The 117,090-nt window shown below is 40.4% G+C and overlaps 2 protein-coding genes, 4 long non-coding RNA genes, 3 other non-coding genes and 1 pseudogene across 12 annotated transcripts; 5 read left to right on the top strand and 5 right to left on the bottom strand.

Moving 5' to 3' along the window:
- Positions 1-15,994: 15,994 nt before the first annotated feature.
- Positions 15,995-17,714, bottom strand: LOC117395382 (uncharacterized). Its single transcript, XR_009310200.1, has 4 exons — positions 17,486-17,714; positions 17,155-17,259; positions 16,630-16,700; positions 15,995-16,065 (listed from the first exon to the last, which is right to left on the bottom strand). It is a non-coding gene; the product is annotated as an uncharacterized LOC117395382 (long non-coding RNA).
- A 9,548-nt stretch (positions 17,715-27,262) lies between these two features.
- Positions 27,263-27,336, top strand: trnan-guu (transfer RNA asparagine (anticodon GUU)). Its single transcript has one exon. It is a non-coding gene; the product is annotated as a tRNA-Asn (tRNA).
- Positions 27,337-27,786: 450 nt separating this feature from the next.
- trnam-cau (transfer RNA methionine (anticodon CAU)) lies at positions 27,787-27,858 on the bottom strand. Its single transcript has one exon. It is a non-coding gene; the product is annotated as a tRNA-Met (tRNA).
- A 13,424-nt stretch (positions 27,859-41,282) lies between these two features.
- Positions 41,283-48,475, top strand: LOC117395366 (DELTA-stichotoxin-Hcr4a-like). Of its 4 annotated transcripts, none has more exons than XM_059007809.1 (3): positions 41,283-41,437; positions 45,633-45,769; positions 47,631-48,475. In XM_059007809.1, exons 2-3 carry the CDS (start codon positions 45,654-45,656, stop codon positions 48,052-48,054), a joined length of 540 nt encoding a protein of 179 aa, XP_058863792.1. In that variant the 5' UTR covers positions 41,283-41,437; positions 45,633-45,653; the 3' UTR covers positions 48,055-48,475. The 4 variants fall into 4 exon arrangements, with proteins under 4 accessions (XP_058863792.1, XP_058863790.1, XP_058863793.1 ...); XM_059007807.1 differs by having other exon boundaries at positions 41,285-41,446; XM_059007810.1 differs by lacking the exon at positions 41,283-41,437 and adding an exon at positions 44,170-44,217.
- Positions 48,476-55,845: 7,370 nt separating this feature from the next.
- Positions 55,846-60,905, top strand: LOC117395171 (E3 ubiquitin-protein ligase TRIM62-like). Its single transcript, XM_059007386.1, has 7 exons — positions 55,846-56,330; positions 56,727-56,863; positions 57,515-57,864; positions 58,339-58,541; positions 58,621-58,854; positions 59,126-59,276; positions 59,827-60,905. Exons 1-7 carry the CDS (start codon positions 56,118-56,120, stop codon positions 60,372-60,374), a joined length of 1,836 nt encoding a protein of 611 aa, XP_058863369.1. The 5' UTR covers positions 55,846-56,117; the 3' UTR covers positions 60,375-60,905.
- A 3,923-nt stretch (positions 60,906-64,828) lies between these two features.
- Positions 64,829-75,463, bottom strand: LOC117395344 (P2X purinoceptor 4-like; annotated as a pseudogene).
- Positions 75,464-81,481: 6,018 nt separating this feature from the next.
- LOC131705112 (uncharacterized) lies at positions 81,482-85,378 on the bottom strand. The gene is made up of 3 exons (XR_009310197.1): positions 85,223-85,378; positions 81,736-81,850; positions 81,482-81,593 (listed from the first exon to the last, which is right to left on the bottom strand). It is a non-coding gene; the product is annotated as an uncharacterized LOC131705112 (long non-coding RNA).
- Positions 84,584-84,657, top strand: trnan-guu (transfer RNA asparagine (anticodon GUU)). Its single transcript has one exon. It is a non-coding gene; the product is annotated as a tRNA-Asn (tRNA).
- Positions 85,379-102,640: 17,262 nt separating the features above from the next.
- Positions 102,641-104,223, top strand: LOC131705110 (uncharacterized). Its single transcript, XR_009310196.1, has 3 exons — positions 102,641-102,673; positions 103,134-103,323; positions 103,591-104,223. It is a non-coding gene; the product is annotated as an uncharacterized LOC131705110 (long non-coding RNA).
- A 2,687-nt stretch (positions 104,224-106,910) lies between these two features.
- Positions 106,911-115,031, bottom strand: LOC131705363 (uncharacterized). Its single transcript, XR_009310327.1, has 3 exons — positions 114,880-115,031; positions 109,892-110,028; positions 106,911-108,026 (listed from the first exon to the last, which is right to left on the bottom strand). It is a non-coding gene; the product is annotated as an uncharacterized LOC131705363 (long non-coding RNA).
- Between the last annotated feature and the right edge of the window lie 2,059 nt (positions 115,032-117,090).

Raw genomic sequence — 117,090 nt, 5'->3', positions numbered from 1 at the left:
AAGACCAAAAGACGCTCACCAAAATAAAAATAAAAACCCTCAGCACTACATTAACACAACTTTATGAATTATGCTTTCATATGCTGTTTACAGATCAAGTGCTTCATTTAAATGATCAAATAAAAAATACCACCCGAGAAATGTCTCTTAAAACTTTAAATATTTTCAAATGGCCAAATCATTTGACCAATCAAACAATTAAGACCTGAGATGAAAACCAGAAACACTTCGGCCCTCGAGGACTGGAATTGCCTACACCTGCTGTAAAGGATCCATCAAATACTACATGCACTGTGCAGATGATTGAGCTGAGGAAGCTGAATATCTGTATCTTTCTAAGACACATGCCAGGAGCAAATTCTCTGGATTTTGGATCAATAACTCTCCTGATTACTTTAAGTAAATGTGACACATTTAAAAAAAAAAAAAAAAAAAGAATTAAGAAAGTTAGATGCCAGTAAGTGCTGACGACATGAAAAAAAAAACTTACCAATCATCTCCTGGCCCTTGTGAGACCAGGACATGTTTTACAGCAGTGGTTATCAGCCCTGCTCCTGCAGTACCCTGCTGATCCAGCCAAGCTCTTAATTAACCCTTAATTAAACTAATAACTTGCCTAATCTGAGCTTTTTTCATTATTTTAAACAGTCTGGGTTTACATGTTTATACAAGTGTAAAATTGTATAAGGAATGTGAATTCTCCAACATTTGTTATAAGTTACACAATTTAAAGTCAAATTGAGCAAATTATTACTTCAGTTAAGGGTTCAATGAAGTCATTGGGATCTGGGTTGGACCAGCAGGGCAGGAAGAGGTCCTCCAGGACCAGGCTTGAGAGCCACCAAATACAACACAGACTCGCACCACTGATACATAGTAGCAAACAGAGCAGAATAAATCCCACATCATTCTCCAATATTATTAAAACAATTCTGTAAAGATTTTTTGTGTATATATTTATATAAAATGATTTAGGAATACTACTATTTTGGTACTTTCAAAAAAATCTGTAGCACCATAATTTCAATTGAATCCCACAGTGTCAGATACCTGGCATGTATGCATTTCGGATGTCTCCTGTTATAAATCAGCCAGTCTTGTATTATTATTATTATTATTATTTATTTCTTAGCAGACGCCCTTATCCAGGGCGACTTACAATCGCAAGCAAATACAAATACATTCAAGTGTTACAATATAAGTCATACAATAAGAACAAGAAATACAATAATTCTCAAGTGTGACAAACCACAATTCAATAATACAGCAGATAATAGTGAAAGTTACATCAGGATATGATTAAATAGTGATAGTTACATCAGGATATGATTAAGTACAAAATACTACAGATTAAACACTTGGCAGATTACAATATTCTGAGGTACAGGATTAAATGCAGTAAAATAGGGGGCAGATAAGAGCAAAATAAAGCATATTTAAATGAAGGGTGATAGTGTCCCAGGATACAACAGAGGAGTTCTACAGGTGCTGTTTGAAGAGGTGAGTCTTAAGGAGGCGCCGGAATGTGGTCAGGGACTGGGCAGTCCTGACATCTGTAGGAAGGTCGTTCCACCACTGCGGAGCAAGGGTGGAGAAGGAGCGGGCTCGGGAGGCAGGGGAGCGTAGCGGAGGTAGAGCCAGTCTTCTAGTGCAGGCGGAGCGGAGAGGTCGAGTGGGGGTGTAGGGAGAGATGAGGGTCTGGAGGTAGCTGGGTGCAGTCTGATCAAGGCATCTGTAGGCTAGTACAAGAGTCTTGAACTGGATGCGAGCGGTGATCGGGAGCCAGTGGAGCGAGCGGAGTAGTGGAGTAGCGTGGGCGAAGCGAGGTAGAGAGAACACCAGGCGAGCAGCAGAGTTCTGGATGAGCTGGAGCGGACGGGTGGCGGACGCAGGGAGGCCAGCCAGGAGGGAGTTGCAGTAGTCTAGGCGGGAGAGTACCAGGGCCTGGACCAGGAGCTGGGTAGCATAGTTGGTGAGGAAGGGTCGGATTCTTCGGATGTTGCTCAGGAAGAATCTGCAAGTGCGTGCCAGAGTGGAGATGTGCTGGGAATAAGAGAGGCAGGGGTCCAGGGTGACTCCAAGGTTCTTAGCTGAGGAAGAGGGAGAGAGTGTGGTAGATTCCAGAGGAACAGAGATAGAGAGATCAGAGGAGGGGGAGGAGGAGGGAAAGAAAAGGAGGTCAGATTTAGAGAGGTTGAGTTTGAGGTGATGCAAGTGCATCCAGGAGGAAATAGCAGACAGACAGGTAGAGATACGGGAGGAGATGGTGGAGTCAGAGGTGGGGAAGGAGAGGAAAATCTGAGCATCATCAGCATAGAAATGGTATGAGAAACCATAGGATGCGATGAGGGGGCCCAGGGAGCGGGTGTAGAGAGAGAACAGGAGAGGACCCAAGACTGACCCTTGGGGGACTCCAGTTAAGAGAGGGTGAGGTGTGGAGGTTGCTCCACGCCAGGTTACCTGGTAAGTGCGGTTGGAGAGGTAGGAGGAGAACCAGGCCAGAGCAGTGCCAGAGATCCCCAGGTCAGCAAGAGATGATAGTAGAATAGAGTGATCAACAGTGTCAAAGGCAGCAGAGAGGTCGAGGAGAATTAGGACAGAGGAAAGAGAGGCAGCTCGGGCACACTTAAGTGAGTTGGTGACAGACAGAAGGGCGGTTTCAGTGGAGTGAGCAGAGCGGAAGCCAGATTGGAGAGGGTCAAGCAGAGAGTGGTTGGACAGGAAAGCAGAGAGCTGGCGGTGTACAGTCCGCTCGAGGGTTTTGGAGAGGAAGGGTAGGCGGGAGACAGGACGGTAGCTCTGGAGGGAGGTGGGGTCGAGGGTAGGTTTTTTGAGGAGGGGAGTGATAGAGGCTTTTTTGAAGGCAGAGGGGAAGATGCCAGAAAGTAGAGAAGTGTTGAGGAGGGAGGAGATGAAGGGGAGTAGAGCAGGAGCAGCAGCTTGAAAGAGGTGAGTGGGGAGGGGGTCCAAGGCACACGTGGTGGGTTTGTGACCCTGGAGCAGGGAGGAGAGGTCAGAGTCTGAGAGGGGCAAGAAGGTGGAGAGGGAGGGCGAGTTAGTAGGGGATGTAGTGGGTGTAGGGGTTGGAGCAGGAGGGGGTGCGGGGGAGGGAGAGGTGTTAAAGAGTTTGCGGATATCTGAGATTTTAGAAGAGAAGAAGGAGGCAAAGTCGTCAGGGGAGATAGAGGAGGGAGGAGGAGGGGGGGAGGGTTTAGGAGGGAGGAGAAAGTAGAGAATAGTTTACGTGGGTTGTTAGTGGAGGCTTGGATTACAGATTGGAAATAAGCACATTTAGCAGAGGAGAGAGTAGAGGAGAAGGAGGAGAGGAGAGTGCGGTAAAGGTCTAGGGCAGCAGGGAGTTTGGTTCTCTTCCATTTCTTTTCAGCAGATCGCAGTGTGATTCTTGCCGAGCGGAGCACAGAGGAGAGCCAGGGATGGGGAGGGGAGGGGCGAGCAGGTCGGGAGGTGAGGGGACAGAGGGAGTCGAGGGAGGAGGTGAGTGAGGAGAAGAGGGTGGAGGTAGCAGAGTCTACGGAGAGTTGTGAAAAGGAGTCGATAGGAGGGAGGTGAGAGAGAGCAGTGGAGGCAAGGACAGAGGGGGAGAGAGAGCGGAGGTTACGGCGAGAGGTGACAGTGGGGGTAGGAGGAGCAGGGAGAGGGGGGAGAGACAGAGAAAAAGAGATGAAATAGTGATCAGAGAGGTCCAGGGGGGTGACAGAGAGGGTGGAGGGGCAGCAGGCCCTGGAGAAGGTGAGGTCCAGTTGACGGCCAGCTTTGTGGGTAGGAGGGGACGGAGAGAGACAGAAGTCGAAGGAGTGAAGGAGAGGGAGGTGGCTGGGGTTGGAGAGATGGATGTTGAAGTCACCCAACAGGACAGTCGGGGTAGACATAGAGGGGAGGGAGGAGAGTAGATAGTCGAGTTCATCCAGAAAGTGAGTGAGAGGCCCAGGGGGGCGGTACAGAACAATGAGCAGGAGTTGACAGGGAGAGGTTAGTTGGACTGCATGAAATTCAAAGGTAGTGACAGAGAGGGAGGTGAGATCAGAGGGGACAGAAAAGAATAAGGAGGGAGAGAGGAGAAGACCCGTCCCACCTCCCCGTCCGGTGAGACGCGGGGTATGGGACAGGACGTAGAGAGAGGACAGGGCAGCAGGAGTAACAGTGTTATCAGGGGACAGCCAGGTTTCAGTGAGAGCAAGGAAATCGAGCGAGAGGTGGGAGGCAAAGGCAGAGATGAAATCAGCTTTGTTAGCAGAAGAGTGACAGTTCCAGAGTGCTTATATCCCAATAGTGCAGAACACTGTTACACCCCCTCCCCATAACCCTCCCCCCCCAGAAATGGTCTTATATCATTCCCTGTAGATAGATAGTATTTGATTGAAGAAGATAGTGTCGGGCACAGACTAGGCTGCTCTCACAGGAAACACCTGTGCCTGGTGCTCCCCTGGTGGTTGTGCTGAGTCCCTGCACCCTGCCACTGCTGACACAGACCCATGGCTGATTAGACTCCCCTGCAGACAGACAGAGAGACAGAGCTCGAATTAAACGACAAACAAAGACACTGAGAAACACTTCTGGTCTAATTAAATCAGTCATTGGATTCATTAGAGTACCAGGAATGGCAATAAGACTCCTATTGCACAGCAGTTTCACCCAGTCCATGTTTTACTACTACAAGCTTGACTAGGTGTGTTTAGGTAACAGAAAGCTGTCTTCAATCCATTGCAGCTTTTTCTGCTGTTGTGCTCCTCATTTGTAGAACTATGTTCTGCTTGACATCATCAGGCAGGTTGAAGCATTGGATCCTTTTAAATCTCAATTGAAAACTTTTTTAATGTGCTTTTATATAATTGGTTGTAACTGGAGTTAATTAGATGTCTATATTTTATGTTGTTAATTTTTTTTAAAAAGTTAATTCTTAAAACATTTTTTAATTAAGAAAACAGAAGATTTGGAAAAATATATTGTGACAATGCAGGGATGGAAATAAGACTTGCACAGCAGTTTCACCCATTCCAGGTCTTACTACCAGCTTGATTATCCCCAGTGTGTAGAGGTAACAAGCTCAGGTGTGTCTTATTATTAAGCTCATAGTGAAACCAAGAATGGATCACACTGATAGGCAATGGGAGTCTTATTTTCATCCCTACGTCTGGAACAAAAGAGAGTTCACTGACGAGGGCCGGCCACTAGGGGAGATAGTGAACCAGGTAAGAGTACCTCTCTCAGCCTCTAGATGTCTCTCTCTGCAGAACCTCTCTCAGCCTCTAGATGTCTCTCTCTGCAGAACCTCTCTCAGCCTCTAGGTGTCTCTCTCTCTGCAGAACCTCTCTCAGCCTCTAGGTGTCTCTCTCTCTCTGCAGAACCTCTCTCAGCCTCTAGATGTCTCTCTCTGCAGAACCTCTCTCAGCCTCTAGGTGTCTCTCTCTCTGCAGAACCTCTCTCAGACTCTAGGTGTCTCTCTCTCTGCAGAACCTCTCTCAGCCTCTAGGTGTCTCTCTCAAATTCAAATTCAAATGCAAACTGGCTTTATCAGCATGACAGGAGTGATCCAGTGTTGCCAAAGCTTTTCATCACAAATGTTACATAAAATAAAATATAATGTTAATAACACACAATATCAATCCCTCCCCCCTCCCTCCTTCTTATCAGGATGTAAACAATATAACTCATCATAATAATATATCTGTGTTGCAGTGTTTCTGGCAGGCAGTGACAAGGCAAGGCAGCCTAATACACAGGAGGACATTGGGTGCAGACCCAGCACATCACACTCTTCAGAGCCAGGTCTCTTTACCAAAGGGACAGGCTCTCCCTTGCAAGAGCTATTACACACTTGGGATAGTTTCAGTGCATTACCTCATTTCCACCACAAGGGGGCAGTCTTGTACCGCTTTTTAAAAAAATATTGCACTTCTTTAGTGCAAATAAAAATCGAATGCAAAAACAGAAATAAAATTTATAAAAAAACCCCTGTGGACAGCAGACTCTGACCTGCAGTTTATCAAACCGCAACAGACTTGCGTTCTTTGTTTTAGTTCTGTAGTTCTGTTCTATTTATTATACAGCTGCCATAAAACAACAGAACCACTGTGATATAAAAAGCTTAACCTATAAATTGCATTGATAAGACTGAATTGATGTGCGTGCATGGGTGTGTGCGTGTGCGTGTGTGTGCGTGTGATCTGCCTGATCATATGACTTGAACTGCGATCAAGTCACGTGCCACTTTTTCTTTTTTTGTGATCCTTTTGGCACACAGCAGTTTTCCTTTTTCATGTATTATTAAGTGTATGTATATTTGTATGCAAGCTCCTTACTCTTTATAAAGTAATCTTGGTCAGTCAGTCAGTGGGATTGACTTCTGTCTGCATGTCTGTCTGTCTCAGATTGACCCCAGTGAGCTCACCCTCCTTCACACCCTGAGGAAGATGAGTCTATACCCTGTTTATTTAGCAGGTCCTCATACCGTGAAACAGCCATCCTGAAATGTCTTTGTATCAGAAACAGCTTCTATCGGATTGGCATTCAAATCAGTAACAGGCTTGGTGGTCCAGTGATTAGAGAAAGGGGTCTTGATACCAGGGGGTTCCCAGTTCAATCCCAGCTCAGCCCTTGACTCACTGTGTGTGATCCTGAGCAAGTCACTTAACCTCCTTGTGCTCCGTCCTTCGGATGAGATGTAAAAGCGAGGTCCTATTGGAAGTGACTCTGCAGCAGCAGTTATTGATGATGCACTGCTCACCCCCTGTGTTAGAGACCCCTGATTTAAGCCAATTTTAATTGACTAAAAAAAAAGCGACTTCAATTGAAGTGATTTGTTGCCACTGTTGTGAGAAGCTAATTTTAACGCAATTCTGATCAGCGATGTGTTTTGAAATTGTGTTAAAAGGGAATCGAGAATGGAATTGGGAATGGAATTTAAAAATAAATGATGCCATGATTTTTTAAATTATTATTATTATTATTTGAAATTATCAAAAGGGAAGGTAATAAACAATACGCCACAGAATCAATGCATGCGAGAACAAGTTTATTGATGTATTTAGTTTTTTTTTTTAATTATGAAGAACATGCTGGCGTAATTTCACGCAACAGAGTTTTGATGTAGAGACAGTTTCTATACAATTTCAGAGGGTCTTAAAAGGATAAATAAACACCACGTGTTAAATTTGTGCCCGCATGGCTTATTCCAGCCCATTGATATTTCTATTACAATTCCAATAACTGTCTATCAAATCTGATAAACCAATGAGAAATCTCAGAGAAACGCAAAGTTGGCTAAAACCGTAGCTATATTTTGCTCATGGGCCCACCCAGTTATGGAGCGATTCACAATTAAAAACATTTCATGCCAAACCGTATCAGACTGTAATCCGCTGCGGCGAGTCTAGCTCATCCTTGTGGTTCAAAACATTTATATCCGTCCCACACACCTCAGCACCGTTGTCATGGTTATGAAAAAAAAGATTGGTGATTGGATGGCTGAGATATGAGATCTTACATCTTCGATACTATAGTATCGAAATGACAGCGCGTCGGCAGCATACGTACAGGAACGTTTATTTCATTGCAAGGCATGCAACCAACCAGTTTGCGCAGCTGCTGTTTAGTTATTTTTACATTTGCAATTAGCTATCTAAGTACCTACACAGGGCAGCAGTGTGGAGTAGTGGTTAGGGCTCTGGACTCCTGACTGGAAGGTCGTGAATTCAATCGGTGGCTGTGTGGTCCAGTGGTTAAAGAAAAGGGCTTGTAACCAGGAGGTCCCCGGTTCAAATCCCACAGTCATTGTGTGACCCTCAGCAAGTCACTTAACCTCCTTGTGCTCCGTCTTTCGGGTGAGATGTAATTGTAAGTGACTGCAGCAGATGCATAGTTCACACACCCTAGTCTCTGTAAGTCGCCTTGGATAAGGGCGTCTACTAAATAAACTAATAATAATAATAATAATAATAATAATAATAATAATAATAATCCCAGGTGGGGGCATTGCTGTTGTGCATTTGAGCAAGTAAAAACCCAACTGTGTAAATCGGTAGTTGTATGTAAAAAACGTGATATCGTGTAACAATTGTAAGTCTAAGCTATGCTAAGAAATATAATATAGAATGTTTAGCCAACTTTGCAGTAAACCATAGCTATATTTGTGTCTTACGCATTAGCAATGTCCTGACAAATTTTGTAAAAAAAGAAACGAACCGACGAATCAACAAATGCCCCAGTGATTTAAGTACCTTCATTTCATTTTATCTCGATTTTACAATTGTGTATGTAGGCCTACTTATAACCAGTTTTCAGCTGGTTACACAATATTTTGTTTTGAAATGTTTATTTTATTATAGTTTTTCATTTTTGAAGTCGTGCTATGCAGTAATGTGAGCCTTTTATGTTATTTTTGTAAATAATGACTTCGTTTTCACAAATTTGTTAGTTTCTGTTTGCACTTTGTCAAATGAAACGGTTTTTGCAATTATTGTGCAGAGTGTATTTCTGTAGGTTGTATGCTTATGTGTTTTGTATTTGTAGTGTATACGTGCAACTACTGTTATAAACTACAAAACATGTTCGCCTTGCTTCACTCGGCACCATACATGTTCAGTCTTGGCTACGTTGCGCTTCTCAAACCCCGCGGAGATATTTGATGTATTCAGAGTTTAAATTGATTTAAATCATGTTTGTAATGTAAACTATTTCCTGTGACGTCAGACCTTTGGTACTTGCCCGTCCACCCAGGGTTGGGGCTCACCCAAATGTCCATTCCTAGCTACGCCCCTGCAATGATAATAATCACACGTACAAATACACAAACATAAAACTTGTATCTGTTTCTCAAGCCTATTCCAGTCTATTTTTTTTTTTAATAATATAATTTTTACAAAATAATAGTTTTGGTGGTCCAGTGGTTAGAGAAAGGGGCTTGGTACCAGGAGGTTCAAATCCCAGCTCAGCCACTAACTCACTGTGACCCTGAGCAAGTCACTTCACCTCCTTGTGCTCCGTCCTTCTGATGAGACGTCAAACAAACGAGGTCCTATTGGAAGTGACTCTGCGGCAGCAGTTGCTTTGGATAAAAGCGTCTGCTAAATGACTCATTAATGATAAAGAGTCAAAATGGAGAGATTACTGACCCGCCCCGTGAATACCAGTGTATAAAACATTCCCGCTGCGGATAGAAGTGTTTCTGTCCAACTGCGCTTCGCACTCAACCCCGCTTCTCCACGTCTCCACCGGGATTGTCAGGCTTTTCATAGCGGCGTAGCTCTCTCCGTCTCCCTGTCCCTCTCCGTCCTCCTTCACTTTGATCCCGGAGCTCGGCGTTCCCTCCGCCGTGAGGTTACCGGAGATGAACCACCGGACCCGGACCGAGGGTGAGGAGAGGCCCCGGATTAGATTCACTAATGTCAGAGTCGCCTTGGACTCGACCGCGCTGCCGGAGACAGCCAGGGGAACCAGGATAGACACTGAGGAATCATCTGAAATTTAATGAAATAATAATAATAATAATAATAATAATAATAATAATAATAATAATTTTGAAAGTGTTTCTATCAGTAATGAAATCGTATCTATAGAGATATACAATGCGGTGCACTGACTTGAATTTATAGGGTATTTACATTCAATAATAACTTGCGCTCTCTAATATATTTTAATAAAAACGTTTGGCAACACTACATGAAGCTTCTCTAATTACTGTGTATTTACATAGAAGTTACTTAGTAAATACAGGTATGAAGCATCATGTTATTATGCATAGTTACAATGTACTTCATGAGTAAATCTCTGTGCTCGATATAACCCTACCCCGATCACTAACCCTAACACTAACCCTATCCCTAACCCTAACACTAACCCTATCCCTAACACTAACACTAACCCTAACACTAACACTAACACTAACCCTAACACTAACCCTATCCCTAACACTAACACTAACCCTAACACTAACCCTATCCCTAACACTAACACTAACCCTATCCCTAACACTAGCTCTATTACCTTAACACTTTTCTGATACAATTCTGTACTTACATATATCGTGCAAAAAGCTTTGCTTGTTAATTCATATTAACGTTGTAATTATGTGTAAGTGCGCGTGTATTTACAAAGTATCTGCTATGCAAACACAGAGTAATCAAAGACACTGAATATAAAGTGTTACCAAACGTTTCTCCAAAAGCATTACTTGATTATCGTACATATTTAATTATTATTATTATTATTATTATTATTATTATTATTATTATTATTATTATTATTATTATTATTATTATTATTATTATTAAGTCACTACTGCAGTATAAACTCACCTTCAGACACGCGTCTGAGAATCTCAGAGAGCTGCCACTGTGTTCTCCGCAGTAATATCGCCCGCTATCGTTTCTCTGCGTGTCCCGGATTGTTAGCGTGACTCTATTGCTCTCTACGGTGCTGGTAATCCTGCATTGGGAGCCCGGATCTCCGCATTCACCCGGGAACGGCTCGCTCAGTCCCCCGCTCGCGTTGTCTCGGAACCAGCGGACCCAATAGGTAGATTCGAAGACACAGGGGACGGTAACGGCTGTCCAACCCGAGCGAAATAATAAGCGGGATTTGCACTGAGAAAAAGAAAAACTGCAATAATAATAATAATAATAATAATAATAATAATAATAATAATAATAATAATAATAATAATAATAATAATAATAATAATACACAGAGAAACACAGATAGCATGAGTTTATAATAAAACAGGGCTAATGTTGAGGATGCATCTCGTTTAAAAATGTGGATGCGCCATGCGATTTAAAGAATAATTCTACCAGCAATTGTAAAGTTTTTAACTTTGAAAAACAGATAACGCACTTTACATGAAGTGTCTCTGATTGCTGTGTATTTATATACTTAGAAGCTACATGCGTAGCCTTACTTACACATAGTTACAGTGTTATTATGCACACTTACAATGTCCTTCATGTGGTAGATTTTTTGCATAATATACGCAAGCACACAATTGTATCAGGAAAGTGTTAGGGTTAGAGTAAGGGATAGGGTTAGTGTTAGGGATAGGGATAGTGATAGGGATAGGGTTAGTGTTAGGGTTAGTGTTAGGGATAGGGTTAGGGATAGGGTTAGTGTTAGGGATAGGGTTAGTGTTAGGGTTAGTGTTAGGGATAGGGATAGTGATAGGGATAGGGTTAGTGTTAGGGATAGGGTTAGTGATAGGGATAGTGATAGGGATAGGGTTAGTGTTAGGGATAGGGATAGTGATAGGGATAGGGTTAGGGTTAGGGTTAGTGTTAGGGATAGGGATAGTGATAGGGATAGGGTTAGTGTTAGGGTTAGTGTTAGGATAGGGATAGTGATAGGGATAGGGTTAGTGATAGGGTTAGTGTTAGTGATAGGGTTATATCGAGCACAGACATTTCCACATTAAGTACATGGTAACTCTGCACAACGCCATTGTAATGATGTGTAAGCGCGCATGTTTGTGAATACAGTCATAGAGACATTTCATGGAACGAGTTACCGAAAAGCAATATTTAGAACCACATCGTTATAGAATGAACAAGTACCTTTTAATAAGGGTTTGGCAATGAATCAAAATCTATTATTATTATTATTATTATTATTATTATTATTATTATTATTATTATTATTATTATTTTAATGGTCACATTTTTCAGTGACAGTGAAAACAAACGGTGGAGATAATAATAATAATAATAATAATAATAATAATAATAATAATAATAATAATAATAATAATAATAATACATAAATACATAAATACATAAATACATAAATAAATAAATAAATAAAGACTTGCCTTCAGAATAGAATGTTGCCACAGTTAGAATGCGGATCATTCTATTACGCACTAAGCGCTCCATTGAGACAAGGCTCTAGTTTGCAATCCGCCTCACAGGGCTCTGCAGACACGGAAAGAAGCGAGGTGCTGTGTGGATCAGACAGGCGTGGCGGTCGAGTCTGGTTCTGAGGGGGAAGGGGACCTTACTGCGCAAGAGTAGAGAGGCTGTCTGTTATTTCCCGTCTCAAAACACTCAGAACAATACTTATATATATTTATATATAACAAAAGATTTAAAAAAAAATGCATGGGTGGTTTTTGCACCTTATTGATCGATTCGTCCATCTGAAACGACCACGCGTTGGTGCTGATCTTCAGTGGAAAATAATAAACCACAAGCACTGAAACCCAAATTAACGGCTATTGTGCGCGTCGATACCGTTACACACACCCCTCCCCCACATCGCTCATGTCACTGAGTCCTGGGACAAGGTGTCTTTATATTAAAATTTCAATATAATTTAAATAATAAAACAAATATCTGACAAACAACAGAAAAGTAAAGAATGAATATATCTGAAACGGTAAAGCGACTTTACGCACACATTTGGAAAGAGCACCGTAGACAAAATACTATAATAATAATAATAATAATAATAATAATAATAATAATAATAATAATAATAATAATAATAATAATAATAATAATAATAATGTTCACTTTATCATTAATAATCTCAAGACGATCTTGCATTTCATTGTGCAGTCTGGAAGCTTGTCTTGATATAGAGCCGCGATTGTTTTTGTATTTACAATGCTTCAGCGTGCATTGCCGTGCGTCGTGGAACAGGCTTATTAAAATCCACATGAAAATATGTTGCTATTGCAGTCAATAGGGGATTGCAGCACACTGCGCCGAGTTGACACGCAGAGTTTGCATTTCATTTTCAGTCTGAAACAGCTCCTTTAAACAAAGCGTTCAGCAGTGAAAGGGGCGCGTTCATCACAGACTGCTCAGGTTCTGTTTTATTTCCAAATGCAATTAACTAATAGTCTGGGTCGTGTTTAATGGTCGCTTCAGCGCGTCGGTGTTGTCGAATTTGCTTCTCGTTTTATAACAATGACATCCCCTCATGTTTTGAAGCACACAAATCGAGCACGAGATTCTAAAGGGTCGCTAAGTCGCTGCTGCAACCGGACACCTCGAGTCTTGTGTGGATCTTTACGCGTAAAGCTGCACAAATTATATTGAAGTGTATGATTTTAAAGATACCATAAGCGTTTTCAAAACAGCTTGAATATAATAAAATATGAACTACATTATATATTAACTATATTAGTATTAACTATTAACTGAATAACTCCCTTAGTAAAATAACAAATGCTTTTATTAGCAAGTTCTGCAATGCGCAATTTCTTTTGCCAAAAAATGCCTGTTGTTCCTGTTATTAAAAGACTGATCAATTCATTGATCATATTTTTTGTCCCTCAAAATAAGCTCGTGTTTTGTTTTTCTATTCATATGCTCTAAAAATAAACACGTTGTGGTCATTTCATGAATTCATAAAGACGCGCAAACAAACCAACATAAGACAAATAAAATACATGCACGCACCCTAGTGTTTCCATGTGGGCGCGCGTGTGTTTTTAACTCGTGGTTCTGTTGCGGTCAGCAGGTGTATTCAGTTATTCTGTCCGCTCATGTGTATCTAGATAGAGGCTGTGGAGCGGTTTAATGCATTCTGCTTTCACAGGGGTATTCAGACTGACTCGTGGTCTCAGTAAAAACCCGCAACGAGCTCTCTCAGCGCGAGGTGATTTTCCACTAGACTGCAATCGACAGAAGGGTATTTCTGCACGAAGGCGGCTCCTTTCTTTCATCAGATATGAATATGTCACGTCAGCATATGCATACTTCATATCTCGAGCGTGCGTGCATGCAGGGTTAGAATCGGTGCGTTTTTGCATGGGGGGGGGGGGGGGGAGTTTGCGCGCTGCTTTAAGTTAATAGTTTAAACATCTGTCATTGTTTCAGGACGAATTCTGCTAGATATGCAACTTGAGTTTCCCATTTCATTGCACGAACGGTTTGTCTTTTTTAGAAAAAAGGTAGGCTTTCAAAATCAGGGCAGTTGATTTAACTCTTATAGGTCTCTGTATTCACGATTTTTCTAATTGCTCTTATTTGAAATTTTTCTTATCTATTACTACGTGCTCTTAATGGACTTTACTCGTATGAGTAAATATTGTTACTATGAGTTAACTGCTCTTAGTCGAACTCGCTCCTAATTGTACTGTATTCATTATTTTGCTCTTATTTGAATTTGATCTTATTTGCTACTGATTTTATTGTACTTTATAGCTGCTGTTATCTGTAATGTGATATTATTTATTTATTTATTTATTAGCAGATGCCCTTATCCAGGGCGACTTACAATTGTTACACTATATCACATTATACATTATTTCACATACAATTACCCATTTATACAGTTGGGTTTTTACTGGAGCAATCTAGGTAAAGTACCTTGCTCAAGGATACAGCAGCAGTGCCCCTCACCTGGGATTGAACCCACTACCCTCCAGTCAAGAGTCCAGAGCCCTAACCACTACTCTACACTAGTCTGTAATGTGATATTCTGCAATGTGATATTTTATAATGCGGTATTTTATAATGTGATATTCTGTAATGTGATATTCTGTAATGTGATAATTTATAATGTGATATTCTGTAAAGTGATAATTTATAATGTGATATTCTGTAATGTGATATTTTATAATGTGATATTCTGTAATGTGATATTCTGTAATGTGATAATTTATAATGTGATATTCTGTAAAGTGATAATTTATAATGTGATATTCTGTTATGTGATAATTTACAATGTGATATTCTGTAATGTGATAATTTATAATGTGATATTCTGTAAAGTGATAATTTATAATGTGATATTCTGTTATGTGATAATTTACAATGTGATATTCTGTAATGTGATATTCTGTAATGTGATAATTTATAATGTGATATTCTGTAATGTGATAATTTATAATGTGATATTCTGTAATGTGATATTCTGTAAAGTGATCATTTATAATGTGATATTCTGTAATGTGATCATTTATAATGTGATATTCTGTAATGTGATAATTTATAATGTGATATTCTGTAATGTGATATTTTGTAATGTGATATTCTGCAATATGGTACTTTATAATGTGATATTCTGTAATGTGATACTTTGTGCTGTGATATTTGGTAACAATTGTAAGTCACCCTGGATAAGGGCATCTGCTAAAAAATAAATAATAAGAAATAAATAATGATAATGTTATCTGTTAAACCTGGAGTGGAATGACAGTCCTCCAGGACCGGGATTGGACTCCCCTGCATTGGGGTCTATACAATTTCCCTTCCAATGACGACACACAATGTAATAATTACATGGGAGTTGCTGCACCTTTAATGAACTGCCGCGGGGTTGCAGAAATATACTTGAACTCAATGGGAATCGAATCCCAGGTAACCCCACGTGTGCAATCGCACTCATGTTAAGATTCTTAGTGTTCCTGTACTTGTATTAATGGGAGCGCTGTCTTCAAACAACAACATCACCTTTTAATATGGATCACAGCTCATGATTCTCAATAACACACTGAAGAAGACTGCACCTGTTCAAATCATTTTTCACAAACACGTTTATTATTATTATTATATAAATGTACAATTATTCAAATACAGTGACTATTATTAGTATTACAGCAAAATATATGTTTTATATGATATCATAATAATATACAAGATGTTTACAAAGAAAGAAAAAAAGATTTGTGGGCGTGCAGCATGAGAGGCTTGCTTGAATTTGACTCTGGCTGTTTAAAGTTCATTTCAATACAAATGGGTAATATTTGACATGAAGTGTCTCTCATTACTGTGTATTTGTTAAATGCATGCGGACTGTCACATCATTACAATGGTATTATGCATAGTTACAAAGTGCTTAGTGTGGATGTCTTTTTGCACGATATATGCAAGTACACAGCTGTATCAGTAAAGGGTTAGGGTTAGTCTTAGGGATAGGGTTATATCGAGCACAGAGATTTCCACAGTAAGTACAGTGTAACAATGCATAATAACATTGCAATTGTGTTACGCATGTATTTACTAACTACTAGGCTATGTAAATGCAATCTCTATCTCCACGGCTGTATTTAAAGATGAGCGCAGTGCTTTGTGGAGCCCGTCACAGATTGAGCGATGCGTACTCCGTCTGAGAAGAAAGAGAAAGGGTTCAGATGTTACAGGACAGTACAGGGTTACAATGCAAGCTTCATATTTAAATACAGTGCAGTTTACATTAAGTACAGTAATACTACAAGGATGCAGCAAGTTAGGATCACAGGTTATATCTACAATGGCATATTAGTATTGCAATAATGCATTGGTTACATATTACTGTGCACAAGCCACGTCGTAATTAGACACACAAGTGTGTGCTACATATAGCAGGTATTTTGTTTTTATTTCTTATCTTCTGTAAATGTATTGGCTATGATTAGTGAACTGGTTGAGAATCCCTATCCACATTAATAATCTAACTACCCACAGAACTCAATGGAACCAGCTGCTTGAAGCTCCTGTGGGGTTTCCAGCGAATGCAATTTGAAATAAATACATGTTGATACATGGAAACATCAATCTCTCTTTTCTACTTTCACCCGAAGAAGAGACCTTTGAGGTCTTGAAAGCCTGGGATTAATTATTGTTTAGTAAGGTACCTGTCCTTCTCTTTGTCTATCAATAAATAAATAAAACCCTGAATCAGATTGATTACCGAGTAATCCTGGACTGTTCTGTGTCGGGCGGGGCGCTGGGGACGGCAGGGCGCGTCGCTGGACTTGTGATCTATAGATTATAAAAAAACAAACATGTTATTATAATAAGACTTTATAGTTCAGTTAAAATTCAATCAAATAAATATAGCTGACATTTTATATAGTATTGTTATTATTTAGCAGACGCTTTTATCCAAAGCGATTTAAGTGGATGAACTGCATCATCAACAACTGCTGCTGCTGCTGCTGCAGAGTCACTCCCAATAGGACCTCGTTTGTTTTACGTCTCATCTGAAGGATGGAGCACAAGGATGTTTAGTGACAGTGGCTGAGCTGGGATTTGAACCTGGAACTTCTGGGGTAACAAGCCCCTTTCTTTAAACACTGTACCACCAAGCCTCCTTATTATAATAATACTTCATAGTTCAGTAAAATGCATTGTCTAGTGTATATGATATGAATGGTATGCGGATATTTCAAATGCAGAAACACCAGCGATCACAAAGAGAATATCCAGCAGTTACCGGTTTTAGTTTTATGAAGTCTTCTATAAACACACGCCACAGACACCACGACCAGAATTAGCAGGAGAACGGCGGGCAGTCCGTAAAACAACCCAGGAACGCAATCTGTAACAAAACATGCGCCACAGATATTAACAATATACATTATAATGTGTTATTATTATTATTATTATTATTATTATTATTATTATTATTATTATTATTATCACCACACTATGTTTTGTGTTTTTAAGTGTGTGTTCTTTAACAGAATATGCAAAAGCAGCTTTTTTACATTGTAGCTTTTTTATGCTCAAATTTCAAATAATGACCCTTCAGCTGCGTAATTCACCTTGCCTTCGGAGTGACGCGGAGACTTTTTCTGTGACGTTGGTGATGTTGTTGTAAGCCTCGCACTTTACAGCGCCGCTGTTCCATTGATCAGCGCTGATTGTGACGTAGCTGCGCACGCTATAGGACCCGTCGGGTTCGATCTCTGCCTCCTCCGCGCTGCCCGGCGCGGCTGCCTCGGCGCCGATAGTCCAGAGGACTCGGTGCCGCCCCGGAGACGTGACTCTCACCAAACACAGCACCGGAACCGGCTCGGTCCAGTCCGAATCGCATTCAAACAGACCCGGAGGGTATAACTCCACACTCGGGACAGTCAGCGGGTCTTTGAGTAAACACATACATTGTAAGTTTAGTAACCATGAAAAACAAAGTGAAGTAGCTGACGTCAGGGATCAAATGTTATCGTTGCTCTTCACGCCGCTCACTTTCTGCTGTTCACTCTCATTGTAAACCCAAAGCGTGTTCTTATTATCCTCCGAGTATAATTTAAAAAGATGCATCATCATCATCATCATCATCATCATCATCATCATCATCCTCCTCATCATCATCATCATCATCATCATCACATATTGTTTGATTTCATTTGTCAGCTTCTGTCTCGGAATGTAAAGCAGGGTAGTATAGGGTCCGAGTGAAAGGCCGTCAAAGACCATCACATCATTTTGGTGTTTTTTTGTCCATTTTTAAACATGAGTTTTGGATTGCAAAGGGTTAAACGTTTTATACCGAGGGATTCCAAATATGAAAATTCAAATTATGGAACTCCTGATTATTCTATTTCCAACACTTTGAACGCATTCTATATAACCCTTCCCTTCCTTTGTCCAATATTTAAGAATGTTTCTTTATAGAACCTACAGAAACCAGGGTTCCAATTGCAAAAAGATTACCGCACGGCGCCCTTATACAAATAGGTAACCAGGTACATTTGCGCGATAATTTTGCAGCTGTCCCCCTTCACTGTGCTTCACAATGCTTGCCTGTGCTTTATCATGCTTTCTCTGTGCTTTATTACAATTTGCTGGGCGTTTACTATGAGAATCTTTTAGTTTACCATGTTTTTAAACACACCTTACCATACCTCTCTGTGTTTTGCATTGCTTCCCTATGCTTTACCATACCATACCTTTCTGTGCTTTACAATGCTTCCCTATGCTTTACCAGACCTCTCTGTGCTTTACAATGCTTCCCTATGCTTTACCACACCTCTCTGTGCTTTACAATGCTTCCCTATGCTTTACCAGACCTCTCTATGCTTTACAATTCTTCCCTATGCTTTACCAGACCTCTCTGTGCTTTACAATGCTTCCCTATGCTTTACCAGACCTCTCTGTGCTTTACAATGCTTCCCTATGCTTTACCAGACCTCTCTGTGCTTTACAATGCTTCCCTATGCTTTACCATCCCTCTCTGTGCTTTACAATGCTTCCCTATGCTTTACCATGCCTCTCTGTGCTTTACAATGCTTCCTTATGTTACGCGTTGCTATTCTTGTACTTTTATAAGGGAATAATGACATGCATTTTCAGACACGCTATTGCTTAATCAGCATAGAGACATCTATTCCAATGGTTTTCAGACACAATGCCTATCTAAAGCTGAGGGAACACGGAGCCGCTCTGCGGCTTGGAACTTGGTTTCAGGAGACTCTAGGTTTCAGGTCACTGCGCGGCACAGCAGGGGAGACTTGGGGTTTGATACAGCAAACCTCAAACCAGGTCTCCCGGTCTCCTGGAACCAGGTTTCAAGCCACATGGTCCTGAAAAAATGGCTTCGTGTTCTCCCCGCTTCACATCAACAAGTTACGCCCTTGCCCAGCCAGCGAAACCCCATTCGCCTTACTTCAAAAAACAGAACTAAAATACATTTTAAAACAGCTCGAAACGGATTCCTCCCTCCAGAACCGAGTTACTGTACTTACCTGATACATCGAGTTTGGTCCTGTACCCGGGTGCAAACACAAGAGCAGATCTCGCTATACAGAAATACACGGCAGAGTCGTTTCTGTGGAGGTCCGCAATGGTTAAATTATACTGTCCGTTCTTATTGTCTAGTGTTCCGGAATACCGGCCATTTTTTAAGTAGCCCGTGCTCAGGTATGTGACGATCTGGATTCGTCCGTCCGGCTCCTGCCGGTACCAGGTAACAGCATATAAATAAGCGTTTATTTTACTTGTATCAACTCCGCATTTCAGCGTGATATTCCCGCCCGGTTCCGCGGTGTCAACAACGGGTTCCGTCAGCCCATCTGAAAAATAATAATAAAAAAAATAAAAAAACACAAATAAAACCAAATCAGTGAATATGGAAGCATCGCAAAGGCGTGATTTAGAAGCGCAGACGGTCTTTTTTTTATCGGATCTGCTCGGAGCAGCAGCCGGGACTGTCGTGTCGAACCAGCCGAACCCGTTCCAGTAAAGGCACTGTGTATACATATATATACACAGTGCCTTGCAAAAGTATTCAGACCCCTGACCAATTCTCTCATATTTACTGAATTACAAATGGTACATTGAAATTTCGTTCTGTTTGATATTTTATTTTAAAACACTGAAACTCAAAATCAATTATTGTAAGGTGACATTGGTTTTATGTTGGGAAATATTTTTAAGAAAATAAAAAACTGAAATATCTTGCTTGCATAAGTATTCAACCCCACACATTAATATTTGGTAGAGCCACCTTTCACTTCAATGACAGCTTTAAGTCTTTTTGGGGTAAGTATGTACCAGCTTTGCACACAGTGTCGGAGTGATTTTGGCCCATTCTTCTTGGCAGATGTGCTCCAGGTTGTTCAGGTTGGTTGGACGACGCTTGTGGACCACAATTTTCAAATAGTGCCACAGATTCTCAATGGGATTGAGATCAGGACTTTGACTGGGCCACTGTATGACATTCACCTTTTTGTTCTTGAGCCACTCCAATGTTGCTTTGGCCTTGTGCTTGGGATCATTGTCCTGCTGTAAGGTGAATTTCCTCCCAAGCTTCAGTTTTTTAGCAGACTGAAGCAGGTTCTCTAGCAGTATTTCCCTGTATTTTGCTCCATCCATTCTTCCTTCAGTTTTAACAAGATGCCCAGTCCCTGCTGATGAGAAGCATCCCCACAGCATGATGCTGCCACCACCATACTTCACTGTAGGGATGGTGTGTCTTGAGGCATGGGCAGTGTAAGGTTTGCGCCACACATAGCGCTTTGAGTTTTGGCCAAAAAGCTCTATCTTGGTCTCATCTGACCACAAAACCTTTTCCCACATCGCAGCTGGGTCACTCTCATGCTTTCTGGCAAACTCCAGACGTGCTTTCAGATGGTACTTTTTGAGTAACGGCTTCTTTCTTGCCACCCTCCCATACAGGCCAGTGTTATGCAGAGCTCTTGATATGGTTGACTGGTGCACCATTACTCCACTCCCAGCCACTGAACTCTGTAGCTCCTTCAAAGTGATTTTTGGCCTCTCTATGGCTTCTCTCACAAGTCTCCTTCTTGTTTGAGCGCTGAGTTTTGAGGGATGGCCTTTTCTTGGCAGTGCCTGGGTGGTGTGATGCAGCTTCCACTTCCTGATTATTGATCCAAATGTGCTCACTGGGATATCCAAACACTTGAATATTATTTTGTACCCTTTCCCTAATCTATGCATTTGTATTACTTTATCTCTAACTTCTGTAGAATGCTGTCTGGTCTTCATTTTCCTTCAGATTCACAGCCTGACCAATGATCCTTCAACAGTGGGGTTTTTATCCAGAAAATGTGACAGCAACTTTAATGGTTCACAGGTGGAGGCCAATGGTAAGGTAATTGTTTCCTCGTTAGGGCAATTTCTTTCATCGGTGTAAACTGGGAGCTTCCACAGCACAGGGGTTGAATACTTATGCAAGCAAGATATTTCAGTTTTTTATTTTTTTTAAAAATATTTCCCAACATAAAACCAATGTCACCTTACAATAATTGATTTTGAGTTTCAGTGTTTTACAATAAAATATCAAACAGAACCAAATTTCAATGTACCATTTGTAATTCAGTAATATGCGAGAATTGGTCAGGAGTCTGAATACTTTTGCAAGGCACTGTATATATATATATATATATATATATATATATATATATATATATATATATATATATATATATATATGTATATATATATATATGTGTATATATATATATATATATATATATGTATATATATATATGTATATATATATATATATATATATATATATATATATATATATATATATATATATATATTAGAATTGGCCTACAGCAGTCAGCATGCTGAGTAATCAAACTCAGAAGCCAGAAGATAGAAAAGGATGCCATTGCAGTTTTACATTATATCAAATTTTCAGCTAAAATCTCTCAACTTTCACTTCTTATTTACTTAAACGTAGTCATAGTTTGCTGCAAAAGACGAGCTGTTTGAAATCCCTATTATAAAATGAAATGATATCTATACATATCTATCTAAATATATCAAATCAATGTTAGAATAATCGGATACTTACAGAGAGCGACCAAAACCAAAAGACACCCGATAGAACAGAATGCCATCGCTCCTGGAGTCCGAAGCGCAGTGTGATTGAATACGCGCCGTGCAGCCCGCAGTAAACAGCGCCACTGTGCTTTCAACATTGAAACGAGATCTGCTGCGCTTACATACGGGGCGGGTCTCTCAGCTCGCTCGGAGACGTTTAACCAGCTGTGGGGGCGTCGGCATTGCTCAGAGCGGATCACAAAGCAACGGGCACGGCATTGCTCAGAGCGGAAAGCAAAGCAACGGGCACGGTATGGTCCGAAATACGAGTCTTAAAAAAGTGTGCAACTTTGCAGAAGTGTCTGGGTTGCGTGAATCTCAATCTCTCTCTCTCTCTCTCTCTCTCTCTCTCTCTCTCTCTCTCTCTCTCTCTCTCTCTCTCTCTCTCTCTCTCTCTCTCTCTCTCTCTCTCTCTCTCTCTCTCTCTCTCTCTCTATATATATATATATATATATATATATATATAATGGATAAGCAGAAAAGCTAAATTAACTCGCCTCAGTACCAAAATGATCAAGAAGAAAAAAGGAAAAAAGAGAAAAAGGATATTTCAGGTACTTAAAAAGGTAGAATAATTGATTACAAATCAATTATCAGGACGTTTCTGTTTTTTTTTGTATTCAGCCGATGAAGAAATTGTAGTCCAAAACGTCCTGATAATTGATTGTAAAAATATCTGTTAAATCAAACAAATTTGCAAAACAATTAGTTATTCATTGCACAAAAGCAAAACAGAACAATAACAACATATTTGATAAAGGCATTTTCTTCTCCTTTAATATACACTGTTTACAGTACGCTATTGCTATTGCTGCATGATTGTCGCATCTTTTTGTTTCCTGTAGAGTTCTGTATCTTTTTAGACTTTACAATTCCTGGGCTGTCTGTCTGTCTCTGCTGTTACTTCACCTCCTTTATCCCGGAGGGGAGGGGGAGGCTTTTAAACTGTTGGAGATTTCAAGTTAACATAAGAACATAAGAAAGTTTACAAACGAGAGGAGTCCATTCAGCCCATCTTGCTCGTTTGGTTGTTAGTAGCTTATTGATCCCAGAATCTCATCAAGCAGCTTCTTGAATGATCCCAGGGTGTCGGCTTCAACAACATTACTGGGGAGTTCGTTCCAGACCCTCACAGTTCTCTGTGTAAAAAAGTGCCTCCTATTTTCTGTTCTGAATGCCCCTTTATCTAATCTCCATTTGTGACCCCTGGTCCTTGTTTCTTTTTTCAGTGCGAAAAAGTCCCTTGGATCGACATTGTCAATACCTTTTAGAATTGTACCATTTTATAAGTAACTTGAAATCGATACCATTTTATAAGTAACTTGAAATCGGCAACTTTTTATGAGCTGAGAACAATTAAAAAGGTTTAATTAAACACATGATCAGTTTAATTAAGTGTCTAGTTAAGTAATTGAGAACTCAGTTGGAATGAAAACTAGCAGACACACAGGGGGTCCCCAGGACCGGGTTTGGGAAGCGCTGGTTTAGATTATCTGCTTTGCTGACCTGCTAGTCTTGTAGAAACACTCAACTTTCTTAATGTAAAGGGTTAAGAAGGGCGCCATCTGGTGGATACAAGGTGCCATGACTCTCTCCCATGAAATAGAAAAAACCGTTCAAATGCGGCCTGACGAATGTGTAACAATTTTAATCAGGGGTCTAAGCGCTTATTAGAAGCTTACTTGGTCCAATTTAATTAATTTAGGGTACAGGAGGAACACCGGCCCTCCAAGACCAGGATTGGAGACTCCTGATATCATAATAATATGTTTATATAGCTCCTTTCATAGTGGTCCACCATCACAAAGCGCTTTACAGAGGTAGGCTGTGAACTGTGCATTATATGCAGAGTCTCTTACAATAGGACATTGATTTAACATCTCATCCACAGGGTGGAGCACAAGTGACTTGCTCAGGGTCAGTCACAGGGTCAGTGAGTCGAGTAGAAGCAGAGGTGGGATTTTAACCCATGACCTTCTGGTTACAAGCGCTGGGCTTTACCCTCTTATATTTATATGGTTAATTATTCTTTAACATACCTAGTATAATACTTTATTATACATTGAAAACAAATTACAATCATACAATCTACTTCATATTTTTGTAACATTTAAAATAAAAGAAAGTATTTTTTACTTTTAACAAGATTTGTCTGTTTTATTTTTGCATGTTAAACAAGCATTGATATATAATAACATTTAATTGAACCAGAGTTGAATATTGTCTAAATCATGAAGTCACATGTCACATAAATCATATTTATAGTCAGAATTGTATGATTACTGTAGAATACATATTCATGTGTTCAGTGTGACCTTTGATTCCACTTTAAATATGAATGTAGTTTTTATGGTGATTGTGAGAGGGCGTGGGTGATTCACTGAAACTCAGGAGTCAGAAAGCTTGGTTTGAAACGCCTCTTTGGCGCAGCGATTTATTTGAGGCACAAGAGGGCGCCCTTGAGCTGTGGTTGAAATACTAACAACGGTATTTATTTATTTATTTATTTATTTATTAGCAGACGCCCTTATCCAGGGTGACTTACAATTGTTACAAAATATCACAGTACAAAGTATCACATTACAGAATATTACTTGATAAAATATCACATTTCAGCATATTGCATGATAAAGTATCACATTACAGAATATTGCATGATAGAGAATCAGATTACAGAATATCACATTGATGCTTGTGAGACGGTCCCTGTGTGGATACCAACAATGGTAGCATTCAGCACAGTTCTTTTAGCATACGCAGGTGCTGAGAAATAATATCCAATAAAAGACAGTCTGTGAGACACGAGATTCAATGACAGTTTCCTGTTCCCTTGCTACTGTAATGGGGTTGCCCTGATCCCACTGAGCTAAATCAAATAACGCCACCGGATGGCTGCATCAATTACCGAATTAGATCAGCCGTCTTCTCTGGCAGTCTCTGCTGTCTTTTCTATTTCTCCAGCCAGAGCTTCCGCTGGTTTGTATCCTGCAACGGTTAACCAAAGGAATAGCAGAGCGTCATTCTTATGGGATCGACCGTAAATACGAAATGAAAGTTGAGAAATGGATTTTCGCTTACAGAATTTGATAAATATTTAAAAATACATTTTCCCATATTTAAAAATACATTTTCCCATTTCGATCCCAACTCTGTTTTAATTAAATAGCCTATCTATATATTAATTAAATACATTTATTTTTTAATGTATTTATTTGAATTTAATATGAATTTGACTTTTTATTTTCAAATAAAAACAACTGAAGTTTCCGAACTTAGATTTCAGCTACAATATATCATTCAGTTGTTCGGGACAAACACCAATCACAAAATGTTTTAGTACGAATATTTATTGTAGAGAATGCGGAGTATGCGATTTAACAGAAAAGTATGCTGTATATACACATGCATTTGGCATCAAACCTAACTTGGTTTGAGGGTTCGCTGCCTGGCCGACTGGACGAGGCTGAGACCCCCATTGATAAAACATAAAAACTGTTATTAAGAAAGGTGGAGATGGGGAGGTGGTGGGTTACGATCAAATCAAAACGCAACTGAGAGAGAAGTGAAGAGGGTATTTACAGTGCTAACAATTTAATTAGCTAATGTGTAAATTGAATGATTCAATTTGGTGATGTGGAGATTGGTGTCTGACCCTCCTCCCGAACTTGAATTATAAATTTCATTTAATCTTTTTGTTGGTGTTTGTTTTTGATAATCACATAGTTGTTTATTTTATCTATCTATCTATCTATCTATCTATCTATCTATCTATCTATCTATCTATCTATCTATCTATATAATGATTTCCATTACACGAGAGTAGATGTTAAAGCTTCATGCTCATTTGAACTCGGCTCTCGCCAAGATAAGCACCAACTAAGACGTAGCTTTACAGTAAACTAATGTGATCCATATGTGTCTCCATCCATTTACGTTTCCTTCCATATGATGATGTAGAAATCCTTCTGCCTGATGTTGATGGCTGAAGTGTAATGCTGGCTCCAGGGATCATCTTATTTTGCTGCGATGCTGGCTCCGGGGATCAACCACAGTGCGGTCTACCCAGCGCATCAGCAAAAGTGTGTGTATATATATATATATATATATATATATATATATATATATATATATATATATATATATATATATATATATATATATATATACTTGGAGTTTATGAATTAATATTGTCATTATTTGCTTATGCGTAAAGTAAGGAGATAAGCAACAACAACACAAACTTGAGATAGTAAACCTACGAGGGGCGACCCGTTGCTTCAGGTGTGATTTTGTGAGAGCGATCCGACCCGTCCTGGACAATCCGATTCGGCGAACCCGTCCTCCTCTCCTTTACTGTAACGGGTTCGGCTGGTTCGACACGACAGTCCAGGCTGCTGCTCCGAGCAGATCCGATAAAAAAGACAGTCTGCGCTTCTAAATCACGCCTTTGCGATGCTTCCATATTCAATGATTTGGTTTTATTTGTGTTTTTTTTTTTTTTTTAAATTATGATTATTTTTCAGATGGGCTGGCGGAACCCGTTGTTGACACCGCGGAACCGGGCGGGAATATCACGCTGAAATGCGGAGTTGATACAAGTAATTTATATGCTGTTACCTGGTACCGGCAGGAGCCGGACGGGCGAATCTAGATCGTCACATACCTGAGCACGGGCTACTTAAAAAATGGCCGGTATTCCGGAACACTAGACAACAAGAACGGACAGTATAATTTAACCATTGCGGACCTCCACAGAAACGACTCGGACGTGTAGTTCCACCCGATACACATGCCAGCGTCTGTGACACTCTGTCGCTGGAGGTGAAAAGCGCTCAGTGCTACTGGCGCTGGTGTGTAACACCTGTAACATGTTAAACCAGCGCTCAGTGTATAACACCTGTAACATGTTAAACCAGCGCTCAGTGCCGCACCGCCGCGGACCAGCACACCATTGCAAGCTAGCAAGCCAATATAGAAAGTGTCACATGACAAGTGTTCGTGTGGTGTTTTAGCTTGCTGAAATCATCTTCTTTAGAAACTTTATTTTTATTTTTGATGGCGCACATTGTAAGTGATATTCTGGAAGACGAGACTCCCTTTTCAAAGCGCGTAGAAATATAATTGTGATTACAGACTTTCTTGCCCAGTGTTGCTTTCTTCTTAGATGTGGTCTGTTTTGGCTTTCTGCTCCCTCGATCACGTTGTGCAGCATCTCCCGTATGCTTTGGCGGTTTAACAGTGTGGTCTCTGTGGCGCAATCGGTTAGCGCGTTCGGCTGTTAACCGAAAGGTTGGTGGTTCAAGCCCACCCAGGGACGGGGCTTTTTGCATTTCTTAATCACATTAGAAAATGGCACTCTGATAAGTTACTATTTCCCCCAATTACACTGAAGAATAAATGTGCTCTGTTTTTTAGTTCAAAATAATACAAAACAAAAATATTCTTGCTGTTTACCGAAACCCGGGATCGAACCAGATACCTTTAGATCTTCAGTCTAACGCTCTCCCAGCTGAGCTATTTCGGCTTGACAAGCCTCCATTTTCGAGATAACATTCTTTTTTAGAACAGTTGTAATATAATTAAGTACATTTCTAAACAATCCGATAGTAACATGTATAATCTCAAAGCGCTATAATTTATTTCAGCTCTTATGAAAGACAAGTATCCTTGCACATTATATCATCCTTGATTGCGAAATGTAATATTAATTAATTGCCTTCAGATAATATTTTAGAAAATCTACTTTGCTAACAGAAGAAAAACAAGCTAGCAGAGGACGGTTTCGATCCATCGACCTCTGGGTTATGGGCCCAGCACGCTTCCGCTGCGCCACTCTGCTACAGCTGCCTCATGACTGAATTACCAAGCAGCAGAAAAAAAACTGAACTCATCGTTTTAACCAGCCACACGGCAGTGGCCGGGCCGAACCATGGAAACATTGCAAATCAGAGATGATCCGTTTACTTTTCTCCCAAATACGTTATGCAAGGTATGCAACTTTTCTGCCATAGACATCTCCTGTCTTGTCTAGTGGTGTGTGTGTGTGTGTGTGTGTGTGTGTGTGTGTGTGTGTGTGTGTGTGTGTGTGTGTGTGTGTGTGTGTGTGTGTGTGTGTGTGTGTGTGTGTGTGTGTGTGTGTGTGAATACGAGAGAGAAATGAAACAATGTATTCTTGCTCTAAATGAGTTGCTGCTATATTAAACTATGAACAGTTTAATCCCTGAGAAAGAACAGACTGAACCCTTGAAACAATGTATCGAATTGAAGTATTTGGCTGAAACGCTGTAACAAACAGACAGCACTAGTTTGTGCAATATGAGAATTGAAACAAAATTGTATTTTAAATAAATTTGACTATTTTACATCCCTGGCATTCTTATTGTGTATTTGTGTTGTACTTGCTCAAGACCTTTTCCTCTGGCCCAAATAAAATAACCTGGTGCTAACAACCTAAAATCTTTAACTTAATTTTAAGGTAGTGCCTTCAGTGGTGTAGACGGCTACCATAAATTATATTTTAAACCCAGTTTAGCCCTCACTACAGTATGACCTTTATTTCTAATAAATAGGGGAATGTTTAGTCACTAATGCTGTATTTACTGTTGAAGTCTAATTGAATATATGGCTTTCAAATGTGGAGCCATGCACAAAACCTGTGATTTTTAATCAATTTGCATGGCTTTTCAGTATTAGAAGGCTATATAGATTAGAACCCCTGGGGGTTATTTTTGAGTTTTAGGGTTTCTTATTAATCCTTCGAGATTTCAACGTTTAATTCTGGTTGTTTAGCCTGCTGTTTAAAAAGGTTCTTTGTTTACTATTTGGAACCCCTGAAATACGGTTTCTTGGAATACTTTTTCAAGAGTGTAAGATTTTTAAACCTCACGAATGTTTTAGAACATTCCCGGAAGGTATTAGTAATAAATCAGACACTTGATGCAAGTGTAGCCCATCAATCAACAAAACCTTTATTATTTAACTTCCAGTACAGTACCAAACAATATTAGGCCATAGCAGTTAAAATTAATAGTTATTACCCGTTCTCAATGGGAAGTTGGGCGCGGTCTCTGCGTCAAGCAGTTTTGCTTCTTAATTATTCATTATTATTAATTAATCATTTTAGAAAACGCTTCTATTCAAAGCAACTTCCAGAGACTATGGGTGCACTATGCATCACAGTCACCTCCAATAGGACCTCGGTTTTACATCTCAAGGGCGGGGCACAAGGAGATTAAGTGATTTGCTTTGGGTCACACACCGTGTGAGTTGGGATTTGAATCGGGAACCACCTGGTATGAAGCCTTTGTCTTTAACCACTGGGCCACCTTACCCAAGCTTCATCAAACACCTTGCTAATTCACATTTTCTCGACACTCGCTCTTATGTCATTCTTAGCCGAGTGCATGACAATTCGTCTAATAATTACACTGTAGCCTATAATATTCTGTGCACAGAGGGAGCGCATTTACTAATGAAACAGAAGGAGCGAGGAGGAGGCGTTTTGGGCAGGGTGTGTTGGGAGCTATTGTTGGAAGGAGGGAGCAGTTACTGAATGGCTGGATATTGTGAGCACGGGTGTGGAGTGTGATTGTGGGGGTATCTGGGGGGTTTATTATTGGGCTTTGTCGTGGTCGCCGGGGTTTACAAATAACTTCAGTCTTTTATTTGCTCGGAGTTCCCGTTACCTTTTTCTTATTAATTTAATAAACACTGGCTTGAGATGTGTTGTAAAAAAATCGGCCATTCTCCGCCTCATTCCTACCCAAAGGGGTTGTATCTTACATTAAAGGCTAATGAAACCCCAATCTCATCATGCCCAACAGATACCACGTTAAAAATAAGATCCAGTTTAACAATCCGACCAACATCTCACTCGTTTTACATTGCAATCTTAATATCACACAGTTACTACTGCCGCTTTTGCATCTCACTCTAAAAACAGTCTCATCAACAACACTAGCGTGTTAAAGTGAACAATCAACAATTTCTATGTGGTTACACCGTCAACATCTTAAAAGTACACACACATTTTTCTTATATTATGACTCTTCAAATATGTACATCTAGTAATATGGATGAATTCTCTCTATTATTGATGCATGGACCAAGAAGAAGCGCATGGGAACCCAGGAGCAAGCTGATGTTCTCTAACCCCTATATTCTCATCATTCAGTTTACAACAACATCCAGTGTATGGAATGGCCAGTTAAAAGTCGGTTCGGTGGGTTTTTTTCAATAGTGTTATGATGCCCTCACTTAGTTGTATTGTGTGTATCATTTTCATACTCTGTGCAGCCTCGGAACCCTGTGTTCCAGCCGGTTTTGTCTATACAGCTGTTTATTGCACTGAATGGGCAGTTAAAGGTCGGTTCGGTGTTTTTTTTTTCAATAGTGTTATGATGCCCTCACTTAGTTGTATTGTGTGTATCATTTTCGTCGTCTTTGCACCTTCGGTACCCAGTGTTCTGGGAGCTTTATGGTGATAAAAAGAGGGTTCTGGCCCGGAACGGGTTAATGACAGCGCGTTATTAATCGGTTCTGATTGTTAAAATATTCTCCTCACATGTCTGTAACTTTTTATGCTGTTTTTTTTAAAGCAAATGAATTCATTAAAGTACCGTACCGGGCCGTTCCGTCTCGTTCAGGCTTTTACCCCATCCCCTTGATTCCTCCGCATTGTTGGCTGTGATGAACAGTGACCGATCGACAGTGCCGATAATTAACTAACTAGGCTGCCTGCGCTACACATTTGCAGGGTTGTTTTTGAGCGTGAAATCACTCTCAAAAAGATTTGTAACCGTAGACCAAGTTTGGTGCGTGCGCAGAAAAAACAAACCTGTAAATGTGAAAAGGGACTCGAGCGCGCGCAGAACAGAACCGTACGTGTAAATAAGAACCGTAAGTGAAAAAAAAATGAGAGGTGGAATTTTTTTTTCAATTTACAATTAAAAACTGCGTTTCTGCGCGCTCGTAATTTTGAGAGCAATTTCACTCTCAAAAGTGGCGAGCGAGCAGAAAGCAGATTTGTAAGCGTAGACTGAGTTTCTTAAGTGTAAATTAGAACCGTAATTGTATTGTTTTCCCCATTTTACATTTACAAACTGCGTTTCTATCCACACGGATTTTGATAGCTATTTCACGCCATATGTCCCCCTGTACTAAAGTATACTGCACTTAATCCAATAAGAGAACGCTTTCAAGCACCCCGTGTCTTATGCAACCGAGAGGCAAAGCCCATGGAGGAAGCGCCACCATTAGAATTGCACCTGCAGAGGGCGATATATTGCTTGCAATCTCTATTTTTGTACTCAATCACAGACATACACACAGAGACTTACACTTGTATTATTAATTGTACTATATGTTTTGTGGTCAATTTATATATATATATATATATATATATATATATATATATATATATATATAAATGGGGAGGCGCTGCCTCCCTAGTCTCCCCTGAGAAACCACCTCTATATGCGTGTGTGTGTGTGTGTGTGTGTGTATATATATATATATATATATGTATATATATATATATATATATATATATATATATATATATATATATATATATATATATATATATATATATATATATCCCTTTCATTCAGGAAATACAGCATATAGGGGATCAGGTGATGCTGCGTATACTACCCTGGCTTAGAAACCCTACCCTACCGCTGACAGCTGCTGAGGAAGCATTCAACATCATGCTTGGGCAAATACGGGTAGTGGGCACTTGACAGGGAGGTGGCGGATACTGATGAAACGGACTGAAATGCAGCATTAGTTCGTTCACAAAATTGGCACTGCCTGCTGTGACAGACGGGGAAGGTTACCAGTGTTGCCAAGTCTCACGAGAAAAAAAAAAAGCGACACTGCCTTTCAAAACAAGCCCAAAACAAGCGACCCGTGTTAGAGTATGGGTGTTTATGCAAGTTCCAACCCGCGACTCTCAAAAACAAGCCCAATTCTGCTTATTATAAGTGGACTTGGCAACTGTGAAGTTTACCTCAGTCGCCAGTTTCAATTTGAGAGGAGTGATCTGAGGAGGCTCGTGATGTCAGAGATTCTCTCCTTTCTTTTAAGTTGTGTTGGATTTACTGTTGTGTTAAATATTAATGATGCAAACAAATAAAACACAATCAATACGTTCATTTGCAATTTTACTTGCTGGATGTTGTTGCGCTGTTTTGGGCGATCGAGCTGGCTCATGATCACAAACTACATTTACTAACGTGGAGTGCAGACACGCGTTGTCTTTAGACATAGCTGCGATCAAAAAGAAAAAAAAAAGGACGGGAATTAATTCAGTTAGACATTTAAGCAGCAAGGGTATTCTCAAACAGCTGCATTAATACTATAACAAGGGCAAGGGTATTCTCAAACAGCTGCATTAATACTATAACAAGGGCAAGGGTATTCTCAAACAGCTGCATTAATACTATAACAAGGGCAAGGGTATTCTCAAACAGCTGCATTAATACTATAACAAGGGCAAGGGTATTCTCAAACAGCTGCATTAATACTATAACAAGGGCAAGGGTATTCTCAAACAGCTGCATTAATACTATAACAAGGGCAAGGGTATTCTCAAACAGCTGCATTAATACTATAACAAGGGCAAGGGTATTCTCAAACAGCTGCATTAATACTATAACACGGGCAAGGGTATTCTCAAACAGCTGCATTAATACTATAACACGGGCAAGGGTATTCTCAAACAGCTGCATTAATACTATAACAAGGGCATAACGCAGTTCATGGTAAGTGTTTTTATACAGAACAGTAGCTGTCTGAATAAGAAGCTGTCCGAATACGAAGCTGTCCGAATAAGAAGCTGTCCGAATAAGAAGCTGTCTGAGTAAGAAGATGGCCGAATACGAAGCCAACCTCAGCAGCAGGAAACTACCCAAGCAAATATGTAGCGTCATACACCATGCCAAGACAAAAAAAAATACTTTTGGTACGAACCATTCACATTCACATCTACTATGAGAAAGAGCAAAACTGAACCTCTAGTGTAACAGTAACGAACTTTTGACCTCCTCTCCCATATTTGACTTCCTAAATAACAAAATATAAAAACACAAGCACAATGTCATAATAAATACAATAAATACATTAAAATGCATTAAAATAATTATATTAGTCAACTGCTATCTAGTGTCTACAAAAACAATGCCTGTAAGAACCCTATTTAACTAAACACCTACTTAAAACAGTACAAACTTTTTTATTCATTTATGTTATTTTATGTATGTATTTATTTTGCACATTGATAACTGGGTAAATCTTTAGTGGTTTTGCAAAGAGGGGGTGATAACCTATCTAGGGATACCTCAATATTTAGTGAGTAACGCATCTAATGGGGTAAATGGGGCATCAAAAGACGTGTCCCCACGCATTCTGCATTGGTTATAATGGATTATATTTTGAGGTGCTGCTGCCCGTGGGGTATGTTTTTCTCCTTAAAATCTTAAGTGTTTTTGCAAAGAGGGGGTGATAACCTATCTAAGGAAACTTCGATATTTTGTAAGCTAAGCGCCTAAGGAGGTACAAGGGGCAAAACCAGCGTGTAATATATGGGGTACCACTATGCTGCTGATACATATTTTTTATTAATATGCTTGAAAGAGGGAGCTATTATCTTTTAAGTGGTACCATACCAATATATTTATTGAGCAAGCTGTGTAAGTGAGTTAATCACACAGAAAACGGACACGCTGCTTTGTCAACTACACCACGAATAAGGAACCGGGAAGAAGGAACCAACCTCCAGGTGGTCAAGATTTGTTGTTCAGCGACTAGCTTGTTTCTGCTGCTGAGTAATTTTAGTCTCAGATCTGTTTCTCGGCTCTCTCACATTCAAAGTAAATATACATGAAGCTACACCTGACCAATACCACATGTTTATATTACTTCCATTTGAGATGAGCAGTTTGGTTGACACACACGTCAAATGTTTCATATGCATGTTAAGCTACGTGCACAAAATGTCTCTTGGTGTGTCTGAACATAAAAACAGCTAACCACTAAAACTAAACTACGTGCAAAAACAAAGCCATTTGGTTTCATAAGCAAAACACAACTTGAAAAGCAGCTACTCAGTATTCATCTTTGTATAAAATATTTACAGCCGAATTTTCAGAAGGGGCACGGGGAAAAACAGATTGCACAACACCTTTGCGACACCAGAAAGGTGTCAAACTGGATTTTCAAAAGTCCTAAAAGTTAGTGGAGCAATGGAATTTTAAACTTTGCTCTTTTTGAAAATACACTTGCATTACAGCTTGTTAAGCAATTTAAATTGTTTATTGGTTTTATTTTGCAAATAACGCCTTATTTTCAAAAGGTGCAACACACTGACATGCCCACTAAGTACACCGAAATACAGTCGCTAATTAAGACATGACCCCATGTTGCATTATGCCCAGATTCGTATAATGAACCTGCATTCCGAAACAGAAAGCACTATCATTCCATAAATATGCAGGTCGCATGTGATGCTCATTGTATCATCAACGATGTAGTTGCCAAGTACCCTGGCGGATACCATGATTCATTCATTCTACAGAACAGTGCTTCATTTAGAACATGTGAACAGGAGCTTTTCAGAGGAGGCTGGCTTTTAGATCAGTTGTATTTGTCAGGGTGTCCTCTGAATAACATATTGCACTTGAAGTTGTTTTAATATCTTACTAAAAGTGTGTTTGAAGGTGACGGCGCATACCCACTAAAACCATGGCTGCCAATCCAAATTTTAAATCCAGACACAGAAGCAGAAACAAAATACAACAGTGCTCACATTTGTACTCAAAACGCCATTGAGAGGTGTTTTGGGATTCTGAAAAACAGACTTAGATGTCTACATAAATCTACTGGTGAGCTACATTATAACCCTGCTAAGATATGCAAGATCATTGTGGTGTGTTGCATGCTGCACAATATTGCCACTCAGCATGATCTGGAGCTTGCTCTGGATCACGGAGAGGAAATGTTACCAGGGGACATAGATGACAATGATGAAACCCTACACAACCCTGTGCCACAGGCAAGGCAGATATGCCAAGAGAACATCCATGAATCCTTCAGTAAGTAGTAAGTATGATCAATTTCCTTAGTTATGTATGCATAAATACAATGATTTATATATAATCAGTTCTAACAATTAACATGTGCCAATGGTTAAAACACAGATATGTAACAAATGTTAGTGTATAACATGAGTTTTCAGTGACAATACAGAATATTGATTCAATGTATTACAAGCATGTAACATACTGTTCTTCTAACCATTTGGTGGGTTCCCTTTCCCTAGTCGTACTCCGCTGTGTCACAGCAAGTGCCTTGCCTTTGTCTCGGGGACAATCCCGTTTGGATGTAGGAAACGGCTGGTGTTCGATGGCAGTTCATACAGCAGAGGTCGTGGCAGTGCAGGGCTCTGGTGCAACGGGGGCAGTGCAGTGCTCTGGTGCAACGGGGATAGTACCAGGCTCTGGTGCAGTTTGTGTGTCAGAAATGTTCTCCATTGCCATTACCATACGATCCAGTAATGTACTGTTGTTGCGAAGCTCCTGGATTACACGTTCATTGGCACGCAACCCCCTGTCAACCAATATAGGGATTTGTTTAATTTTTTCAGCTATGCCACACACTACCCGTACATGTTTTTCGTTTCTGGTACTGAATTTTTAAATTCAAAAGCATGTAAACGGTCCTCTCTGTTGAGGACCCTTGTGCCTAATGAAGGCAGGGCAGGGTGGACCACATTAAGGCAGTAGAACCTGGAGAAGGTATGTGGCGTAGTCCAGCTAGCTGTAGTACAAATATCAGACAGTGAGGCACCTCTGAAGAGGGCCCAAGATGTAACCAACCCTCTAGTGGAGTGTGCCGCTACCCTACCAGGTGGGGGCAAGCCAGCACCATTATACACAGTCAAGACTGTGTCCACAATCCAGTGTGACAGATGCTGCTTAGAGAGGGTTGGTTCGCAGTGACACCCTGCTGCATGGATCTCCTCAGTCAGGCGGAGGATCTCTTTGGCACCCGGAACCGGGAAGGTTCAGGCTCTGGTCTGGCCCCTGAAAGGTACCGCTGGTTAGCCATAGGGCTATCAGATGAGGTTGTGGGTACGTTGCAGAGCACTAGGGCAGACTCCACTAGGTCTTTGTACACCTATAATTGGAAGTATTTCTAAGTTGCCACCTGTTCCATCAAAACATTACACGCAAAAGACAACATTCCTCCGTTCAGGAGAGCAACCACCAAGAAAAGGTGTTAAAACCAATCCTCGCCCAGGACAACAGGAAGCTGCTAGAGACTGGAAAATGCTGGCAGATGTTGGTCAACGGCTTATTTTTCCACCTGAGATTGCCACCACTAACCTTCGACCAGATATTGTCTTGTGGTCCGGATCAGCACGCCTTGTTCACCTGGTAGAGTTAACAGTGCCATGGGAGGATGCTGTAGATGAGGCATATGAGAGGAAGAAACTGCGGTATGCTCAACTAGCCACTGAAGCAGAACAGCGAGGATGGAGAGTCCGGGTTTACCCAATGGAGGTGAGTTGTCGAGGATTTGTGGCACACTCTACAACCCGGTTTCCCAGAGACGTCGGATTCAGTAGCCAAGAGAGGAGCAGCAACTGGTTGTGGTTGAGACGGAAAGATTCTGGCTGGGGACCTCAAGCACAATAGAAACAAATAAACGCTGATGTACGGGTAAGTAAGCTGGGCTGAGTTGAATGGGGGTGATGCTGGGATGCCGTCAAGCCCTCTTGAGGTGTCGTGGGCTAGTCGACGAAACACCGAGGATGGAAGGTGCCCACTTGAAGACCCCAGAGATGTACCCTACATAGCTCAATCCAGACGGTTGTCGTGCTGATGCACTGGGGAGACCGTACTGTGGTTGATCTCCGGAGCCAGCATCGCAGCCGTTGTGTGTACTGATGCGCTAGGGAGGCAAAATAAGCTGATCCCTGGAGCCAGCATTACACTTCAGCCATCAACAACAGACAGAAGGACATCTACATCATCATATGGAAGGAAACGCAAATGGATGGAGACACCTATGGATCACATTAGTTTACTGTAAAGCTACGTCTTAGTTGATGCTTATCTTGGCGAGAGCCGAGTTCAAATCAGCATGAAGTTTTAACATCTACTCTCGTGTAATGGAAATGATTTCTAGGCTTGGTGTCTGGCTATAAGACATGAGCCCATATCTTGCCCTATGCCAGTCATCTTACAGTTTCTGCAAGAACTGCTTAATGCTGGTAGGTCACCTTCCACATTGAAGGTGTATTTAGCGGCTATCTCTGTTAGCCATGCCCCCATAGATTCAGTGTCTCTGAGCGCACAGTTTTAGGCTACCCATTTCCTTAAAGGCACACGGTGATTACGCCCTCCTAGGAGGACTGTCCCCCCCAAATGGATCCTTAATATTGTACTAGAGGCTCTCACGAAGGCCCTTTGAGCCCTTACCCTCCATAGAGCTGAATTACCTGTCTATGAAGAGAGCCTTCCTCACCTCTGCTAAGCGGGTCAGTGAGCTGCAGGCACTGTCTGTGCACAGCTCCTGTATGCATATTTGGGAGGACGGCAGCAGGGTGTCTGTGCACAAACCAGGCTTTCCTCCCCAAGGTGATCACAGCCTTTCACTTTAATCAGTCTGTGGAACTGGAGTCCTTCCATCCACCTCCATTTGCTTCAATGGACGAAGGGAGATTAAATTTCCTCTGCCCAGTGCAGGCATTGAGATCCTACTTGCAGAGAACAACAATCTGACCAGCTCTTCGTCTGTCACGGGACACAGACCCTAGGACAGCCCCTCCTTAAGCAGCGTCTGTCACACTGGATTGCATTGAGATGCTCCGTGCATAGGACAAGAGCTCTGCGTCAATCTGACCAGCTCTTCATCTGTCACGGGACACGGACCCTAGGACAGCCCCTTTCTAAGCAGCGTCTGTCACACTGGATTGCATTGAAATGCTCTGTGCATAGGACAAGAGCTCTGCGTCAATCTGACCAGCTCTTCATCTGTCATGGGACACGGACTCTAGGACAGGCCCTCTCTAAGTAGCGTCTGTCACATTGGACTGTGGACACAGTCTTGACTGCGTATAATGGTGCTGGCTTGCCCCACCTGGTAGGGTAGCCGCACACTCCACTAGAGGGTTGGCTACATCTTGGGCCCTTTTCAAAGGTGCCTCAATGTCTGATATTTGTACTGCAGCTAGCTGGGCTACGCCGCATACCTTCTCCAGGTTCTACCGTATTAATGTGGAAGACCCTAACCTGCCTTCATTAGGCACAAGGGTCCTTGAGGGTGGTCAGTCCCTGACCACCTTCCGGCGCCTCCTCATACTCACCTCTTCAGATAGCACCTGTAGAACTCCTCTTTTCCCTCTGGACACTTTATCACTCTTCCTTAAATGCACTTTACTTGCTCTTATCTGCCCCCTATTTTACTGCATTTAATCCTGTACTTTAGAGTACTGTAATCTGCCACAAGTGTTATTTAATCTTAGTATTTTGTATTTAATTATATCCTGATGTAACTATCACTGTTATCTTCTCCGTTATTGAATTGTATTTTGTCATATACCTGTACTTGCTAGAACCAAATTCATTGTACTTTATCTTGCTCTTAATTGTATTAATACTTCTACTGTGATTCTTGAAATGTACTTTTGTTTACGACTGTAAGTCGCCCTGGATAAGGGTGTCTGCTAAGAAATAAATAATAATAATAATAATAATAATAATAATAATAATAATAATAATAATAATAATATGCTGCCGTTCCTTCTCCCTCACGACGGCTCTGGTATACATTATCACATACGTAAGGTCTTGGTGGTCGTCTTTGAATTGAAAGGGAACGTTAGGTTACTTACTGTAACCCTGGTTCCCTGAAAGAGAAGACGACCACCAACCGCGAGCTCGCATAGGTCGCCCTCACGGGTTCGATGGAAAAAGAGAAATGGCTTCCTTTGGGTGAGAGTTTTATCCCCTCGGTGTGCAGGACCGAGTGAATCATCCCAGGATGGGGCCTATCAGCAGCTCTGGTATAGAGAGCTCAGCGATACCTACCCAATGGGCAGGCATATCCCATACGTAATGTCATTGGTGGTCGAATTCTTTTTCAGGGAACCAGGGTTATGGAAGTAACCTAACGTTTTTAGCATTAAAATACATTTTTAATGGTGTTGCTATACACTATTTTATTTATCCCCGGCCAAAAACAAACCACTCATCTCTGCTCTTAGCTAACATTAACCGGACACATTTTCAAGTGCTTGTAAACCCAGTCACCCTGTAAACCCTGCCTGCGAGGCAGTACAAAACATACAATACCTGCCCAAGCATGCAGGATTACTTCATGAATCGATGAAGTCACTCACTCGATCTTTATTGGATTATAATTGTGTGCAGTTTTGGATAATCCTTCAGTCAAATGTATAGTAATAGTAATAATGCACTCTCCACTGGTACGGGTCCGCTGACTTGTTAATGGTATGATCTCAACCTTGCATAACGTCACATAACTCGAACACTGTTTCTAGTACCTAAGATTATTAAATATTTCACACAGTATTTAATATTAATACACATTTCACAAAACGGTAAGTACATGAGGACATTTAGAAAATATATCGTAGGTATTATAGGTGTAGTTTAGCGGGCCAGGAAAAATCAGGCTTCAGTCGTTCAGATCTGAGAATGTTGATGCATTTTCAAACCAGTAGTTCCTAACTGTGAATTCTGACCGCTCCGCCCCGAAGCATGGGATAAAGCATAAATAAGTTTGTTTCTGTATTTTAAAGTGTGTGCTAAAAGAATAGAAAATACATTTGAAAAGTGAAAGTGAAAGTTTGCTACTTTTAAAGGGAAAGTTACATTCAGTTAAATGTTCAGCACAATTTGTACAATTGAGATATCTACAATAAATACAAAATAAGTCATATTGGATATGAGAGTTTCTTCAAGACATGGTCTTTTCTTAATGAAATGTCGTAAAACACTACAGTTGTACAATGAACTTCGTCTGGGTGTCTTGAAATTGACACTTTCATGTCTCAAGGCATCTTAAGACATAGGTGATGTCTCGGTATGTTTGTGTTTTAAGCAATATATCCGATCATTCTCTAACTGTGTTTACCATCCGTTGAAGAAAGTACTTTATTTATTTTAGGCGATAGAATTTTTCTAACAACTACCACACATATATAATGTTAGAGGAACACTGTGAAATGAGACTTTCGCGAAATGTCTAAAACTTTCAGGCATTTCGCGAAATGACTGATTTCAGGAGCATCCCATTACACAATTTACCTGTTTTATTCAGTCTTTTTTCGAAATGCCTGAAACTGCCTCCGACAGTTCATACAATTAGTATATAAAGGATCAGAGGTGCAGATTTGGAGCTGGATTCCTAGCACCAGGGTACCTCATATAGTGCAAGCGACATTACATTGTGGAGCCAGTTATTATTATTATTATGATGATGTAGTATTTGTTAGCAACCATAGATGATGATAGCGTCTGCTTGGATCTGGACTACTCACATACACAGGAGAGAACGTGTGTGTCGTGTGAGAAGTTGTGAAGGTGGCTTGATTTGGGCGGTATTTAATAATTTAGCACCAGTAGGCTCTCTGGTGCTAACATTTTAAAAAAGTTTAGCAGCAATTTTCAAAACGATTTGCACCCCTGTTAAGGATTCTGTGTTCAGGATCAAAGGGTCCAGTGTCATCGTGCATCACGGCAGGAAGGCGTGAGGCTGGTTAAAATGTTGACATGTGGAAACCCACGCTGACAAGCAGCACTGCTTGACCATGTCAAAGACAACAGCAATAGACTGCATTGCTGGTTATTACAATGTGTAACAAATCATCTCGCATTCTGGGTTTATTTCAATACCACCAGCCCTGGGGATTCAAAAGCAAAACATGAAACACTTCTTCACTTTGTTAGTGCCGTTGAACACGCTAGCTTTACAGCACAACAGTATTTACAGAAGGATATAACTGAGGGGGTATATATATATATATATATATATATATATATATATATATATATATATATATATATATATATATATATATATCGAAATTCCTGCTGTCATTGGTTGTTTCAAGTGTCCATTAAATGAACATGATTGATGTCATGATTATGAACTGGAGTGAATCCACCTATCATGCTCCATTTGTCATTTGTTTTTTAAAACCTTGAAGCAGCCAATGATAGCGCTAGCAGGGAGGGACTTTTTATTGAATTGGAACCCTCCGGCTTTAAGTGAAATATGGGGACTGGTATTGAATTCATTGAATTCTGGTCACCGATAAGAAGTTCAGTTACCTGGAGATCGTTGACAGATCCCGGAGACCTTGAGACTCAATAGAAAACCAGGAGGTCAGGCAGGTATGGGTGACAGCTAGGTAATATTCTTGACCTTGTAAGCGTGAGCACCCTCTCTGCTTGCATGAAAAAAATGCTTTCCTGTTAAAATGTGCTAATGGTATGCATGTGCGTGTACTTTTTGTTTAATTTTCGTGCCGAGAGAATGCTACTCTAACTAAACCGACATCCAGCTGAGGAGCGTCTTGTGAGCTGCAGCACCGCACCCGAGGCGTTGCTGTTTGGTTCCCGTTAGTGGTAAGCCCTGTCTTGCGAGACGAGTATTTCATGTGTGCGTATTCTTTATTTATGGTATTGCTCGCTCTTCGCTCTGCGGAGTGCTTATTAGTAAGTGCTCGTTCTGCATTGCACTGTACTGTATGGTTTGGCTGGAAGTTGTTTTGGTTTGTATAGTAGATGGTCTTTAAACTATCACCCCCTTGGTATATTACGTGCCGTGTATTTTAAACTGTGATCTATTCAGACGTTGTGCATTTACTGTGGATAATGTGCAATATGTTTTATAACAGATATTCAATTCTAAAGATACGTTTTTGTCGATTAAATGCTATTTTTAAACTAGTGTGTTTGCTTATATATATATATATATATATATATATATATATATATATATATATATAATAAACGCTATTACATATAAAACTGATTTATACTTTAACAAAACTGTTCGTAAAGGATTGGAGATTCTGTGCTATAATATCTGGTAGATTGCACGTTTGGAATTTGATTTGTATTGCTCCTTTGATTTGAATATTGCTTTGTCCTGTGTCGGATTGTTCTGTTTGATTTCATTTGGATTCGTGCTCCACGTTGTATTGGGTTTCACATTTATTAATGGTTTGTGTGGATTTATTTCTGTTAGCTGCATTTAGAATTTTCTCCACTTTTGTATAATTGTTTAGCTGAGTGTAATACAATACTGATATAGATTGACTTTATATGGAACATTTGAAATCCATTAAAAACTTTCTGTTAACTGGCTATTTGTTAGCTATTGCTGAATATTGCACAGTTATATTGCGGTATTTAAGTGTTTCCTTTAAAATAAATACATTGTTTTGACAATTCAATTTTTGCATGGTGCGCTCTATACGGTTGCTTACCCAATTAAAGAATCTTAGCAGTGGGAACTCCAAAGTAAATTCAAAGGTACACCAGAGGACCTTGCCCTCTTTAAACACAAGGTGGCGTAGCCGGTTTGGGGTCATAGCACCATCGGAATAATTTTACCCCTTGAAGCTGTATAAGCACCTGTTACAGCTTTGGTTTATATATATATATATATATATATATATATATATATATATATATATATATATATATATATATATATATATATATATATATATATATATATATATATATACACACACACACACTGAACATCAAAATAAACTATCACTATTATAACACATGTATTGTTGAAAAAATAATTGTTGAAACAGCAAAAGTAAGTCCGTTTGGCAGCGCGACATTAAAGGCAGGGTCAATCGCTTTCTCACGATAAAATTAGCTGTAAAAAATCATGTAAACCGGAGCAGGAATCGTGCTTGTGTCTCACGAGGTTTCAGCAGTCAAGATCCCGTTTAACTAGCGGAATGTCACGTTATTCCTCAGCAAAGCCGTACCAAACCACACACACACACAGAGACAAGAAAGAACGCAAAAGACGCTACAAATGTAAAACTCTCGTATAGCATATTATTAATATTTGGATAAATGCACGTTAAGCACAACTAACCAGACTTTTAGCCTCATTTAGTATTAGTAGTCGTCGTATTTTCTTTCTATATATTTTTTTTAAGATGTCCCAGGAACAACAGAGCTCCACCTCTTCTTCCACCGCACAGAACTGGAATGAATTGTTAGCATCAATTGGCATATTGTGCAGTAAGTAATGGATATAGTAACAAACAACATAAATGAACCACATCGCTTTAAATAAAGACTTTTGTTTGCAGATCAGCAGTCACTGGCTTCTCGGAGCAGAGGCAGGGTATAGGGACTGGCAGATGTGTACAGGAACATTAGGATGCTCAGCCTGGTACTCCGCCTATAGAACTGTCAGTGCATGAAGCCGCTCAGGAACCTCATATGTATTTTTCATATCCCCCTGTTCTCAGTCTTATATTCATATAGCCCTAAGTCTCATACCGTTTTGTATTTTATTGTAGTGTAACCCCACCGTTCCCACAAGTTCCACATGCATTTATAGACTACTTTAATTAAATAAAACTTTCTGAAGTTACGCATACCTATTTAATTAGTAAAACTTGTACTTGGTATAAGTTTTATTTTATATACTTGTGTGTGTGTGTGTGTTGGAAAGGTAACGAGATACTAACAAGAAATGAGTGATAATTCGGAATGTACGCGACAACAAGATAATTCTTCTCTTTTTTATTTATTTTTATTTTTTTAAATAGGCATGGCACTTGTGACAGAGATCAAATGATTCTTGGTGTTAGATCTCCCTCCCGACCTGTGAGGGCATATAAAATGAACAGGAGTACCCTTAACTTTGTCACGACAATTTATTTCTTAGGGTAGGTGGATGTCGGCCATTTAGGAAGGGATGGAGCTACGGTACCCAAACTCAATGACTCGGACACGAAACGGCTTGGCATCCGAGGATTGTAGGAGCGGATGTGCTCGTTAACCTAGGGGTCATGAGCGAGGGTACAAACAGGGGGGCGTAGTGAAAGTGATCTGTTCCATGGTAAATTGTTAGTGTTTTAAGCCTACAAGGAATCTGTGTTGCAGTATCGTGAACCGTGAGTTATCTTGTGTTTGTGAACTATCGTATGTTTTTTTTTTTAATAGACTACCAGTAGCACGATCCGGAGCTGTAGCGAAAGCCAGCATAAACCCGGACATCGCTTTCACTCCTGCCTTTCACGGAGAACAGTAATATACCACTTGCACTTATTCACTGTCACTAGGAACTGTGTTTGTGTTTAGTGTTGGTGTGTAAAACTGGACTTTTGGTTACGGGTCAAATCCGGGGACTTACAAATACCGAGCGATACACGCCGCTGTTATTTATGTCACAGAGGACAATTAAGTCAAAGGCAAGTATAGTTATTTTAATTACTAAAGGTAGCCAAACTACGCCACCTGGTGGAATATATGGGCACCAGGTCCCGAAATATGAATATACTTTCGTAATTAGATTTAATATTTAATAAACTTTCATCCAAATCCTTCTTTGCAGCTTCTTTTTTTAATCCCAGGACCACAACACACTCCACACAAGATACAATCATAAAATAAGCTTTATTTAGTACAGAAAAAAACATCTTTAAAATATTTCACAGTTTCTCCCGTGCAGCAGTAACAGTTCCAGGTGCCAGCAACGCTGATCCCGACACACACTCTAGCCCCAGAACATCAGTCTTCAGCACAACCTGTTATAAACACAGATTTTAGTCCCTACACAGATTTACTGCACAGTCAACTTCACTCAATTGATCTTTTTCTTTTTGTTTTTGATAGAACAGTCTTGGCTTATTCCAAGCAATTCCACCCGGTTTACCACGGAAGGGGGTAGAACAGTCACAGTATTGAAATCACGAGAACAACATCTATCAGCGTCTTAAGCAGCCAAACATGAGCACCAACACGGCTTTTCTTTAGTATTGTACTTCCCTGTGTGCTGCCTGAGTCGAATCTCTCTCAATCTTCGTACTGTTTCATCCACGAAATGTTGTTCTTTCCTTTCTACAGCTCTGTTCCCACACTCTTTTCCACCTGCTCCCCTACTTGATCCATTAATATCGGGTCGATCTTGCGGGTCTTTATTCCTCTTCCCTTGTCACGGTTCATTCATTTCTCTGTCGTTTGTGAGTCGAAACACTCTTTTTATTGTCTGTGAGGGATAGATTAGGGCAGGTGAAAACACCGGAGATGGTTACTGTGGGAGTCGGGAGTCAGGGATCAATAAACACCCTTGCACCTGGAAATCAGTGTCTGTCTGTTTTGTATCCACTCTGCACTGCACGCACCTGGATCTACTCACCACTTTGCCACACACTGCATGAAGCCCTCCTCCTGATATTCAGAGTTGTTCTTTTCCTATTTAAATATCCCCTCCCCAAAATCACTATGAAGAGAGTATTTTTTGTGTGTGTGTCTGTCTGTCTGTCTGATAATATATAAGCTAATACATTTGCATTTGTTTGAATTTTAGCAAGAGTGCTACAGCGTGAAGATGGCAGCTGGATTTAGAGCCTTAACAGCAGAGGAAATCTCCAAAAATATACAGACAAACAGAAATATTACTATTTCAATTGAAAACAACTGTGATTTCTGTCTAACAAACCCAAGGTAAGTGATCATAATCCTACTTTTTGTTGACCCCAAAGGCTGTTTGGCAATTTCTTTAATTTCACTGAATTATTTTTATATGAATACAGAATTTTAAAAAAGCTGTTCTGCAGGGAAGCCAAATGGATTTTTTTGTCATTATCAGCCCTATAATTACACAGAATAAATAACATTGCCTGCTTTGAAAATGAAAACAGTCTATTCTTGGTAATGCATTCATTTGATACACAGTGGGATATATGCATGGAATCTTTAGAATTTAACAACTCTTGCTCAGAAGTACACAAAAATAGTACAAAACCAAACACTAACAAACCAAAAAAACATTAAACCTATACTATATCTGCACTGTAAGCTTTTACTTAAGAAGTTCTGTTAGCAAATTGGATAAACTGAGGGTTCCTCTCTGTTAGAACTTAAGAACATGTACGAGTGAGAGGAAGCTATTCAGCACATATACAGGCGTCCAGTTCCTAGTAGCTGATAGATTTCAAAACTTTGTCGAATTGGGTCTTGAAGGATCCAAGTGATTCAGCATCAACAACGTGACCACCGGTACAGGGAACCTGGATTCTGAGCTGCGCTTAAAAGTATTAGTTAGTGTTAACTTTGTCAACTCCTTTTAAGATTTTACAGACTTCTGCCCCTCCTAATTCTTCGTTGTTCCAGGCTAAATAGATTCAGTTCTTTCAGCCTTTTTTCACGGCTCATTCCTCTAAACCATGCTGGGATTAGTCTGCTTCTCTTCACTGGAATCTCTCCAGGGCCACAGTGTCCCTCTGGTACTGTGGTGACCACAACTGGACACAGTCCTCTAAGTGAAAGCTCACTAGTGCATTATACAACCAAATCATAACCTCCTTTGATTTAGTCGTTAGTCACATTTTGTAAAGCTGTCATCTAAAATAATATCCATCTAGATGAAATCTAAAGACTTCAGCCTTTGGAGTGATGTATTGGATTGGCAAACAACTGAATTTTATAATGATGCGAGAGCACACAAATTTACACACCTGTATTAATTTCACCTACTGCCAGCATGGTATGTACACAGGTACCATTTTTATAGGACTATTAAAGCACTTTGCATTTGGTTTTACTGAGTTTCATCACAATCAGGCCCATATAGTAGATTTAATTCAATCCTGCTAGATTAGCCAGATGCAGTTTCAATTTTATTGCATTATTTAAAATAAATATGCTATATATTGAAACACATACATGTACAGCAACACAAAGACTGGGTTCCCTTAGACATGGCTGTATTGGGCTCTGCATTGCTTCAGTCTCTCAGGCTCCTGATTTGATTTGGTAGGATGATATGCAAACTGTGAATCTACAAACCAATCCTGAATCGTTCCGTCCATCTATCCAATAGAATTGTGGATTGCATCTGTCCCCAGGTCCTACAGCACTTCATCAGTCAGTTCTCTATTAAACCTGGAATCGAATGGCACACCAGTACCTATGTTATGAGCAGGCATTGCTGCAACATACCTTGGAAATATTACAGTTTTAGCCCAATCTAATCTAATCAGTCATATTTAATACAAGCTCACTCAGAGTAACAAGGCAGTTAATGTTTGTAGTCAATGGTACCCATAATATTCCAGCTGCTTTATGCATGGACTACATTGCTTAAATAAAAATAAAGTGCCAGTTATAACAAATTCAAGTTAAAAGCAGCTTGTCCCATTCTTACTGCCCATTCAGAAATGACTGTTACAGAATGTACCTTTGTTAGGAGCTCAGGGTTCCCCAGTAAACAGGGACAGGTACACAGGTACTCTAGCAGTACAGATCTTAGCTTGCTAGATACAGTTCCCTCGTATGATCATTGTAATGTTATTCTTTTCATCAGGACTTACACTTTCAGTGGATATAATGTAGATCCTCCTCAGCCAACCATCAATGCAAAAACCACGGCCGTCTGTTCCTTCAGCAAAACCAGTTTTACAGCATGTGGAGCTGTGGGCGTCTTAACCTATGATGTCATCAAGAACAATGATCCTGTCGAATGCATTGCCATGATGTTTTCTGTACCATTTGATTACAATTTGTATAAAAACTTGTTCGCTATAGGGTCCTTTAGTGTAGGAACATCCTGTGATAATGCCCTATACATTCGAATGTATCAAGAGTGGGTGGATGGTTTCATCAGAGGACAAGCAACAGATGGGATCATAAAGTTTATTGGGAAAGCTATTGAAATAAAAGCCACAATGTCTCCCGCAGGCAGGTCAATAATGAAAATTGAAGTGTGGAACAAACCTTTATGTGCTTGAGACATACTGTGCTTGCTTTTCATTGACTGTCTGGTATTTGCATGCATGAAATCATTCTACTCAGCTATTGTGAAACAGTCATATAGATGCAATATACTTTTTATACTGTATAAAAGCATTTATCAACATGTATGAAAAACTATGGATTGTGTTGCAGCTGTTGATATAAATGAACACTGTACTGTATGTACACTTCTAGCCTGTCAGCTTTTGGAGCGCTTTTGGTTTTTTTCTCTGTCCAATCTCCATTAGCAAACTCAATAAAAGGTATTTTTCTTCCAAAGAGATGAAGCTTAAACTGACTGAAACACTTGAACAATGTATTTGAATTTGCTATTTAACTGCTAACCCTATTTCCATGAACAGTTCTTACTTATTTAACTTTCATTAATAAAGTGATTAGTTTGTTTCATTGCATACAGCTGGAGGGGTAGGAATTACCTTTGGAAAAGTATAAGTGAAATGTATAGAAATCAACATATTTGCAGTTCAAATCTATGGAATGGATTTAAAGTTTGATATTGAGTACTTTGTTACCAAGTAATAAGGGGAAGTACAGTTCTGCAAAATGAAAGCAGGTTGCTTGGCAATGGCTGCCTCGGCTGAGTGTATGAAATGCATGTGATAAAAGGTGTGAGCAATGCAGGTAAAAAAAGCAAGCTGGGGTCAAGAAGGAAAGAACAGGAATGACCAGAATACTGCAGTCAACTAATCAGTAAGAGAAACAGGTTAAAAAGCACGCAGGCTGTGTGATAGCGGGGTATACATTATTATTATAATAAGGTGACTTGCAGGTGTTACAGGGCAGTAATGTACTCAGGTTAGACAAAAGAAAAGAAAGTACATGCAACACAAAATGATGAGAATTATACAACTGCTGAAAGTATGTCACTTCTGCATTCAATGCCACTTTGTGAATCTTGCATTCATTCAAATTCATTGACAGAATGACTGGTTGAATAATTCAACAAGATATAAAGAGCTATGGGTACATTACAATAGGAATCAGAGGTGATCTGAACTGCCAACCAGAAACTTAAAAACTCGGCACATATACTGTCTATTTTTTTTTTCTTCTAAACTCAGTGACTTAGGCTGGCGGTTGTTATGCTGCTGAAGTATAAATTTGATAAATTACAGGAATTTTAAATATTTTATTTATTCAGCCGATAATCACGATTATCGTAATACTTTACAGACGATAAATCGACAGCTGAATATGTTATTATTGTCCAACCCTACTCTACAGTAGTGACTGTGTGACGTTGTCATGCGAATACATAATGAAACAGCAAAAGGGCGTCCTTGTGGCAGCTTGACTTTAAGGGCAGGGTCAATCGCTTTCTGTAAAAACCCATGTAAACCAGAGCAGGAAGCGTGCTTGTGGCTCACGAGGTTTCAGCAGTCAAGATCCCGTTCTTCTTACTTAATATCACCTAATCTCCAGCAGAAAGACCGTACAAAACACACACACAAAATGTACATTTATGGACTACTTTAACACTAAAACCACTGATGGCAGTCATTATCATGGTACATTTTAAAACATAAGAAAGTTTACAAACTAGAGGAGGTCATTCAGCCCATCTTGCTCGTTTGGTTGTTAGTAGCTTATTGATCCCAGAATCTCATCAAGCAGCTTCTTGAAGGATCCCAGGGTGTCAGCTTCAACGACATTACTGGGGAGTTGGTTCCAGACCCTCACAATTCTCTGTGTAAAAAAGTGCCTCCTATTTTCTGTTCTGAATGCCCCTTTATCTAATCTCCATTTGTGACCCCTGGTCTTTGTTTCTTTTTTCAAGTCAAAAAAGTCCCCTGGGTCGACATTGTCAATACCTTTTAGGATTTTGAATGTTTGAATCAGATCACTCCGTAGTCTTCTTTGTTCAAGACTGAATAGATTCAATTCTTTTAGCCTGTCTGCATATGACATGCCTTTTAAACCCAGGATAATTCTGGTTGCTCTTCTTTGCACTCTTTCTAGAGCAACAATATCAATTTTTGTAACAAGGTGACCAGAACTGAACACAATATTCTAGATGAGGTCTTACTAATGCATTGTAAAGTTTTAACATTACTTCCCTTATTTAATTTCAACACTTCTCACAATATATCCGAGCATCTTGTTGGCCGTTGACCTCATCAATATTAAAATGAGAAGACAAACTATCAGATATAACTCAAAAGTTTTATTCAAGCACATCGTATCAAACATCTGCACAGCCGAAACGATGTATTTAAATGAACAATTAAGCATAAAATGGTTTATTTTCTAACTTGCCACATATAAAGCACTAGTTACTTAAAAAAAATGAAAAACTATAATAAAATAAATATTTCAAAATAAACTAGTGTGTAAACAGGTATATGCACTACATAATTGTAAAAACAAAAGTAGTTTTTAATCTAAAACGAAAGTAACATGCGATTTATCTTGTGTGTCACTTGCAGCACAGAATCCAGGTTGAGCTGCTGCAGCTTTGCAGTTTTTTGATCGAAATGTTTCTGCCGAAGTGCTGCGACTAGCTTCAAGATGAAATCTCTCCTACCTTGTACAAAAAGATGAATTGATGACAGCCATGTCCACTAGAGATAACAGCTTGTGTGTGTGTAATATATATATATATATATATATATATATATATATATATATATGCACCACTCTGGTTCGTTGCCCCGTTAAAAAACTCTGACCCAGGACACAGGAGTTTTCCAGCGCTGACGCGCTATTTTTTCTTTAATAAAAACCAAACACAAAAACTAAACAAACACCTAGCTCCTTCGGAGCGCTTACTACACAGTATGCTGGTCCCTGACTAGCTTGCAGAACGGCTATGCCTTTTACCTGGCATACAGAAAAACAAACCACACAGTTTTAACACAAGACTTACTTTTCCAGTTGACTGCTTGGACACAGAACACACCACCCATCTCCTTCAACACAGCAGCCCTGAGCAGACTGACTGCACCTCTTAAATACCCCGCACCTGGTCCTAATTTACAATCACTACCAGGTGCAGGGGATAATTAACAATAAAACAATTAAATAAAAAAATTAAACAAACAAATGTGCCTACGCACATGTTTTTTCTGCAGGGAGGATTTAACCCCCTCCCTGCTGTGTTACAATATATATATATATATATAAAGAAATTGAATATTGTAGGTTATATTCAAAATAGAAACATGTATTGTAAAAGGCGGTTCTAGTGTTAATGAAATGTAACTTATAGATGTTCCACAAACACACAAATATAATCTCTAAGTAGAAGAAATGTTGTGTGTGTTTGTGTGCACACGCTCGCGAGAGAGAGACTTTGACTTTTAAAATCCCTTTATTCTATAAATTAGAAAACAATTATAAAAACTAAATAAAGCCAAAACAAACAAAAAAAACACTGGTGCAAAAAAACATAACAAATCCAACATTTCTCATCCCAGTTTCAAAAAGTCCAGTTCAATGAGATCTTAGTCTTTCAGAGCTTCTCACAAGAGCATAACAAGCTGCCCCTCCTCAGTCACGGCATACACCCCCTCCCCAATGCACCAACGTCTCTCAAAATTGTCCAGGTCGTGCACCATTTTAAAATAAGCAAATTCCATTTTGATCGTGGAGACCATGAGGATCCTAAAAACACTAATAGGATTTATAAAACCAGTGGCTAAAATCTTATTTTTTTGGGATTTTAAAATAGCTAATTTCGCCTGACCAAGGACAAAGTTAACCAATGAGCACCTATCCCTCTGTGTAAAACTGTTCTTTACACTAAAAACCAAAAAAAAGTTTTAGTAAAAGTAACCCCCAAGGAAGCCAGCAGGTTCTCTAAAAACAAAAAGAAGGGCTGCAGCCGAGGGCAATCCACAAACAAATGGAAAACAGTCTCTTCCGCGGGACAGAAGGGGCACTGGACACTGACCCCCGGTTCCACTCGGCTAAGATAACGGTTTGTGGCAAAAATGCCATGCAGCACTCTCCATTGCAGGTCTCCGGAGCGCTGAGGCAAGGAAAGCTTATACAGCACCCTCCTGGCAGGAACTTCATCAACAGGGACACCAAGGTGAGCCCTCCACTTAGTGTCCACCAGGTCTTTCAGCTTATTAAAATGTCTGGTTTTCACACAGATCTCATACAATGCCTTTTTCTCAATTGTGTGGAAGGCCACCTCAGTGACCTTCCTAAGTGACAGCAGCTTTCCAGCCGGCTCCTCCTCCTCCTCCTCCACTGTCACTGAAGGGGAGACCAGCACTGCGGGGAACAGGGGTTCCTGCTCTGGAGCCACGCGCTCCGCCAGAAACCTGCTCAGAAACTGGGAGAGTGCCGGACAGAGAGATGCCTGGAGATCACTCAGCACCTTCTCCAGGAAACGATCTAATATTCAGTGCAGGGGTCAAAACCCTGCTGGCGTTCCAACTAAAAAGATTAAAATCAATTAAATGCCCCAGTTTAGTAAAACCGGCTTTAAAAAACAAAGTGGATAAAAAAACAGAGCTAAAAACCTCGCATTTAAAAATGGGGTTAAAAAACAGGGGCTCTTCAAAAACCCACTGTGTGCTCTGTGATTCTTCTGACCTTGTGATCTTTAAAAGTCTCCAAGCATTTAACAGATTCTTATAAAAACCCTCCAACACTGCATCACTAAAACAATCAAGAGATATTAAAAACAAATGTCTGTCAAAACCCAGCCTCCCTGCCTTCTGCAACAAACAAAACGCCAGGTCTCTCCAGCTCAGCTGTGGTGTGTACAACAGTCTCTGGGCAGCCTGCATAAACGCTGCCATCCTGCTAGGGATATCAATGAGCCCCTGCCCTCCCTCCTCACGGGGGAGATACAAAACAGCCTGGCACAGCCAGTGATGCCCGCTCCAAAAAAACTGCACCAGGCATTTCTGTATTTCATTTATCAAAACCAGGAGAGGATCCAGACACACCAGCTTATGCCAAAGCATGGAAGCGACAAGATTATTAATGATGAGGACCCTGCCCCTGAAGGAGAGCCGAGAGAGGAACCATGCCAGCTCTGCAGCCTACCCTTCACCGTGTCCAGCAGCCCCTCCCAGTTCTGCTGCATGAACTGCTCATTCCCAAAATAAATACCTAAAAGTTTGACCCCAGTTTTATTCCATCTTAAAACTGAAGGCAATAATGGAAGGGGGGGGTATCCTCCCAGCTGTCAACAAGAAAAGCTTCACTTTTTGCCCAGTTTACTCGTGCTGAGGTTGCCTTTTCATACATTATAATGCGTGACTCCAGCACAGCGACGTCTCGATCAGTTGTGACAAACACGCTGAGATCGTCAGCATATGCGGAGAGCTTGATAGGGGTTGCATTGGGCGCAGCTGGTACTGCCAATCCAGGCAGTTTCTCCCTCAGCTGGTGTAACAGGGGCTCTATAGAGAGGGCATAGAGCATCCCTGAGCCTTGTAGAGATCAGAATAAAAGCTCACTGCAACACGCCTGAGCTCCGCAGGGCTGGAGACCTCTCCCCCCTGGGCAGCCTCAAACAGCACATTGTCTTGCGCTCTGCTGTCTTCCTCTCCAGGCAGAAGAAGAAGGCTGTGGGGGCGTCCATATCTTTGAGTTCAGTAAAGTGGGCTCTGAGCAGAGAGCCCTTCACCTTCTTCTCCAGCAGGCTGCCCAGGAGCTGCCTCCTCTCCTGCAGGCCCCGATTCGCCCCCTCATCGCTCTTGCTGGCCAGCTGGCTCTCAAACTCAACAATCTCTCTCTCCAGCTCACTGACCACTGCATCCACTGACCTGGTGACATTTTGTGTGTATTGTTGTGTCGCAGGTGATCAGGTATAGATCATTTCCAATGCAACTCCAGAAATATTTATAGAATTCAGCAGGCAGCCCATCCAGCCCAGGTGCTGTTCCATTGGAGAGCTGTGTGACAGCGGGTGTGAGCTCCTCCAGTGTGATGACGGTGTCCAGGCCGCGGCTTTCCTCCTCACCCAGGTGAGGGAGACCTTCCAATAGCCGCTCTGTCTCCTGCTGGTCGCAGCCCTCAGCCTGGTACAGTTCTGAATAAAATGTCACCGCAGCCTGACGAAGCTCCGCAGGGCTGGAGACCTCTCTCCCCCCGGGCAGCCTCAGTGTAAGCATTTGTTTTCTTTCAGTTTCTTTCTTCTCCAAGCTGAAGAAGAAGGTCGTGGGGGTGTCCATGTCTCTTAATTCCACAAATCTTGTTCTTACCAGGGACCTCTTGACCTTCTCCTCTAGCAGGCTGCCCAGGTGCTGTTTACTCTCTTTCAAGCTGTGATAAGCCCCTTCCGTGCTCTGACTGCCCAGCTCTCTCTCTCTCAATCTCTAAAATCTCATTCTCTAGCTTGCTGGCCACTGCATTCAACTCACTAGAGACGTTCTGGGTGAATTGCTGACAGAATATTTTAATTTGGATTTTCCCCACATCCCACCACTGTCTCAAAATTAGAAAAACATCTCTTTTCTTTTCTCCAGTTATTCCAAAATAGTTTGAATGTTTCTTTAAACTGTGTGTCTTGTAATAATTTAATATTAAAGTGCCAATAGGATTTGGAGTGCTGTGCAGTGGGTAAACACAAAACAGCTGTGATGAGGTGATGATCAGATAGAGACGTGGGATGAATACTGCTGCCAATAATTCTATTAAGGTGGTGCTTTTGGGTGTAAAATCTATCTAACCGTGCTCCAGACAACTGACCAATATTTAATTTAATCCAAGTATAATGTTTAGATCGATTATGTAAATTTCTCCAGACGTCAACTAAATCAAATTTTGTCAGCACGCCAGCCAGCTGCAGGTTCTTTTCATTTTAACCCCATAATTGCCAACTGGCCACATACAGAACAGCGAGTCTATCCCTATCACATTTTGAAAGCTGATTTTGTCTATTTGCGATCTACAAAGCCCACTCATAATCCTTGTTGTGCTATTTCTTTGAAAAGCGACTTAAACACCCCTTTACACCACGCTAAGTGTTTGCATTTGTGTGTGTGTGTGTGTGTGTGTGTGTGTGGTTGATACAATAACATCATTGAAGAATATATTACTTATTTTTGGTTGTGCGTTTGTTTTAAATTGTTTTGTGATTAAACTCCCGACTCCTCGCTTCATTATTATTATTATTATTATTATTATTATTATTATTATTATTATTATTATTATTATTATTATTATTATTATTATTATTATTATTATTATTATTATTATTATTGGGCAGCAGTGTGGAGTAGTGGTTAGGGCTCTGGACTCTTGACCGGAGGTCGTGGGTTCAATCCCAGGTGGGGGACACTGCTGCTGTACCCTTGAGCAAGGTACTTTACCTAGATTATCCAGGGAGACTTACAATTGTTACAAGATATCACATTATTTTTTTACATACAATTACCCATTTATACAGTTGGGTTTTTACTGGAGCAATCCAGGTAAAGTATTTTGCTCAAGGGTACAGCAGCAGCGTCCCCCCACCTGGGATTGAACCCACGACCCTCCGGTCAAGAGTCCAGAGCCCTGACCACTACTCAATCATCGTGAGTACTTGCGTTTGATATCTACATATGTATCTGTGTAGAAAGCAAGCAGCGTCTGGAATTTTTTTTTTTTTTTTACACAATTATCTTCAGAACACACTTTGTGCATGATATTTAAAAGCAGCAGTTGTACCTGTTCGGCGCGCATGAGTGTGTTAAAAAGGCATTCTTTTTAAATCTGCAGTTTTAATACAATGGAAACGTCCCCAAACCGGAACGGCAGCATTGGTTTGGATAGAAGAGAGCGTGTTGGTTTTTTTTAATTCAAAGGCGTGATTACCCTTTGTGCACGGATACACTTACCGAGTAGCGGGCGGAATCTGTCTCGCTGTATTTAAAGAAGCTCTTCGATGCATTTAATAACTGCGTATCAATGTGTTTTTATTTATTTATTTATTTCATTTAAAACACAGCAGCACGACACGGTTGTTTTTCTGTTGCCAAACCCCGCCTCGCTACGCAGTGTTTGTGAACTCATTTCATAACTCCGCTAGTCTGACTTCCTGCAGTTTTCAGTTTCGTTTCTCTAGCTTTTTCCCTGACGGACAGCAGCGATGGCGACAGCGGCGTCTCCAGAGGAGAAGTTCTCCTGCTCCGTGTGTCTGGACCTCTTCACCGAGCCCGCAACCATTCCGTGCGGACACAGCTTCTGCCTGGACTGCATCGGGAGCTACTGGGACCAGAGTGACCAAACCGGCGTGTACAGCTGCCCCCAGTGCCGGGAGACTTTCACTCCCAGGCCCGTTCTGCGCAAAAACAACATCATTAACTAGGGTTACCATATGGCTCCAGATTAACCGGACGCTTTGAGACAGACCGGAATTTCAAAATTCCCCTTAAATTGAAAGTAATTCACGTATAAATGAGCTCCACCTTTGCTGAGATTAATCCTGCTGTGGTGGAATTGCTTGGGCGCAGCAAACAATTCACACTGATCAGCTGCTTCTGATCAGATCTTAATGAACGAATATCTAATTTATCGATAGAGCAACGAGATGATGATGAAATTGTATTTGCAGAATAATATGGGCGATTGAATTTTAACAAACAGAAAAAAATAGCGACTGGCTGCAATTCATTTTTAGTTTAATACAATTATTTGACGCGCATGCGGGTATTTAAGCACCATTATTAATTGTAGCTAAGGATGGTTCATTTACACCTTCATTTATTTCAATTTAGGGGCAAGTTTGAAATCCCGTTCTGTCTCACAGCGTCCGGTTAATCTGGAGCCACATGGTAACCCTATCATTAACGAACTGGTGGAGGAATTGAAGAAAACGAGACTCGACTCGAAAAGGTATGCACTGTACCTGTGCTATAGCCATCTGATAGTACTAAAGAAAATAGATTATCTAAATAGACGCGCTGTTTGTAACTTTGACGCGCAATGACAGCCTCTCCAAACTACTTCAGTTCTGATACTGTGTTGGAACAAGGCAGAACCCACATCACGCGTGTTGCGTTGGAAACTTTGTTTGAAATATCTCTGTGTGTTTAAAATGTAATCTGTATTTTTCATCGGGTGATTTTGAATATATCGTGGCGAATGCCTGTTCCCGGAAGCAGGAGCTTCTCACAGGCGGAGGTCGGATGCGTGCCCGGGACCTCCCGCTTTGAAGCATATAGCGCCGATCCCGCTGTCCAAAACAGGAGCAGATATCAAGCTTATGTCGTCATGTTTTGATTGCGTCACCTACCATCCCTGACACCTACCCGCGTGCACTCTACAGTATTTCATGGTGTGCATTTCATGGTTTGCAAAAATGAATGTCACTTTTATTCTCATATAAAGTGTAATGCATGCTTAACATTATAAAGGGATTAATTCACACGATTTCTACAGCACCTTGTACTCGATATACTGCATTATGTACACTGCATTGTCAATATGAAGTCCCGTTGGTATTTTAAAATGCTTGCGCGTTGTTTTCCATGTTATTTTATGAAGGGAATCCCCCGCTGCCGCTCCTGTCTCTGCTGAGCTCGGAGACGTGCCTTGTGATTTCTGCCCCAGCGAGATAAAGCGCGGAGCGGTCAGGTCGTGTTTGACGTGCCGGGGCTCGTACTGCGAAGCGCACCTGCAGCCACACTACGAGACCGCGGGATTGAAGAGGCACGCGCTGGTCCAGCCTCTCAGAGATTTGGAGCAGAAGCTTTGCAAACAGCACCAGAGATTGTTGGAGTTTTACTGCAGAACCGATCAGAGCTGTATCTGCGCGGTGTGTCCTCACAATAATCACCAGGATCACGATGTTATATTAGCAGAGAGAGAGAGAGAGAGAGAGAGCGGAGAAACAGGTATGTGATGTGTACATGAGGTTTTGTTTTGAATATATTTATATGTTTTTTTTTCCGTTTTGGCTTGCTAATCATAGCGTGAATGAAGAGATGCATCCCTCTTGATTGACAGTTCAATGTCTTTGCGGTTCCAGCTTCTGATAATGGAATATGAAATCTCATGTAATTCGCTGTTATGCAGTGAAATGGATTCTCTCAAACTCTACTTTGCTGTTTTGTCAAGTAATATTGAACAGACTCCAGCAGGGACGGCAGCAACACAACAACTGAGTATATTTAAAACTATCTCTAGATTATAGATCCCCTTCAGTCACTGTGTGTGTAATTGTATCATGTTGAGTTTCCTATCTATGTATCTATTTTATAATGCATAGATGTTTGCTTGTTTTGTTTTCAAAGTTTTGGCAGGGCATCTTCTCAAACTCCATAGAATTTATACAAACTGTTTTCTAAAAAATTATTTCTAAAAAATGAAATTAAAGAATGTTACTGACCTTCTTCTTCTTCTTCTTCTTCTTTTTCTTTTTCTTCTTCTTCTTCTTCGCTTCAGTAATATTGCATTGCTGTGTATCTGTTTCTGCCCATCTTGTTCTGTGCAGAAGGAGCTGGGGGAGAGACAGGCGGAAATAGAAAATTTCATTGAGGAGAGACTGAATCAGGCTGTGGAGTCTCTCAAGGTGAGTGCGAGAACAGTCTAACAAATACATGGTATTGTCAGGGCATGCATGTCACTGATCCCCTCCCTCCTCTAACTAGCTCTCGGCACACAAGGAAAGGGCTGAAAGCGAGCAGGTGCTGTCTGAGCTGATCCACTCCATTGAGAGAATCAGGACGGAGGTGGGAGAGCTGATTGGAGCTAAAGAGAAGGCTGCAGTGAGTCGAGCTGACCAGCAAAGGGAACAACTGGAGCAGGAGATCCAGGAGCTGAGAAAGAGGAAGGCTGAGATGGAGCAGCTTTCTGAGACAGAGGATCACATCCACTTTCTGCAGGTCAGACCACGTTTCAATGCAGATGCACTGAATGGGGGTTCAGAATCAGGACTTTTAAACACACTGCTGTTTGTTTTTACGATGGGGTTTATTTAGCTCAAAGCACAGTCAATGCTTGTGTTCAGTTTGGTCACTGGTCTTTCTGTAAGATTCTGGGGTCCCCCTGATTATTTCCTGTACACACTGAAAGACCTCCCCAGCTGCTCAGTCCAGTGTTGCAGCCCCTGTGCTGCTTGGCTGATGAATCCTTTTCTCCACACTCCCCCTGTAGAGTTTCCAGTCTGTCTGCACCCCTCCTGCTGCTCAGCAGCTCTTTGATAACATAGATGACTCTTTCTGGACTCTGAGAAAAGCTGTGTCTCGACTCAAAGACCACCTTGAGGGATTCTGGAAGGTGGAGTTGATGAAAGCAACCATAGCAGGTTGGTGCAATACATATGTGAGCCGCATAGTCCTCCTCCACCTCGTTCTTCCTCTTTTTCTTCCTCTTCCTCCTCTTCTTCCTCTTCCTCATCTTCCATTAGATAGAGTTGAGAACCTGCTTTCAGATCATTATAACTGAACTTATGAAGAATACTGTGAGAGATGTTTTGTGTTTTCAGAAGTGCCACAATATGAAAATAACACCTTCCAATGTTTTAGTCATAATACTGTCTGTAGTACAGTAACACCCTTCTCCATTCCTCTGTCAAACACATAATCTGAACACTAGACTTTTCACGAGGGGTCCGTTTTTCACCTGCAGCCAGAATACAAGTCTAACTTATACCTGGAGGATCACCTATCCAGTTCTGTGAAAACTTGACAAGGAATTTCTCCAGCACTGAGTATATTTTCCATTTTTCCAAGCGTTCATTTTCATGATACTGACGGCTCTGATTTTGTGTTTATATTTGTGCAGCAGGATGTTTGTATCGGACATGTTCAGTGTGTTATATTGTATATGTTTTACCCCCACTCTCTTCTCCACAGTTGACGTGACTCTGGACCCTGATACAGCACACCCCTTTCTCATCCTGTCTAGGGATGGAAAAGAAGTCAACAATGGGAATATACAACAGCCTCTGTTTGAGAATCAAAAGAGATTTGATATATATGTCAATGTCCTGGGCAGGGATGGCTTCACCTCAGGGAGACACTACTGGGAGGTGGAGGTAGGGGGGAAGATACACTGGAGACTTGGAGTCACCAGAGAGTCTTCTCAGAGGAAGGGGTCTTTCACTGTGAACCCACAGCAGGGATTCTGGATCATTTGGTTGAATGAAGAAAATAATCAGTTTTATGCTGCGACTGAACCCATGACTCCCCTCCCCCTGAGCCTGAAGCCCCGGAAGCTGGGGGTGTATCTGGATTATGAGGGAGGGCAGCTCTCCTTTTACAATGTGGAGACCAGATCTCACATCTACACTTTCACTGACTCCTTCACTGAGAAACTCTATCCACTCTTTTCTCCTGGTCTTTGTTATGATGGTAAAAATGCAGCTCCACTGATCATCTGCCCGCATACCTACACAGATTAATACAGATTACCAGCACGAGGAACATGATCACAGGCTTCATTTCTTGTGTTGAAGATATTTTGGGTTGTTTTTTATTAATTTTTTTGAGAAATGCAAATATTTGAAAGAGAAAAACAAGGTTGCAAAAGCTAATCTGAGGGAAGAAAATCAACATAAGTATAATTAAAAAAAAACGAATTTAATAGTCAACAAATTTTAAACTGTATTTATTTTGTCCACCAGGTGGGGGTGTTGTTCTGTGTAAAATGCCTAATCACATTTTGTTTATTGTGAGGTTTTTTTTTGAGACTTCATGGATAAATTAAATGTAATTTACTGTACAGTACGACAGGGGACCCATTTTTGTGTGACACCAGCCTTGCGTAGCCAGAGCTATTGTCCCTCACCTTTCTATAGTACTAAATTCAAACAAAAAAAGACTTTTATAGCAGTTTATTCTAGTTTGTTTTTAACAGCATTTATTCAAGAATAGGGATCTTCAAAGGTGACTGTAATCTCTTTCTCTTATTAATAAACGTTGTTTGTGCTTCAGTCATTCTGCGTGCTTCTGGGTTCTGCAGCTCCTCCAGTATCGAGTTCTTTTCATTTTCAATCTGCCTTTACCTGGCTGTGAGCTGCTGTGATCTCGTCTGGAGAATCCTAACAGCTGGGCGCTGGACTGCCCTTGTTTTCTCTTATGTTCTGATTTTTTAAATGATAAAATGGAACTCATGATTACTCATCTGTGTTGCGTTGCCCAAATTGTATACCTGGCCTGACATTAAGATTACATGTGTGTGTGGGGGGTGTGGAAGTGGTTAAAACATTTATCTATAGAGTCTCATAGTAGTGTGTGCTCCATAACTTGACCCCTCTAAGACTAATTGTAATTTATTACAAGTGGATTATTATTAAAAATGACTCTTTGCATTGCACATTACCCATCATTTATGGACAGCCTCAATACTTTCAATATGTTTGTTTCATGCTTCTGTCGCAGGTGACGCTGAACTAGTTATTCCGTGTAGTAAAATATTGAACTCCATTGCATGGAGGATCTCAGTAAGCTACAGTGCACGGTTCATCAACTGATTCAGATTCAGTTATGTTAAGTCTGCCAACTGATGATGTATGGCATGGCAACAACTGAGTGCCTAAAAATATGAATAACAGTGAGTTTTGACCTTTAGTATTCTGGATGGGGTGCATACCTTGCAAAATGACCCTGTGTGAACAAAAGGAAATATATGGAAATAATATGTACAGCTAAACGTGTCTAAGTATCTTATAGGAATGAAATCAGACCATGGAAATCCACACCTGTGCTGGAGAAACATTGGATCAAGGGACTTCTTGTGGAAACAACTAAGAGCGAAACCTGGTATAGAAGCTGAATCCTGCTGGGAACGTGTGGATATGCTGGACATGTACTATGCGATTTCAAATATGGAATGAACTTTGAATAAAAATAAAGTATTAGAGGTGTTTTGAAGTAAGGATAAAGAGAGAGTATCCTTGTACCACCAGTAGATGGCTCTCTTGCTCCATGAAATAGGTCAGTCTACACATGTTTTATAAAATGAACGATTTACCGCTTGTATATCTTATCTTCAGAAAGCATGACGCTTGATAAAAAGCACCATTCCAGCTAAAAAGTGAACTTAATCAAATCTACAAATTCATGTTTCTAAGAACAAGATAAGAAAGAGATTTGTTACCATACATAAATTAACATTAATCCTTGAACAGCCAAAGTCTTAAGAAATAAAACCTGTCTTGGCTGGATTTTGTATGAACAAAGAACAGGGTCAAGATCCTGGGAACTTTGGTTCACTTAACTTTTCAGATAAAGGAGGGGCTCGGTGGAAAACAAGGAATGAGATCATAGAGTTAGAGTTGGACAAATGTGAAGTCTTGAATTTATTTGAGTACATGACACCTATTAATGTTAGTCCGGATCTTTTGAAAACTATTATTTGTAAAATGGATAAGAACTGTCTCACCTGATTAATAATTGGATTTAATTGAGGCGTCCCATGTATTCCAATGGGACGAAAAACCTATAAAACTCCACAGTAATTACAATGAGTACCACACTCATCCCAGACAGGGCAAGGTGGTCCATCTTCTGCAAACCAAAACACAATTGAACTGATTGAATTCAGTTTCATTTGCCTGGTGAAGACAGTCATATCCTTTTACGATTTATATTAAAGGGTAAGCATTAATCAATTATTATTTTATCTCACATGTATTGCATGTATTGCTATAAGGGACTCACGCTATGTTTAGAGGATAGGAGAACATTTGTTGAATGTGCTGAAATAGGCTACTGGGTGTTTTTAGTGTCGTGGTCGTGGCCAGATCTGCCGGCTGCACGAATACATAAAGATGTATTAAAGTGTTAACTTTAATATCTGTTAAGACACTGGACTGCCCAGAACGTCTGTCAGCTGGGGATATGAAGTAGCCTGTAGCTACTCAATCCAATATTTAACTGTTAATAAACCGAAGGAGTACTGATCATACTCTGATTCGTAAAAAACACTTTAGATACATGAGTCTGTCAATTTCTTGAGTTCTATATTAGTCATCTGGATATACTGCGGGTCCAGAGCACGAACTATACCCCACTAGGAGTAATAACATCTCTGTACTCCTAACGTCTCCCCTGAGATAAGAGTGTATGCTGAGCAAATAAAAAGAGTACGTAAAGAAATCTGAACCCGCGGATTTCGTGACAGTTGACAGAAAAGTTTTATTTGAATTTTCCCTATATCCCACCACTGTCTTAAACTACTATAATTTGTTTTTTCATTTTGCCAATTTTTCCAAAATAATTCAAAGTAATCAGTGAAGTTTTTGTCCTGTAGCAGATTGTTGTTAAAGTGCCAATATGATTTTGAATGTGATTTGATTGGTAGTGAAACAGTGACGGAAACAAAATGATGATCAGAAAAGCTACTGGGTGCTATACTACTTTTAGTGAATTTGTTAATATGCTGCTGTGGAGTATAGAACCTATCCAGGCATTCCCCTGACAGCTGATTTTGATTACATTTGATCCAGGTATATTGTCTACTTGTGGGATGAAAAATCCTCCAAATGTCAACCAGGTCAAAAGTACTTAATACAGTGGCCAGCTCCCTGACAGATTGGGGATGGGGTTCCCCGTGGTTTCTATCTTTATTAAAATCCATGGTACAATTAAAATCTCCCCCCACCACGAGGAAATTATCTGTACTGCAACCCCTGAGTACCTGACTGAGCTTTTTAAAAAATAAAATCCTCTCTGCCCCAACATTTGGTATAAATATTAATAAAGTCAATAAAAATACCAGCGTGTTTTATCTGTTCTTTTAAAAGTCGACCTTGAATAATCTCCTCAATAGATAAAATATCTGCCCCAAATCCTGGAGAAAATAAAACAGCAACTCCAGCACTAAAATTAGAACTGTGGCTTAAAATACAGTCGCCCCTCCACTCAGACTGCCAGTGAGACTGATTACTGCTGTTCGAGTGTGTCTCCTGCAACACAATCACGTTTGAATGCTTCCTGTTTAAAAAATCAAATAATTGTGCTCTTTTATTAAAATCCTTGCAAATCAATGAATTATTAATGAAAGGGCGAATATTTGACAATATTACTTTGGTAAGAGGCGTAGATAACGGTGTTACAGTTACCAAAGAATCATTCAACATAAATCCCTCTTCCACAATTTTGTTAACCAAATTTTCTTGGTTAAGGAAAACGACTATAGCTTTGTTCATCTGTGAGGCGGATTTGATCTTTTCAAAACCAACCATCCGCCCCACGGCAAGCAGCACATCTTCAACAGAATCATTATTTTCAGAAAAAAAACTTTAAAACCGTGGCGCCTAGTAAGCCCCCCCCCCCCCCCCCCCAACCCACCGGGTGGGAGCCTGTCTTTGGGCACACACTGGCTAAAATGTTTTTAAAAAACGTTTAATTAATATATAATAAATATATAAGTAAATGGAGAGAGAGAGAGAGAGGAGATAGAGAGAGAGAGTGTCAAAGATAAAGTGAAATAACAATTGCTACAGCGTGCTGGAAGTGCCAGCACGGTACTTGTTTAACGTTCGTCCACTTGTTTTGTGTGTTAGTACGGGTCGGTCGGTCGGTCGGTCGGTCGGTCGGTCTGTCTGTCTGTCTGTCTGTCTGTCTGTCTGTCTGTCTGTCCCGTTCTCCACTCATGAACACCCAACCCCGAGTGAGTCAAACGTGCGTCTATATATACTGTTGTGCTGGGATTCAATTACTAATTAATTATTCACTTGAATCCCAGCACGTGAATTAATGCCTAAATATAATTATACAATTTAAATACTCGTGCTGCACACACCCATTTAACACACCACACGCAACATACAACATATAACCCACACATGCACACAGGGGCGGGGCACATTGCCACAGTTCATTTTATATTAAAACAACAACAACAATAAAAACAGTATAAAAATGCACCAAGGGCTGGATTCATAGACCCTGCTCTTGGACTACCTATTGTTACCTTCAGTAGTATTACTCAGGGTCTGTGAAAACAGTCCTTTATTACTGTAAAATGCAGGTTTGTAAGGGTGCTCTTTCCCTATTCTATATAAAACTGCACATTGAGTCTTTAATGAACAAACTACAGGAGCTTCAAGGTAACTAAAGCAGCCACCTACTCCTCCCCAGTCTCACTTATCATCTTAATCATGTTGTATAAGCACCTCTTCTCACAACACAAGCCAGTGTACTGCCCCTCCACACTGGGGTATCTCTCTCTAATCTTCCACACACTGCAGCTCGGTATCACAGCACAGGAATCTGTCTCCACATCTCCAAAGCGCCACTGGGTGTACTGGTGGTAGGCGCAGTGTCGCAGCCACTTGGTGCTGGCCTGTGCCTGGAGGTCTAGCAGGGGATTCCTGTACAGCAGCACAGATTCCAGCGTCTGCCTGTCAAGGACGAGTCGAGAGAATGTAGCTGAGGTGCTGATGCACTGCCCGGCGCTTCTGCGGCAGCACAGCTCTTCTTTCAAGCTTGTCATCGGGCGGCACTGTCCACAGCGGCACCACGGTGGGGTTTCGTGTTCCTTCGAAGTCGCACCCGTTTGTCTCTCTTCTTGCATCTCAATGTCTTCACTGCGGCTGGGAGGCCTTTGCAGAAAGCTCAGGCATTCTCTCATACTCTCATTGTGCAGCTAGAAAATAAAATATACACAGTATTTATAAACCATGAGAAGAAGCACATACATGGAAATCTAATCACCTGTTTCCATGTTTTTCTTGGATCCACATGCATTTGTTTGACCAGAAAGGGCAATGATATTAAACCTCCCCTGTAGACTCCTCCCCTTCTTTTCTCATACGTTTCCATAGTGACCAAAAGGAAACATTCAACTGTGTGGTAAGGGAGGTATGACACTACCTTCCTGTCTGGAGAAAAAATGTAATTCCAGTAATAAAAATTATGAATAAACTCCCCAAGCCTACCACAAGCAACCTCACAACTTACCCTTCTCACTTGAGGAGAGGCAGGTTTAATTTCCTGTAAGCTCTTTTTGACAGGTCCTTTCACCACCTCTATGTGATCCTCATCCACAAAGGAGATGCACAGAGGACTCTGGAGAAGACAAGACAGTATAGTCCTACCTTTGTCACTCTGGAGATTGTCTCTCTCCAGTCACTCTGCTGTCCTTTCTTTGCTCATACAATTATTATTCTGTAGAAAAACTTTATTAAGTAGATTTCTTTTCTTTAAATTGAAATGCCCAATATAGAGTTTGTCCATTTTCTGCCAAATTTGGAATGCCCAATTAGATTGCTAACCTCGGCAGCTGTCCACAAACCACCTGGGGTACTTTAGCAAATCGCTTATACTGTATGGTGGAGAGTGCTGTTGCCTGGTGAGATGAACTAATCCCAGCCAACTGGCAAATGCAAATGCAGCCACTAGACTGTCAGCTACAGTACAAGATACAACCAAGATTCAAAACAGTGAGCTCTGGATCAAATGACTAACCACGCAGTAGTGTCTTTACTAGGTGAGCCAGTGGGGACCCCCAGCTAACCTTTTCTCATTAACTTCAATGTAGCAGCACTGGTAACCAGTCCTTACCTCTGTCTGATCTTCTACAGCTTCATATTTCTTCTCAGTGTAGTAACTTATGACCTCTTTTTTGCAGCAACTGGGATGAATGTAGTTTGCAAGGAGGAAGTCGACCACGATTATAGTCTGAAAGGTACATAGAGGAAAATGACCTTCATGAGATCCACACTGATTTTAAACTGTGAAAGGACTTTATACACAAAGACAGGGACACATTAGCAGAATACATTGCAACTGTTTTACACTCACCACACCAAAGTAGGCGAGTGTGGATCCAATGTATGTAATCAGCTTAATTAGATCAAATCTTCCAGCCTTTAAAATAAAAAAATAGACATCAAAAGCAATTTAAATGTTTAGAAGAAGAAGAAGAAGAAGAAGAAGAAGAAGAAGAAGAAGAAGAAGAAGAATGTCTTTCATTGTGTCAGGACTCTAAACCAGGCTGCAGGTTTGAATGGGAAGGGGTCCTCACATTAAAACTGTCCCTCCTGAAAGTGTCATCTTGAGCAGAGCAGTGACCTGTTTGAAGGACTGAAAGCTAATTAATAAATCCTATTCTGAATGCAATGCTCTTGGTTACATTTCAAAATAGTGGTTATGAAAGAACCATACTTTTCTTCACAGGACAGGTGTACTTGTTTCAGTGTACATATTCATGTGATAAATTGGTTTAATTTGATATGCACTAAACAGAGTTCAAACTAAGAGTCTTAATCACCTTTCCAGTCACCATGACATCAAACCGGATTCCATACACCTTGAACAATGTGCGCTCTTCCACTCCGTTCTGTTTATAGTATCTTGCAAACCTGTAAATGAAGACCAGCAGATTGTTCTCTGGTATACAGTCCCGCCTGCCATACCCACAGGAATTATCAAGATGCAAATCCTTATCTATTATGGTTTGTCATTCACAAGCACCCTTCAATTCGCAGCAGTACAGCTGCAATAAAAGGGATGATTTAACGGCATAATGTTGTTGCAAAGCGAGTGCGCTGTTATCCAGCTGCATCCCCTCACTGCCAGAATTAGGAGGTTTAAACTGGAATGCAACAGTTCCTGTGCCTGCCACGGGATGGCGCTCCAGCTCTAAGGCATTGTCACACTTTGAAACAACCAAGACAAATGGCAAAAAGCTTTCACTGTGGCTGACAACTCAAGCCTACCAGTCAACAGTAAGCAATACCACCATCGCCAGCTCTAGCTTATAGTATATTAGACACTGGAAGCATACCCCTTCTCTGTAAAAAAAGACTGTACTGATCTGACCTGAAGTTCAAGCCAGGGAATAGGGTCTTCTTGTCGTTTTTCTCGTCCAGTCGTCAAAAGCTGTACTCCGGGACACACTTGTGAAGCAGCCAATCCAGGTCACATTCCCAGTTAATCTGTATTGCTATCACTCCTCCCTGTAATTCAAGTGGAAGTACGATCACCCTCACAAACATGACCATGAGGTATAAGAGGATGTACAGAATAGGATAAAGTAATGGTAATGACTGACATGTGAACAGACAGAGACACCTCCATATAGCCCCACAATCTCATACTCCCAATAGCATGTGCTGAATAATGTGAATACCATGTTTCATCCTGGTTTGATAAGAGATTGTCCAGATATATGTAAAAATGTAAGTGAGACATACGGAGGTACGACTGCCTACACTGTATTCCCATTGCTGGGGATTCCTCTGCGAGAGATAGCAATGGGAATTTAAATGTAAAGACCATCAAATACAATTCCCTGCTGAAGTCTAATAATATGATGCAGAATATTTAGTGCTTCTAGTTTTAAGGATACAAGATCCCCCACCTTTAAACCTGTAGAGAAATAGATCAAATAAAAGTTATTGCAGACACTCAATTTATATTAAGAAACACGTTTGCAGTTTAAATCAAGGATAATGTAAGGGATTTAAACAAATCAGACACACTGCGCTCAAGGTATGCTGGGACACTTGGTACACTGCTGACACAAAGAGCTTGCAAAAACAAGGTTCAGCTTTACACCACGTTTAGGCAAGATATATAAGACAGGCATTTGAGAAGCATTCAAGAGGATCCTCCATGAACACACACCAGCGTTGTGTCGGAAGCTCTCCCAGAGATTAGGGAACTCATTACTCATTCATTTCTGCTAATAACTAGAAGCCACATTATGGAGTCTAACAATAATGATTAAGCTGCAGAAATGTGACACTTGATTACTGGAATCAATAAAGGAAACGTGTTCAATTCTGCTTCAATCCTTGTTGTGTGCACTCCTTGACACACAGATACAGACAGGATGTAGTTTCCTTACACCTGCATCACTCTATGATCCAAACAAGCATACTCTTCAGCACAAGAACAGGGGCACAGTAAGAAAATGAATAAGCATACTCTTCAGCACAAGAACAGGGGCACAGTAAGAACATGAATAAGCATACTCTTCAGCACAAGAACAGAGGCACAGTAAGAACATGAATAAGCATACTCTTCAGCACAAGAACAGAGGCACAGTAAGAAAATGAATAAGCATACTCTTCAGCACAAGAACAGAGACACAGTAAGAACATGAATAAGCATACTCTTCAGCACAAGAACAGAGGCACAGTAAGAAAATGAATAAGCATACTCTTCAGCACAAGAACAGGGGCACAGTAAGAAAATGAATAAGCATACTCTTCAGCACAAGAACAGGGGCACAGTAAGAACATGAATAAGCATACTCTTCAGCACAAGAACAGGGGCACAGTAAGAAAATGAATAAGCATACTCTTCAGCACAAGAACAGGGGCACAGTAAGAAAATGAATAAGCATACTCTTCAGCACAAGAACAGAGACACAGTAAGAACATGAATAAGCATACTCTTCAGCACAAGAACAGAGACACAGTAAGAAAATGAATAAGCATACTCTTCAGCACAAGAACAGGGGCACAGTAAGAAAATGAATAAGCATACTCTTCAGCACAAGAACAGAGGCACAGTAAGAACATGAATAAGCATACTCTTCAGCACAAGAACAGAGACACAGTAAGAAAATGAATAAGCATACTCTTCAGCACAAGAACAGGGGCACAGTAAGAAAATGAATAAGCATACTCTTCAGCACAAGAACAGAGGCACAGTAAGAACATGAATAAGCATACTCTTCAGCACAAGAACAGAGACACAGTAAGAACATGAATAAGCATACTCTTCAGCACAAGAACAGAGACACAGTAAGAAAATGAATAAGCATACTCTTCAGCACAAGAACAGGGGCACAGTAAGAAAATGAATAAGCATACTCTTCAGCACAAGAACAGAGGCACAGTAAGAACATGAATAAGCATACTCTTCAGCACAAGAACAGAGACACAGTAAGAAAATGAATAAGCATACTCTTCAGCACAAGAACAGGGGCACAGTAAGAAAATGAATAAGCATACTCTTCAGCACAAGAACAGAGGCACAGTAAGAAAATGAATAAGCATACTCTTCAGCACAAGAACAGAGGCACAGTAAGAAAATGAATAAGCATACTCTTCAGCACAAGAACAGGGGCACAGTAAGAACATGAATAAGCATACTCTTCAGCACAAGAACAGGGGCACAGTAAGAAAATGAATAAGCATACTCTTCAGCACAAGAACAGGGGCACAGTAAGAAAATGAATAAGCATACTCTTCAGCACAAGAACAGGGGCACAGTAAGAAAATGAATAAGCATACTCTTCAGCACAAGAACAGAGACACAGTAAGAAGTAAGACAACGATCTCTCCTTCAAATGGCCCTTTGTTTTGTTTTCTCATTTCTCTGCAATGAAATGTAGACGATTGCAATTGGCAGCCCTGGCTCTGGGAACAGAAGCCCTGTTGTGTGACTCTATGAAGGGAAAAGAACCAGGAATGAACCTCAACAGCCATTTCTCTGAAATTCTCCCCGGCTTCTTGGACAATATCTCCCAGGCGGAATTTCGGGCAGTATGGGTTCGTCTTTCGGTTAAAAATACACCATCGCAGATAAGTGTCGTTGATGTCTGGCAAAATGTTTCTTCTGTAAAAAAAATAAACATGACATTATTTTAATAGAGCACACTGACTGCACTACAGTAAGTTAGCTTGTAATCTAGAGTCTTACTTTGTGTAATTGAAGTTAATGAATCCAATGCTGTTTTTAATAAAGACGGTGAAGTTTTCTGCTGATTCCAAAATAGCAGGTCTAGGTAGAAAAAAGAATGACATTATTTACTGAGTATCATCTTTCAAGCCCTTTGAGCCTTTATTATTAGGCAAACACTGACGAGAGGCACCTGTGATCTATAACACACCTGTGATCTATAACACACCTGTGATCTATAACACACGTACACAGTACCACACCTGTGATCTAAAACACACGTACTTGGGAGCACCCCTCCTTTCCTCTATCGGACACCAGGCAAACACCTCACAGGTTTTTACTGATTCAACGCATGTGCCAGTCTGAACCCCTGAGGATAAAAAAAAAAACACATTAAGTTTTCAAAATCAGCTTTACTAAGCTTTTTCCCCCACTGTATATCCTTCCTTCGAAAGGTCTCTCACGGTACTGTTTGAATGGCAGATTCTAATATTCAACATTCATCAGGGATGGTTTTCCATCAACAGGGATTGATAGAACATGACTAAACACAATACAAATACATTGATAGGAGGTCTGTAATACACTAGGAAGCAAGTTTACAGGAGGAAATATCGATCAAATAAATCAGTAAGCCTCTTCTAAGAGGTTTTCTAAGTTAGGTAGGTTAAAGAAACAATTACACAGGTAGGTATAGAGACACTGAAAGTGGTTTGAAAAGGTAGGTGCGTTTAATCATACCTTTAAGCCAGGCTCGTTTTGAATTAACTAACATTTAGAACACTGTGTATCTGGGAGTATTCCACTGTTTAATTTAACAATGGAATTGTGACGGGATGAAAACCCTCACTTGTAAATCGTGTTTATTTGGGGAATTTTATTTTCTTAGTCTGTTTTGTACCGGTACTTGTTTTCATGAAAGTTCATTTTGAGCCTCAATGATCTATTCATGTTCATGTGAATGCAGCTGGTTTAGCTGAATTGCTTAAATGGTTGGTAATGTAGTCTGGATGCGCAGCCCTTTGAGCTGCTGCTAGTTCTGTTTTGGACTCATGGGAGAGGCTGGCTACCTGTGTGCGATCCTGCTCTGCTACAGAGAGCTATTTTGTTAGAAGTCTGTTAGGTAGCTTTTGTTTTTGAATGGTTAAAAGTATTTCATTTTAGATTTAATTTAATAAACGTGTGCAATGCTGTGCTGGAACTGCATCCTCTGACTCCTACTCCAGTGTATCAGCGCTTGCTACCATTCTGTCTTTGTCCAGCACGGTCAAGCCCTCACAGGAATAATCCTTGCCGTGGAGTTTTGCAGAATCTATATTCCATTCACACAAACGATAGCAGGTCAACTGAATCAAACACTAGAGCAAAAGATGACATACCATTACTCTTCTGGTTAGTATATTCCTTTGTGCAATCCTCATTTGAGCTGCATATTGTTCCAGAGTCTGGTCCCTAAAGTGAATGGAAAAGGGCGGTTTATGTACACATGCTGCATCATTGGACCTGTTTTTGTTGTTTGTTTTTTTTAAAGGACATCAGCGATAACATTTTAAGCTTGCCCATATGTGTAACATCAGACAAGAATGTTGAAATACACTACAGAAATCAAATCAAACCTCTTTATAAATCACTAAAAAGTTTTGGAAGAATGCTGTGTAATTCACATTTGTGTAAATGGACTCTCAAGTAAGTGAACAGTGAATGAATGACATGCTTCCTGTAATATAGAGGCTAAAAACTGCATCTCATTGTTTCAAGTCAGATTCAGCCATGGAGGGCAAGACAGAACAACACCTGACACTGGGAGAGGGATGACTGTAGGTGATTGGCTGGTAGGTGCTTCCATATATACCGTTGCTAAAATACAATATAGATGCCAACATATTTGAAAGTATTTACCTCCTCACAGTTTCCTTGTGTTTGATTCTTTGTGACTACTGCATTAGTAACAACAAAAAAGGAGTCCTTCCCCTGTGAGAAAATGAGAATTGAAATACAACTTAGGACGAACAGCATTTTAAATGTTAGTGTTTATTATTTAGAGCAATAAACAAATGAGGACCAATTATATTTTTCAATGTTGTTTCATAAAGCAGAATATTGAATTAACTGTATGATGATGAAAGTAAAGGCACTCTGATGATCAATTATATCAGTGAGAAGGTATTCAAGTGTAGCGGATAGGAGCGCAGGACCCAGGGGTTCCTTTTCTATTATAACTAATACAGCAATACTTGATTATGGTTAACAATGTCTGTGGTTATATAAAGTAGCCATTGTTTGTGAATGGAGGTGAACACAAGGGTGGTGTGATGTAATCTGCTCCTGTGCACGAAAGACAAATAACATTGGTTTCATTACTACTCGCAAAAATAGTGAGAGTCAGGCCCGCTGAGAGCCGTCATGGGCCCCGGGGAAGGATTGGTATGTCCCGCTGACCCCCCCCCCCCCCCCCGTTACTACATTCATCCGACTTTGTAGTATACTATAATCTAAACCAAGCTTCTAAACCAAGCAATGATACTTGCAATCTTAACAGTGGAAGATCATTTCAACCGATACAGTATTCTGATAATGGGCTTGAAGGAAACTGTCAACGGCGCATAGAAGTGTACTCCACGTGTAATAGTCATTAATTGGAAGCTTACTTAACATCAAATAACATACGTTTTTAGCATAAACTACATTTTAATGGTGTTGCTATACACTATTTTATTTATCCCGTACCAAAAATAATCTCTGCTCTTAACTAATTGGCTGTATTGGTAAATATATTTGTATTTTAAGCAATATAACCGATCATTCTCTAATTGTGTTTACCACCAGCTGAAGAAAGTACTTTATTTATTTTACATGATACAGTTTTTCTAACAAACTGCTGCACCGCGTTGTTTTGAGCAAATTATAGATCTTAATAATAGAATAATTCATACTGTGGTATATATTGTGCAACTTTGGGGTCCTTTTAACGTTTTTAAAAGTCTTTAAAGAAATACATACAATTGCTCTGCCTTTTTTCAGTTTTTGGGTGTAGTAAAATATGAAATGCGAAAGTTCAAATCATTGTGTGAAAGGAAGTGTTTGACAGCGCCTGGATACACAATAATTTCACCACAGAAGCACATCGGCTCGGTGTGCAGGACGGGAGTTTCTCTTTTTAATGTGGTGCTGGGAACGCAAAGGGTCTTGTGCAGGGATAGTTGTTTTAAAATACTTTATATATATATTAAAAAATAATAATAATAATTTCCCCCTTCATCAGGGCCCCCCTTCGGGGCGTTGGACCCCCTTTGAGGCGTTGGGACCCGTGGAATTTTCCCCGTCCTCCCCGCCCTCTCGGTGAGAGTCTGTCCAGTACAGCTCATAGTAACAATTGTGTAGAATTGCTGCACCTTATACCATAGTATCCGTAACGTTTGTCAACGTGACCAGGTATGTTGTTAGCGTGTTACCTGTGATGAACCACTGTGATCGGTGACATCCCATAATACTCTCCCCAGCTCGGAGTCCTTGGTAACTGCCACTCCCTTCACTTTCGCAGTCACCGAGCTGACAAGGTAATCGTGTTCCTGGTATTTCTTTCCTGAAAACAACATGACACTGCCGAGGTGCAAACAGTGTAAGCAGGGAAAACACATGGTGACACTTACTTCAGGATTATATTGTAATCATGCACAACAGATGTTGTCAGTGTATAAACCTACAGTCCGCAGGATAGAACGAGTGAGATATACAACTCATTTACAAAGGGGTCCTGGCAAGAGAAGATGGCAAGAAACAACATTACAGAATCAATGGCAAAAAAGACATGAATTCAAGCAAGACAAAAAGCAACTAAAACAATCCTAGAAACATTAATAGAAAATAAAAGCATAACAAGTAAAACAGATTTCAATTGACATGATCCTGCCCAGAGTCAAGATTGACAGGATTTGCAACCCTGGTCAGATTTATAATAAATATTTATGAGTGATTTAAAAAGGTATTGTGAAGAGGCTGCTTTTCTGTTCGAAGGCAAGGAGTTCTGAAGATGAGATGCTTGATATACAAAGACACGCTGGCCCGTGTTGAATCTACATTGAGGGGTTTTAAAAGCAGGCACATCATTTGACCTTGGTGAACAGGTAGAATTACATGTCATATGTAGACAGTGCATTTAACTCAAACATATGTTAAGGGTCAAATAGAGGGAAAACTAATCTCAATACTGGAGCACCAGAACTCTGAATCACTCAGGATGATGACAAACATCAGGAATTAATAGTTATAATCCTCTCCTTCATGTGGCAGGTCTCAACTTAAGACCTTCGTTTCAAAACTATGCAAACTCAGGGATCAGAATAGAAGAAGCAAACACTGACCAAAAATCAAATGTATAATTATTCAGATACAAAAATCAGATGTTCGTATTTGATACAAATGACAAAAATACCTTGCACTTATTTACCGTCTCACCAGAATTTTTATTTCCAACTGAGCTCTCAATCACTTAACTAAACCTTAATAATTTGCTTAAATAGACCCTTTTAATTGTTCTCAGCTCCAAAAAAAGACAGATTTAAAATGTTATTAGTAACTTGAAATCTGCAACTGAAAGAGCTGAAAACAAGTAAAACGTTTAATTAAGTAAACTGTACTTCAATTAAAGGTTCAGTAATTGAGAGCTCAGTTGGAATGAAAACCAGAAGGTGTCCCCAGGGCCGGGTTTGAGAAGCCCTGACCTATGATGAAAGTCCTCAATTAGATATGTCCAACTTCTTTCAGAGCGTCAGTGCTTTGTCAGTTGAATTGTGACTCACCAGATTGCTGCTAAAATGATTCCGTGTATACTCCATTTCAGGGATACCAGTTTAACGCTTCTAATCTTCAGATATTTAATTGTATTGTAGTCCCACAGACCCATTCTGCTGCTTCCAAAAGATAGCGTTCCAAATCCTCTTCCTTACACTAGCAACAAGATACTCTCGTCACATGTACTACTGGTTTTATGGGAACAGTGCTGTAGTGCTACATTTTATAGTGCTGGAGCCCTGCCAAAACATATCACAATCTCATATTCAAAACCTAATTGCCATTTCTGCCTGTGCATTTTTTCTTATTAAAAATATATGCAATAGCGCTGAAGGTCGGGTCAAGTCTATCAAAATGAATATACTTCCCAGACATACTGAATATGTCTTTATTTCTAAAGCTTTTTTTTCCCCTTGTTTATTTGGAATGCAAAAAGCCCTAGAATCTGTGGGGATTATCTTTAGATACTGAGGTCAAGCGGAGGTCTTGGTCTTCCTAACCTCCAACTGTACCACTGGGCAGCCAGCATCGGTAACATGTTGTATTGGTTACAATTGCACCCCCAGCATGAATGGTTATATTTATTCCCTGACCACATTCCGGCGCCTCCTTAAGACTCACCTCTTCAAACAGCACCTGTAGAACTCCTCTGTTGTATCCTGGGACACTATCACCCTTCATTTAAATATGCTTTATTTTGCTCTTATCTGCCCCCTATTTTACTGCATTTACAACTATCACTATTTAATCATATCCTGATGTAACTTTCACTATTATCTGCTGTATTATTGAATTGTGGTTCGTCACACTTGAGAATTATTGTATTTCTTGTTTTTATTGTATGACTTATATTGTAACACTTGAATGTATTTGTATTTGCTTGCGATTGTAAGTCGTCCTGGATAAGGGCGTCTGCTAAGAAATAAATAAATATTTAGAAGAAGCCTCTTGTAATGCATCGTCTGTCTGCTCCATGGTGTTGCTCCCTCCCCATTTCTCCTTCTCAATACAGCACCAACCCACTTGTTATTCACTGTCTTCGAACCTGGATTCAATTCCGAAGGTGCTTCGGTCTGCCATCACGTTCAATGTCTGCACCAACCAAAGCCAATCATTTATTTCCATCCTCCTTGAAGATAAGGCCTTTAACATCTGGTATCATAATGGGGCTCCTTGTGTCAAAGACCTATACTTTGAAGGTGCCTTTGCTTCATTTGATCAACTCTCTCAAAAATGTAATTTACCGCAAACTCATTTTTTTCATTCCTTTCAAATCTGACTTTGCACAAAATAAGACCTTAACTTTTCCCCACCTCCCCTTGAATCCCATATTGACCCTTTGCTTAATTTCAATCCCAGCTATAGAGGAATCATATCAAAAATGTATGGCATTAACATACATTTTTGTACCATACTTTTCATTGCCCGTCCCTATCATCAATAAAATCACAAGAGAGCAGGATATAAGCCTTGAGCTCCTGGATGAAATATGAAACTCCAAAATCGTACACCGTAACATCGTAACTCCGGAAATTACTGTGTAAAAGTACACCGGTTACATCTGTCGAAAGTCAGATTGGCGAAATTCTACCTGGGTATGGACCCCACCTGTGACAGGTGCAAACGAGAAGCTGCCTCCCTCATACATATGTATTGGGCCTGTGACAGGCTGGTTCCATTCTGGTCTTCTGTTTTTGAAACACTCTCTGCAGTTCTGGAAGTACCCATTGATCCTTCCCCACTAACAGCTCTCTTTGGAGTTGTGCCCAGTGACTCTCTTAACAATCTGCCACCCTGGCCTTTGCCACTTTGTTAGCAAGGCGCTTGATTTGAATGGTTTGGAAGCAAGCCCTCTCATGTACACTGGGTTAGGGATCTTCTAGAATTGGAAACACTCCAATCCCATAGCCTTACAATCTATTGTAAATAAACTTTGGAAAATGCAATAGTAATTATTTGAGATCTCACATATTAGTAATAAATACACATATTGTAGGTTTACAGTGACCTTGTAGTCTCCACACATTTGGAAAGATTTGTCTTGCTTAGGCACCACTACAATTGGAGCTCTCCAGTTGCTATGGTTGATCTTTGAGAGAGAGAGGAGAGAGAGTAGGGGAGAGAAAGAAAGAGCCAGACAGAGAGGAGAGAGAAAGAGGCAGAGAGAGAGTAGGGGAGAGAAAGCAAGAGACAGAGAGAGTAGGGAAGAGAAAGCAAGAGACAGAGAGAGAGGAGAGAGAGTAGGGGAGAGAAAGCAAGAGACAGAGAAAGAGGAGAGAGTTTCCATTTTTTTGTGCACTACCTGTACATACATACATGCCTGTTCCTTCTTACAAGTTAATTATTTGCAAAGTCTAAAGACTAAAAGCTGTAAAAACTGCATCTTATCGGGAATGCTGCTATGCACCTGTAGCCTATTCATTTTTTGTTTGAAGTCATTAAAAAGGAGTATACTGTGACAGAAAGTTGCAGCAGCCCACCTGTCACCAGGGCTGGATTAAGTTTAATAGGGCGTGGGGTTGTTATCGTTTTGGGGCCCCTCTTTGCACATTCATTTGCTTCCCTTTACTGTTTTACTACCACCACACTCGATTAACATTAATGTCAAATTATTCAGTCTGAGCTGATCCATATTTTACCCGATTCGATGTTTGAATTAGCGCCAGTTTTGAAAATGAGCATTGGCCACAGCGTTCGTTACTGGCAGTTTCAAATACAAAATGGGAAATGCAAACTGCAGACTCTTTTGTCGTAATAGCAAGTTATCTGGAAATGTGCTGTCCTTATCTCTTACCAATATGTATGAGTATAATAGGTTTATAATAAATATATATGCAGCCAAACAATGTTTAGCAAATAATAGAATGATAGTCCACAGCGCTTTCTTATGTCATGATGTTTTTTCATTATTATTTGTGTCAGCAGAATCAGCACAGCTGCACACACAGGAATGACGTATAGTTTAAAAAAAAAAAAGGGTGTTTTTTTGGGGACCAAATGATGTAGGTTGTGTTTTAAGACAACCTAAAAACTTCATGGAAACCCGGTTTAAGAAAGCTGTACGATGTCAGTAAGTCGCACAAGGCCAAATTGGAGCTCAGCCACAAACATACTTCCTCCGGTATTTTAATATGAATTCATTTATTCGCATTTGGAACGAGAATGTCTCTAAAAGAAAACTACATGGAAACACACAACCTGAAACTACTACCAAAATAGAGTGAGAAAAAGCTGAGACCTGTTTTTATCTTTCCATGGAGATTGCCCCACTGTAATCCATATAAACCTAGGTCGTTTCCGCCTGTTGATTTCTCTCCAGTGTATTTTCGGGACTCTAAATACTTTAAATCTTTAACTCTTGCAATGTAAGAAAACAACTGGCAGCTTTTGTTTTATTTATATTAAAGCAGTGAGTTACACTAATATTAGACCTTAGCGTACCCTACTATGATATGACAAGAACACTTCTAACATTTTAATTGTGTCGCTGCTGTCCTTCAAGCAGCTTTTAAAACGCAAGTGGAAAATAAAGTGAAAATAGTTTTTGTTATTTGTTATAAGGGTGTTTTTTTATTTTGTAATGATTTTTCAAGTCCCAAAGTAAATGTAAAAAATGGTCACAAATTCATAATTAACATGGAACAGCACAGGTAAAGCAGCTAATGCTAATTTGGCAGGATTGTGTTGAAAAACAGGCGGCAGGTGTTCTTTCTTCACTTTGATTGTTCTTTGGACAGTGGTAAAGATTATTATGAACAAACAGTGCAGACAATAAGGCAGGTGGCTGAATCAAGGTGCTTTTTAATCTATCGGATTATTCTTCTCGATTTGTCAACACTGAACAGCCTAGAATTTCATCTTGTATTATAACGGCGCAATAGCGCCCTTATTAGGTAAGAGCGGCTGGCAGAGTCTTGTTTAAATTCGATTTTGAGGGTTAAGTTTTCTCAGCCATTTTAAAACAGAACGGGACAGCATTTCATATGCTCTGTGTTCGTGTGAAGGAGATTTAAAAAAAAAAAATCCGTGAGTTAGTTTTTCCGTGAGTTCGTTTTTACATTACAGAATCAAATTACTATTTTTTTTTTCTTTGCGCTAAAACTCAGAAACAGCTGCGTGTTTAAACACCACACCGGGCAGGCGGATAGTACTCACTGACTCGGAGTGCCTTTCTTTGGAACCCAGTTTTTTTTCTTCTTTTTTTCGCGTGCTATGTTTTTTTATTTGCGCATGTGCGCTTTGTTTTTTGCTAACTGATAAGTTACGCATGCGCAGTCGGGCTCCACCACCAACAGTAAATTAGTGTGTATTCGTCAGTTTAATCATTTTCTGTGGATAATTTGAATTCCTTAGGTCACTTATGTCTTGTGGATCGTGACTTTATCCAATTAATGTTTTTTTTAAATGCTTCTGACCTTAACTCAGTGTGTGAAGCTAAACCCCGGATGCAGTACCTTGACTGACAGCGTTATCTCCAATGGGGACTCCAGAAGTTGATGTAGCAACAAATCAAATTGTACCTCTTTTAAATATGGAAGATGCTATTGACACCGGGTGTCAGCAGGCAAACATGTTATTGACAGCTGTTTTAAAAGACAAGAATGAAGATACACAAATCTTGCTAATAGGCATTTTAATTTTTAAATGCATTGCTTTGGTGGCTTTTTGAAGGTGTGTGTACATCTGGTGCAAAGTCTTCTGCACTATACACCAAATAAAATGTTTTGTTATAACATAGTTGGATATGTAATTATTTTATATTTTTTAACCCTTTTTGGTTTTGTTATTCAACTGCTATTTTTAGATGTTTTTAGGTGTACGTCATCAGATGCATTCAATCCTCTATGTCAATGTATAATACGCATATACGCCTATCTATCTATCAGAGGCATTGGCATCCTTCATTTGAAACAATGTTATTCACTGATTCATTTAGTTTAATTGTATAATGTATTAAATTATACTTATTTATCAATTATTCAGCCCAGTGAGAACTAGTGAAGATTCCAGTTGATTTAACTGAGTTAAGACAGGGGGTGCCAAGACTGATGTGTGACTCTCCATAGACATAAGTATGGGCACCCCCTGTCTGAACTCAACATTGACCTACAATCTTTATTAGATCTGGGTAAAACATATCATTGCTAAATAAAAATAGATTCATAAACTGAATTACACTTCTTGTTGGTGTCAAAAAACTGGGGCCAGTTTTTCAAAACTTGTATTCTGTATAACAGTGATCCAGATCAAGTTTACTTTTAACTGGACCATTTTTTTCACAAAATGCTGCTGCTAAATGTAATCCAGCAACAGCATTTTCTGAAAAAAACTTAGCAAAACGATAAGAACCCATGCGGGCCACGGTCAATGCATTTAATACGTTATTAGCTTACTAAGAGTTGATTGCTCAAACTTCAGATTTTTCCATGAAATCCCTTTTGTTAACTTTGTGCTGATTTTCATCCAAATCTGAGATGTATGGTGACATTGGCTGGTTGAATCCACACGGAATAACCCAGAAGGAAAGAAAAAAAAATCTGTTCTGGCTTGGAAGCCTAATTATGGACCACATTTTGGACAGCAGAATACATCTGGAGCAACTTCAAGTCCTACACAGAAATAATAAATCCAGGATTTACATTTATAACAACAAATCCATAATGTCTTTTCTCGTTTCCTGTTCTTTGGAAGGCTGCAGCATGGCAAATCGCACACAGTGTCCCGGTTAATTCTGAAGAACTGATCAGACAGTCTTGAATGTACTTTCTGTAGGCAGGTACATCTCGTTGCTCAATATCAGAAGGTGCAGCTCCATTTAGCAAGGCCTCAGCATTCTAAGGGGGTAGGATACAAAACAAAGCACAATAAATAAGATATGATTGGTGTTCCGAGTTTCTCTTATTTTTGTAAGTATTTTTCATTAAATTTGTATTTTTGTTTTTTTTGATGGAGCCAGACTTAAGTAAATAACTCATTCTTACGTAATTGTCTTCCACTAGTGGATATGTGATGTTTGCTATCTTTGTACTATAATCTTATTACTAAGCTTTTATAATTATTTCTGGCTATTTCTATTCCGATTTAAAGTAACCCAATTGGAGATTGTAAGAAAGCAGGAACTTGCCATCAGGAGAAACATGCCACAGCTATTTCCATCCTCTTGCATGGTGACATCTATTCTGTCTGCTGTCCACTCTTCAAGACTCTCACATGTGACCTGACTGCCATGCCTCATAAGCATTCTACCAAAAGAAAAGGTTACATTTCACTTCATCAACTAATAACTGGAGTCAGTCTTTACATATCTTTTTTACCCTGTGCCAATCTAAATTTCAGTCAAACTAGACTTACAGTGCATTACAATGCTGTAAAACCATTAAATACCTCCAATGTAACAGGTACTCCTCTCTCCTTGATGAATTTAGTTAGGAGTCAAGAGAAACCAATGTGAATCACTGCAGACAGGCAATAGAAGCCAGTCAAAGTCCAGAAGCTGTACCTGTTCAGGAATAGAGGAAAACATTTTTGTCAGCATGTTATACAACCTGCAAAGCACTATATTACTTTTTTTTTCTTTTAAAAAAAACATTAATTCGAATGTGACTTTCTTTGTAGGCTTTCTTTTTAAGATTGATTTCGGTCAGTGTATATGTATATGTATATGTATACACATATATATAAACAAACATAAATATACATAACAAAATCAAATGACTGGCTGGTCAAAACAAAAAGAAAGGCGATGCAATGTAACATTTCAATACACAATTACTTATTGTTTACGACATCTACCCACAATAGATACTTTCAGGGTTTGGTTTCTTTTTTCTTTCTTATTTTCACTTTCGTACAATAATGCTTTCACTAGCATTCACTGTCCTCCTTCTCTAAAATGTCCTGCCCCCCCTTTATATCTGCCTCGCCCATAACAATCTCATTACCCCATTAAACCCCTTTTTTCCCAACCGGATTACAGTTTTCGTTGTGTGACTATTTCTGCACTGCATCACCTCTGCACCTGTTTCTAATCAGCAGCCACATTGCCACACGTGGTGTCAGACACGGGATATGGATCACAACGCATTAGCTGCTGGAGGCACTGGAGAGCAGACGGGACACAGGGGAGAGAAGGAGAGAGGAGCGCGACACTGAGCTCATTGAAAGGCTAGGACTGGCTCTTTCCGCAACACCAGTGATGTTGGCACCAAAGGCTCGAGCGATGAAGATGACAGCGGAGGATGACCCGGAGGCGTACTTGGTTGCGTTTGAGAGGATGGCTACCACCGCATCATGGCCACGGGAGCTCTGGGCAAGCCAGCTGGGACCCTGTCTGATCGGGGAGGCTCAGGCAGCCTACCAGGCCATGAGCGACCTCAGCACCGGCAGTTATGACCTGGTCAAGCTGGCCATTCTCCACCGCCTCAACATTACGACAGAGACCCACTGGGTACGGTTTAGGGAGTACCGAAGATACCCGGTGACACGCCCCAGGGTGGTTGTGGAGCGGTTGTGTGACCACATGGTACACTGGCTGGCCCCTGAGAAGAAAACCAACCTGCAAATGGGGGAATGTGAACAGACTGGCTGTAGGGGTGACGTCAGGCCAGAAAGAAACACACAGACAGGCAGTACTGGTGAGTGAAACTGAGACGCTGCGACGCTCAGTGTTTTAATAACACACAGAAAATAATAGGCTGAACAAAACAGAACACGGCACTTGAGGCCAAAATAAATAGACTAACAAAACAGACAGGGCTCTGGTGCAATGGGGGCAGTGCAGGGCTCTGGTGCAACGGGGGTAGTACAGGGCTCTGGTGCAACAGGGGTAGTACTGGGCTCTGGTGCAACGGGGGCAGTGCAGGGCTCTGGTGCAACGGGGGTAGTACTGGGCTCTGGTGCAACGGGGGTAGTACAGGGCTCTGGTGCAACAGGGGTAGTACTGGGCTCTGGTGCAACGGGGGTAGTACAGGGCTCTGGTGCAACAGGGGTAGTACTGGGCTCTGGTGCAACGGGGGCAGTGCAGGGCTCTGGTGCAACGGGGGTAGTACTGGGCTCTGGTGCAACGGGGGCAGTGCAGGGCTCTGGTGCAACGGGGGCAGTGCAGGGCTCTGGTGCAACGGGGGCAGTGCAGGGCTCTGGTGCAACGGGGGCAGTGCAGGGCTCTGGTGCAACGGGGGCAGTGCAGGGCTCTGGTGCAACGGGGGCAGTGCAGGGCTCTGGTGCAACGGGGGCAGTGCAGGGCTCTGGTGCAACGGGGGCAGTGCAGGGCTCTGGTGGGCGGGATTGCACAAATTAGTTTAAGTGCTGGGATTCAAGTGAATAATTAATTGGTAATTGAATCCCGGCATAGAGATATATAGATGCACATTTTACTCACTCAGGGTTGTGTGTTCGAGAGCGGAGAACAGGAGCGAACGAGAAGGAGAAAATAAAGAGTACACTAACAAATGCTACTCATGCGAGAGGACTCGTTAAATCATACCTTAAGTGTGTCATGTGATACAAAAGCAAGTTTTGCATTTTTGCATTGCCTGCCTCGCCAAACAAGCTCGAGCCACAACACACAGCGCTGCTGCATGGGGACAGAGGTGGATTTTAAAGCGAATGAATCAACGAGCTTAGACAACTTTTTGAAGAAATTGAAAACATACCTCTCGTAGAAATATTTGCTATTTAGTTAATCAATTTATTTTTTGAATTCGCAAATGGCAACTACATTGCCAATAAAAAATCTGACAATCTGAATTGCTTGTATCAAGCTGCGATTTAGCCTATGAGAATCGCTGACACAATTCAAGGGGAATTAGCTCAAATGGTAGAGCGCTCGCTTAGCATGCGAGAAGTAGCGGGATCGATGCCCGCATTCTCCAAATAGTTTTAACGTATCTGCGTATTTAGTCCCAACGCATTATGGAGATACATACAGTGTGACAATTCTTTGTAACAGAGACACCCGCCCTACATGTGTATTTTAAAGCAGTCTGCTAATTTGTAATATTCCCCAGACTGAAAAACTGCAGTGCGCCCTCCATCGTATGCCTTCCGAGAAGCACAAAGGGAGATTTTTTTATATATTTTTTTTTAGCAAAGGAAGAGTTTATGTTATTTGGGAATAAATATAAATGGCTTGAAGTTTGCTTGCATTGGTTTGCATACATGTAATTGTGATTACAGACTTTCCTGTCCAGTGTTGCTTTCTTCTTAGATGTCTCAGTTTCGGTTGCGCAGGTTGGTCTCTGTGGCGCAATCGGTTAGCGCGTTCGGCTGTTAACCGAAAGGTTGGTGGTTCAAGCCCACCCAGGGACGATGCTTTTTGCATTTCTTAATCACGTTAGAAAATGGCAAAGTAAGATGTTATTATTTCCTCCAATTACACAGAAGAAAAAATATGTGTTCTGTTTTTTAGTTCAAAATAATACAAACCAAAAAGATTCTTGCTGTTTGCCGAAACCCGGGATCGAACCAGGGACCTTTGTTTTCACTTCGCGTTCCTCTCCTCTCTCCCACGTTCCTACCACGCCCTCGGACCTCGCCCGATCCTCTGTGTGCTGCCACCACGCCCGACCTGATCCGTGGGGAGAGAAGCCCAGGTGTCCAAAAGCTGGGACACCAACCAATAACCCGTATTTTGTTCCAGAAACAGCGCAATAACAAAAAGAGAGTGAACAAGAGAAAACAGAAAAAATTTAAGTGTCCAAATTAAATCAACAATAAAGTAACAAAACAAAAAAAATGTGAATATGAATCCCTTTGTGTTTTTTTTTGTTTAGATAAGATGTTGGTTATCATGTATAGTAACAGCCACAAAGTACAGCCTTCCGTCCTGTACTGTCCCGCACAAAAAGATAAGAATTAAAAAAAAATTCCAAACCCGTTGGATCCAATGTTTGAATCTCTGGTCAGTTCCCTCAGCAGCGTTCCAACCCAAAGAAAAATAATCCAGCAGACAGTCGATTTCCCAAGATGATTCCGCCAAGGCTACGTGCTTCTGCCTGCACACACTCCTGTTGCCCAGTCCAGTCTTCTGTTTCCTGCCTCCACGTTCCTCTTCCTGTCTCAAATCCCTGCCTTATATAGTCCCACCTGGAGCGCCATTGGCCGTGGCGCTAACCAGGAGGGACTTCCTGTTGCTAGGCAGCACAGCACCCTGTCCATGAATCAGCACAGCAAAAAAAACAGCAGGGGTTTAAGAGGAGCAGATTCCACACAATTTAAAATATACAAAATAAACACACAGGAACCCATTAAAATTCGTCACTTGTGACACTTCCCCCCACTTTTTCTGTTGCTGTCCCAACAACACTACCCTGGAAAATTAATCAGCATAACAGGCTGGTCTAGTACCTAAGTGAGCCCTCTGGGACCGCCTCATAGGCTCCATAGGTGGCACCATGGGCTCCGGTAAAGGCACATCAACATGCGGCCACATAGGCATCAGGAAAGGTCTCATACCATTCATCTCTATTGGGGGTCCTCCCCTTACTGGAGGTGCTGGAGATCTCTCTGGGACTCCTGGGGGGTCCACTGTCCACGGGCAAGTCCTCAGGTTATTGCGGTGGATGGTCTTCTCTGGTCCCTCCTGATGCTTCGGCTGTAACCGGTACATCGGACTACCTGGGCCTAGGGGTGCGACAACTACATAGGGGTTAGGATCCCAACGGGGTGCCAACTTACCCCGAGCCCTCCTCCGGAAGCTCCTTAACAGGACCCACTCGCCTGGCAACAATGGGGTTCCTCATACCCGCTGCTTGTATCTTCCCTCGTCCCGCCGATGCTATCTCTGTGCATTCTCTCGCACCGTGCCGTACGCCCATTCCAGGGTCTTCTGGTGAGATTGTACCCACCCTCTCAAAAGTCTGGGGGTCCCGTACTGGAATGGCCCCTGTCACTAAATCCACCGGAAGACGGGCATGCCGCCCAAACATAACGAAAACGGGGTAAGACCCGTACTCTCATGCACGGAGTTATTGTAGGTGTGCACCAGCTCCGGTAACCTATCCGCCCAGTAGACTTTCTCATCATCCTTAGTAAGGAAAGAAGGGTATTTGCAGACCGTTGCCCCCGACTGGCAAGCTCTACTTCATATGATACAATGACTGGGCAACAACGAGGTGTTCCATTAACAATACAAACTAACTTGAGACAGCCAAGTCGTTAAAGCAGACCTTAAGTTTGTCATGTGATACAAAAGCAAGTTTTGGCATTTTTGCATTGCCTGCCTCGTCAAACAAGCTCGAGCCACAGCACACAGCGCTGCTGCATCGGGACACAGAGGTGGATTTTAAAGCGACTGAATCAACGAGCTGAGACTACTTTTTTGAAGAAAATGAAAACATCTCTAGTCGAAATATTTGCTATTTCGTTCATTAATTTATTTTTTGAATTTGCAAATCGCAGACTACATTGCTAATAAAAAATCTGACAATCTGAATTTCTCGTATCAAGCTGCGATGTAGCCTATGAGAATCACTGACACTATTCAAGGGGAATTAGCTCAAATTGTAGAGCGCTTAGCATGCGAGAAGTAGCGGGATCGATGCCCGCATTCTCCAAATAGTTTTAATGTATCTGCGTATTTAGTCCCAAAGCATTATGGAGATTGGACTATTGCATTGTGTGACAACTTTTCGAAACAGAGACGCCCGCCCTAAATGTGTATTTTAAAGCACAGTCTCCTAATTTGTAATATTCCCCAGACTGATAAACTGCAGTGCGCCCTCCATCGTATGCCTTCCGAGAAGCACAAAGGGAGATTTTTTATATTTTTTAGCAATTGAAGAGTTTGTGTTAATTGAGAATAAATATAAATGGCTTGAAGTTTGCTTTCATTTGTAACGTGTTTGTAATGAAATATGTTTTTGTGGTTCACGTTTACCAATCATTGTACTGTATACTAGCTACTGTTGCATGTCCATGATTTTGCTTATCAGTTTCCCATATGGTCTAGCGGTTCTTGGTTTTCACGCAGGCGGCCCGGGATCATTATGATAACAAAGCAGAGTGTTACTTTGGGAAAAAGACGTACCTGTCAGTAAGTTTTTTTTTAAATTCATGTGGGAAGGTTTAAGATTGTGAAGAAGTTTAAATATGCTGCGTATTTGCGCATTGGGAACTTTGCATAATGACGTTTTTATTAATGCCACTTTCTTACAGACAGTAGTCAGGGTGATGATACAAGACCAGAGCCAATAAACCTGTTATTTGCTTGTCCTTTCACTACCATATTCTATCGTGCTTGCTCAGAATACGCGTGAATCCTGAAAACATCTTGTTAATATATAAACAAAGCCAGCAGTCACTTTATTGATCACCCTGTGGATTGGAATACAGATGATTGTGTTAAAGATGTTAATAGACTTTCAATGTACACGTTTTAGAGCTCAGCGTTTGTTGAGGCAGTTCAAGCGCTGCACTTTCAGGCAGCCAGTTCCAGTGTTTGCCTTTTGGAGTTACTCTGGAAGGAATACAAAAAAAAATATTTTTTGTTGAGAAACACATTTGGGAGAAAACTTAAGTGTTTCGAAACGCATTAGTAAAGGCATCGGATTCTATTATGGTGTTTCCGAGCTGTTGAACGTTTCTCATGATACACAGGTTTACTGGAGTGACAAAATACACTAGCCTTGTCAAGCTGAAATAGCTCAGCTGGGAGAGCGTTAGACTGAAGATCTAAAGGTCCCTGGTCGATTCCGGGTTTCGGCAAACAGCAAGAATATGTGCTTCACAAAATCTACTTAAAAACAAGACCATAACTAAATGTAAGGCTGGTCGAACAAAATAAGTCTTTAGTGTAATTTTAAACAAAGAGCGCTTTCCACGATTTAAGATGCTTTAGAGAGACTGAATATTGGAATTGGCAGCCGAAACTGGAGGATAAAGCTGCCTGTGATCAAAGTGGTCAGAAAAGTTGCATACTTTGCATAACGTATTTGGGAGAAAAGAAAACGGATCATCTCTGATTTGCAACGTTTCCATGGTTCGGCCCGGCCACTGCCGTGACTGGTTAAAACGATGAGTTCAGTTTTTTTCTGCTGCTTGGTAATTCAGTCATGAGGCAGCTGTAGCAGAGAATCGCAGCAGAAGCGTGCTGGGCCCATAACCCAGAGGCCGATGCATCGAAACCATCCTCTGCTAGGTGGTTTTTCTTCTGTTAGCAAAGTAGTTTTTCTAAAATATTAACTGAAGGCAATTAATTAATATTACATTTCGCAATCAAGGATGATATAATGCGCAAGGATACTTGTCTTTCATTAGAGCTGAAATAAATGATAGCGCTTTGAGATTATATATGTTACTAGCGGATTGTTTAGAAATGTACTTGATTATATTACAACTTTTCTTAAAAAGAATGTTCTCGAATGGCATCGATCCCGCTACTTCTCGCATGCTAAGCGAGCGCTCTACCATTTGAGCTAATTCCCCTTGAATTGTGTCAGCGATTCTCATAGGCTAAATCGCAGCTTGATACGAGCAATTCAGATTGTCAGATTTTTTATTGGTAATGTAGTTGCCATTTGCGAATTCAAAAAATAAATTGATTAACTAAATAGCAAATATTTCTACGAGAGGTATGTTTTCAATTTCTTCAAAAAGTTGTCTAAGCTCGTTAATTCGTTCGCTTTAAAATCCACCTCTTTCCAGATGCGGGTTATTGGTTGGTGTCCCAGCTTTTGGACACCTGGGCTTTTCTCCCCACGGATCAGGTCGGGCGTGGTGGCAGCACACAGAGGATCGGGCGAGGTCCGAGGGCGTGGTAGGAACGTGGGAGAGAGGAGAGAAACGCAAAGTGAAAGACTGGCTGAAGGGAAGTGACCAGAGCATCTGGGTGGAAGTAGTGATTTACTTACTTGTGGTACAGTTCCTGACGGCCCATTTCTTTACCCCGCTTTCTGGTCGCAGGTTCTTCGGGGTGGTGGTTGATCGGCCAGGAGAGGTCCAGCAGAGAGCGGCTGTCTTATCAGCGATGAGGAGTCAGATTACGGACCAAGCGAGTTGGAGGGGGAGACCCTGGGAGAGGGGGATTTACCCCCGGACTATTTCTTTGTTTCGTCCCATCTCTGTGTTCCGTCCGTGACCTTTTTATGTGGACCTTGTTTTTATTTTTTTTCTCGGAGCTAGTGACCGACAGGAGGGGATTGCCTTAGTGTGCTGTGGACTTTTGCTTTTTTTCTGTTCTGTTTTTGGCATTCCCTAGTGAGGTCCTTTTTTGATTTTAGTCGAGCGATCTCTTTTTATACCATGTTTTTAGTACCCTGTCGAGAACAGTAAAATTTGTTTTACACGATACGGTTTCATTGTGTGTGTGTGGGAACCTGGGGATCAAAGAACCTGAACGGGAGAGTATAATTATCATTCGGTTACTAAGGTCCTTGCCTTATTAAAAACAAAGTGGTGTAGTCGTCAGCTACATAGGTATTATCATCAAGGTTATCTCAGGTCACCTATCCCGTGACAAGTATTCTAGATGTGAGCTAACTGGAGCATTGTACAGTCACAGCATATAACACATTGTATTTAGTAATTTACCCTTGTGATTTTTCATCAATTACTTAATAATAAAATATGGATCATGCCCCTCATAATCAATCTATTTTCACAGGAAAGGTAAGCCAAAGACCTTGATGATAAAAGCAGCACTTTAATGACAAAGTGAAATTTGGAAACGGGAGCTGGTCTGTGTTCAGTGAATAAAGTGCAGAGAGACACACTGCAGTTATTAACACTGACCACACGAGGGAGCCAGAGCACCACTGCTGCCCGTAATGTAATAACACAGCAATAAGACTACATTTTAATAAGAAAGTATAACACACAGCTGATAGGAAAGCAGAAATACTCTCTGAGCCTCCAGCTCAATACAGCAAATCATGTAATAAAGAAAGAGATTCAGTGATATCTAACAGAGGAGCTGCTCTGTGTTCAAGGAAATAAAGTGCACTCATTAATGTGACCTCCGAGAGACACAGTGCAGATATTAATACTGACCACACGAGGGAGCCAGAGCACCACTAGCACCCCCGACTGTCCCCAACCCCCTCTCTCCTCCAGCCCCTCCCCAGTGTAGTAAGAAGGAGCCTGTGTGTATTCCTGCTGTCTGCTTCTCTCTGCCTCCCTCTCTCCTGTAGAATCCACAGCAGCCCTGTTGAACAGAGCCCAGTGGCACACAAGCCTTTATCAGAGCACTGCCACTCCCCACACTGGATCAGTGTCTCACTGTTTCTAAATGACATGTGGGATTGGACACTGCACAGGACACTGGAGTGTTAGAGTGGCAATCAGATGAAGCAGGAGCCTGGAGACGTGTCAGAAACATCAAACAGAGCTCTGACAAGCAGCACAGACTGCAGATATTAACACTGTCCACAAGAGGGAGCCAGAGCACCACTGCTCTTCATAATCAATCTTTATTTTATATAGCACCTTTCATAGTGGACCACCATTACAAAGCGCTTTTCAAGATAATGAGGAACAATGCATAAAACATTAAATACAGTGAAATACAGAGCATAGTACATTAAATACAAACAGTAAAAAACAATGCAAATGCATTAAATACAAGCATATTACATTAAATACAAGGCTAGGATGTGATTTCTAAACATTGTGCATCCGTGTGTCATACAGAATCATATGAATAAGATGGAGTGAAAAACCTGAAATAGCAATTTAGACAACAATTAATAACAGATATCAGGCTTGAAGAGCATTGAAAGCCAGAGAGAACATGGGGATGAATAATGTAATAACACAGTAAAAAGACAATTGAAATAGGCAGCAGTTACCTCCCCAGTTCTCCCATTGTTAACACAAGGTTCCTCACACCCAGTCATCTAAACACAACAGCATGGGAAGGGATTTTACTGCAATTCCACAGACCAATAGCACAGGCTGCACTACACTCTGTGACCACAAGAGAGAGAGAGAGAGTAACAAAATGATGCTCTTTAATCCAGAGCAGTGGTTCTTAACCTGGGGTCCTCACAGACAGTCCAGGGGGTCCACAGGAAAAAACTGGAAACTTTTCACTCAACATTAGCAATGTGCAAAATCAAAATGTTTGCTTCTTGAATTGATTTGATTTCACAGACTTTATGATGGATCTGTTAACCTGCAGCTCTGATTTCAATATTTTACAATTAATAATTATTTATACTGTGTAACAAAGATACATAATCACAGCCATGGCTAAGATGAATTGTTTGAGAGAAGGGAGAAGAGAGAGAAATAGCTGTGTTTGTACAAACTCAACACAAAGAAAACTACAAGCTATTTTTTTTCAGAGTGGCGAAGAAACTGCATCAGCTGAAATTGAGTTTAAACTTAAGAGCACTGCGTGGCTAGAAGTGGCTGCTGTGCCAAGGAAGACAATTTGCATAGAAAAGACACTTTGCATTGGCAGCACATGCTTCAGTGCTCTGGGAGTGTTTATAGCCCTGTGAGTTTAACACTTCATGATTGAGAGCTGCCCTTCATGGCAACAGAATCCACAACAACAATGACTTTTATCAGCATCTTCATCTGGGCACTTGTCATCTGCACTCAGGGTAAGAATCATTTAGAAAAACACTTTAAAAAAATCTATTTCTGTGACATTTCTTAATATACAGTATAAGTGTTGAAATTAAACAGGAGTGACTGAAAAAAGCTTGACATTTAATATGTGTTTGTCATAATTCAATTCACACGTTTATTACAATTTTCCACATTATTTATTATTTTCAGAATCCAATGGACAGTATACTGTGACTCAGATTCCAGCAGTGAAAACTGTTCTCCCAGGAGACACAGTCGCTCTGAGCTGTAAAGTCAGCAGTGCAGTGTATAAGTTCTCAGATGGCGATGAATCCCTACATTGGTATCAACAGAAACCTGGAGAGGCTCCCAAAAACTCCTGATCAGATATGCAATTAAGCTTCAGTCTGGGATCCCAACTCGTTTCAGTGGCAGTGGATATGGGACTGACTTCACTCTGACCATCAGTGGAGTCCAGCCTGAAGATGCAGGAGATTACTACTGTCAGAGTGTACACAACCCCAGCAGTAGCTGGGTGTTCACACAGTGCTACACACCCGTACAAAAACCTCCCTCAGCAGGACTGCACAGCAACTGCACTTCTGCAGCTGGGACCTACTGCAGGTGCTGAGGGTGAAGGCAATGAAATGGGACACGGCCTGTTGAGGAGCTCAACTGCACACAAACACACTGAGCTCAATAACACACAGTTACATGTAGGTATGGATTCAATATTAGTCTATTTAAACAAACTGATTTTGTTGTGACTACAGGGTCATCTAGTAATGTAGTGATGATACCATCTATTCTAAATGTATTCAGGAATTCCAAAACATCATTCAATTATTCAAAGAATTGAAACTATGCAACTCACATTTTTTCTATCTGATTCTCATATGAAGATGTTCATGAATCCTGATACACTTTTAATTAAGGATATGGAAGCTGTTAAGAAATGAATGAATGAATGCTATGATATAAAAAGCCACAGGTCCCTTTTTCAAAGCTAAAGAAAGTGTAATTACAGCTGTACAGGATCTGCTGTGGCTCCTCAACATTGAGCAGGGACTGAAGGGAGCCACTGTGTGTGATTAAAGACACAGGAGAGGAATGAGTTGAATCCAGTCAGCCCTCAATCAGGAGCTGGGATGCAGTAGTGAGGGAGAATGGAGAATGCCATGAGGAGAGTTATTGTACAAGAACAGAGCAGCAGTGAAGAGCAGTCGTGCACAGTGGAGCCCCTCTTCTCTCAGTGTCAGTCCAGTATTCCAGCTCCCTAAAGGGCTCCACTGACTCCACACATCACACAGCTCACTGCAAACACAGCAGCTCTGCACACTGACACTGCACTGCTCCAGCCTCACAGAGTGGGGCTCTTTTAAACCTGGATTCTGTGGCTTCACACAGTGACCACTGCTCATTTTATAGCGCCTTTCACAGCCACAACCCTTTCTTTATGAACAGCACAATATTTATGAACAGATTTCAAAACAATCTAAAAGTGTGCCCAGCCCCTCCCCAGCACCCCCAGTGCAGCACTGCCCCTCACACTGACCCCCTGTCCCACACTGCACACTCTGGGGCTTCATGAAGAGCAGCAGTGATTCAGGGGCTGCAGGACACAGACATGGGGAAGAACTGGGACTGCAGAGCAACACACAGCTAGGAAATGCTGTTTGAGATTACAAATACATTAGAGAATGAGCATGTCTACAAATGAGTTGGCAAAGAGGCAATGCAATATTTATAACACATTCATAACATTTATTTGAATTACTTCACAGACTCCCCACTAATTCAGTCTCATTCCAAATGAAAGAAAGCTGGTTTGTTCCAATCTTTCTCAAAACAACATGTCAATACAAGAGCCATGTGTTTCTCAGTGAGCTGGGATTGCCATGGCAATGGAGTGTGATCAGTCACTGTGTGCGCCCTTTCACACACATCAATCAATCAATCAATAAAGAAATCAATACATGAGTTTTCTACCTTTTCCCCTGGCTTGTTAAATATTAGCATGATTGAAATCATGAAAACGCACTCGTAGCAGTTCAAGGTACATCTTGGAAAGGCCTGTGAAAGGCCTGTGAAAGACAGTGAAGTAGATGTTCCATTTAGAAGAGTATGAAGCTGTCAAAATGAGAATAATGAAAAGAAAAATGACAGGTCCATTACTTGTACAGCAGCAGCAACACATGGGAAGGTATAACACTAGGGTTAGGGGTAGGGCACTACATAGCCTTTAATTCTCAATAGGATTGAAATAATGACACAAACACAAACATTATTGTCAGTTTAGACAGACACACAGATTAGACAGCAGTGATATACTGAGAGCTTTGACTGGGGTCAAAATAGAATAAAACAATAAAAGTGGCCCAACCCTATGAAGCCCCACTTGTGCTCACGGCTCAGATCTCATCTAACTGCCTGGGACAGGATTTGTATAAAGGAAGGTGCTTTGCATACCTGTGCCTGCCTCACTGCTCCAAACAATCTTTGATCAGGGTGACAATTAAAAATAATTATTTCAAAAACTTTTTTTATTGTATTTTTTCTGACTCAGTCTCCACCAGCTCAGTCTGCTCTCTCAGGACACACTGTCTCTATCAGCTGTACAGCCAGTCAATCCATTAGCAGCTCCCTCCACTGGTACCTGCAGAAACCTGGCCAAGCTCCACAGCTCCTGGTTAGATATGCCAGCACTCTTCACTCTGGGACTCCAGCTCCATTCAGTGGCAGTGGATCAGGGACACAGTTTACACTGAGCATCAGTGGAGTCCAGGCTGAAGATGCAGGAGATTACTACCGTCAGCAGTCCTATAGCTCCCCTCTCACACGTCCGTACAAAAACCTCCCTCAGCTCTGCCAAAACCATTTTAACCGTTTATTTGAATACATATTTATTTATCAAATATAGCATATAATCCTGCCATGGAGCTTGGGCAAGCACATATGGATCAGAAAAGTGCAGAGACAGATGCCCCTTCTGGCAGTGCTGCAGCGCTGCACCCACACGCAAGAGGAAACAGTGCCAGCTCGCAAAATGCAACGACAACAAAACTGGATGTGCAGGGTTTGTGGAAGGGCAGTGTCCGGTAAATGCTCAGGGAAAGCAGAGAAGCGTGTATTGTGTGTGGACTGTACAGGGTAGAAAGCTCCCAGGTATGTAGGCTAAATAAATAAGTTATTGTAACAGGTGAGACTTATTCTCAACTTAATTAATTTAATTAATGCTTGTTGTCACTCGCAGCGCATATAAATTGGCGTCCCGGCTAGGTCGAGGACAGCATTCATTTTGCCACAAGCCGGGGTTGCTAGGTGACTGTAAAGGGTGTTTTATTTTCGTGGAAGGTATGTTCCGGTGTCTCAGTGCAATGTGTGTGTGTGTGTGTGTGTGTGTATATATATATATATATATATATATATATATATATATATATATATATATATATATACAGACGTGCTCAAATTTGTTGGTACCCTTACAGCTCATTGAAATAATGCTTCATTCCTCCTGAAAAGTGATGAAATTAAAAGCTATTTTATCATGTATACTTGCAAAAATGTGGTATGTCATAGAATAAAGCAAAGAAGCTGTGAAAAGAGATTAATTATTGCTGATTCTACAAAGATATTCTAAAATGGCCTGGACACATTTGTTGGTACCCCTTAGAAAATATAATAAATCATTGGATTATAGTGATATTTCAAACTAATTAGTTTCTTTAATTAGTATCACACATGTCTCCAATCTTGTAATCAGTCATTCAGCCTATTTAAATGGAGAAAAGTAGTCACTGTGCTGTTTGGTATCATTGTGTGCACCACACTGAACATGGACCAGAGAAAGCAAAGGAGAGAGTTGTCTGAGGAGATCAGAAAGAAAATAATAGACAAGCATGGTAAAGGTAAAGGCTACAAGACCATCTCCAAGCAGCTTGATGTTCCTGTGACAACAGTTGCAAATATTATTAAGAAGTTTAAGGTCCATGGAACTGTAGCCAACCTCCCTGGGCGCAGCCGCAAGAGGAAAATCGACCCCAGAGTGAACAGAAGGATAGTGCGAATGGTAGAAAAAGAACCAAGGATAACTGCCAAAGAGATACAAGCTGAACTCCAAAGTGAAGGTACGTCAGTTTCTGATCGCACCATCCGTTGATTTTTGAGCGAAAGTGGGCTCCATGGAAGAAGTCCCAGGAGGACTCCACTTTTGAAAGAAAAACATCAAAAAGCCAGACTGGAATTTGCTAAAATGCATATTGACAAGCCACAATCCTTCTGGGAGAATGTCTTTTGGACAGATGAGTCAAAACTGGAGCTTTTTGGCAAGTTACATCAGCTCTATGTTCACAGATGAAAAAATGAAGCTTTCAAAGAAAAGAACACCATACCTACAGTGAAACATGGAGGAGGCTCTTTTATGTTTTGGGGCTGCTTTGCTGCGCCTGGCACAGGGTGCCTTGAATCTGTGCAGGGCACAATGAAATCTCAAGACTATCAAGGCATTCTGGAGTAAAACGTACTGCCCAGTGTCAGAAAGCTCTGTCTCAGTCGCAGGTCATGGGTCCTCCAACAGGATAATGACCCAAAACACACAGCTAAAAGCACCCAAGAATGGATAAGAACAAAACATTGGACTATTCTGAAGTGGCCTTCTATGAGTCCTGATCTGAATCCTATCGAACATCTATGGAAAGAGCTTAAACTTGCAGTCTGGGGAAGGCACCTATCAAACCTGAGACAGCTAGAGGAGTTTGCTCAGGAAGAGTGGGCCAAACTACCTGTTAACAGGTGCAGAAGTCTCATTGAGAGCTACAGAAAACGTTTGATTGCAGTGATTGCCTCTAAAGGTTGTGCAACAAAATATTAGGTTAAGGGTCCCATCATTTTTGTCCATGTCATTTTCATTTGTTTTATTATTTACAATATTATGTTGAATAAAAAATCAAAAGCAAAGTCTGATTTCTATTAAATATGTAATAAACAATGGTGGATGCCAATTACTTTTGTCAGTTTCAAGTTATTTCAGAGAAAATTGTGCATTCTTCGATTTTTGTGGAGGGGTACCAACAAATTATATACGCATGTATATATATATATGTACGTATATATGTGTGTATATATTTGTATGTATATACAGACTTGCTGGCATTGTGAGTAATTGAGGTTATTTGTAATTGCAGACGGAATAATTGTCAGCTGCTGTTTCTTTTGATTTTATTTTTACACGGTTCTTTTATCTTTTTTGTATTGGTATAGGTGAGGAGGGGGTGTTCTGTATTACTGTGTTTACTGGTTTGGGTCTCTTGCTGCCACACGTTGAACGGGTGGTTGTGTTTTCTTTTATTTATCCACGGTTTTATTTTGATTATCTGGTTTGCATTAATTGTTTCATTTTTTTTTCCAAGATCAGTTTGTTTGCACATTTTGTATTTCTTATTTTGGAGTGGTTTCATTTTGTTTTAGTTTACTTGCAATGTTAACCTCTGTCTATCTTGTGGCACTTGATACCCAACCATGAATAACTTAGTTCTTGTGGCACCTGAGATTTAAACTATTATAATTATCTCCTTGAATCTAGTCTGTTCGGGTGATCTCCCGATAGCGTATTATTGTATTGCATCTGTAAAATTCCTGTGGCAAAGTGGTAACTACGTGCAGGTGAGTGCAGTGCAGAGCGGAATAATCACACAGAAACGTATGGTACAGGTGCAAGGGTGTTTATTAATGTTTATAATGTCCAGAGCCTTATGGCAACAACCTGTAAATAATAATACTGTTGGAAGTGGTACAGCGGCATGTATCACTCCGTTTATATGAATCCCACGGGTTTGACCCGCAACCAAAACGTCCCGTTTTCCTCACCCACACAAAACACAAACACAGACACAGTTTCTACAGTGCGTGATTTAGGTGCTTGTGGTGACAGTCCTGTCGTGAAAGAAGTGCGTGCTGACGTCCGGGTTAATGCTGGCCGATGGCTACAGCTCCGGATTGTGCTAGTAATCTTTAACGACACAAAGACACACAGTTTACAAGACAAAACTAACAAACAACACCCACAGTTCACGTTCACGGTTTCCTTCTGGTTCTCTCTAACCATTCACAAAGGAACAGATCACTCACGCCATGCCCCCTATTTATACCCTCGCTCATGACCCCGAGGTTAACGAGCGCATCCGCTCCTCCAGTCCTCGGATGCCACGCCGCTTACCGTCTGGGTCAATGAGCTTGGGTGCCGTAGCTCCGCCCCTTTCCTAAATCACCGACTTCCACCTACCCTACGGAATAAATTGCCGTGCCATTTAATTAAGGGTACTCTGTTCCTCTTGCACCGTGCCCTCACAGGTCGAGAGGGAGATCTATCACCAAGAATCATTCTATCTCTGTCACAATACCTTATAGTATTTGTCTGCAATCTTTTTATTTTAAGTGATGTCAGTACAATAAATTATTACTTTAATTTGTCCCTTAAATAAATTATTACGTATTAATTTTGTTTCTACAATAAATCATTACATTTTTTTAAATTAAGTTTTGCTCTTGTCTCTGCTTATTTTCATTTAATTGAAAGGGGTCTGCATTTGGGGAACCTGGCCTTGCTCACTATAAGTGTTCATAAAACTATTTCTTTGGGGGAAATTCCCAAGGTGGCGTAGTCAAATAAAACATTTAATTATATAGTGTAATAGTCGCATTGTCACTTTATGGAAATAGTTTATTGTGTTATAGTGCTGTTATATTTTGTAGTGCAGTATTTAAAAAAAGTGTATACAATTTATGTACAGAGACCCGTTACAGAATAGTTACTAGTGAATTGTTTATTTTATTTGTTTCTTGTTTTGTACGGCTCCTTTTGAAGAGAACGTTTTGTTTACCATTTAAATATGCTGTCTCTGCTGTGCAAATGTTTGGTTTGATTTTAATAAATAAAACTTTTATACGATCGTTTGTTTATTATCGTATTACAGCTGTTTAAAAGGCTAGCGGTTAAAATGAACGGTTTGGCGCTTCTAGTGTTTAAATGTCTAAAGTAAAAAATATTAATAACATAATTTCAGTATGAATGTAAAATACTGTTATATATAATCTCCAAGTCTGTTGTATCTCTAGTGGACCTGGCTGTCATCAATTCCTTCTGTACAAGGTAGGAGAGATTTCTTTTTGAAGCTAGCTACAGCACATTTAGATCAGAAAGCTGCAGGCTGCAGCAGCTCAACCTGGATTCTGTGCTGCGAGTGACACACACACACACACACACACACACACACACACACACACACACAGGATAAATCACATGTTACTTTCGTTTGATTAAAAACGACTTTTGTTTTTACAGTTTTGTAGTGCATATACCTGTTTACACACTAATGTATTTTAAAATGTTTATTTTTTTAGTGTTCCATTTAAGTAACTAGTGCTTTATATGTGGTAAGTTAGAAAATAAACCCTTTTATGTTTAATTGTTCATTTAAATACAGCGTTTCCACTGTGCAGACGTTTGATATGATGTGCTTGAATAAATCTTTTGAGTTGTATCCGATAGTTTGTCTTTCATTTTAATATTGATGAGGTTTAAAATGTACAATGATAATGACTGCTATCGGCGGTTTTAGTGTTGAAGTAGTCCATAAATGTAGTGCGTGCGTGTGCGTGTGCGTGCGTGTGTGTGTTTTGTACGGCCTTTCTGCTGGAGATTACGTGATATTAAATCAGAAGAACGGGATCCTGACTGCTGAAACCTCGTGAGCCACAAGCAGGATTCCCGCTCTGGTTTACATGGCTTTTTACAGAAAGCGATTGACCCTGTCAAAGTCGATAATAACATATTCAGCTGTCGATTATCGTATTATTACCATAATATATTGGCTGAAGTAATTAAAACACTTAAAATTCCTGTAATTCTATTAACTTTATACTTCAGCAGCATGACAAACGCCAGCCTGTCACTGAGTAAAAAAAAAAAAAAAAAATAGACAGTATATGTGCCGAGTTTAAGTTTCTTGTGGGCAGTTCAGGTCACCTCTGATTTCTATTGTAATGTTCCCATGGCTCTTTATATCTTGTTGAATCATTCAACCAGTCATTCTGTCAATGAATTAGAATGAATGCAAGATTCACAAAGTGGCATTGAATGCAGAAGTGACATACTTTCAGCAGTTGTATATTTCTCATCATTTTGTGTTGCATGTACTTTCTTTTATTTTGCCTGACCTGAGCACATTACTGCCCTGTAACACCTGCAAGTCACCTTATAATAATAATAATAATAATATTAATAATGTATACCCCGCTATCACACAGCCTGCGTGCTTTTTAACCTGTTTCTCTTACTGATTAGTTGACTGCAGTATTCTGGTCACGCCTGTTCTTTCCTTCTCACACCATTTATCACATGCATTTCATACACTCAGCCGAGGCAGCCATTGCCAAGCAACCTGCTTTCATTTTGCAGAACTGGACTTCCCCTTATTACTTAGTAACAAAGTACTCAATATCAAACTTTAAATCCCTTCCATAGATTTGAACTGCAAACATGTTGATTTCTATACATTTCACTTATACTTTTCCAAAGGTAATTCCCTACCCCTCCAGCTGTATGCAATGAAACAAACTAATCACTTTATTAATGCAAGTTTAATAAGTACACTGTAAACCCAAATAGTTAAACTCATTGAATAAATTAAGTATTGAAAACACAAAAGGTATAAAATAGTAGTACTGACACAGACGTTTTGGGTTCCCTTAACTTGCAACTCAGTTTTGATTTTGTAGCAATTATGTTTTTGATTCAGATGAATTATATGTGGGATTTTATGTAAAGAGAACTTCTGATATTAGATTTGCTGACACACAAATATTTTCAGTTTGAGTTTATTAACGTGTGACTTCACAAACGTCATCGACGTTGGCACGGTCGAGGAAAAATCATCTAAGTATGGCGGCTCTTCCTGGAGTTCGACTAATATTGTAGGTTAACTAAACGTTTAATCTCTTCTGTCTGCGGCGGTGGAGAAATTGTATACGGTAAACTTTTGAATCACGATCAAGTCTGTATAGTTTGTTATAATTTTACAAACTTAACAGTTCATTTCTGCTAAGCTGTCAGACCGCTAAATCAGCTCACTAGCCAGAAAGCTAGCTAGCTATCACAGTTGAGTTGAGCATGAATTGAATAAGTGCCAGGATAGTTGTGCTGTGATGCAGATGCTAAAAATCTAAAATTTCTGGTTATTTTTTAAACTAATCTATGTTTGAAATTTACAAAAGGCAATTTTCAAATGCAGGCTAGCCAATCGTGTGTGTTTTTTGCATGACGTTAGACAAACGCGTCGGTGCGATTGGCTGGTTTGCCTGTGTGTCTCACTGCACCTGGACACTTGTTTCCCACACCTGACGAGCAATTACCCGCGGATAAGGTCTCGGTGAGTACGAATGTCGATTGCATTAGCTTCTCAACCGACTAATGATGATGTAAGTAATGTTTAGATATATTTGCTATGTTTTAGCTTTGTGAAGAGCCTTAGATCGCTATCACGATCTGAATTCTGTGCAAACCTGTGCTAACACGTTCAATGGCTAGCTATCCGACGCAACTAACTGACAGCTTTCTAACATGTCTTCAGCTTTGGACTATGTAATGTTTACCAGGCCTACCGAGAGGGCGGGGAGGACGGGGAAATAAAATATTTTAAAACAACTAGTCCTGCACAAGACCCTTTGCGTTCCCACCACAACGTTAAAAATAAAAACTGCTGTTATATATACCATGGTATGAATTATTCTATTATTAAGATCTATAATTTGTTCAAAACAACGTGGTGCAGCAGTTTGTTAGAAAAATAAAATAAATAAAGTACTTTCTTCAGCTGGTGGTAAACACAATTAGAGAATGATCAGTTATATTGTTTAAAATACTGACAATGATCGGTTATATTGCTTAAAATATATTTACCAGTACAGGCTATTAGTTAAGAGCAGAGATGAGTGGTTTATTTTTGGCACGGGATAAATAAAATAGTGTATAGCAACACCATTAAAATGTAGTTTATGCTAAAAACGTATTTGATGTTAAGCAAGCTTCCGATTAATGACTATACACGCGGCAGCGGGACATACCAATCCTTCCCCAGGGCCCATGACGGCTCTCGGCGGCCCTGACGTTTACTTATAAACCTAGGTAGGTAGCTAAATAATTCAAGCTTCCATTCGTTTCAAATAGGTTGATGTAGCTATGGAAGCCATTCCTGCTAGCCTGTTAACTTTAGTAGCTAGCTAGCCTGGAAAAAGCCAGAAGAAACTTGTAATGTCGGATGGCCGTGCACGTTTTTGATGAAATCGCATGGTGGCGCCAGGTGCATAAAATGGTGGGTTAGAGTAGATCATGTGGCTGTGACAAGATAGGTCTAACGTTAGCAGCCTGAGTATTTTGCTCCATGATAGTTATCAAGTAAAGGTATTTTGTTTTTAGTTTTGAAACTGTTGGGGAGGGGCATAGGTAAGGCGGTGACACTGATATTTTGACATGTTTCTTTGACATTTTTTAATCTGTTACTCCGAGTATGTCAACGTTACAATCTATTGCAGGTCAATTTAGCCATTGAGCTCTGATTAAATCGGCTTTGAATGAAAATGCATAGTTGACCAAGTACTTGAGGTTTCAAATTATTTGTCATGTTTCAAAATGAGGAATTAGGACATCAATTTATTTTTGCTAATGAGATCTCTATTTCTCACTACAGGCTTGACCTGAAGGATGCTGGTGCTCATCTAGCCTAGGCTCTATGCTATATCCCAGCAGTGAAAGGTACACTTTACAAAAACACGTTGGATTACATTTGTGATAAACATGTTTATCATGTTTATCTTTACCATGTAGGGTAACAACATTTGTTATGCTTCTGGGTTGCTGATGGAATGGAATGGCTTGGAATTGTAAGTTGGGTGCGGCCATACTTCACTCCAGGACAGAGTTGCTAAAACACTATCGCCTGCAACATAGTCACTATTCAAGAGTCAGTCCACTTCTGTGTCTCTACAATGGTTGTGTTTGTACATTTCATTCATTCAATGGACTTAAAACTCATTTAAAACGATACCACACTGCACTCTAGTAACACAATCTACAGTACATCTAACGTCACTGTTGATGGCACTCACTATGCTACTGGAATGTTTGTATCTGTTGGAGTGAATGGCTGTCTGCCTCAATTCTGCAACATTGCTTAGATCTATCTTGTGAATTGCAATGTTTCCTTCCTTTGTAGTCGCTTTGAGTCATGGTATGTTGAACTTCTGCGTTCCTACGAGCTGTCACCTACACAAGGGAGCCTGTCTGTCCACCTGCTATCTGAGCTCAAAGACACTGTCACGTTTGCTGCTTACACCGTTGATGGCCGGCTGCTGTTGACCCCCAAGAGATACATTTTACTGAGAGAGTGCTGAGTTAAACTTGAGGTGAGTAATCTGTTGGTTCACTAGTGATAAAACTTTTTAAAACATATTTTTTCCCTAAGGTGATACTTGTGCCTAGATCAACTGTGTTTCTAAAGTGAAGGAGTTGCTCTTGTACTTTTGCTGACACATTGTCATTTACAAGTGGGTGTAATTGTAAAATTACTTTGGTTTGAGCTCATTATGTAACTACCTTATTATTGCCTCATTGATAAGGTTATGTTTTGATATTGGGCATGCAAACTGTTGAAACTGTTTATCCTACCACAGAAATATGGCAGCCGTATCCTCTCAAGCCTTGAAACTTCGTGTCATTGTTGAAGCTGACAATATAAGCAAGATTACACTTGACACCCGCCCTGAGTCTGTTGATAACCTGAAAAGCATTTTGAAGGACAAGCTCAAGTTGGATGCAGAATTCAGCTTGCAGTACGAAGACCCTGACTTTGATGGAGAACTTCTCCCTAGTGGACATTGACGAGTTGCCACAGAAAGCTACACTGAATCTTTTCATGGCAGAGGTGGAAACCAGTTCTATTTCAACTACAGACACAGAGTTGCTGTCAGATGTGTCCTCTCCAGAGCAACTTAGTAGATGGCCGCCAGGTATTTTTCCCGTGCCCACTTTTGCTTATGGGGTAGAATTGAAGCTCAGAGAAGGAAACACTGCCTTTGAAAGAAACTGAAAGTGTCTTCAGTTATCTAGAGATCAAAAGCATGACATCCTAGAGAAACTTGCAGCTACTCTTTACAGTTTCAACGCTTACCCGAGTGACAGAGAGTTATCAAAAGCAGCTGAAGCACTTGTTTCCAAACACCCCTGCCTGAAAGAGCTTGGTTCTGATACTGGCTGGTATGGATGGAAGAACAGCATAAAATACAAATTGGGTAACTACAGAACCAAGCTGATGAGAGCAGGCTGTCAAGAGGTAAACGCAGGAAAAAGAAGCAGAAGTAATCCAGAGAATGAACCATCGCACTCAAACATAAAGAGATCCAAGTGTGCTGAAGTGAACTTTTTGCCCGACTTCCCCAAAGGACAGGACTTGGCAAGTCTTGAAAGACAGAGGCTAGAAATAATCCAGGAAGTTCAGAAGACTGAGAAAACCCTGCCCCTCATCGATAGGATGATGCAGACGACATTTGCCCTGCGGCGGCAGGAGGTAGTCACCAACAGCCCACCTGTGAGAGATATCCTTGAGCGCTGGCCGGCTCTACATTTGGAGTCGCAGGTAAAATTGCACAGCTTTGTTTTTTCACCAATATTTTGTTTTTCCATATAATTATGTACACAAGATCAATTAAATAACTTGTCTTGAACACTGTCACTTGTCTGTCGTTTCTGTGTGTAGGTGTATGCTGAGTTCCAACGGATCACAAACCAGAACTTGCCGAACATCTTTTATGAAGAGCTTGACCGGCACACTCTTCGCTTGATGACCTTATATCGACAGAGGGCATCAAAGACAGGAAAGACATCTGATGCTTTGGCTGACATTCTGAGGATTCATGATCTACAGGTAAGATGGTCAATGCATACGTCATTAGGTCACTGCATATCTAAAGATGGGAATCAGACCTGGGTCAAAGTAAATCAAGCATAATCTATTTGACTCGGGTCTGGTTGGAATACTTGTACATTGTTATCACTTTAGTGATCTGAGGGTTCATGCACTGGTGAGTTTGTGCATGATGTATCCATTCTAACTATTCACAAGATTTGTGTGCCAGGTAGACGAATATGACACAATATTAAGGTCAACCCTAAGCCCTCCTGCCCTGTGGAGATCTGAAAGGATACGTAGGCAATATGCTAGCAGCTCCACATAGACCTCTGATAGTGCCTAGGGCGTGAGGGCTTGGGCTTGATGTTGAGATCAGACCTATGTCTCAAAATGGATTTGGGATTATTATCTCTTCAGAACCAACATGATGTCCACACAAGGCGTACCACTGTGCTCCGTGCCCTTCCTGTGTTGCTGCGTGAGGACGTCTCGGGATTTTTCAAGACATGCAGAGTTAGTTTTTTGCCCCTCTGGTGTGTGTGTGTGTGTTGATTGAGCGCATTTCCAATTCAACATTATATCAATGTGTGGTTGTTATACAGTAAGTTTTTAAAGCTATTTCAGTCACTGAAGTCTTAACCTTGGTCTTCTAAATGCTACTTTTCCTGTCATTTGTGCATTTCAGGTGGAGGATTCTGATGAGCCAGATGTTGGTGATGCACCAGTCGCCATCCTTACAGTCGTCAGTGACGACACTGAAAAGCCGATCAACTTCAACCCAATCAAGATTTCCATTGTCCTGGAGAGTGAAGTCATGGTGACCAACCTACCCAGACTGGCTGATGCTTTCCTGGTAATGTTCGGTCTGATCTATGCTCTACGTCTGAGTTATCCAAAAGAGCTGGCCAACACTTCTGAGTTCATTCGGAAAATCCTGCTGGGCCTAGAAGATGGGAAACTTAAGCCAAGACTGCAGGCGTTGAAGAATGACTTGCTGATACATGTGTAGTGATTGACCAAAGACACAATCTGCCTGGGTTCTGGTGGATGCATCATTTTTATACTGTGGAAGACATTTTGAGTTTGCAGCCAGTGTATGAGTTTCATTTCTCTTATTTTATTGTGCTCTTAGTTAGGGCACTGAAAGAGCTGTTATGGTAGCTGGAATACAGAACAAATCCTGAGTTTTTGTTTTCTAACAGGGAAAGCAAACTTTCCAGGGCACAGAAGTGTTTTAATTTAGTCATATGGCCTAAGGCGGGCGAGTGGAAGGTGAAGGTGACGTAACAGAATTGTTGTAATACAGTTGTGGGCAGCACCTATGAGCCCAGCTTTAGTTTGTTGATAATCATTTGATGCAGTTGATTCGACTTAATATAATTTTGTAGGTTGCTCACATACTCTGCTGACATGCTTCTGGTGAGCTTTTTCTAGAGAATTGTTGAAAAGCACTAAGCTCATGGTAAATGTTTTTTTTTCTCAGAGACTATCAACATCTGGAAGCAGAGGCTACCTCAAAATGGTCATCGTCATTTTCTGAATCCCAAATAGACCCCTACCTCTATGTAGATCTGAGTAACTACCCCACCCTGCCTTCTGATAGGCTGGATGGTGTTTTTTTTTATTTATTTTTTTTACCATGTTTACACTTATCCTAGCATCTCTATGGGAGTATCTAGGGAGTAGGGGCTTGGTGATGATTTGGGATTCAGAGAGACTCTTTTTCACACTACAAGCAAAGTTGCACTGTGTAAAGTAACAGACCTCTCAAATACTTTGTGATTATGACACCATTATTGCACCTTTGTTAAACACAATTTTCAAATTGTTATCGTTACAATAAAACATTCTTCATGTTTTAATTATGCATTTGAACATGTTTTTTTTATTTGTGTTAACTTTATATATTGCATGTATTATTTAGTTTGAGTTAGTGCTACTCAAATAACCTCAGGTAATCAGTTGCCTAAAAAAAACTGATTAACCGTACAATTGCCTTTTGAGTTCCACTAAGTTATATTTTTTAATTTACATTGAAGTTATCGCAACTTAATGTTAAGTAAAGTGTAAGAAAATAAATTGGTAAGCAGAACACAAACACATTAAGTTATGACAACATAATATGTATACATTAAGTACACTTCAAATGGTAAGTTGTTGTTAATTCAATGTATTGAGTTTTAAGTAGAAAATAATTGAGTTCATCATCATACTATTTTAAAGTATAGTTTAATTAAACTTGAAAGTTATATCAACTAAGAATAGTAAGTACTGTATACATTTCCATTTTAAGTTTCATTACTCAAAAAAACAAAGGCAATCAGTTGCCTCAATTTTTTTGAGTTAGCAGAACTTATCGGGGTTTACAGTGTAAGAACTGTTCATGGAAATAGGGTTAGCAGTTAAATAGCAAATTCATATACATTGTTCAAGTGTTAGTCAGTTTAAGCTTCATCTTTGGAAGAAATACCTTTTATTGAGTCTGCTAATTGAGGTTGGACAGAGAAAAACACATACCATCTCACATCAAGCTCTCCAAAAGATGACAGGCTATAAGTCTACATACAGGCTGTAAGTGTCCATACAGTACAGTGTTCATTTATATCAACAGCTGCAACACAATCCATAGTTTGTTATACATGTTGTAAATGCTTTTATACAGTATAAAAAGTATAATGCATCTAGTGCTCACTATATGACTGTTTCGCAATAGCTGAGTAGAATGATTTAATGCATGCAAATATCAGGCCATCAATGAAAAGCAAGCACAGTATGTCTCAAGCACATGTACGTTTGTTCCACACTTCAACTTTCATTATTGACCTGCCTGCGGGAGACATTGTGGCTTTTATTTCAACAACTTCCCCAGTACACTTTATGGCCCCAGTTTTTGCTTGTCCTCTGGTGAAACCATCCACCCACTCTTGATACATTCGATTGTATAGGGCATTATCACAGGATGTTCCTACAGTAACAGACCCTATAGAGAACAAGTTTTCATACAAATTGTAATCAAATGGTACAGAAAACATCATGGCAATGCATTCGACAGCATCATTGTTCTTGATGACATCGTAGGTTAAGACGCCCACAGCTCCACGTGCTCCAAAATTGGTTTTGCCGAAGGAACAGACGGCCGTGGTTTTTGCATTGATGGTTGGCTGAGGAGGATCTACATTATATCCACTGAAAGTGTAAGTCCTGATGAAAAGAATAACATTACAATGATCATACGAGGGAACTGTATCCAGCAAGCCAAGATCTGTACTGCTAGAGTACCTGTGTACCTGTCCCTGTTTACTGGGGAACCCTGAGCTCCTAACAAAGGTACATTCTGTAACAGTCATTTCTGAATGGGCAGGAAGAATGGGACAAGCTGCTTTTAACTTGAATTTGTTATAACTGGCACTTTATTTTTATTTAAGCAATGTAGTCCATGCATAAAGCAGCTGGAATATTATGGGTACCATTGACTACAAACATTAACTGCCTTGTTACTCTGAGTGAGCTTGTATTAAATATGACTGATTAGATTAGATTGGGCTAAAACTGTAACATTTCCAAGGTATGTTGCAGCAATGCCTGCCCAGAACATAGATACTGGTGTGCCATTCGATTCCAGGTTTAATAGAGAACTGACTGATGAAGTGCTGTAGGACCTGGGGACAGATGCAATCCACAATTCGATTGGATAGATGGACAGAACGATTCAGGATTGGTTTGTAGATTCACAGTTTGCATATCATCCTACCAAATAAATCAGGAACCTGAGAGACTGAAGCAATGCAGAGCCCAATACAGCCATGTCTAAGGGAACCCAGTCTTTGTGTTGCTGTACATGTATGTGTTTCAATATATAGCATATTTATTTTAAATAATGCAATAAAAATGAAACTGCAGCTGGCTAATCTAGCAGGATTGAATTAAATCTACTATATCGGCCTGATTGTGATGAAACTCAGTAAAACCAAATGCAAAGTGCTTTAATAGTCCTATAAAAATGGTATCTGTGTACAAAGCATGCTGGCAATAGGTGAAATTAATACAGGTGTGTAACTTTGTGTGCTCTCACATCATTATAAAATTCAGTTGTTTGCTAATCCAATACATCACTCCAAAGGCTGAAGTCTTTAGATTTCATCTACATGGATATTATTTTAGATGACAGCTTTACAAAATGTGACTCATGACTAACTCAAAGGAGGTTATGATTTGGTTGTATAATGCACTAGTGAGCTTTCACTTAGAGGACTGTGTCCAGTTGTGGTCACCACAGTACCAGAGGGACACTGTGGCCCTGGAGAGAGTCCAGTGAAGAGAAGCAGACTAATCCCAGCATGGCTTAGTGGAATGAGCCGTGAAAACAGGCTGAAAGAACTGAATCTATTTAGCCTGGAACAAAGAAGAATGAGGAGAGGGGCAGAAGTCTGTAAAATCTTAAAAGGAGTTGACAAAGTCAACACTAACTAATACTTTTAAGTGCAGCTCAGAATCCAGGTTCCCTGTACCGGTGGTCATGTTGTTGATGCTGAATCACTTGGATCCTTCAAGACCCAATTCGACAAAGTTTTGAAATCTATCAGCTACTAGGAACTGGACGTCTGTATATGTGCTGAATAGCTTCCTCTCACTCGTACATGTTCTTAAGTTTTAACAGAGAGGAACCCTCAGTTTATCCAATTTGCTAACAGAACTTCTTAAGCAAAAGCTTACAGTGCAGATATAGTATAGGTTTAATGTTGTTTTTCTGGTTTGTTAGTGTTTGGTTTTGTACCATTTTTGTGTACTTCTGAGCAAGAGTTGTTCAATTCTAAAGATTCCATGAATATATCCCACTGTATATCAAATGAATGCATTACCAAGAATAGACTGTTTTCATTTTCAAAGCAGGCAATGTTAGTTATTCTGTGTAATTATAGTACTGATAATGACAAAAAAATCCATTTGGCTTCCCTGCAGAACAGCTTTTTTAAAATTCTGTATTCATATAAAAATAATTCAGTGAAATTAAAGAAATTGCCAAACAGCCTTTGGGGTCAACAAAAATTAGGATTATGATCACTTACCTTGGGTTTGTTAGACAGAAATCACAGTTGTTTTCAATTGAAATAGTAATATTTCTGTTTGTCTGTATATTTTTGGAGATTTCCTCTGCTGTTAAGGCTCTAGATCCAGCTGCCATCTTCACGCTGTAGCACTCTTGCTAAAATTCAAACAAATGCAAATTTATTAGCTTATATATTGCACTATGTAACACATTTTCTGTTCCATAACACTTACTACCCAGGAACAAAAAAAAAAAAAAAATTGTTACACGATGTTATTAGACACACACACATTACTCTCTTCATAGTGATTTTGGGGAGGGGATATTTAAATAGGAAAAGAACAACTCTGAATATCAGGAGGAGGGCTTCATGCAGTGTGTGGCAAAGTGGTGAGTAGATCCAGGTGCGTGCAGTGCAGAGTGGATACAAAACAGACAGACACTGATTTCCAGGTGAAGGGTGTTTATTGATTTAATTAACAATGGCCAGAGCCTTATGGCAAACACCTGTAAATGTCATGAATGACCAAGTTGTTAAAATGGTGGGGGTGGAGCAAGTGTTATTATTATTGTGTGCACTAAATATTTATTTTTAATATATTCACGGTTATTATTAATTCGTTTAATTTTTATGGTTATAATTTTTGTGTGTGAAGTTTCTTTTTTATCACTGTGTGGTTTGTTTTTGTTGTATTCATGAATTGTTAATATGTTTGAACTCCACACCTGAGACCAGTCTGGGATCCCTGACTCCCGACTCCCACAGTAACCATCTCCGGAGTTTTCACCTGCCCTAATCTATCCCTCACAGACAATAAAAAGAGTGCTTCGACTCACAAACGGCAGAGAGAAATGAATGAACCGTAACAAGGGAAGCAGAAAAAAGACCCGCAAGATGAACCCGATATTGATGGATTAAGTAGGGGAGCAGGTGGACAAGAGTGTGTGAACAGAGCTGTAGAAAGGAAAGAACAACATTTCGTGGATGAAACAGTACGAAGATTGAGAGAGATTCGACTCAGGCAGCACACAGGGAAGTACAATACTAAAGAAGCCGTATTGGTGCTCATGTTTGGCTGCTTAAAACGCTGCTAGATGTTAATCTCGTGATTTCAATACTGTGACTGTTCTACCCCCTTCCGTGGTAAACCGGGTGGAATTGCTTGGAATAAGCCGAGACTGTGTTCTTCTTCTTTTTGTTTTTGATAGATCAATTGAGTGAAGTTGACTGTGTAGGGACTAAAATCTGTGTTTATAACCGGTTGTGCTGAAGACTGATGTTCTGGGGCTAGAGTGTGTGTCGGGATCAGCGTTGTTGGCAGCTGGATGTGTTACTGCTGCACGGGAGAATCTGTGCGCGTTCCTGGAGGCTAGAGTGAGCTGTGCTGGACATGGACTATTCTTTCTAGAGCCCTCTGTAGGCACGGGTGTAACGAGTTGGATCTTTTCTCAGCTATCAACGGAACCGGGACAGGGATTCGTGAGACTGAGATTGATTTGTCTTGTTTTGTTTTCTCTTGCATATCAAGATTTCTAGCTGGTCGCGGTGGACTAGTAGTTGCACCACGATTTAGTGGACTTTATTCAATTGTTCTGCCAAATATTGATCTTATTTTTTTTTTTTTGTTGCTATACCCTCGTTATTGAATGATTTATTTTAAATGTGTACTAAGTATCTTGTGTTAACCAGATGAGCAAGAATAAGGAATAATACTGTATGTTGTGACTGAAGTTTTTATATTTTAAAGAATTTTTTCTGTACTAAATAAAGCTTATTTTATGATTGTATCTTGTGTGGAGTGTGTTGTGTGGTCCTGGGATAAAAGAAGGATTTGGATGAAAGTTTAGTAAATATTAGAACTAATTACGAAAGTATATTCATATTTCGGGACCTGGTGCCCATATATTCCACCAGGTGGCGTAGTTTGGCTACCTTTAGTAATTAAAATAACTATACTTGCCTTTGACTTAATTGTCCTCTGTGACATAAATAACAGCGGCGTGTATCGTTCGGTATTTGTAAGTCCCGGATTTGACCCGTAACCAAAAGTCCAGTTTTACACACCAACACTAAACACAAACACAGTTCCTAGTGACAGTGAATAAGTGCAAGTGGTATATTACTGTTCTCCGTGAAAGGCAGGAGTGAAAGTGATGTCCGGGTTTATGCTGGCTTTCGCTACAGCTCCGGATCGTGCTACTGGTAGTCTATTTATTTAAAAAAAAAAAAAAAAAAAAATAAACATACCACAGTTCACAAACACAAGAGAAAACTCACGGTTCTCGATACTGCAACACAGATTCCTTGTAGGCTTAAAACACTAACCATTTACCATGGAACAGATCACTTTCACTACGCCCCCCTATTTATACCCTCGCTCATGACCCCTAGGTTAACGAGCACATCCGCTCCTACAATCCTCGGATGCCAAGCCGTTTCGTGTCCGAGTCATTGAGTTTGGGTACCGTAGCTCCATCCCCTTCCTAAATGGCCGACATCCACCTACCATAAGAAATAAATTGTCGTGACAAAGTTAAGGGTACTCTGTTCATTTTATATGCCCTCACAGGTCGGGAGGGAGATCTAACACCAAGAATCATTCGATCTCTGTCACAAGTGCCATGCCTATTTTAAAAAATACATAAATAAATAAAAAAAAGAGAAAAGAATTATCTTGTTGTCGTGTACAGTCCGAATTATCACTCATTTCTTCTTAGTATCTCGTTACCTTTCCAACACACACACACACAAAAGTATATAAAATAAAACTTATACCAAGTACAAGTTTTACTAATTAAATAGGTATGCGTATCTTCAGAAAGTTTTATTTAATTAAAGTAGTCTATAAATGCATGTGGAACTTGTGGGAACGGGGGGGAGGGGGGGTTGAACTACAATAAAATACAAAACGGTATGCGACTTAAGGCGATATGAATATAAGATTGAGAACAGGGGGATATGAAAAATACATATGAGGTTCCTGAGCGGCTTCATGCACTGACAGTTCTATAGGCGTGGTACCAGACTGAGCATCCTTATGTTCCTGTACACATCTGCCAGTCCCTATACCCTGCCTCTGCTCCGAGAAGCCAGTGACTGCTGATCAGCAAACAAAAGTCTTTATTTAAAGCGATGCGGTACATTTATGTTTGTTACTATATCCATTACTTACTGCACAATATGCCAATTGATGCTAACAATTCATTCCAGTTCTGTGCGGTGGAAGAAGAGGTGGAGCTCTGTTGTTCCTGGGACATCTTAAAAAAAATATATAGAAAGAAAATACGACGACTACGACTACTAGTATTAAATGAGGCTAAAAGTTTGGTTAGTTGTGCTTAACGTGCATTTATCCAAATATTAATAATATGCTATACGAGAGTTTTACATTTGTAGCGTCTTTTGCGTTCTTTCTCGTCTCTGTGTTTGTGTCTGTGTGTGGTTTGGTACGGCTTTGCTGAGGAATAACGTGACATTCCGCTAGTTAAACGGCATCTTGACTGCTGAAACCTCGTGAGACACAAGCACGATTCCTGCTCCGGTTTACATGATTTTTTACAGCTAATTTTATCGTGAGAAAGCGATTGACCCTGCCTTTAATGTCGCGCTGCCAAACGGACTTACTTTTGCTGTTTCAACAATTATTTTTTCAACAATACATGTGTTATAATAGTGATAGTTTATTTTGATGTTCAGTGTGTGTATATGTATGTATGTATGTATGTATGTATGTATGTATGTGTGTGTGTATATATATATATATATATATATATATATATATATATATATATATTAGGTTATATAAAACCAAAGCTGTAACAGGTGCTTATACAGCTTCAAGGGGTAAAATTATTCAAATGCTGCTATGACCCCAAACCGGCTACGCCACCTTGTGTTTAAAGAGGGCAAGGTCCTCTGGTGTACCTTTGAATTTACTTTGGAGTTCCCACTGCTAAGATTCTTTAATTGGGTAAGCAACCGTATACAGCGCACCATGCAAAAATTGAATTGTCAAAACAATTTATTTATTTTAAATATTCAGCAATAGCTAACAAATAGCCAGTTAACAGAAAGTTTTTAATGGATTTCAAATGTTCCATATAAAGTCAATCTATATCAGTATTGTATTACACTCAGCTAAACAATTATACAAAAGTGGAGAAAATTCTGAATGCAGCTAACAGAAATAAATCCACACAAACCATTAATAAATGTGAAACCCAATACAACGTGGAGCACAACTCCAAATGAAATCAAACAGAACAATCCGACACAGGACAAAGCAATATTCAAATCAAAGGAGCAATACAAATCAAATTCCAAACGTGCAATCTACCAGATATTATAGCACAGAATCTCCAATCCTTTACGAACAGTTCTGTTAAAGTATAAATCAGTTTTATATGTAATAGCGTTTATTCTAATATATATATATAAAGCAAACCCACTAGTTTAAAAATAGCATTTAATCTAAAAAACGTATCTTTAGAATTGAATATCTGTTATAAAACATATTGCACATTATCCACAGTAAATGCACAACGTCTGAATAGATCACAGTTTCAAATACACGGCACGTAATATACCAAGGGGGTGATAGTTTAAAGACCATCTACTATACAAACCAAAACAACTTCCAGCCAAACCATACAGTACAGTGCAATGCAGAACGAGCACTTACTAATAAGCACTCCGCAGAGCGAAGAGCGAGCAATACCATAAATAAAGAATACGCAAACATGAAATACTCGTCTCGCAAGACAGGGCTTACCACTAACGGGAACCAAACAGCAACGCCTCGGGTGCGGTGCTGCAGCTCACAAGACGCTCCTCAGCTGGATGTCGGTTTAGTTAGAGTAGCATTCTCTCAGCACGAAAATTAAACAAAAAGCACACGCACATGCATACCATTAGCACATTTTAACAGGAAAGCATTTTTTTTCATGCAAGCAGAGAGGGTGCTCACGCTTACAAGGTCAAGAATATTACCTAGCTGTCACCCATACCTGCCTGACCTCCTGGTTTTCTATTGAGTCTCAAGGTCTCCGGGATCTGTCAACGATCTCCAGGTAACTGAACTTCTTATCGGTGACCAGAATTCAATGAATTCAATACCAGTCCCCATATTTCACTTAAAGCCGGAGGGTTCCAATTCAATAAAAAGTCCCTCCCTGCTAGCGCTATCATTGGCTGCTTCAAGGTTTTAAAAAACAAATGACAAATGGAGCATGATAGGTGGAATCACTCCAGTTCATAATCATGACATCAATCATGTTCATTTAATGGACACTTGAAACAACCAATGACAGCAGGAATCTCGAGATTATATATATATGCCTTGAGACATGAAATTTCAAGACACCCAGACGAAGTTCATTGTACAACTGTAGTGTTTTACGACATTTCATTAAGAAAAGACCATATCTTGAAGAAACTCCCATATCCAATATGACTTATTTTGTATTTATTGTAGATATCTCAATTGTAGAAATTGTGCTGAACATTTAACTGAATGTAACTTTCCCTTTAAAAGTAGCAAACTTTCACTTTCACTTTTCAAATGTATTTTCTATTCTTTTAGCACACACTTTAAAATACAGAAACACACTTATTTATGCTTTATCCCATGCTTCGGGGCGGAGCGGTCAGAATTCACAGTTAGGAACTACTGGTTTGAAAATGCATCAACATTCTCAGATCTGAACAGCTGAAGCCTGATTTTTCCTGGCCCGCTAAACTACATCTATAATACCTACGATATATTTTCTAAATGTCCTCATGTACTTACCGTTTTGTGAAATGTGTATTAATATTAAATACTGTGTGAAGTATTTAATAATCTTAGGTACTAGAAACAGTGTTCGAGTTATGTGACGTTATGCAACGTTGAGATCATATTAATTTCTTCTAATGTTTATAATTATAAATAAATAACTGAAAGCCATACCATTAACAAGTCAGCGGACCCGTACCAGTGGAGAGTGCATTATTATTATTACTATACATTTGACTGAAGGATTATCCAAAACTGCACACAATTATAATCCAATAAAGATCGAGTGCGTGACTTCATCGATTCATGAAGTAATCCTGTGTGCTTGGGCAGGTATTATATGTTTTGTACTGCTTCGCAGGCAGGGTTTACAGGGTGACGGGGTTTACAAGCACTTGAAAATGTGTCCGGTTATATGTTAGCTAAGAGCAGAGATGAGTGGTTTGTTTTTGGCAGGGGATAAATAAAATAGTGTATAACAACACCATTAAAAATGTATTTTAATGCTAAAAACGTTAGGTTACTTCCATAACCCTGGTTCCCTGAAAAATAATTCGACCACCAATGACATTACGTATGGGATATGCCTGCCCATTGGGTAGGTATCGCTGAGCTCTCTATACCAGAGCTGCCGATAGACCCCTTCCTGGGATGATTCACTCGGTCCTGCACACCGAGGGGATAAAAGTCTCACCCAAAGGAAGCCATTTCTCTTTTTCCATCGAACCCGTGTGGACGACCTATGCGAGCTCGCGCTTGGTGGTTGTCTTCTCTTTCAGGGAACCAGGGTTACAGTAAGTAACCTAACTTTCAATTCGAAGACAACCACCAAGACATAACGTATGTGATAATGTATACCAGAGCCGTCGTGAGGGAGAAGGAACGGCAGCATATTATTATTATTATTATTATTATTATTATTTATTTCTTAGCAGACACCCTTATTATTATTATTATTATTTATTTCTTAGCAGACGCCCTTATCCAGGGCGACTTAGAATTGTTACAAGATATCACATTATTTATACATACAATTACCCATTTATACAGTTGGGTTTTCACTGGAGCAAATCTAGGTAAAGTACCTTGCTCAAGGATACAGCAGCAGTGTCCCCTACCAGGGATTGAACCCACGACCCTCCGGTCAAGAGTCCAGAGCCCTAACCACTACTCCACACTGCTGCCCCCTTATCCAGGGCGACTTACAGTTGTAAACATAATTACATTTCTAGAATCACAGTAGAAATATTAATACAATTAAGAGCAAGATAAAGTACAATGAATTTGGTTCTAGCAAGTACAAGTATATGACAAAATACAATTCAATAACGGAGAAGATAACAGTGATAGTTACATCAGGATATAATTAAATACAAAATACTAAAGATTAAATAACGCTTGTGACAGATTACAGTACTCTAAAGTACAGGATTAAATGCAGTAA

This window comes from Acipenser ruthenus, chromosome 35 (genome assembly GCF_902713425.1).
Source record: "Acipenser ruthenus chromosome 35, fAciRut3.2 maternal haplotype, whole genome shotgun sequence".
NCBI classification, from domain to species: Eukaryota; Metazoa; Chordata; class Actinopteri; order Acipenseriformes; family Acipenseridae; genus Acipenser; species Acipenser ruthenus.
The sequence above is the reverse complement of the archived record's forward strand: the minus strand, read 5'-3'. Positions and strand labels throughout refer to the sequence as shown.

Excerpts from the sequence above, each read along its gene's own strand:
- LOC117395171 (XM_059007386.1), top strand. The coding sequence starts at position 56,118 with ATGGCGACAGCGGCGTCTCCAGAGGAGAAGTTCTCCTGCTCCGTGTGT. Across the intron at positions 58,542-58,620 it reads AGGCTGTGGAGTCTCTCAAG|CTCTCGGCACACAAGGAAAG; the intron begins GTGAGTGCGAGA and ends TCCTCTAACTAG. Across the intron at positions 58,855-59,125 it reads ATCACATCCACTTTCTGCAG|AGTTTCCAGTCTGTCTGCAC; the intron begins GTCAGACCACGT and ends CTCCCCCTGTAG.
- LOC117395366 (XM_059007809.1), top strand. The coding sequence starts at position 45,654 with ATGGCAGCTGGATTTAGAGCCTTAACAGCAGAGGAAATCTCCAAAAAT. Across the intron at positions 45,770-47,630 it reads TTCTGTCTAACAAACCCAAG|GACTTACACTTTCAGTGGAT; the intron begins GTAAGTGATCAT and ends TCTTTTCATCAG.